General features: G+C 39.7%; 2 protein-coding genes and 1 non-coding gene across 3 annotated transcripts; 2 read left to right on the top strand and 1 right to left on the bottom strand.

The window, feature by feature from the left end:
- Positions 1-11,017: 11,017 nt before the first annotated feature.
- LETM1 (leucine zipper and EF-hand containing transmembrane protein 1) lies at positions 11,018-42,235 on the bottom strand. The gene is made up of 14 exons (XM_071556962.1): positions 42,033-42,235; positions 37,631-37,688; positions 33,749-34,205; positions 28,669-28,812; positions 27,559-27,696; positions 24,495-24,698; positions 23,543-23,662; positions 22,346-22,477; positions 21,537-21,716; positions 20,763-20,918; positions 19,116-19,250; positions 18,377-18,564; positions 16,335-16,473; positions 11,018-14,957 (listed from the first exon to the last, which is right to left on the bottom strand). Exons 1-14 carry the CDS (start codon positions 42,109-42,111, stop codon positions 14,808-14,810), a joined length of 2,280 nt encoding a protein of 759 aa, XP_071413063.1. The 5' UTR covers positions 42,112-42,235; the 3' UTR covers positions 11,018-14,807.
- A 25,621-nt stretch (positions 42,236-67,856) lies between these two features.
- NSD2 (nuclear receptor binding SET domain protein 2) lies at positions 67,857-142,721 on the top strand. Its single transcript, XM_071556959.1, is given in 25 exon segments — positions 67,857-67,966; positions 82,630-83,255; positions 98,204-98,369; positions 100,529-100,695; positions 101,061-101,552; positions 106,458-106,602; positions 107,623-107,700; positions 109,116-109,234; positions 111,320-111,351; positions 111,353-111,413; positions 112,625-112,706; positions 113,701-113,825; positions 126,346-126,477; positions 127,511-127,634; positions 128,638-128,838; positions 129,465-129,644; positions 131,122-131,278; positions 132,042-132,247; positions 132,702-132,805; positions 133,055-133,324; positions 133,420-133,536; positions 135,281-135,422; positions 136,269-136,375; positions 137,923-138,127; positions 139,014-142,721. Coding segments are annotated over 24 exon segments (4,275 nt in total). The 5' UTR covers positions 67,857-67,966; positions 82,630-82,658; the 3' UTR covers positions 139,280-142,721.
- Positions 135,034-135,164, top strand: LOC139672679 (small Cajal body-specific RNA 23). Its single transcript, XR_011697965.1, has one exon. It is a non-coding gene; the product is annotated as a small Cajal body-specific RNA 23 (non-coding RNA).
- Positions 142,722-144,179: the final 1,458 nt, after the last annotated feature.

The following is a 144,179-nucleotide window of genomic DNA, read 5'->3' as shown; positions in this document are numbered from 1 at the left end:
ACATGAGCAGGACAGCGCCTCTTATAAGATGGGACACTTGACAGGGACATGGGACACATCATTTGCCCCTTTGCATGTGTCTTGACTTGCCAAGTTGCTTTACCCTCTGTATTTTGAACTCAAATCCTTGTTCATGCCTTGTCTGTTGACATCATAAACACCAAGCAAGGGGCATGTCTCCTATTTCAGTGTGTAGCAGAAATGGACTGTGATATTTTCTACCACTAGAGAGACCATAACAGAGCAAAACTTTACAGCAGTTTTTCCCGACTTGTTTGCAACAGAGAAGAGTTGAGCATTGTCAAGCCAAAGGCAAATTCCCATGCCTGGCACAAACTCATACAAAGATGATCTGAACTTTGAAAGGGAAAGAGGGAAAGCCAGACCTTGTGCTCTAAGCCACAAGGACATGTGGGTTAGGCTGATGTGGCATAAAGCATCAGGACTTCTGTTAGCACAATTTTATCACTAAACCCAGAACTTCACACCTCCTTGGAGCCACGTTCACAAAACTTCCAAAGTAAAGACCGTGGAGGCTGTACTCTGCCATCACCTATGGGACAGTGTGCAGGGCAACCCTGTGACTCTGGATCTAGGTGGTAAATACTCCACTCAGGGTCCAGAGATGAAAAATGCTTCACAGTAAACATCCCATTTTCCTCTTGGGGGTTGTAGTGCATCTGAGACAATCCTCAAAGCAACAGGCTGCAGCCCCTGAACTGTTTCTGGTGTAGGATCCTCATCCCTTTGTTCCCAAGATGCTCAAATGGGAGTGGAGAGCACCAGCAGCTGGTCCATACTGCCCAGGACCCCTGAACTTAGAACTTCTGCGTTCTAGTCCAAAATGTTACATCCCAGTTCAATCAAGAGAGATTATTTTCCTCTGGGCTCTGCATTAAAAAAATACAATGATGGTTTATGCATTATTAACAGAAAAGGGATGACATTTAAATTCTCCCTGGGTCCCAGCCATCACACTGCATCTTTCTAATGGTTTCCCAATAGAAACAGATTCCTGTTCTGGCTGCCTGACACTCCTTTCCCCTTTCCCCCTGATACCAAGGGATCTTAAAAGCTTAGAAAGCTACAGCCATGCTAATTTTGTAATACACTGGAACTCTCCTTTTGCACTGTCCTAAGGGGGAGTTACTCTAATGTGGTTCTTGGAAATAGCTTCTCCCTCATAAAACACCCCAGATTGTAAAACTTTCAATGAACTCCTTACATTAAGGCATTTTAAAGTTTTATTTCAGTAATCATCATAATAAACAACTCCAGTCTTTACAGAGCTTTTCATCCCCAAGGATCTCAGAGTGCTTTCAGCCACTGCACACCAACTACAGACAGGGATGACTACGCTGCCCTGTAAAAAGGCAGCTGTTCCAGAGCTGCCAAGCAGGGCTGTGCAAGAGAGGCTCCCATGTGAGGAGAGAGCAGCATCTCTGCAGCTCCGCTGGTACCAGAGTCTTGTTACAATATCAAACTTGACCAAAGCAGGAGTGGGGTGTGTCCTCCACTTCTGCAGCATAATCAGATTAGAGGCCACTAGGTGGTCACAAAGAAACAAGATATTAATTGAGGATTTACTAAGGAATAACTAACACTAATGATTGCCTCGTGATCAGAGAGCCAATAGACACAAGTTGCAACATGGGAAATTATATTAAATTGTTTTTAAAAAGTAAGTTTCGAAGTGGTTAAATGTAAAAAAGATTGTCCAGGGGTTGTGGCATCTCCATCCTGATGCCAAGTGCTTGAACTCAGCTGGATGAAGCCCTGAGCAACCTGGTCTTGCCAGGTTCTGCTTTGTTCAGGGTATTGCGTGAGAGAGGGCCCATGGTCTCATCACAAATTCTTCTGTGGTGTAGTCTGGCACAATAACTTAAAGCATGAATGGTGTTGGTTTAAATTAACACATCAACTGCTGAGTTGCAGCAGCTGTCACAGCTGCTAGCTACAGGCTTAGCAACCTCCAGCCGACACCAGAAACTGCAATGCCTCAAGTTGTGCTAGTGAGAGTCTGTAGAAACCCCACTGTTCTGGTAATTTCACTGAAAGTTAAGTTGGTTGCTCTTGTCTCATCCCAGCAGCTGTTGAGGAGAACTGAGCATCGAGCCCCATGCAGCAAATAATTGTAGACTTGGGTGTTCCTGCCTTCAGTCCTGTATTTTCTACGTTAAAGCCATGCAATGCCATTAACTATTCCTCAGAGGAACCAACTGCTCATGATTCTCATTGATCTGGACCTGCTCCAGTTCACTGCTATTAGGGCTGAAGAGCAGTGCCCAAACCTGGCTTCAACACACTGCACTTCAGGCCTCATCAACACCCGGTGTAGTCACCTCCCTTATCTCACATACAGCTTTCCTAGGAAGCTGGCCCAGAAAGCCCTTACGAGGCAGACAAACAGCATCATGCTGTCCCACTTGGATTAGAGTCTCCCACAGCTTCCAGGTGTTTCTCCATAGTGCTGCAGCCGCACCAGCTGCTGCCTCCTCTTTAGAAATTTGTGCTCTGGATCACACCTTCTTGCTCACATCTTCACTAAAATTTGTCTTGCTGCTGGCAGGTTTGTGGTTAACTCATGAAAAGCAATATTTTCTCTCCAGGGAGCTGTGCATCCTACACAAGGAACAACAACTAGACCTCAAGTGATGAACAGTCAAGGAGACTCCACCACTGCCTGGGGGTTTACTTCAACAGTTGATTTCCAACTAACCACTTTTCAGCTCACACTAGATACTCAAGAGGTTACACCATGATGTAAAGACTTGGTAGCTTGACAGCAGCTATAGTCGAAGTCATTGTGTAAACTGAGTATTCTGGGGCTGAGAGCCAGGGAATATGGAACACAACATGGAAGATATTGCTGTATTTTTCACTGACGTCATTATATTTTCTATTCTGTTTCATTACAGTCTGAAAACACTTTTTAACCCACCACTCACCTTGATCTGCAGTCACTTCATTGTCTTGGTGATGCTTATCCCAAAGGAATCCTCACCTGGATTCAGGCTCTGCTTGGACTTAAAAACAGACAGTTCTGGAGTTTAACAATTTGTTTATAACCTTTAGGTACCTCTGGGAAGCAAACGACTCAACAGTTCCTGTGGCTGTGAAGCCCTTTTTAGTAAAAATATCAAGGCAGTATTTAAATCTCTGATGTAGGGCAGGGAGACCTTGGGCAAACAGTGTAGATATTTATAGCTTGAATAAAAACCCCATAACCCATTGACTTCGGACAAAGGTCTGGCAAATTCCAGCTCTTCTGCACAGCATCTCCTAAATTGTGTTACCATCTCTGTCAAATAAACTGAAAAACCATATTGCAAGAGTTCATATCTAGAAAATATGTGGGACTGAAAACACACAATTGGAAGGTGAATTGAAGAACAGGTCTTTGTTTAAAGTTTTATGCCATGCAGCATAAATTATGAACAGGTCATTTTTGTCCTCTGAGATCAGTAAGTACAAAAATCACATAAATTTTCAACTTAGAACATTTCTGAATACACATCACTCCTTGACAGAAATGGAAGATTAAAAAGAAACTTCCTACCAGAAAGTACTGAAAAGAAAGTTAGTTACAGGACTTTTGAAAAAACAATTGTTGGACTTCAGCCAGAAAGCTTTCTTTTTGGACGTGGTTAAGTCTTCCTAAGGGAAGCATTAGTTTTTTGATGCAGAGGCTCAAGTCTCTATTTTTAGAGCACATCACAGTCTATGAGTTTAGCACTTTCATGTTTGAACCAACAGCCTACTAATATTTTTTCCAAACCTTCTGTAACACCACATGTTAATTTGCTCGCTTAATAATAATTTCGTAAATTATCATGCCTGTTGTTAAACCAGTTTTACTCTGAATACCCTCTTAGATTTGGTGAGTGAGACTCAGCTATTCCACATTGTGCATTAACTGTGTGACCTTCTTGTTTCCTTTCAACCCTTCTTGTTCAGTAGAGTGTTCAGCTCTGTGATCATAGTGGTCTGTACGTGGGAGGGGAGTGAGAGCTGAGTGCAAAGATGCTCACCAGGCTGGAGAAATCAGCTAATGGGAATATCATGAAGCACTTCAAGGGCAAATGTAAAGCTCTTCACCTGGGAGGAGTATCCCCATGCACCAGTATATGATGGTCACTGAGCAGTTGAACAGCATCTTTGCAGAAAAGATCCCAGTGGAGAGGTTGGCCATGATCTAGCAATGAAACAAGGAAGGCCAACAGCTGCATTAGGAAGGACATTGCCTGCAAGCCCTGGGAAATGCTCCTTTCCCTCTGCTAAGCACTGGTGAGACAAACTTTGAGTGATGGGTCAGTTCTAGGCCCCTCGGCACGAGACAGATGTGAACTGTCCACTGGGGTGGATCCAGCAGTGGCCACCAGGATGGCCAGGAGCTGGACCACAAAGTGTATGGAGAGAGACTGAGACAGCTGGCACTGCCAGCCTGAAGAGGGGAAGGCTTCAAGGTGCCTTATGCAATCTGCCACTACCTAGTGAGAAGGTGTGGAGAAGATGGAACCAAATTGCACAGCAGTAGGACTAGAGGCAGCAAATACTAGCTGTGACACAGGATACTACCACCAGATTTTAGGAAAAAATTATCACCCTAAAGACAGTCAGACAGAGAGCCCAGGCATTTGTGTAATCGCCATTCCTAGAGACAAACAAAACATGGCTGGATAAGGCCAGGAGAAACCTGATCTAAACTTGGCCCTGCTCTGAGCAGAAGGTCAGATGGCACTGGGGGTTCCTTCCAGCCTGAATTATTCTGATTCTCTGATTGACACCTTTTCACCAAGCTACGTTTTTTTATAACATAACTGAGCAATTTAAAGGCTCACATCCAAACAGCTGAATGACAACTGTGTAACCTACTCTAAACTGGCAAAACATTTGATTCAAAAAATGCCTCATTGCAAAGAAATGAGAGTGGCCTTCTAGTTTTTGTTAATTAAGTGTTTATAGTGCTGAGTAATACATTTCTTAAGCCCTCGAGACGAGATCTGAATCTACCTTTGCACAGGAGAGCACAATGGCACAGCTGCTGTTACAGCAACTGTAAAGCTCTGGACTCTGTGGGGAGAAACAAACCCAGATTAGGATTTAAATCCATCACAAAAGAACTGTATCTTCAGGGGGGTTTGGATGTCACCTCTACAATGTGGAGTCATATCGAATGCTTCGCAGTCAAGGCACACAAAACTCCACAAGGCACAGCTGAACACCTTGCTCACAGTGTCAATACTGAAGAGTTAATAAGCAAATGTCATGCACCACCAGCATGGAAGGAAGGGCTCTGGGGAGGCAGGACACAGGTCACTGATGAGAGAGTCAGGAACCTTTTGGAAGAGCTGAGCTCTGGAGTTACCTAAGGTAGTGCAACCCATCACAGCCCTACAGAGAAAATATTGCTCAGGGCTTTTTCACTGAGCCAATGGAAGCCAAGTGAATAGAAAATGACATCAGACAAATTCACTAGAGACACTTTGGCTTTTTGCTATTTGATTTTCCAAGGGTAGGGAGTTAATTTATTTTTCTATTTTTAAAGACTCTTTCCCCTCTCCCTTCCTTCGCAAGAAAACCTCCACAAGCCATGGAATGATAGCAATAGCAATAAATGAGTAAAAAAGAGCTCACCAAAGGTTTGTGGTGAATTCTCTTTCACTGTCAAATTTTAAACCAAGATTGGAGAACTTCTTAGAAATGACACTGTGTTTTAAAGAGGGATTAATTTTGGGAAGTCCAGTGTCTTATTAGACCAGGTCATTTCACCAGATAGAAAAGATTTATTCTAGATCACAAGAAAAAGGCTACCTTGCTGGCAAGCAGAGAGATGAAACACAGGAAGAAGGAGGCCACGATGATGTTCAGAGGGCTGCAAGACCTCTGCTAAGGAGACAGGCTGAGAGAGCTGGGGTTGTTCAGCCTGCAGAAGAGAAGGCTCCAGGGAGGCCTCACAGCAGCACTTCCAGTAAGTAAAAGGAGCTCATAAGAAAGATGAAGACAGACTTTTCAGCAGGGCCTATAGCAACAGGAGAAGAGGTAATGGTTTTAAACTAAAAGAGGGTAGATTTGGATTACACATAAGGAAGATGTTTAATAGCACTTAGTGCTATGGCCCAGTTGACAAGGGGCTTTGACATCGTTCAAAGTTTGGACTTGGAGGTCTTTTCTAAATTAAATGATTCTGTGATACTTGGAGGGTGCTGAGTCACTGGCACAGGTTGCCCAGAGGAACTATTCCATGTTCAAGGCTTGACTGGGCTTTGAGCAATCAGATCTAATGGAAGGTGTCCCTGTCCACGGTGGGGCAGTTGGAACGAGATGATCTTTAAAGTCCGCTTCAACCCAAACCATTCTATGACTCTATGAAACAGAGGCCTTGAATGTAGGACAAAAGCCTGAACTCAACGACAGGGCGGGGGAATCGGGAATGGGATGGGATGGGAGCAGAATGTGCTTGGCTCCCGTCCCGGGCCGCTCCCGGCGGGGGTCGGGCGCCATCCAGCGGCGACACGCGGCATTGACCGGGAGCGCTTGGGGGGTCCTGCTATGCAGAGCGGGGGTCATTTCTGCGGTGGGAATCCCTCGGGATTCTGGTCCGAGTGCTCTGACAGAGCAAATTTATTCTCCTCCCGCTCTTCTGCAAAACGCAAGGGATGTATCTGCTTCATCACCCACCTTGGAAACGCTTATTAAAAGCTGAAAAGAAGTTTTAAAGCCTTTCCCTGCTTTCTCAAGCATCCAAGTTCCAGCTCCAGGAAGAGTATCAGGCTCAGTGGTACATATATTACTGCATCTGAATTTCTATATTTCTCTATACTTTTACTGTATTTCTCTTGACAAGGAGTATGTTCATATTCACAAAATTAAAACAAACAAATAGTATAATATCCCGCTCACTCAAGGACAAATTATACAGGAGAATGAACAACCAAAATGCTACCATCAGCCCTCCCCACCTATTTCCATTCACTGCTACAGATCCTTCATGAGCATGGCTAGGTGAGCTATTTTTCACCTGAGATTTCTCTTGAGCACAAAGGTACAAAAGAGGTACAAATAAGGTTTTTTCTGTTAACACTTCATCCTCTGTCATTTGTTTGAAGAGGGCATTTGGGTTGACATCGGTCAATTCTTGAATTTGAAAGGCCAAAACCTAGACACCAAAAGGTTCCAATTTTCAGAGTACAAAGGATTTTCTGTGGAAGAAGATCCTGAGTGTTTTGGGTAAACCTCAAATCATACCGAGTCACTAAGGGACCACAGCATTAGTTTAATCACAGAATTTGATGGGTAACTCTGGTTGCAGAAGGTAGGTCTAAAAATGGGGATGTGCATGCCTTCCAGTGTCACTGTTGGTTTTGAAGACTCCTCCTAAGAACATATTTTGCACTGAAATGTTGTGGCTTATAGAAGAGCATACACAGTTCCCTGTGAGAAGTGAACACAAGATTCAAAGGGAAATTAAAAACCATCCTGTTCTTAGGAGAAGAGACTACACAGGGCCCACAGTGGAGCTGGTGTAGTTGTGACAGAGGAAGGTGAGAGCAGAGCTTGATGAACGCCAATAATGACTAGAGTTTACATAGACCAAGCACTGAAAGCCATCCAGCAAGGAGATGCTCATTGGAAAGATAAATAGTAACTACATTTCAACTCCACTTCCACCAGTGCAAAGCAAGATTCTGAGAAACTGGAGTGCAACAAGGACTCCATAAATTCTTCCTATTTGGTCCTGCATATTAAGTAATGGATAGAGAAAAGGAAAAGGTTGAGGGATGGGAAGAATGAAGACGAAAAAACTGCTGATTTTTTCACTACTTTGGAATTTCATCTATGGAAAACAAAATTCTTACAAGTCTAGAATAGGCTGCAGAGATCTGCAGGTTTTCTGCATAACAGGTTGTTAATTCTCATCTTAATTTAGTAAGATTCTTAAGACTTTTTTATTTATTTATTCTTTTGTTGCTCATGTCCCAGTTGCCCTTCAGCTCCTTGCAGAAGCTCTTCTTAGGAGAGAATCTGAAGATCTTGCTTAATTGAGGACCTGAAAATGCAGGAAGGAACTTGGAAGGCTCTTGGGCTGGAGCTAAGACAAAAGGAGGGGGAGGGAGAATCCACAGTGGCTCCCAACGTGCACAGAAGACCTGACATCTCAAACTGCTGGCTCCAGCATCGCCTGAGACATAAATCAGGCCGTTCATGAAGGGGCTGCTCTGCCAACATACACAGAGAGAAATACTAGACGGAAAGCGGCAAATCTGCATTAGATCCATCCCTAGCACAGCAGAAATCCTTTACACCAGTGAGATGAGAGAAACTGATGCTTGCAAACCACAGAAGGTTTGGCAAGGGTAAAATTGTACATGCTAATGAGCCCCCAAAGAATTTTGACCTGTGAAGGATATTTAACTACTGAGAAAGATTTATATCCAATAATACACAAAAATGGAAGTGAGCACAGAGTATGGGGAATTAGAAACACACTGCAAACATCCTCCTGCTCACATCAGTCAGCATTGAGAAATAATTCAGGAAAATAGCAGAAACACTTTTCAACATATAAGCAGGGAGAAATTAAGAATCCTTAGCCAGAGAAACTTGCTTGGTATGGTCTGTCACTGTCTGTATGCATTTTTTAAAAGCCTTATAGCTACAAAATACTGTGCTAGGTCCTTGCACAGAGAGATTTTGCTCTGGAGAACTTGTTGCCTGCCCAGACACTGTCAAGGAGGTTTTATGTTACAGTGGCACAAGAGTCAAATGATGTATTATTGACAGACTAGGCATTAACTGAACACAGATTTCTCAAGCCTCAGGTCGATGAACAACCACAAGACTATTCATCTCTCCACACCACTATGCAGATGTGTTCACCCTGTAAATGACATTTCACCAAAATACTTTGCAATAAAACTTCTACATTAATCCTTTTCAGATTGTGATTTCATGAAGTCAGACATTTTCCCAACCAGCTTTCTGCCCAGCCTTAAAGAAGATTCCACCCTGTCAATTCACAGCTATCTCTTCATTGTCTACTATTAGTACAAGCAGTTGCCATTTCCTCTGTGTACATTTGCAGACAATGCACAAATTCATATCTGTAATAAAATATTATCCTCATATGTCAAAAGGGAAATATAAGAAAACCTCTTTTATTCCTAAGACTTATTCCTTATTATTAATCAAGCACTGGCAGAGGTGGTGCAGAGGTCTATCTAGAGAGGATGAGAAGTGGTGGAGTCTCCATCCTTGGAGATACTCAAAACCCAATGGGACACAATCCTTGGAAACCAGCTCTGAACAGGCAGCTGGACTACATGACCTCTGGTGCTCCCTTCCAGCCTTAGTTTTTCTGAGATTTGAATTTGGCTTGTGCCTGCACACCAACCAGACTGACCAGGCACGCTGTGTGCTCATGGGTACCACTGTTTTGATTCCCTCCTACAAAAAGGCAAGAGAGTCCAAAAAAACCCCAATTTTTCCTTAGATTGTAAGAATAATTAGATATAATTCTTATAAATGTGAAATGAAGATTCACAAAAGAGTGCGATTTCTCTCATATAACCAATATCTCTCTGCAAAGATAACACTGTATCCAGAAGTCAGTCTCTTTCTTGGGCATTCAGGACACTGGTAAACATCAACAAGGGCACTTGCCAATGTCCACATCTAATAACAAACTCAAACTCTCATTTCTCTGCTGATCAGTTTGACCACACTTGTTCAAACTCTATTCACTCCTTTTCACTCCGTCTGTCATTAAAGGAAATTCTCAAAGTAAAATCCATTTTTAAAGCTTTTTATTTGATATTTAGTTTTAAGCAAAAGAAGATAAAATCTGCAACCCCATCAGGCTTATTTGTTGTTAGTTTAAAAGCCTGTCAAGGCAGGAGGTTGTTTTTAGGCACCTGTTGAAACACTTTGACACCAGAGAGCAGATTCAACACTTGCATGTTCCCAAATCCTGTTTGAAAGAAGCCAGGAAACTATTTTTATCAACACAGCTCCATGACCCACGACCTGCCCATCTTTTGGGTCCTGATTTTCTGTGCTGCACATTTCTATAAGTGCCAACCACAGCAGGGCCAAGATGAGTGTTGAAGGTTGCAAAACAGCAACAATTCCAGTTATGTTTGAGACAGCTGAGTCATTTCCAAGGGACCAGACATGCACAGGACACCTCGCTGGCTCAGGGGCTCTCTTGCCTCCCCACCCAGGCTGCCGAGGCATCAGGTAGTGAGTTGAACCACAAATCATTAACAACATTTTAAAAGAATATTGTTGCAAATGCTCAAGATTTGTCCTGAAATTGTGTCAGGGGAGGTTTAGGCTGGCTATTAAAAGAAGGTTCTTCACTCAGAGGGTGGTTGGGCACTGCAACAGGCTTCCCAGGGCAGTGGTCACAGCACCAAGACAGATAGATGTCAAGCATTTGGATGATACTCTCATGCACATGATGTGACTCTTGGGGTTGGGTCCCATGCAAGACCAGGAGTTGGACTCAATAAATCTTGTGGGTCCCTTCCAATTCAATATATTCTGTGACTTAAAAGTCTGCCTCATGCTTTGTGAAGAATATTAGGATTACAGAGGAATACATATAATTTTCCAAAATCTGGAGCCAAGGGCACGGCCTAGCATAAAATAAACTCTGGAACTATTTCAGGTAAGTTTTCTCCCTAACTTTTGCAAAAATCAAGCAAGGATCCTTCTTAAGACTATTTCTGTTTGGAATAGATCTTAATCTATTAGTTCTGCACAGTAAAGAGTTCACTGTTTTCAACTTTCCCCCCCTAAAATACAAGTTTGAAAGAATGGTTTAGCACAATTCACTACAGCAGGCAAGCAGACCCCCATCTGGAATTTCTGCAAGAACTACCATCCTACCAAACCCCGCACAACCCACCAGCCCCCACAGACCATCAGTGTCCAGCTCCACGCCTGCCATCTCATCTGAACAGCAATAAATTAACACTAAATAATCTAAAGCAACAGAAAAATAATGGAGAGCTTAGGTTTCAAAATCATAATTTTATTATAACTAAACAAAGGACACAAGCTCCAATTAACATAAAAATTTTGTACTGCATTATGGCAAAACACAGGACCGGTATGCTCAGAGCACAGACAAATGATTTGCAACTTGAATTTATAACATGGGCTGAAATTCATCAACTGAAAAGTAAAATTCAGAATACATACAAAGGACAGAACATGGGCTTCTTCTTTTAATGAAATATACCCAATTTTTTTATATTAAGAATTTAAAAGTATTTAAATACATGCTGAAGTAGCTAAAGTTTTAATGATTAGCATGGTATGCAGATATAAAGTTACAAGAAGTATTCTGGAGTTGTATAAAAAAATGTAACTTTTTTCCCCCAGTCAAAGCCTATGTAAGGGTAAGGTACTATCCTAGCAAGAGACCATTCTCTGCCTGCATGCAGTCCTGCTGAAAACCTCCTACTGAGTCAGTTTTCTGCTACTTAACCTGCAGGCAGATTTACTTTCACAGCATGCAGTCAGTGATGAAAATCTCTGTAAAAACCATCTTTTCAGCTATGATGAAACAGAAACAAGTTTTTCAATAGAATATATCCTATAACCCATTTGTTTTGAAGGGGAAAAAGAAATTACATCCTACTCTACTTCTCCTCCCTGTTGCTAAATGGATTTTTAAAAAAGCTTTTTTTGCATTTTACATTTTCGCCCCTGAATAGTTTATAGTCAAAATCTGTCTTATTTGAAATCCGTAAGAATCCTGACAATGGCCTTACCAATTACCTAACTCTGAGCTCAGAGGCTTTGGCTAAGTCACAGTCACTGAAATCTCACATATCCTTTAATTATTTTAAGAAATATTTACACCTCCTGATTAAATATTCATTCAGGAATAAGTTCTGACCAGTTACTGTACACTTGCAAGTCATCCTTTCTCTGAAAGTACTGTAGCTCCTGGCTTTTTTGGTCAACACAAAAGACAACCAAGCACATTATCTGAAGCGGGTCCTCAAGCCACTGATCCGCTGGAGTCGTGTGGATCGCCGGGACAGAGCTGCTTGGGGAGGTTCACAACTGGGTAAAAGTGGATCACTGAGGGCTTCCTAATCTTGTAAAGCTTTCAGAAAATGTGTTCTTCAAGTCCATCTGTCATGGGTTTGCCTGCTTTCAACAACATAAGGATGATATTCCCCATGAAAATCCTTTGCTATGGTTGATGCACCCATGAACGCTTTCAGTAACAGCGGAAAACTGGCATTTGTGATTGATACTTGAACGAATTTTATGTAACCTGTGAAGATTTCACAATAAACCAAATTTCAAACAAGTCCAAAAGCTAAAAATGTTCAATAAGTAGGACAATTATTTTCATCAGTATGTTCTTTGTTAAAAAAAATAGCTGTTTTTGTCTCCCTTCTTATAAACCACAGAAAATTTAAGTGAACAGTAAATGCAGAACAGACTGTCCTAAACTCACAATTACTACAATCAGCTAATTAACTGTAAGGACAGTTAAAGTTCTGTAAAACTCTAATCAACAAATCTTTGAAAACAGTTTTTTTTGCTACTTCCCTATTTTAGATCTGCATTCAAGTGCACACAATTCTTAGGTTTTTGATATTCCATGAAAGGTAGCAGGCAATTTTAAAAAATCTTTACCATATTTCAGGAATGTCAAGTAATATTGCTATACACGTTTTCAATTTGAAAATATACAACTGCAAAATTTAGCATACTTTAAAGCCCACTCATTCTAACTGTAAATTATACAAGGTAAAATTAGTTTCTAGACTGTATTTTTGTGAAATTAGTTTTACTCTTGCAATTTTATCTAAGTGTTGGCCTAAAAAAAGCACCTAGTGAAGTCTGATCTTCAAAAATCTACAAAGTGACTTCCATGCTGAAATCTCCAAGTTAACCTCAATTTATGAGGAAGAGAACAGCCCTCTTGTTTAGGGAAACATGAACCACAAAGACTGTACTGATAAGAAACTGCAGCTTTGTCACAGCAATTTTACACTTCAGACACAGTTACAGTAATTCTCAGGAGGCTCTTGCTGTAAGCAGCTCTCTTTGCAAACTGTACAGAATATGAACTCAATAGTTGAACTAGACACTGACTCTTTTTCTAGAACTGTACATCTCACTGTACATATTGCTTTAGAAACAACTAAATACAATGGTCCATCATGCAAGCCAGCAGACTGTCAAAACTTCTTTTGTTCCACTAACTTCAAATAAGTTTGTACAAATAATTTAGCCAACCTGGATAAATACTGCACATGAAATTATGCTGAAATACGCTTGGAAGTCGACATTTTCTATGAAAATATGCAACTATAACTAGAAGCATCAAGCACTAACTGCCCCCCTCCACATCACCGTGTACAGCACCATTGTAAGATGTGCTCTCTACAGTGTACACAAAATCAAGAATGTTCACACATTTTATAATACTGGGTGCAAAATAAAAATAGAATAAAAAACCAAACCACAACCCTGCTGGTTCAAGCCACATGATGTGTAGTTCATAGTAGTAGACGTTAAGAAAAGTGGAAAATTTAGGCTACCAAGAATTATGAAACATCCCAGAGTTAGTATTTTAGTTTTAAAACATTAAAATTTACTTCTAAGAAGGAACATTAATAAGCCAACTTTGACCTACTGCCAGTATTTAGTCACACAGTTAAAGACAGTGACTATAAGCAATTAATTAGAAAACCAATGATGTCATCAAAGCACTGGCAATACCAGACACGACTTGTTGACAGCACAGTAAGCAAAGCCATGAGATGAACATATTTATGTACTCTGACTACAGCTGGTTAATGACTTTATACCTGAGATGAAAATTGAGAGGTAAGAGAATTAGTTATGGTATAAATAATTATCAGATGAAAATCAAGCATGCAGAGATAACTGCATTTTAAAAAAACATGTGCAATATCACAACTGACATTTCCCCCTTAAGATTATTTTCATTTTGCTATTTAGACAAACACTTTAATTCACTTTACCATGTGACAGATTGTGTTCTGAAACTATTTTAAAGGCTCCTGTGATTCCAATGCTTTAACAATTTGTGGAGTTTTGAGTAGAGGCAGCACACTCTACTTCCTAGTCTTAAGAAGTTTAAGGCACCCATAAGTAGCAAACTTCATGCCATGTTTCCATTCTAAGGAAAAATCTGATTTTTCCCTTCAACAGAAAAAAATAATAACCATGAATTCATAAAAGTGATCAGAATGCCACATTCTCTGTCAGTGAGGCAACAGCTTAGTGATATTAAGCTTAAAAAACCCACAATCTACAGACCTACTACTGAAGCCACAGAATCTTCCCTAACAGCTTACAAAGTATGTAATTTGTGACAGAACAAAAAGTTTGTATTAAATTCTAAAAAAGCTAAAAGCTAGAAGCAGAGCAAGGTTGGGCCCCATGTAATGATGGAAGAAAATAACTGGGAAACATTTTTCCATGAAAGATACACTTAATTTATACAGCAAACTTCCAAGTTTAATGGATCACTGTACCACAACAATGAGTGCAAATACATGTTTCTGTGGGCAGGAGCACTGCTAAAGGAGCACATTTTGTTTTCATCAGTATGGAATGACAGTAAATCACTACTCTGATGAACGGAAATTTCATTCCATATGTCAGAAAACATACCTACGATTTATTACCAGAATCAGCTCAAAACACTTCCCATAATCACAAAGCTCAAGTAATATGTAGCCATTAGACACAAAGATATACAAGATTTTGGTTACAAGTGCATTAGCTTCAGATTCTGAAGCTTAATTCTTTGCTTCTGCGGCTTCTTTATCATGCTTTTCCTTTGCTTTCTCTTTTTCTTCCAGTTTTTCTTCTTTTTGAAGCAGTGACATAATCTCAGCAACCTGACCAGTGCCAATATCAATATCTTCTTTGTCAATCAATTCTACGACCTAGATGAACATAAAATGAAATTGAGAGAGAATTTAGCTTTCACATGATTGAAGCATTTTCATATAATTTGTTAAGACAACAAAAGTATTCAGTTCTCACATTCAAGAAAAACTGCATTTTTGTCTTAAAGACAAATTCAAACCACAACAAGCACCTCAAACAGATCCAGAGTGTTAAAAAAAAGCTAAAATGTGTAACAAATAATCTAGAACTTTTGACCTCTGTGTGTGCAGCACACACAGACTCACATTTAAAAGCATTAGTAAAACAGACCCATTTATTTATCTATTCCAATGGAAAGCCCAGATTCAGTACCTGCTGAAAAAGTACTTAAGACAATAATTCATAAGCTCAATTTTACAAAAAAATACCTGCTGTACTGAACAGGCATAAATTTAGAGTAGAGGGAGGTGGGCCTTTCAGAAAGCAAATGAAAAAATAATTCAGTAGATGATTGCAAATTCCTTTATATAGCTTGTTATACGAATGTATTCTTGGCATAGCTCCTCCAGTTCCAACAATTACTCTGCAATATATGCACAATTCAGAGGCACAGTTCATCTGTGTTGCTAAATGTACCACGGCTGTTTAGAGTAACAGGGAAGATAATCACCATTGGGACAACTTCAGTAGAGAGGGAAAATGTGTTTCAAAAGGCTTATACTGCATTTTCTAACTGGCCTCAGTTTAAGTGCTATTTCTGTATTGAGTAGGAAAATGACTTGCAAGGAAGTAAGTTTCAGGACATACCTAAATTTACCAAGTGAAAAAGAAACAAGAAAATGAAGGTGAAATTCAGAGAAAATCTGAATGTTCTGCAAAATGGGAACACAGGACAAATGAGGTAACAAACACAGGATATTAACAGTGGACTTAAAGGACAACCAATGGTCTGTTGCTTTTCAAGTACGGGAATTGCAGGTCTCAATGAAAGAGCCAAGGTACTCAAGTAGGCAAGAGAAGCTACTATTTTGTGTTAATATAAAATGTATCTATGGGGGTTTTGTCAAGATTTTGGCCACCTGTGGTGTTCCTAAAGAAGTTCCTCTACTTCCTCCCATTTTTAAGTAGCAACAAAATAACCACAATTTATTGAGCTTGACATGCAGGAAAACCTACAGCTTTAAAAGTAATGTGGATAACAGACGTGGGATTTTTTTTTCCCCAAAAAAAGAAAGCCATATAGATTCTCAAGATGCTAATATTCTCAAGATGCTGATATGTATTATAAGATCTATTTAAAATACATTACCAAAAACTTCACTGGCATAAAGCAAAGACTCTTGCAAAAGACAGCACTATGAATTTAAGTCAAAACAGATTCAATATTTGAAGGATGGTTAGTCTTATTTTCTTCAAGTGGTCCACAGACTTACCTTAACAACATTATCTATATCAATTTTGCCATCCTTGTTTTCATCTAGTGCCTCTGCAATCCTAGTTAGCTTCTCCTCTGGGATCTTCTGAATTTGTCTCATTGCATTGATTAGCTCAGCAATACTGATGAGATTCCCCCTGAAGAGAAAGCACAAACTGTACATGGCAAACAGTTACTCTAAAAGAGTAAAGTTAACAAAAGACAATGCTGGAAGTCACTACACATCAGGACATTTGTAAAAATATTATGCAATTATTTATAATCCTGAAGAGAATGCAAAAAAGCAGTAATGGGTTACTGATCACCAAGCAGATTATCGTACAGTTGAATCTCATGCTTTTAGTTTTCACATGTTTTATTTCACAAATACAAGAATCCAGGAGCATTTGAAATAAAGTTTAGCACAGTTCCTGTACTGCCCAAATGCCCTTTGTTCTCCAGCCCCCATTTACCAAAGATGCAGTGCCATGCATTTGTCATCCTTTTAGATTTAGAGGCTGGCCTACAGAAAACTAATGAAAGTCACGGGAAAATAAAAGCTGAAAAACAATCACCTGAGCAATTTATCTCATATCAAGGACCAGACCTTGCAGAAGAAAGGACTAAGACGTTTCAGATATTTGCATTGTCTGCTCACTGATCTCATGAAGTTGTCTGAGCTGCACCCTAAAGCCTCTGCTTGCCTATGCATTTTGCTAGTTTGAAGAATCATCTTCCAGTACAGATCCAGCTGAAATCCAGGAAACAGTGAACCAAATAAATACTAAACAGAAGGGTTTTATCAGTGTAGTCCCAGGTCCCCTGGGCACAGACTGACTTTTATTCAAGGAGGATTTCTCAAGCTGCCACCAAATATCCTAGATTAGTGTTGTTCATATGACTCTTGATGGCTTGATAATGACTGCACCAACTTGAAGGTTAAAAGACAAGTCTTTGACAACTAAGCAATATTTAAACTAATAATTTTCAATCATCCACAATCACCTACAAAATGATCCATAAAATCATCCACTACAAAGTATAATTACATTCAGTACTAGTAGATTCTGCACTGCATTGTTAATTTACAAATTCAGATGGTTCTGATCAACAGCTTCTCTGCAGCACCATTCACATGGCTGCCTTAATGCTGCTGCACAAAATCTGAAACAAATGACTGTTTGCCCTGGGGACTGGAAAAAACAATGCTCAGAAGGAACAAAAGCAGAATCCTTGTTTTTGTTTAGTTATGCTCTTTGGGAGCTCGGATACTCTCTCAATGAATCACACAAAATGGTGCAAGCATAAACTACATTAATAGAGGATGATGACAAACTGTGAGAATCTCTGTCACAGTTTTCAGGTATTTCAGTGTCTATAATATGCACCATATGACTGTTTAACACAGGATGGCCTGAAAGACTCCCCAGTAATATTAAGACCTGGGTAAGTGTTGCTAAATGCATTTTGTAATGAAACTACTAGGAAAAGACCTTTGTTTGAAAATCTTTGTGTTAAAAAATTGAAATGAGGTAAATTGTTTGGAAAGGGACTGTGTAAAATGATCTCCTCACTTCCATTAGACCCACTCCCCCCACTTCTCTCCAGAAACACCACAGACTCCCTTGCAATTTCTTCTCTCACTAACATCTATGCTACTAAAGAACAACAAACATGAACATGCTCACCCCACTGTTGTGCATCTTTTCAATCAGTGATGCAGGGCAAACCTACTGTGTGAGGAGCTTGACTACAGGCATGATTTCATCTGTAATGTCAGAGACATGACCAAGATGGTAAGATACGCTCTGACTTTCAGAATGCCTTCAGGACTAGCATCTGGGGAATTGTACAACTTTTTTTTCCTTCCTAATTTCAACCATATTTAACCTTAGAAGAGGGAAAATCTACAGCACAATTTTGTTTGATTTATTTTTAAAATCAATTATCTCAACATTCTAAACAGCAAGTTATTTACCAGTTCTCTTCTAACCATGCATTAGACAAAAGCAAGACTGAAGGTGAACAGCCAGACACATCCAGTGCTCCCAAATCACTTACCTAGCAGGAATATCAACACCATCTGGCTTTGCATCCATTGTCTTTTGACTTGTCTCTAATTCAACAATAATTTTGTCTATCTGACCAACCATTCGGTTCACTCTCTTTGTCAGTCTCTTGCTTGCCTTTGACTCCTCCACTGCCTCTTCCTGGCCAGTTTTAGAGAGTTCTTTTATCTCTTGCAAATCCTAAAACAAATAGTCAAGAGAGAGAAAAGCTTTTGTTGGTGTGAATTCCCAAGAACAGACGCTCCTGACTTCAAGTAGCATTTCAAGATAGGATCCATTTGTTAATGAAAGAAATATAAAGCCAGACTGGAATTAAGAGCAATAAATTCTAAAACTGCTGCCTTTTTCATGCACCCTTTACATCTTATTTTCTACATCATTCATGAGACTGGATAAGATTCATTTTACTTGAAATTTCTGTAATACTGCTATCTACACTTGATAAGAAAGAACTGCAGCATGCAGCAGTCAGTCAGTTCCTGTTAGCCTAGTCACCCAGGGAATAAGACCAGGAATAGGATTCTCATCCACTGGGAACTATTCCACAGTGATAACAACTAGGCTTTGAACATGATGTGCAAATGAGGCTCTGCACTGTCCCATACAAAGTTCATTTCAGCTACCAGCTTCAGGCTAACAGACAACCAATCAAGATAATCTTTGAATTTGTGGATCATTTCTGCTAAAACTAAATGTGAGCAGAAAAAGAACTTCCATGCCCCATTCTTCACCTCACTATACTCCTGGATATCACCCTTCAATTCCTCAAGTTCCTCCTTTTCCTTTGTTAGTGATTTTTTCTGTTCCTGCAGCTTGGTGCAAGCATCACTCAGGACATCAATCTCCTCCTTGGTGATTTCCTCACCCTGTAAAAGAATACATACACAAATTAGTGAAAGGCACATATGTGATATTCCTCAAAGATTTTGGTCTTTTACCAAAAAAGACAGACTCAAGATTCTTTTTCCATATCCGGAGTCAATACTACCATAACAATTTTGAGGCTAATGCAAAGATTTTAAATGCTAAGGCAACTAGTTTGTTATGGTTCATGGATGGGTTCAGGAAAACCAGAGCCCACCTGGAGTTGAATCTGGTGAAGGATGTGAAAGGCAACAAGAAGGGCTTCCACAAGTAGCAAAAGCAGCAAAAGGAAGACAAGAAAATGTTTCTGTCACATATTCTCACTTCTCCCTTCTCCAGCTGCAATTACATCTGCGCAATAACTCTTTCCTTCTTAAATATGTTATCACAGAGGAGTTACCACCAGCTCTGGTTGGCTCAGCCTTGGCCAGTGGCAGGTCCATCTTGGAGCCAAGCTGGCATTGGCTCTGTCTGACTTGGGGGAAGCTTCTCACAGCTTCCCAGAGAAGCCACCCTTAAAGTCTCCCTCCTCTGCTACCAAAACCTGGCCATGCAAACCCAACACACATTGTCAATGTCTTCCTCATTCTTTACTGAGAAGGGCCTTCAGGAATCACAGGTCTTGGATAACAAGATCTGGAGAAAGGAAGACCTACCACCAATGAAGGAGAGTCAGGTTTGAGAACATGTAAACAAGCTGAACACATTCAAGACCATAAGACTTTACAAGATATGAGCACAAGTGCTAAGGGAGCTGTTTGATGTTACTGAGACGCCACTGCCCATTATCTTTGGAAGGACATGGTTGGTCATCAGGGAAGACTCCTGAGGACTGGAAGAAAGCAGGTACCACTCCTATCTTCAATAAGATAGAGAAGGAGCCCAGCCAGGTAGCTAATGACTGAAAAGAGTACTCTCTAACTGCAGAAAAGCATGCTCTGATCACAACAAAACCTGCAAAGACTAAAGATTAACCTATTTCTTTAATACTAAATTGTGTTCCACATTATACTGAAGAAATAGAGTGCACTGAAATGTTTTTTAGTGCACGTACACTGCACATTTGCAGTTTAGAAGTGCAAGTCAATACAAATCTAGTACATTCTAGTCCAAACCTAGTTCCTTAATGCTCTGGTCTTAGCTACACCCTTCTAAAGAAGGGAAAACTCATCAGGACCTACTCTTGCCCTCTCCCTCCTCAAGGGTTAACCACATACAATTTAAACATACACAGACTCATTACATCTACAGCCAGTGCAAATGCCCCCCAAACAGGTATATTAATTTCAATAATGCAGACAGATAAAGGAGATACTCTGAGATATTTTGTGCTGACTTCAGTTTCTGCGTTGGTGGTTTAAGAATTTTCAATCTACTAAGTAGCTGTTTCTAATGACAGAATGCAATGAGAGGATTAAAAGTGAAGGACAGACAAGCAACTTATCATGGTTCTTATGTGGATGCTTTGAATATCTACATTCAAAAGTATGAAAGCATGTAGTTATCCAGATTACCTTAATGCCTTCCAACACTGGTGCTGTATCTATCAGTGTCTCTGGGTGCACTGCCACATCTGCCCTTGCCAGTTCTTGTTCAGTATCCACAGCCACCTGGACTTTTTTAGCTTGCAGAGTAGTTGCTTCAAGATCTACTGCTGGTTCCACCTCTTTCTAAATTTGAAACAGTCATTAAGTTTCAACTAAAGAAAAACTCAAACCATTATCTGTACTAGCATCAGTAAAGAATGACTTCTCAGAAATAGTTGCCAAAGTAGACACACACATTTTTATGGGAACATGCTAAAAAATGCAACACAGTGAGTGGTTTCACATTAACATACCCGCTTTCACCCATTCATTTCACTATTCTGTGAGCTCCTGAGGCTTAATTCACCAGTAAAGCAGGCCGGCAGCTTTTATGGTCAAATATTATACAATGACATTATCAGGTTAATGACAAATAGAAGGAGCCAAAAATAAGAACATTTAAAGTATGGGATGCAGAAAATAAAACAGAGACCAAACAAAACACCACCTTTGCCAGAGAAAAAGAAGTCTTCTCTTACTACTCTAATTAAGAAGAGAGATCAAAGAAGTGTAAGACCAAACCAACATTTTACAGTAAACCCTTCTGTGTTGTAGTCAGTTTTAATATTCTCCCACATCTTCGCACGTGGATTTAAAGTCCAATTTCTTGCAGGCAACACCCAGAGCAGAGGCAGTAACTCATAACATGCTAGTTTTTACATCACTGACATTTACTTCTCAGTAGCTGCAAGCAGAACTTACCGCAGCTGCAACTTCAAGGGTTTCTTTGGCTTTCTCTGCAGCTTCAGACAATCTTTCCATCTCTCTCTCTTCATTTTCCTTTCTGATGGCTTCCTCTTCCTGAAGTGTTGCTTCCAGCCGGACTTTGTTATCTATTTTTTCACCTTCAACTTCTGCCACTTTCACTTGGGCCTCTTTGGCCTAAAAATAACGTAAGTCTAATAAAAGTGTGTACACATACATGTATATTTGCATAATGTAAGAAGTTTAGATATTCTTACTGAAGTAGGTAGTACAGGTATGATAATGAATCAAGTTGAAAGCCCCAAATGTTCCCCAATTTTTTGCATTTCTCAGGAAAAGATGACTCTCTTTCTTGAGAAAGTTTTCTAAAGAAAGTTTCTGTTTCTGGTGGAATCATGAACTTTCCACCCTGAAATTGTACAGGTTCTTCATTCTCTTTCAAGACTACTAATAATCTACTCTGATAATTTCTCTCTCTACATAACAATATCATATATTTTCATGTATTAATGTCTTTACATGGCCTGGAGCATTCATTGTTTTTAGGTAAGTAAAGGGTGTATTCTAAATCTTTTTATGTTACTATTGTCTGCTGTCATGCAATCCAATATTGCCTTGTATTTGCTTTTTTCTCTTATCCCTCCACATGTAACACAATTTCTTCTGCATTTGGAGGTCACTCAAACCTATCCATGGTTTAGGTTTTTTTGGAAAATACAGGAACTGAGAAGAACATCTGCTTCTCTGAACGGAATTTCAGTGATGACTCTGAAAGGTGGTTACATACTGTGCAAATAGATACTTACAACACTATCTGGTAGTGTCTGAAGGGTTGTTTTGAGCTGATCAGCTGGAGAAAGGGTATCTGGGAGATACATGGCTCTGGATAAAATAAGCAACGAAGTAGGGATTTCCTGGTTCAGGTGCAGATCTAACCACTATAAATGCAATACAGAAAACAAATATTCAACTTTGGGACTTTTTCTTTTTTACAGACAAAGTCAAGCATACACAAAACAGTATATGAAATTTTTTAACCACTACTTTTGAGTCAATATCCTAGAATAGGAACTACAGGTTATAACCAAAATTACAGCAATTACACTGCAATATAGAAAGAAGCATTTTGCTTGAAGAAGTATTTCAAGAAGTATCCGATGAATATTTGAAAAAGTGGTTTGCTTCAGGTACATCTTAGAATCACAGAATGGTTTGGGTTGGAAGAGACTGTAAAGATCAACCATCTAGTTCCAACCCACTTGGCATGTGCAGGGACAGCTCCCACTAAACCATTACTCAAAGCCCCACCCAACCTGGCCTTGGACACCTCCTGGGATGGGGAGTCTACAACATATCTGGGCAAACTGTTCCAGTACCTCTCACACAGAAAAGAATCTCTTCCTCATACCTAATCTAAACCTGCCCCCCTTAAGACCATTCCCCCTTGTCCTATCACTATATGCCTTTGTGAAAAGTCCCTCTCCAGCTTCCCTGAAGTCCTCTTCAGGTACTGGAAAGTCCCATAAGCTGTCCCCAGAGCCTTCTCTTCTCCAGGGTAAACAATCCCAGTTCTCTCAGTTTGCCTTCATAGCAGAGGTGCCCCTGCTCTGTGTTAACTTAGCGGCTCTCCTCTGGACTTGTTCCAACACATCTTCTTCTAAACTAGGCAACACCAAAAGACAAAGAACTGATCTACTTGGCAAAAATTTCTTTACAGAGTAAACCAAACAATTAACAAGACAAACTTCCGAAACTGGAGGCATATTTTGGATATGTTTATGTATCTATTTGCATCATCAAAATCCCATGGTCCAGGCAAAAGGCAGAAACTCACATCTACTACATACTTACACAATATGCATGACAAAAGCTTATTAAGGAGAAAGACTGTTTTAACCAAGCCTTTAATGAGAACAGAATTAAAATGACTTCTCAGAATCAGAACAAAAATCAGAGCTAGCAACTGCAACTAGGCCTGAGTACTCAGTTTTGCAAACCTATACCTGTTTGAGCTGCTCCTTGAGACGCTGCTCTGTCACACCAAGAGCTCTCATCCCTCGAGCACGACAAGCTGCCTGCAGTTCTTTAACAGTCAGGGTATCAACTCCTTCTTCAGCAATCATCTGCACAATGCATAAAGTACATTTCAGTATGTATGTATGTATGGCCAAACCTCCCAAACACAGATTTGGGCAGGGCTCTCCCCATGTGCCCTTCCAGCCTGCTCAGTGGATTGTTTAGGTGAGGCACAGCGTGCACAGAACTGGCCCCACCGTTTAAGTCCCAAGGTCCATCTGCCACGGCAGAGCGAGCTTGGACAGTGACAGGGAAGTCCTCGGGACTGTCACAGCACCCGGTACTGACCGGGGCTGACCCTGCTGAGCATTCGAGATGTGACGGGATGGGATGGCAGGGAGGCTTGAACTGCCAGGGGATGGTCCCCACTGAGACTCGAACTCAGGTCCTTGGGATTCAGAGCCCAGAGTGCTCTCCTTTACACCACGGGACTGTCCCTACATTTCAGTACTAACAGCTCAAAGCAGAGGCACCACCACCACTGCGCAGTCCGTATGTCACAATGGCCACTAGAGGCTGCTGCGGTTACACAAAACAGCCTCCACTGTTCGAACAGCTCTAATGGCCATGTCAACCTCCAAGCTGGTATTTTTATCAGCTACCTTACAAATTACACTTTCATAGAAACGTTTTAAAAGTAATATAATTACGTTCATTAAAATTAATGGTAGATTAAAAAAGCTCAGTTTTTTCTCTACAAATAAGGACACTTCTGATTTTAAGGTTCTTTGAGCTTTTTTGTATTAAGTTAGCTCAAAAAATAAGACAATTAAGACAAAAAGGGAAAACAGCACAAAAAACAAACATACATTTATTCACATAAACTCATTACTCTTATGTACCAAAATTGTATCCCGTGCCTATTTAGAGTGAACTCACCTTGTCATCTGCTTTTATGCTTCTCAACCTCATGGTCAGCTGGAAACGGAGAAAGTTGTTTGTCCCAATTGACTGAAGTTCCAACAATTTACAAAGTGCCACCAGCTGAGGCCGGGTCAGATTGTCCAGTGTCAGCTCATCTTCAAACAGTTTAGAGAACCTTAAGATCTCCTCATTACTGGGTCTTTCACCAGTTTCCCTGATCTGTAAGAAAAAATCAAACATACACAAAGCATTTCAAAGCAAATGTTATAGTTGGGCATTATTTTGAATAAAACATTTTCTGCATTTGTCAAGCACTTTGCATCAGTTTTGGGATAGAAAATAGCTCAAAGAGAAGTAATGAAAGAAATTTTTTAAAATCAAACAACTTATTCATTACAAAAGGCACAAGAATTGATGGTGTCACTGTTTTCAACAACACTGCGTAATATACTTAAGATAACACTAGCAAAAAAACCCAAGATGCATCTGTACAATAATAAGCAGATCTATCTGAGATACCTCAGAATATATGTATATATACATCCAAGTGAATAAAAAGTTGCTAGAGAAGGCACACTGGCAAGTATTCTTTCTGGTACCATACTTAGTAAACAATGAAGCACAATAGAAGCATCACTTTGTGAAGGTAAAATTAAATGTACATCCAATGGCAAAAATTTTGCAACACTGGTGTCCCTATGAAGCATGGATTAGGACACTTACCTAGCACCTACTTCTTCCCACAAACTCATTTGTTACAATATTGTTTGCTTTCAGCTCCTAGCTGTTCTGTAACACCCCAGTGGAAATGTTCTTGGACTGGAAGTTATTCCACAGTATAAACCACTGTTTGGGAAAGGACTCTGCATCCTTCATACTGGAAGGTTCTATGTAACTGCTTGTACAAATGCAAAGTTAAGCTTTTCAGTGATGTGTTGCCAAAGGGCACTTCACAATCATTAAATCCAATTACTGAGAGCAGAAATAACCATTCAAAGAAATAGGAGAAAAATCATTCCCATGTCACATCAGGTCATTGTAAAGCATTATCACCTGTAGAGATGTTGATTTTTCTATTTAAAGTCCACCAGTAAAAGCTTGTTAGTGCCATCACTGCATCAAAGATCTACAGTCTGTACCCACAGAGTCTGATGTATCATGCTTACTTGTTTTACTTGCAAATTCAAATATTTTAGTAAACCGCTACTCAGAGCTCAGGAAAAGGTAAAAATTTGGAAGACAAGATGACCTTGAGTTCATTAGCCTCCATGATACTTGTGTAGCAGAGAAACCAACTCAGAGAAAAGAAGGCCAAAGGCTTTGCTCCATTTCACCTGTGCTTTCACTGCAGGAGCCAAAAATGGCACTATAAAAATATAGGAAGTATTTTCTTCCTTATTTAAAGATGAAGAGCCAATCAGGTTTTTCTTGAGAGTATAAACTGGAGCTCTCTAGTACATCACTACTACCTACCAAGTGACACAGAGAAATTCTGGAATGCTGCAGCAAACATGTTAAGCCTATAATAAATGGTTCTTGCAGTATCAAATACTACAACACAGAAGAAGCTGTAAAGGAGCAGCAAAAAGGGGGGAAACATTCAAACTTTGTCTTGCTCTGACATTTATTATCTGTTACAGTGAAATGAGATCAATGAAATTTGTCTCTATGACACAAACGAGAAATACAAAGCTCTAAAAAGCACGCCCACACATAAGAAATGCGAGGCTTGAAACTTCTTTTTTAGTCATCAGAGGAACTCGGGACTTCCTCCAGCGACAGTGGAGTGAAACATCATTTATTTCCACAGAAATTAACGGCCAAACATAAATTCTCAGTAGCAGTTCTTTCAAAAGAGAACGAAATGTTCCAAACATGCAGCATGGCAGTGGCACATTCCCAGGGCCTGCAGGGCCAGTGCCTCAGCCACTAACTACTGTAACTAACAATTCACAATGTTCTGCAGATTAAAACCAACAGAAACAGAAAATTGCATGGAAGCTTCAAAATACATGGACTTTGCAAGAAGTTGCTCACTGGCAAAATTTGCCACTATGATTATTAACCTACATGGCACTATCAATATCATTTTAATTATCCCCCCCTATAAAACTTCATTCTTAGCTCTGACAAGCAGGAAAATCTTAAGCTGGCTGACAGGACATGTAAAATTCAGGTCTGAAATCCCCAGGCTTTTGTGCCTCTATCTGTGCAAATACACACTCTCCCCAAAGGAGGGAACCACAACGTTACTTTCAACAAAGCACCCGGTGATGATATTGGCTCCATCTCTCATTCAACAGCCCCACAACCAAGAGAAATGAGACGTGTGAGTGGCCTGAGATAAATCCCATCCCTGAGAAGGTTTGAGAAGGTATTTTTCTTGTCTCTGGTGAATACTTTGCCGTTACCTACAGTTTGGTGAAAGGAAACACTGTCAAACCTGAAGGTCATCCTGTATGGAGGCAGATGTCTGGCACTCAGGCTCTGTCAGCAACTGGTCATGGATAGAAAAATATTGCACCGAACACAGCAAACACATCCCAGATAAACCTCAGATCATCCAACATTCCAGTCAGTGACCAAAAGGATTTCAGCAGCATGGCAACTGTGCATTTAAAAACTGTTTTTATAAGCAGAATTAGATTGACAAAAAAAAATTACTTTCTCCCCCACTAAGTTTTAATGAGTTAGTTAAGAAAGAATTCCCTTCTCCCTGTTTCCATACCAAACGTTTAAAAAGAAAGGTCAAAAACGACATGAGTAACCACTGAGCACACAATGTTTCATGTTACAATTAACTTACTAACAAAATAAGAGACCAAGAAGCAAATGAGCAGAAACATACTACTTCTAGAATTAGGGGTTAAAAGCACCAGCCAGGACACCTGAGGTATGAACAGTAAAACTTCATCACACTGAAGTACTACTTACAGAAAATAAATTTATCCTAAAAAACTCATACATTCTACTTCTTCAAATGCAACAGAATAAAGGTATCTGATGATTACCATAGACCAAATGAAATACCAAGCTATTTTTTGGTAACAAGAGTAAACAACTTTTAAAAATATTTTACCTTTTGAAAGAATGTTGAAAAATCTTTTGCAACATTTCCCTTGGCTGCTTTATTTTTTAGTGCCATCTCCTCAATGGTGTCTTGAAGGAATTTAGCCAATTCAAGCTTTACTCTCAATTCTTTCTTCAGTCTTTCCTCCTGTTAAGAAAATATTTAGTTTTAAAAGTTCCTTCCAGAAACATGTGCACAAAGTATCACTTCTTCTGGCCCCAGACAAGTTATGTGGAGTATTTCTGGACTTGTGCTGTAACACAGACATCCCAAGAGGGCATTCACTCTTACCAAAGGTCCCCAAATTACACTGAAAAACAGACCCCAAGCTCCATGAGGCATGAGATGCAATGCCATGAGTGGCCTCACCTGCTAAAGCTAAAATGCACCCTCTCAATTAGCCACTGAAAGACTGAAACCAACCGGTCTGGGTAGCTCCCAACCTTCCTATTCAGCACAGAAATCCTACACTACATCTCAGTCCAAACAAAGTGAATTTAGCACTGAATTAGAAATGAATGGTTACTTAGATCCAAGTAAACAATCATGCTTGATTATATCTGTAACAGACTGGAAGCTCCCTATGTACAAACTTCTTGGAACTTTATACCCTGAAAGTGAGAACTTGTGGGGCTTTTTAGTGCGATTTTACAAGGCTCTAAACAATTCTGAGAAAACTTAACTAAAAGAAATAAAGTTTAAACAAAAAATACATAAGAAACTGTTTAAAATACAAAGTATACATATGAAAAATCTTGTAGCAAGAATAAAGCCTGCCCATGCTACAGTGTTTATTTGAATACAAACTAGAAAAATAAAGTCTCACAGCTTTAATTTCGGAATCAAAAATGGAGATGGGGATAGCAGAAAAGCCAAGAGAGGTTTACATCCCTGATAGCTCAGCACCTGCACACACAAAAAGGCAAACCAGGATGGTACTGGTTCATTATCATACGTTAAACAGCAAGATCTTCAAAACAAGATAAGGAAGATAAAAGCATTACCATAACAGTGAAAAACAAACCCGCCTAATTTTCAGACTTTTTCCAATGTCTTTACCAAGGAAGTTTCTAATTTTTTCAAAAAATATTACTGGATTATAAATTCAGACCTGCTTACCTTTTTAGACTTTGTCTCAAATGTAGAGGGAAGCATATTAGGGAACAACTTCAGAGCAACTGGAAGCAAAAATTCCATAAATGGGACAACAAGAAAAACCAAGAAAGGGACCAGGCGGAAGAGATCAGCACATATTCGAAGAAACTGGAAGTGAAAAAAGATAAACTTATTGATTAGTTAAAATTTAAATATTTATTTTAAATACAAGACAGGATCATCCAATTATCATTCAGGCTCACACATATATATTTGCAAAGAAGAAAATCTAAAATAACACAAAAAAAGGATGTGACAAAGTCAGTTTTAGCACATTTTTCTTTGAGTTGCTATAAACTACAGAGTGCCAGAGTTTCATCAGTTTTCAACACTATAGAAAGTATTTCAAAAGCCTCACTGTGTCTCAATAGGATTATTGAACAAGTATCTCATTTAAACCTCTTAAAAGCACCTGAAAACAGGAGGTGGTCATTTGTTGTCATTAAAGCTGCTTAACTTCTTTTATGCATCTTTATTTGTGCTCCACCACTTCTTACATGCATGAGCTACTACGGACCAAGTAATCAAGAACAAAATGAAAGATCCCTCCCCCTGTGCCTTATAAGAATTGTAATAAACATTTAAATCCAGGGTAATGAGCCCAGCTCGGCAGATACTTTTTTTTTTTAAATCACTGCTTTTCTAGAGCAGTAATCCTCTGAAGCAGGCCTAGACATTGCTGACTGAATCCTGAACTGCATGAAATACTGTCCCTGTGTACACTCACAAATATATATATATATATATATATATATATATATATATATATATATATATTGGCTGCACAGTCTATAATCGATCTTGCAGTAACTTAGTTGAAAACTTAGTAACTCTGTTTATATTGGGGAGTGCAGATCTTGCTTGACCTACCTCATTTTACAAAGGATATAACTGGTTTTTGGGAATATTTTCCATACCTAAATAAGAGGCCAAAGGCCAGATGTGCACTGTGGCTGCCACAGGACTGTCATTCAGCATCAGGATTTGATAAACACAGCTATGAGTGGCAAAAACTGGCAACCTAAATGCTATTACAAAAGCAGACATGTTTCCCCCTCCAGCCCCTCCCCACAGCTCATGGCAATTGAGGGGAACAGCACCAACAACCAGCACAGATTTCACATCCCTACGATTGATTTGCTAGAATAAAAGACCTGTAAAACTTCGTTCAGAATTTTCTTAGCATAAAACCAGCCAGAATATTGAATACCATATGAGGAATGCACATGCTACACAGATCCAAAGCTTGACTTTTTTTTTTTTAATATAGAAAATTCAGTTTCCCAGAAGGGATCCTTTGGTCCATTGTTTATAGAGGCTCAAGGATTTTCCCATTCATTCCAACAATGAAAGGCAAAATGACTACCAGGGAGTTAAAAAAAAATATAAGAATGTTTGGAAGAAATTTTTAAAACTTGGAAGAACAAGTACCAAAAAAACTACCTCAAAAATTTCTAGAGTACAGAGTTCCTATTTTTAACCCAGTCTCTATTTTCAGACAGTGCGTGCAAGCATTTCGACAAAATCCATACCCAGGGAAGCAGTTTTACCACAGGATTAAGCTATTGCTAACCTGCGAACAGAATAAAGAATCGTGAAGGTGCACACCAGTCACACCACCAATCCAGCTAAAACTGACCCATAAATACATACATGGACAAGTGAAAAAGGATCAGTACAAACCAAGGGGGATGGGGAGGCAAAGGGTGTTGGAAAACTTGATTAAAGCCCCAAGCAGGACCAGCCTTTTTTTTTTTTTTTCACAGCAGCCCAGTCCTGGATCATCTTACATAAATCATGGAACTGCACCCTCCACTAACTCAAGGAAAACAACTTTACTTAGGAACCTAATACAATGGTGTATGATTACACACACATTATTTGGCAGCACAGCATGAAAACCTTGTGACTACTCTGTATCTGCTGCTACAGCTCATGGATTCCACTTTTCCCTCTTCTGCAGGCTGGAAGAGTTTGCAAAGCTGGCAGACCTGCCACAACTCCATAGTGCTTGGCCCCTCACTTCCACATCCAGAACCACCCTGCTGCAGGAACCAGCACCAGAGCAATTAGGTTTTAACAGCCAGTATCACAGTTTGCATGTTTTACTTCTTCCTGCCTTCTCTCCTAAATGTGGGTAAGTGACCCTCTTGAATCCAAATCCTGCCAGCAATTGTATGAGCAGAATTTTGGAACTGACTTTCAGTTTACATAAGCAACAGCTCCCTTTGCATTGGCCATGCTGCAATTGCCTGTTCATGTGGTTAGATTACTTGGATATCCTTCCATTATTGCCTCCAAAGAGGAAGGAAAGGGCAGGCAGAAATAACTCATTTGTCAATCTGCATGAAGATAAGATTTCTCCAGGACTGTCAGTTCATGTGCAGCTCGAAACATTTAAAGCAGTATGCACTTCAAATTTTATTTTGTATTTTTTAAGGTCTAGGAGCAACTTTTGCAAAGTTGTAGAACATTTGGCATCACATTTTAAGCCTTTTTTTAAAATCAGTCAGTATATTACAATTTAAGGTTGAACTGATAAAAAACAAACTGTTGAAACAAACTTGAAATAAAGTTTTAAAAAAACCCACAAGCAAAGTAAGACTAAGAAAGTAATATTACTGCAGTTCTTAAAACTATCTTCTCTACATCTCCATCAGGTTACATGCATATACATACACACATATACACATCACTAGGTAAGAGACAGGACAGGCTACATCAATACAAACACTAATTTACATCTGAAAAAAAATAAGTTTCAGTTTTATTTAAAACAAGAGAAATTGCACATCTGTATAAAAAAAAATGAATCCAGGAAGGCCAATGCCAGATCACTACTTATATATGAGAAGGCAGCAATATGGTCAAAGGGCAACCAAATTGCTAAGTCCAGCTATTGATGGAATATTACTGTTGTTTGTAAAATTTCTTAGAAATATGGCTCAGTGAACATGACACAGACAGGAAAATCAATGGTTCCCATCTTTACCCTGGAGAACTTCTGATTCTGTTTCAAAGCCTGAATCACTTTGTCTCACTCAGCTTTCCAAGTTTCCCAAAGCTCTCAGTAAGACAGTGCAGGCCAGAACTGCTGCTTCACAAAGTCCTGAAGTCCTCACCTTCCCCTGTCCTCAGTTACTCTTCTTGGCACTACATAATCCCCTCTCACGTCAGCGCAGACTGTTATATTTATTGCTGAGCAACATCTCAGCTGGATCAGCCGCCAAACATATTCTTGTACCAGCCTAAGGAAAGCGGCAAAAATAAGGAGCACGAAAATGCTGAGATCATCAGCCAGTGCTGTCGTAGAAAAAGTCCACATGAAACCACAGCTGAAAACTGTAACAATTATTGATATTTGTTTAACCTTGTGAATGTAAGAAAAAGCTTTGCATACTGCATTAGGATTTGTTTGGTTTCAATTACACATCAAAATCATAGAATCATAGAATTGATTGGGTTGGAAAAGACCTCCGAGATCATCAAGTCCAACCCTCGGTCCAACTCCAGTCCCTTTACCAGATCATGGCACTCGGTACCACAGCCAATCTCAGTATAAAAACCTCCAGGGATGGTGAATCCACCCCCTCTCTGGGCAGTCCATTCCAATGCCTGATGACTCTCTCTGCAAAGAATTTTTTTCTGATACCAACTTAAATTTCCCCTAGCAGAGCTTGAGCCCATGCCCCCTTGTCCTATTGCTGAGTGCCTGGGAGAAGAGACCAACCCCCACCTGGCTAGAACTTCCCTTCAGGTAGTTACAGACAGTGATGAGGTCACCTCTAAGCTGCCTCTTCTCCAGGCTAAACAACCTCAGCTCTCTCAGCCTCTCCCCATAGGGCTTATGCTCACATGTAAAATGTACACATGTGCACCTGATTTTGTGATTAAAACCATGAGCAATATTCGTATTTTTGTCACTTGTCAGAAGTTTTGAGGGCAGAGATGTGACCCTCACACACTGCGTGTACAAGTGCACAAATTGCAGAGAGCCCACGAGCAGCCCTGCTCACTCCTGCTGCACAGCACACACTTTTTGCTCTCCACAGCTCTCCTAGCACATCTTTTTTCAGCAACAGCTGAACTGATTTTTTTATATTTAAAAAAATGTAGGAAGACAGACTTGAATTTTTAATCTGTATAAACTGCTTAAACATCTTGTCCTCATAAACAGTAAAATGAGACCTATCAAATCAGCATATTTGATATTTTGCTAATAAATTGGTGAAGTTGAATACCAATGTATTCTTAAGGAAAAAAGAGGAATCAACTGTACCAGCTTATTATTTTACAGTCTTTTCATATATCAGCTCACATCAAATGTTTTTAAATATCCATATAATTTTTCATTCTAATTGAATAAGCTTTCATTTGCTTCACCCAAAGCCTGAAATTACTATTGAAATGCACATATGTTAGCCAAATTGGAAAGCACTCACATTCTGCATCTCCCTTTTCAAAATTATCAATTCCCCTTTTACAGTTTCATACATGTGAGCTACATGCCATAAAGAAAACAAATACATCTAGACTAAAATTATTTCAGATATATTTATAACTGAGATAGTATGTTATCAATCATGCATTTCAGCCTGCTGCTTTTATCCTCTTCAAAAAAGAAACCAAGCAAACAACAAACCACAAATAGAACTGGCACAAATCCAACCTTTACTAGAAGCATTTTCTCTCTCTTTTTCCAGCTGGAGCGAAAAAGCAGAGAAAGTGACCATAACACACAGATGTAGCACATGGACAGCAGCTCGAGAACAAACCACAACTGCTGCCCAAGCGACAAAACAGGAGAATCCTCTGCTGTTCCAACTAGAAAATACCACATTTATCTTCAGTAACAAGGAATACAATTGAAGTGTTTTGGAGTAAAAATACCCAAAAATTTCAGTGTCCACATAGTGAGGAGGAGGGAAATACACCTAGCAATTTTAATTCTAGGAACAGAAGACAACAGAAAGAACTGACTCAGTTAAAATAAAACAGAGGAATCACTGAGGACACTCAAGTGAAATTGGTGTTTATTCCGTACCTGTCTCCGTTCTCGGCGAGACAAAGTGTTCCCATGTAGTATTCGCCAGAGCATCCTGGCAGCTATTTTGGTGTCAATCCACAGTAATCGGAAGCCATGGTAGTAATGCTTGAGTTCATCCACAACCCTCTGCCCAAGGGACTTCTTCACAACTTCCACTTCTGTTGGACTATACACGGGACCTCCTTCTTCCAGCTTCTTGTTTTTGTCCTTTAAGGACTTCAGTGACTTTTCAACTATGGAGTCATCTTGAAGGGGACGTGAAGAATGCCACCATCTAACTGGAAGACTCTGGGGACCTAAAACACCCAGGGTTGGTAGTGGTGTCCATGAGCCAGGAGAGCTCATAAGAGTAAAGTATATTTGTCCAGATCCTTTAGTCCAACAACAGTAGTGATCTTTTTTGGAGTATGCGTAAACAGGAGGGACACTAGTGCAATATTTAAAGTGTACAGTCCTTCAAAAGAAAAATGTATTCAAGAATTAGCAATAGTTTACAAGCTCTTGATACATATATATATATATATATATACACACACACACTTGTATAGTTATATATAATTATGTATTTATAAAACGTGTAATTTGAAAAACATCTACAACACATTTGAGACAAAACCCCAACCTTTTGACAGGCTCTTAAGATAAATGTCTACACCCGAAAAGAACACTTGGCTTTATGACAAAAAAAAATTGATCTGCAGGGAATTTTCCATTAAATAGCATTGAAAAGGGAGTTTATTTTACTCCAGTTAAGAAAAGAGTAGCCACCAGATGTGTTTCTCATTTAGAAAGCTACATTTGAAAATTATTCTGTAAATTCATAAGTAGCATAAAAACCCTTCTAGTACTTTTCCTGTTTGAGCAAAACACTGGAGAAAAAAAATAGAAGTTTTAGACTTGGAATAGGTGCTGAGTCAGATGAAGAGAATTAGTATCAGAAATCCAATTCCATTAGAGTTCCTCTCTTACAACTTCCATGCATTTAGTTTTCCTTTCTCAGCAGAAACTTTTGCAAAAACTTCCACCATGGTACTAAGTTGTGGCACAAAGAACCAACACTCTCCTACCTTGTTCAGAATTTTGTTCTTTTCTTTAAATAAGTGTAGACTGAAGTTAGCAGGGAAGCACTGCTCAAACTCCCCAAATGCTCCTTTACGCACAGAAGAACTACTCGTTATATCCAAGTACAACTGTACACACTTTTATAAAAAGACAGGACAGAAATAAAATAGTTGATAAAATATTTTATACCAATGAGTTTTATTAGGTGTCCCTCAAACTGAAATGGCAGCATTAAGTCATGCACAGGACACAAATGACTGGGCATTTCTTCACCAAGCCCTTGTACTACCAAAACAAAAACATAATGTGTTTTTGTCTTCAGTAAATGATCAGAAAAAACAGGTGCAAATGGCTCTGCAGGTCCAAGTAACATTTTAAGAAAAAAAATTGTATTAGCTTCCCTCACTACATTTTCAGCTAGAAGCATCTTTTAAACTTAATTATCACATGCTCCAATTAATTTGAAAATACTTTAATGGTTTTGTCTATTTAATGTTATTCAAACAGAGCTTTACTTAAAAAAATTGAATTATTACTTTTAAAGACACATTACTATTTTCTAGTTTAAACTAAAGTTTTAAGCATCTGACCATTCAATGGTCAGACAACTGCTGAAACAGTTACCCAGAACAGTTTCTTGTTTAGTTAGGAAAGTACACATTTGCACAGATATTAACTGATGCGAATTACAGTTCACTTAAGAAAATAAAGTACATACTCAAAACCAGATTAGAACATTTGCATAAATCAATCCCCCCTGACTCAGGCATTTCCCTAAAGCAGAGCTCCAGGGCTACAGACCAAGTTCCACCTACACACATTGACACTTTTCTGCATGCAGAGAGGAAGAGAGCTCTGCCAGCAGAACTAGTTCTGATTCTGCAGGGGAAAATTAATTTTGCAAGAAATGTGTCTCTCTGAACACACTTTCACAAGCAGGAGGTCAGACAGATAATTTCTATCCAAGTCAGTCCTCAGTAATTATATCACTAGAGCATCCTGCTTTCAGATCTGGGTCACGACGAGTGTGGGCACTGGTTTGTTTTATTTTAAGCAGCAACATTACATTAACAGAAGTTTTGGTTTAAAAAAACCAAAAGACCAAAAAGGAAGAAAAAAATCATAGAGTCATAGAATAGATTGGGTTGGAAAAGACCTCCAAGATCATCAAGTCCAACCCTTGGTCCAACTCCAGTCCCTTTACCAGATCATGGCACTCAGTGCCACATCCAGTCTCAGTTTAAAAACCTCCAGGGATGGGGAATCCACCACCTCTCTGGGCAGCCCATTCCAATGCCTGAGCACTCTCTCTGGAAAGAATTTTTTTCTGATCTCCAACTTAAATTTCCCCTAGCAGAGCTTGAGCCCATGCCCCCTTGTCCTATTGCTGAGTGCCTGGGAGAAGAGACCAGCCCCCACCTGGCTAGAACTTCCCTTCAGGTAGTTCTAGACAGTGCTGAGGTCACCTCTAAATTTAACTTGGAAGGGACCTTAAAGATCATCTCGTTCCAACCCCCCTGCCATGGGCAGGGACACCTCCCATTAGACCAGGTTGCTCAAAGCCTCATCCAACCTGTCCTTAAGCACTTACAGGGATGGGACATCCACAGCTTCTCTGGACAACCTGGGCCAGGGCCTCACCACTACACAGAAAAGAATTTCTTCCTTATGTCTAAGCTAATGCTACACCCCCCACTGTTTCATTTTAAAGCCATTTCCCCTTGTCCTATCGCTCCCTGCCCTTGTCAAAAATCCATCTCCAGCTCTCTGTAAGCCCCCTTTAGGTACAGGAAAATGCTGTACAGGTGTCCCTAGAGCCTTCCCTTCTCCAGCCTGAACAACACAAATTCTCTGTCTGTCTTCATACAAGAGGTGCTCCAGTCTAACAGGCTTAAAATAATAGGTCTCCAAATAGCCGAGAGAGAGGTCTCATATAATAAGACTTTTCCTAAAAGTATTTTTTTATTAAAAAGTAAACAGGTATTTGGAAATGCTTTATGTATTTAAAAAAATCACAATTAATTCTACAGCAAGTGATATAGAACTAACACAACTGAAAAAAAAGAAAAAGAAGTAGTTTGGTTTGCATTAGAAGAGGGTTGTGTCTACAGACACGTTCTTATGTTAAAATGAAAACTCAGAAAGTCTGAAGAATAGTCACTGTGTCCTGAGCAGTTTGACTATAAATGAACTACAGAACACATATTTTAACATTCCAAGGAAAAGCATTAGGAAATTTATATCCACAAGTATGCCTTGTGAGCCAAGCCAGGAACAGAGAATGGATTCTGCCAACATTACACTCCTTAAGCTCCGTAAGGGCATGGAACAGCTGGATTCATTTTCAGAAGAGGACGCCAACATCCAAGCCTGCAACATACCAAAAACTACTTTCTTTGGTTTAACAGAGATAAAAATCAAATGATCTACATTCTTAATTGTCAACTATGATTTTTAAACTAGCTCTGATTCAATGTTTGCTCTATGAAATTCCACACAGAAAGCATGCAAGAAGCTCATCATATCCTGTTATGACTCCTGGAAACATCCAAGAAAAAGATTCATATTCTGCTGCTTTCACATCAAAAGTGAAACAAAAAGGGAGGAAGTGGGTGAAAAAAAGATCTCAGTTTCTTTCTCCCACACACAACCAAGCAGGTGAAGAGAGTAATCTTCAGACTTCTTTAATCTGTCATAACACAAGCTGAAGCCACTATTTTAGCACTCTGTCTAGATTTAAACCTACATTCTATGACAGTACACTAACTGATAGCTTTCTATAGTTCTGAGTTCAGAAAAATGTTCATATTTACTCACATTTTGTTTGTCAGCCTCAGGGACGTGCAGCTAAGACATACCCGATCTCCCAAGTTACCTAGAAAAAAACACCAATAATTAGCACTAATTCTGAAATTTGGGAGAATATTTATGTATAGAGTGAGTTGCAAACAACTACACAATTTACAAGACCAACTTTTACACAGGAACGGCTACTACAGAAAGCACAGGAAAGGTGCTGCTTAACAGCAGCTTCCCTGCACTGTTTGTCAGCACTTTCACACTTTGGATGTTGGTGCATAACAAACAGCCAAGACTGAATTTTATTCTGCTTTTGACAATAACCATGTGAAGTGCTGAAGCCCAAATACCTCATGCTATTCAAACACAAGGCAAAGCACATGCCTTGCTCTTATTTCTCTTGATCTGCAATCCAAATTTACAGCACAAAAAGGAGAGAAGAGGGGGGAAGCAATTCTGTAAGGTGGCTGAGATGTCCACAAGTGTTCAAGCAAACTGTCCATGCACATCTGTGGATGTGTGAGGTACTGCTTGCTCTTGTTCAGTTGCCTGAAGACAGGTTTCCAAGTCCCTTGGGCAAGAAACTAAACTGCAGAAAAACTCCACTGTAAATGTAGCAAATGTATTTTTAATAGCTCCATGACAATACAATGTTAGATGATCCAAATGGAGCACCTGCCAAACATTTAGGATGAAAACAGTATTTTATTTGTTTTAAGAAAAACAACAAATAAAACATGAGTAGGATCCTAAACAGCTTCACTAGAGAAGTGAAACCACATCACTTCAATACATTGCTGTCCATTTTGATCAGCACCTGGTAAAAACAGCTCTACCCCATGATCCCTCTGCAAAGGATACAAATCATCTTGAATGGTGGGGGCCTGATCCAAAGTACATGAAAGGTCAGCTTTCCACAAAAAGCCATGTTCCTCAAAATTAATTTTATTTAAAACATTAACTCAGAATCAGTCCTAACGAGAAGGAAGTCCACAAGAAGGACTGACATCGATATACAGGCATCCTCTATCCAGGTACAGAAACAAGCAGCATCTCCTCTGGGAATAAACTGAGGAGACCATCAAATGATAAACCACCTAAGTCATTTCACAGGTTTAAAAAAAGGGCCATGCTTCAAAGCCTTTTAACCATGGAAGAAGCATCAGCAACATAAAATGCTACTTAGTGGCTGTACACAATCTACAATCAGTGAAAATCATGTCTTAGCCCACTAGAAAGGAATTAATCTCTACAGCAACTTTACAAAGATAAATCTTGTATAAACACCTAGCTACAATAACTCAACAGGTAGCCAAGATCAACAGCAAAGGCTCCTGGACAGATCATAGGAAACACTCAAACAAGACTTTGAATGCCCTGACTTTTTGGCCAATCTTTTCAGAATTCACTGTAACCAAAATGAACTGGAAGGCTGGATGGAGTAGGTATGATGTGGTTTGTTTCTCCCATCTGGAAACTGCCATTTCTGGTCAATCCTAAGAGACAGCAGGATAGAAAGGTCATTTTAGAGGTTAGTGGTACACTTCTCTACCACCAAAGCCAAGATATGGCCCATGACACAATCTGAAGCAGACAACTGTATCTGAGAAAACACACCATCCAAATATGAAATACCTAATTATCAGGGGAAACAGATACCACAAAATCAGATGGGACAATCGGAAGGTGGAGAAGGTAAATTAATCTATTTGAGGAAAACCTCAGTAATCAAGGCATGTCCCATGCTAAGTGCACTGTGAAGTAATTACAGCAAAAGCTATCGCATTATCAGGTCAAAGGATTTACCCATCTCAAGTTGTATCAAACTCTAACAGGCACTTACTGCCATTGCAAGTGTGGCTCAGCTTCAGGAACGAAGATTTGGGAAGGGCTGTCCCCACGTGGGTGTGCCCTTCCAGCCTGCGCAGTGGATTTTAGGTGAGGCTCAGTGTGTGCAGAACTGGCCCCACCGTTTAAGTCCTGAGGTTCATCTGCCACGGCCGAGCGAGCTTGGACAGTGCCAGTGAAGTCCTCAGGACTAGAACCTACAGCACCCGGCATTTCCCAGGAGGTCTCCCATCCAAGTATTAATCCGGGGCTGACCCTGCTTAGCTTCAAAGGAAAAACTGTCTCGTTCTGGCCTCAAATAGCAAGCCCTGAGAATCTGTGAAAGCATTCTGGTAGTCTCCAATATTTACAGAAAGAACAGCAGCTGAATTTCTAAACCCAAGAGCCATCTCAGAGGATGTCCCTGACTTTAAGGAAGAGCTGAGTAAAGCAGATAAGTAGTCAGTGTCTAGACAGGTAAGCCACAACAGGGTAATCTGCTTGTCTCACCTGAGTGCCAGGAAACACACAAAGCCCACATGCCAAAAAGCAGAGTCCTACCTGGAGAGGACACTGTGTGCTATAGACAAGTGTTCCAGAACAAACAGGGACAATTGGAGATCAAAACTGTCTTGGAGTTTCTTGGATAAAACTCCATAGCAGGAAGACACTTTCACTTCACTGACTTTCTTTCCAACCAGATTCATTAAATGTTAAGGAAGGGGTCAAAGAACAAAAATCCAAGATTGTTATAGAAAAACACGCTCACTGAAATGCTTCTTGTTATACAGATATTCAGAGTGTGAACAGGCACACAGAAACTGTTAATTCTAACTTTGCCAGTTCTGACAACACAAGTTCTTTATATTTTGCAGTGTCATTTTTTATAACCATGTACCTAAGAGCAAACCAGCCCTGAAATAAAATACGTATTTCCTCCAGAAAGGAGCAAAGTCCATAATCCTTGCTGCTAGGGTAACAAAGTCATCCAGAAGTGTCTGAACAAGGTGAATGTTGCTTACCCATACTCAACACTGCTCATTTAAGAAACCTGCAGTAGCTTTGTGAGAAAGGCAGTAATGCCAGAAAACCTGTATATTAACACAGTCCTCATGAAAAAGGAGTCACGAGAAACTTTATTCATAAATTTAATGAAACAACAAACCCAAAGTTTTTAATGTAGAATAGCTGTGTGCTGTTACTATGTTTAAAGTTTTTAAAAATAAAATGCTAACACAAAGTAAGTCCCTACAGAAGTGTAAGCTTGCAGTACTTATCAGTCTGATCTTGACAGGAATAACATTTAGGATTCTTAGAAGCACTTAGCTTTAACTTAATCTAAGACTACTTACACGTAAAGCAAAGAAGATGAGCTAAGTAAAGCAGAACACTATATAAAAAAATTTACACCTTACAACAATGCATTAATAATAAATTAACACTCCAAATAAAAGCACTGATTGTATGAAAACCATAGGGCACCACAGCACACTAATTGCTTGATTCTATCGCAGTATTTCAGCACAGGTTCTCTAAGATCTGTAACACGCAGAACTGGAGGAATCACTAGCACTTCTTATGCTATGCAACCACATCAAATCTAATCCCAAGTAATTTGAAGGTACATGGATGTGTTTCTTCCCTGTTTTACAAAAGGTGGACTGTTAAGATAGCCCAGGTTTTTTTTGTTGAGGTCACTGTACAACCTAAATAAATGTCTTTACAACAGAAGCTAAAAACAACCCAACCATCCACTAGAAGAAGCTACCAGACTTGAGTGATTACTGGTAGCCAAGAGGACAGCAATGGAGAAGCATCCCTTTGGCTCATGAGGTTTGCCTGAAGCTGGACATGTCGCTGGGCTGTTCTCAGTGACAGCACCCCAGTGCCCAGCCGGGGCTGTGTCAGTAGTGACAGTGACACTGTGACAGTGTCAGGCCGCTGCCTGCTGAGCTTTCCCTCAATCCTCACTAACCCCCTGCCATTCCAGCTCTGGGACGTAAAGAGCAACCACAGGCCTCGCCCACGTCTCAAGTTATCAGCTGTTTCACGCCAGCAAACTTCACCACCCAGAGAGACCTAAACCGCCCTATTATCTTCATTATTTATCAGTACCCCACACTGCGTCTCCCTTCTGTTTTCCTAAGCTCTCAAAGCCGCGCGGAAAAAGGCCAATTCACGTCTCAATAGGAAGAAGCACATAAAGTAGCGACAACCCTTCACACCCAAGCCACAGCTGAGCACACGCCAGGCAGGGCCGAGCCGCAGCAACGTGCTGCTACACCTTCACAAAAAACACGTGTTTTTCCCTTCCCCGGCCAGCTGGCACAATATAATGGATACGCGCGTCCCAGCTGCCCTTAAGGCAGAGCATCCCCTTGGGCCACGCTGGCTGGGTGAGCACATGCGAAGAGGCCGCAGCCCCCAGGACAGGCCGCGTGGGAGCAGAGGGGCCTCGGCCGCGGCCCTTCCCTCCCGCGGCAGCCTCTCCGCCCACGCCGGGAGACCCCACACGCCGCCTCCCTCCCTCTCTCCCTTCCTTCCTCCCTCCCTCCCTTCCTTCTCGGCCCTGGGCGGCCCCGGGGAGCCTCACCGGGCTGTGGCGGGCGGCGCAGCGCTCGGGGCAGGCGGCAGGCCCGGCGCCCGCAGCTCTGCAGCAGCATGGAGGCCATGGCGGCGCTGGGCGGGCGGCGCCGGCCCCGCTGCTGCTGGTGCTGCTGCTGCTGTGCCGCCGCCCGAGCCGCGATGAGCGATCCCCAACACGCTCAGCAGCGCCGGCAGCCGCCACGGCCGGGCGCGCTTGCCCAGCCCCGCCCCGCGGCGCACGCCTGGAGTTGTAGTCTGGGAGCTGTAGTTCTGCAGCGCACGGGGAGGGAGGACGGTGGCACCGAGGGACGGGCGCGGGGCCGGGGCTGTGACTGACCCAAGGCCGCCCCACAGAGCCGGCGGGTGGGTCTGTGAGCGCAGGGGCCGTCCCAGTGTGAGCCCCGAGGGTGGGCGGTGTGTCCCCGCCGTGCAGGGAAGGTCGCAGGCCGTGCCCGCCGTGCAGGGAGGGCGGCGCTGCCTCAGAGAGCCGCACAGGGCCCCGGCTCGCCCTGCAGCGCTGAGCCCCAGGCCGAGCTTTCCGCCCCGGCACCGGGACTGGGCTGGGCGGTCTCCAGAGAATCATAGAATCGATTGGGTTGGGAAAGACCTCCAAGATCATAAAGTCCAACCCTTGGTCCAGCTCCAGTCCATTTACCAGATCATGGCACTCAGTGCCACGTCCAATTTCAGTCTAAAAATCTTTCAGGGATGAGGAATCCACCCTCTCTCTGGGCAGCCCATTCCAATGCCTGATTACTCTCTCTGCAAAGAAGTTTTTCCTGATATCCAACTTAAATTTCCCCTGGCAGAGCTTGAGCCTGTGCCCCCTTGTCCTATTGCTGAGTGCCTGGGAGAAGAGACCAGCCCCTACCTGGCCAGAACTTCCCTTCAGGTAGTTCTAGACAGTGCTGAGGTCACCTCTGAGCCTCCTTTTCTCCAGGCTGAACATCCTCAGCTCCCTCAGCCTCTCCCCACAGGACTTGTGCTCCAGTCCCTTCACCAGCCTTGTTGCTCTTCTCTGGACCCACTTCAGCACCTCAATAAACCCTCCGGACCCTGCCGATCCTGGGATTCCGTGGAGCCTGTTCCTGTGGTTCCCACACGGGCAGCAGCAGTTCCACTGCGCACACAGTTCTGGTTGTGGGTCTAGGGATGTGACATGAAAACAGCTTTCTGGTGGAGCTGCGATGCTTTTGATAGGAAATAGTACATAAATCTACGCTGTGCCTCACCTAAAAAATCCACTGCACAGGCTGAAAGGGCACACCCACGTGGGGAGAGCCCTTCCCAAATCTTTGTTCACGAAGTTTGGCCATACATACAGTACGTAAATCAGGAAATTGACAGATGTGCCTTGCTAGTGGTTGTTAAGGTAGCATGTTATTCTTAGAATGCCAGTCTACTAACCAGCATTAGGATCTCGTATTAAATATTTCAGTGCTTGGTACAGTATTACATCGTGCCATTTATTTTCTGTGTCTTCAACTGTATAGACAACACAGTGAATAACCAGAACCCAACTGCAGGAATTTAATCGGAGAACACTGAAATTTTAAAAGCTATGCACATGGGGTTTGGGTCTTAATGCCTTCCTTGTTCCAAAAAAAACCCCAAAACCCAAAAGAAGAAAAACAAAAAAAATCCCAAACAAACAAACAAAAAAACCCAACTAAAAACAAAAAGGAGGGAGAAGTTGCTGGAAGTGACTGAGGACAAGATGGCTGCCAGCGCTGCCAACAACAAGATGGCCGCCAGCGCTGCTGACAAGATGGCTGCCTCAAGGGCAGGGCTCCAAAGGGACTCTCCTGCATCACAGCTTGTTTGCAACACCAGGCATTTCGTCGCCTCTACACCCACCCAAACCCCAAAGAAAATAGGTGCTACTTAACCTCCTATGTAAGGGCAGCAGAAGCTTCAGGTTTGCCCCAAAACGTGACTGAAAGGGTGTCACAGTAATAAAAAGCAAATTAGTCTGTGGTTATCCTTTCATGCTCGAGACTTTGCAAATGCAGGAAATTAAATAGTGATGTTGTAAAGTCCTTTTGTGTATTTAAAGAAAAGTCCTTGGGGGTTTCTCCTAATTATGAAGGCTTGAGATGAAAAAGATTCAAAACAATATGTAAAGATAGAATATGCAATTGACCGAACATAAAAAAAACAAGACACCCTTTTCTCACATCTTTTGACTCTGTTGGCTATAGAAACACTAATGTTGTTTACATCCAGTGATAATTAACAAATTATTTGATATTATTATTTATGCACTTACTACTAGAGCTACTATTGAAATGCTACGCCCCCAAATGCACTACAAGATTTTTAGCCAGCTTTGTTTGGTTTACAAGTATTTTAAAATGTAGTGCATTTAAATGGTTAAAATTATTTAAAATGTGCTGCCTGTCAATAGTGCTTTATGTTAATAAGGCAATCTTAAAAAAACCCCAAACAAGCAACAACAAAAAAAAACCCTCTTCCCAATCTACACATCTCTTTCACTAGACTGGGTTTGTAGCTTTCTCTTGTTATTCTTTTTTTCTTTCTGGTTGGCTGATAACAAAACCAAATGAAATGGGGCAACTAATGGCAGTTCCTCTAACAAAGCTGCTTAATTATGTAGAAACATTATATGAAGCCTATACAAGAGAATAATATGCTCTGAAGTCATTAAACTATTGACAAGAGATTTCAGACAGCAAACAGATGATTACAGAGGTCTCAATACATTTATGCAGACAAGTAACCAGTCTTTCAATAGTTACATTAAAGTCATTAGTATTCAGGGTGGCAGACAATATGGATGCATGTGCCTTTTCAGAGCTGAATTCGTTATGTTTTTGTACAGTCTTTTGTTCCAGATTTGTTTATACCTGAAATGTACATGGTTTTCTACTGTATATGAAAAGGATTGGTAATACATTCTATGAAAATTTCCTAAATAGATACAGTTTCAAAAACTGGTTGATTGTGTGTATTTACCAAGCCTTGTGAAGTAATGTTTAAGATGAGGCAGAGTTTTAATAATTTTCAGGTAGTTGTACAAATTGCTCCCATAGGAAATGGCCGAGTGACTGTAGGTGACACACAGACCTTCCACACAGGTCAGGTTTTGTTTTAAAGAAAAACATCTTTTACTCCACTCAGAGCAACAGACCGCGAGTTCACAGAGAAAACACTCATCCCCAGAATAAATCATGATACACATGGTTATTAGTGGTCTATTTTCAAAAAACTCAACTGCTACAGCCATTTTAGAGCTGGTTCTTAAAACAACCACGTTGCTTGGAAAAGTTGTCAGCCATCTTGTTGAAAAATGTGTTGTCTAGCAAGAATAGATGAGAGATTTAAAGAAAGAAATACAAAGCCTTATTTCTAGATGGATTTAATAAGAATCAGGGAAATATTAAAATAAATGTAATGTTTTAACATTAAGATTTGAAAGTTTAATTTGAAAATTAAGTTTAGTATTTAGTATCAAATATCAGTTTTCCCCCAAAATGTTAAATAGAAGCAAAAGCAAGATAAGAGTTGTCTAAACCAATTCAAAACAATCCCCAAAGAACAGGAAAATGTGATGCCTGTTATAGACTGGGGAAATACTGAAATATGTATTTTACTGATATATGAGCAGAGCCCAGTGATAGTACAAAGGCAAGACTGTTTTACTTGTCTGAAAGAAGTATGATGCTTAAGACCTGTAAAAAAGCACAGAACATGCCTGTGGGTGTGCATTACTTGCATGGACATGACAAAGGAGCAGATGAACCCATAATTCTCAGTGTGAAAGGTGAGAAGCCTTTCTAGAAATTGGGGGCAGGTGTTAATATGAGCAGGGAGCAAAACTGTAAGGGAACTACTATATGTGCCATATTCAGAAAATCTCTGCTTCACGGCTAAAAGACTTCTCAAAGTAACAATTCCATGAAATCCCTGTCTGCTGTTGTCCAGGACTCCTTCCCTCACCAGCACCTGATGAGCCCTCACAGGTGGTGGGCAGGTGCATTTGGGAAGCAGGATTCCTTGGTGGCCTTGACAGAAATGCCTGCAGTGTTTGAGAGGTGGCCTCCCCTGAGGACACGTCCTGGGAAGCACTTCCTAGGTCCTGTTAATATTTTTGAGGATGGATAAGAGCCCCCCCCCCCCCCCCCCTCCAAAATGCAGGTGCCCTGTAGCTTGTGAGAGTGGCTGTGTAGTAGTACCAGATCTGTGACATTCCTACCAGAGCCACCATGACACAGGCACAGCCTCAGTTCCCTGGTACACCCAGATGAGAAGCCGAGCTGGCAGCAGAGGCAGGGAGGCACCGGGGGGCTGGGATTCAGTGAGCGGAGGGGGGGGGGGGGGCAGTGCTTGAGGCTTCCGGGAGGAAGTGGGAGCGTAATTAGAGCATTTGATGAGTCGGGAGACGGGCTTGCCATTTCACTGCTGCAACATCATGTTTGTGTACACAGTGCGATTCTGTAAGATACATATCAGCATAGGTCCATAGACAGTATTTAAAAGTAGGATTATGCTTTCAGTCTGCACAATCTGTTTCCATGGCAATCCCCAGGTTGTCTCCTTGAAAAGGTTTAAGAATAGGGGATTAACCTCATCTTTATTCAGCGTAAATCTAAAGAAAGGGGGGAAAAAAGATTACTGTGTAGCAAGTTGCATTAAGTTTCCATTCGAGGGAGAAAACCAACAGATTATTATTAGGTTTTTTTTTAAATACTCCCATGCATCATCGGGGGTTTTTAGGAGAGGCTCGTGGGATACTGAAGCCTGTTGCTCTGTCGATGTTAGACCCAAAGGTAAAAGTTCAAGTGGTGGCTGGATTACAGAGTTGCTGCATGTACGTCCAGGTCACAAGTTCACTCCTGTCTGTACATGTGCCAAAACCAAACGGCACTGGCTACACATTAGTGCAGAAAAAGGCAGCCCTGGGTGCCTCTTCAACACTGCCCTGAAAAGCTACGCAGAGATTGCCTTGAGGTTAATAACGTGCTGTAAACAGTCATTCCTGATTTAAGGATAATTACCTGCTCAAATTCTAGTCAAAAAGTGGTATTTTAAAAGATTGTGCAGGCTTGACCCAAATTAGCAACACAAAATGATAAATACAAATAACATACTAGGTTGTCATTAGTTAAATTTGACATGCAGGGAAAGGGGACAAAGAGAACACGGCTAGGGGAGCACAAAGAGGTAATTTTGAAAATCTTTCCAAATTGAGGGAAAAGTAGCATTTGCGGTTCTGAGTGAAAACCACGAAGGTTCTCGCTGTACCCACCAGATGGAGCTTATGTGAAACAAACAGGCGGAGAAGCTGCGTAATCACCGCACAAAGCAGGGTTTGGGGCGCTGGAGGAGCACGGGGGGCAGGCTAGAAGGTTCTGACCCAGGCAGGATCAAGCAGAAGGAGGGCAGGCATTGTTCAGGCTTGTATGCACAAGAAAAAAGGGAAGAACCTAGCTATAAAAAGCAAAACGATTTAGACCTTGAGAAATACGGAGGAGGGAAAAAAAACCCAGACAAAAAGAATCTGGTGTTAAAAATGCACCTGTTAGTTCCAGCTGATATGAGGACTGAGATTTTGCTGCAAAATCACCAATCCTGTATATAAGTAACCTGTTGTGCCTCCAAATGCATGTTTGGTTTTATGAATGACAGGCTTTAAAACTATGTATTTCGGGTTATTCTTTCCTTCCAGAATTTTTTGAGTCTGTAAGGTTTGCGAGCTCCTGTCTGCAATTAGAAACACAGAAAGCCAACAATCTTAGGTCATCATTTGCCTCTCGGAGTTGGGTCTTTTCTAAGAAAACACCAAATGTTGTGTTACTGTCATTAAAAGCCCTAAATCTGCCATCTCTGCTTTTGTGCACCCATCAAGAAGCAAGACACGCATGTGAACAGGGAAGCCCTCCCCCCACTCATCCTGGAGTCTGTGGACCTGTTCCTGCACTCCTTATATATCACTAAATTCCTGGTGAGCTCAGGCAATGTTACAGGAGTGCTGGCAAAACAGGAGAGGTCTCTACAAACCAGAGATAGCTTTCAGTTTGAAACAACAGAAGATCAGCACACCATTTTAAGAGGATTTTTACCTTTGTATTCGAATAAAGGGAAAAATATGGTACTTCCAAAGGCAACAGCGTAACTTTCTTTGGGCATTTGGTGAGGCTGAGGCTGCTTGTGGTAGGCGCTGGTTTGGAGCAGATTACAGCAGCACATGGCCACAGCTGTATGACTTGGTAACAGGCAAAATGCAGCGTAGCCCCATTGTCCTCCAGGCACATTCAGGCTTTCTTTGCCTCCAAGGAGGTGAGTGGAACTAAGCGTTTCTGTTAAAAGAACAAATGAGAAACATACTGAAGATGGAGAGGTTGATTTGTTGGAGCCTGATGCTTAAAATTCATATGCAAAATTTAGCCCTCTTGAGCCTTAGCTGTTGTTACCTCTTTCTTATGGGTTTTGCTGATGATCTTATCAGTCCTGGCTCATATTTTTCCCTAACAATCAGCCTGAATAACCCTACCAGAATGTGTCTTTCCAACCTTTGAATCGCTCTCTCTTATTTACCTTTCAGCTTTAAACTTTCTACCTTACATAATCCAGACCAAGCCTGTAACACAGATCTCACACTTTTTTATCCTGTTTTCCTTGACCTGGCTAACACTCCCATCTTCCGTGCTGCCGTACAATGACCTCCCCATTCCAGCATGCAAGCCCACAGCCCCTCCTTTATTCAAGTCAAAGAGCTGCTTTTCTCAAGAGGCCTCCCCACAGAGATAATGAAAAGCAGATTAAGAGATTTAAAAAAGGAGTTGGTTCCTTTGGAATGGTCAGTGAGCTTTCCCTTTCTACGACCATCCTCTATACTGTAAATTTTCCAAATCAGTGTTTGTCTGTATGTCTGTGCCTTGACCTCAGCAGGACCTAAGCTGTTGGGCCCCAATCCTACACATGCATATGCATGCCATGTCCCTCTGCCATCAGAGACGTTCACACAGAGTGGTAAAGGGACAGTGCAGTTATGTATTTGTAAAATCAAATCCTGGTGCTTGCCAGATAATATCACAGAAGTCTTGAAAAGAGCTAAACATCAACATTGTAATCTTTGTTTGTGTGACACAGAAAGAATGGCAACTTGAAAGGCAAGTGAAGCGGCAGCTCTGTTGACAACACTTGGTTTGAACTGATTTGCGGTATATGAGAATATTGAGGGGAAATACCTGGTAAAATGTGATGTGAAGCTATAGAAAAACAACAAAGAACCATCAGCACAAGTGCATCCCGGTGGTGCTTTGCCAGTATCCTGCCTTTTTCTTGTGCTGCTGAATTTCAGGCATGAGAAACAGAAGACGCTTTGTCTGGGCTTTCCCATGTAATCAGCAACCTCTCTGCTGCCTGTCTTAGGCCTCTATTCACTTTATTACTATTATAGTATTCCCTAGAGACAGACTTGGGAGGCCTTCATCCCCAAACATCCTGCTACCTTCAAGCAATTAGGTGTTTTCTCAGTAACACATTACATGTTTTAATCCTGATTACATTATGGGTAAAGTGTGGCTAGCAAGTCATGTGTATGTAAGAAAATACAACATTGACATAAAAGAGCCTGACCACTGGATTTGATCAAAATCCAGGGGAAGTAAAGGCCTCCAAAGCAGATGCTCTCCTCTGAAAGCAACTTCAAGAGGGAATTTCATGTACAAACGGAGGACTTAGCTGGGGCTGCAAATATCTAGCAGTTCATCAACTGGATAGAGCAAGAGGAACTCATTGGGACTAATCTGTGCAGCAGGTAAAAGTGAGCCATCCAGCCTGCTCATCAGTCAGGGAAAAAAGCTCCAGACTCATTCCAGTACAACACATATCAATAATTTTCTTTTTTAATTACTAATCCAACAGCTGAACGAGGAAATGCACCCAACAGATATCAAAAAAACCTGGCTCAGCCAGCAGTGCTTTCCTGTCATGCCAAGGGAACAGCCTCCTCCCCTTTCCAAGGCCTCTCTGCCCAAGGAACAGACATCTCATCTAACTCTCCCTGAGCGGGAAGCCTCTTTCAGCGTGCCAGCTGGGAATCAGGGCCCTGGGCGCAATCCCAGCACCTGTGCCTAGTTTTCTTACAGAGCACAGCCAGCTGCTCTTCTAGGTCTGTGAATGTCCTGTATACCCCATTTCTTTTCCTTTCTGTGTATTGCTTTGGATAAGAAATGCAAATGTGTTGCTTATATTTGGACTTTTGCAAATATGTTATTTTACATTTACCTTCACCTTGTTTGTCTCAGGATCCTATCAGGGCACTGACAAATGGAGCCATGACAGGTTTTCAGTAATCCTTAAACCAGGGTTGTTGAACCAGTAGTGCCCAGAACCCCTGCAGTATTTTTCAGCAAATTTGAAGGTGAGAAGGGTGTAACCACAGGCCACTTTGAAAACTAGTGACATGGAGTTTAGGAGGAAGAAGTGTTTTTGATGGCTGGTGTTTGTCAGCAAACTTTTCTGGCATTTCACATGGCAGCAGAGCATAGTTGACCCTGAGGGTTCAGAGGCATTAGATAATTGTTTTGGCTCTGACTTAGTTCACAGCATGTTAGACAAGTCATTTCTGTCTGTGACACCGAACTATCAACTGCAAACTTCCTGTGTGGAAATAATTATGCATGTTTTCCGAGCTGGCATTATGTTCTTATGTATCCAACAGTTCTTATGCAGAGAGGCAAGGTTAGAGTTAAGAGAAGACTTCTCGCTGCTAATAGTTTGACTCTGAAAAGCCCTCATATCATTCAAAAATCCCTGTATAAGTGGAGCCAGAATGGAGTTAGAATTCTGTACTACAACAGGAAGGGGAAATGTAGAGGTCTGAAAATAATGAAGGTGGGAGGAAAGTGAATAGAAAATGGTTATTATCGCTGCTCATAATACCATACTAATTCAATCAGTTTATCTGGGAGCAGGGTTTAACACAGAACAGAAGGAAATATATTTTCGTGCAAACTCATTCCCACAGGATGTTCTAAAACCCCAAATTATAAATAAATAGATTCAACAAAAAAATAGGCAAATTCAAGGGAGCTAGGGTTAACGAAGTCCCTGACACATGCTCATCTAGATGCAATGCCCTGTTTGAAAATTAAGAAATCCCTAAACTAATGAGTTTCAAGTGGGTAGGAGATACTTTTCCTTTGCTGTTTCCAATGCTAAACATCCATTACTACTTCCTTTCTCGGTTTCCCTGGAGGAAAGGACATGCCTGAGCCTGCTTTGAATTTTAAAAGCCTCCTCCATTCTGCAGAAAGAAGTGAGGAGACCATAAATGTTAGCCTATGGGCAGCAAATAAAACCGTAGGGTGGAAGTCCTAAACTGGAAGCAGGGAGGTGTCTGAGGTGGGCTGAAGGGTCTCAGTTGGTGAGTCTCAAGGCACTTGACCTGAGGCATGCCTGGCTCACCCCATGCTGGGGGCTGTGGCAGTTTGGTTAGTCCTATACAAGCACTGCACTGTTTCTGCCATCCCTACAACTCCAGGTATTGCTCTCACCAAAAGAAGAACAAACAGGTTAATAGAGGTTGGGGTTTTTGTGTAGAAGTGTAATGAAAGCCAGGTCAGAAAGGGAAAGGATTTCAGGCCACTTGGTAAGTTACACAGAACTTTGCAGCTTGAGACACTACTAAGGAAGGGAATATGCACCTCTCTTGCTTTCTCACCAGAGTGTTTCCTCTTTGAACTTTACAAAGTCCAACTTCTTCCATAATCCACCTTGCAACAAGTTACAGTCGATCTCCCTCTAGTGGGTAATTAATTACCCATGATAGCCAAGACAAGACCAAATTGCCTTGCACTTGGTTTCCTTTGTCTTCTTTCTTCAGTTTGCTTTGTTCTTCTTTCATCTGTGATCTTTCTTATGCATTCATTCTGTGTTTTCTTGATACCCTCCCTAAACGTCATGGCTACTTCTTCTCCGTTCTTGTGCTATGTGAGGAGTTGGGCTGTTTGAGTTTTCTTTTTGAATTTGATGTCTGTGGAAATGAAAGTAAAGAAGCTGCCAAAGAATGAATTTAAAATGAAATATTCTATAGCTCAGTGGTGTTTGCACAGAGGCACACATGCAACCCCCAGTACACTGAAGGCTCAGAAATGTGGGAAAAAGAAAACCCTAAGACCTACCTTAAATGGGTTCCTGAAGTTTGTAATTTATTTTTCCTATCTGGAGTAAGTCAAAAGAAACTTACAGTTGGGTTTTTTCTTATCCTTAAAGTTGATTTATTTGGGTGGAAAATCTTCTGCGTTTTGCTTAGTAGTTTGTTCGCTTTTCATTTGTTGTTCCATTACCAAAACTATGAACAGCAAAATACATAAGCCAGCTGTGTTCTATCTGAAGTTAGCTCTCTAACAGCAACAGTTAACTACCAAAGAGTATTCCCAGAGCAGGGCTGACGTTAATTGAGAAGGATAGTGCTCTCAAATATGTCGAGACAAGATGCTATAGAAATTGATTTAACCAGACCCTGCCTTTTGTCTATGAAACAGCATTTCTCTCCTTGCAGAGCATATAGGCTGGATATTATTGTTGCAACTTCATTCAGATTAATGGAAATATATAAGGGATGGATCTCAAAGGTATTTCCTTTCTCTGACTACTCTGACTGTTTGTTTTGTTTGGGTTTTTTTGGTTTTTTTTGTCTCGTTAAGCACAATTCAAACAAGAGGACCAAGTCAATATTGTCCAAATGAAAAATGACAGATCTAGTTCAAAGAAATTTTTAGGATAGGCTTTGATAATACATTTCTCAAGTGGTAGTAAGCTTTGTATTAATCATTATGTTACCTTTCTGTTTAAAACTTTGAATTATCTAAATAAACCAACATGAAAGACCTTGTGCTCCAGTCCAAGTTTTTTACAGGTTCCTGGAGGCACTGACCTTTCTCTCAATTCACTGTGATAATGGTGTTCCTCAAAAGCCACTAATTGGAATCCCAAGAGTCTTTATTATAACAAACCCAGGTATCACAAGGAGAATGAATAAAATGAAAGCAAATTGAAATTTAACTGAAGCAAAGTAAGATCACGGATTATTTATTGTGAGCAAATTCTGTTTCTGCTAACACCTATGCAATCCATGTATTTACACTATTTTGTGAAACAGCCTCATACAAAATAATATTGGTATACAGCATATCAGGATTATCAGCAGTTATTTTACTTACATGGGTAAAAAAATACTGTAGCTTTTGCTCCCTTTATAACTGAGATGTCAATATAACTAATTTCATTTCACTGTAAAAAAGATGAAATGAATTCCAATCCTGCTCCTATATCAGTTACAACATATTTTTATTCAGCTGAGACATTTCATAAACCTGCTGAAGGTAAGAATTGCAGACAGCGCTGAGGCAGGATGTGGAGGCAGAGAAAAGGGACTGCAGAAGAAATTTACAGGTTTTGTCTCCAGAGCTTTCCTTGCATTGATGTACAGGACAAAAAAGAATTCAGTGATTACCAACCTTCAAGACCAGCTTATACAGCTGACAGTAGGAACAGTTCTTTTGCATCCAAATTCAGTACATTTGTTTTAGAATTTATTAAGAGGCTGAAAACAAAGAAACTTACAGTGCCACATCCTATTCTTTATTTAGGTTGGATGAAGGTTTCATTTGGCATTATGGAAACTAGAATGACTGCACTGGACTAAACCAAAGGCCTGTGAGTCTCAGTCTCTGGTCATAGTCAGAAGTGAGGGCTTAGGGGAAGAGTGTGAGAAACAGGGTGAGCACAGAGCGTTGCTGCCATTTGCCTGCACTGCCTGCAGCAGCAATGCTGTATTTCATTGCTGCTGATAAATATACACAGAAGGTAGTCTAGTGGTCTGATCAGAGAGCTGGGAGCTATGAATCCACTGTTTCAGTCCTGCCTCTGTCACCAAGGTTACTTGTACATTGCTGTGTCCCAGCTCATGTGCACGTGTGCTGGCGGCAAACCTGCCTTCAAGCCTCCGCACTGCAGAGGCACACACGACCCACACTCACATACCCACACTTGCATTCTGCTGTAGTTGGCCAGGTCTGGTATTATGGAGAGATTTGTTCCTCCCTATTGAGCGGCTTAACATCTGTGATTCTTTCCAGAAGAGCTGCACAATATCCCAGTGCACTTCTTATTGTGCCTCGTCATCTCTCCCCTATTCCTTTTGGCTCCTGTTTTTCACATGGTTATCATCACTGGCCTTTGTGGTCCTTGTGCTTTGCCCTAAGCATGCCATCCTTAAGTACTTGCACTGAGAAACAGCAGGCTTGGTGTAAAAACTCTGCAAATGTTTTCTCTGACTGCGTAGCCTGAGTCAAACTCAACCTATCAGATAGCACCGACTCTTTCAAATGTCCCCACTGAAGCTGCTGATAAAAAGGTGATGCCCTTAGATTTTCAGTAAAAACAGAAAGATAATGTTGAAGTCACCTCCTTAAAAACGTCCACTAAAAATTTTGTTTAAAAACTATGTTTCACAGTGCTTCAGGACTTCCTGCAATTCCCAGCATGATAAGATTGCTCCTGAATGGATCCTCAGAAACTGAATCCATCAACTGCAGGCCCAGTTCTGGTGAGCTCACAACTTTTTGTCCTGAAACTCCACTCCCTCCTCCTACACAACCATTTTTTCCACCTCCATTGTTCTACCATGCTTTCAGAAACACCATGTGGAGGACTGCAAGCTGCACACTCAGGACACTACTCAGAACATCACGATGCAGACAGGTAGATAGGAAGTTGCCAGAATTTCTGTTCCCATTTTTAACCTTTAAATGGAGAGCCTTTACCAGTTTGATAAATTACTTGGCTTCTAAGCCATTGAGCATGTCCTCATTTCTGCAAGGTGATTCAAGCTGGCTGTATTGAAGGGCATATTTGAGGAATTTCTCCCCAGATCCTTGCACCTCAGGTTGAGCAGAACCCTGGAGAGCTCCTCCTCCTCCTCCAGCTGCGCTTCTGTGCAGGGCAAGGGTGCACAGGAACTGGAGTAAGCCCCATGCAAATCAGGACTGAGTGGTAACCAAATATGTCTAACCCAGGGGGATGCTGGTGGGAAGCACAGAGCTAGTGAAAGGGAAGCAAGCAAACAGACTGGAACATACAGGCTCTGGAATATTGGCACGTCAGTGGAGGACTGTGTATAGTAAATAAATGGAGATATGCATGCTTTAGCAATTTCCCCAGGGTAGAGTGAGGAGGAATGTGTTCAGAGAGTCATATTTGCTTTATAGTGTCCTGCGAGCACAGGTTCAATAGGAAGTACATACAGGGTGTGTATGTGAGTGATCAAGGAATTTAGAAAACAACCCGAGTAACTGGCAGCAAACACCAAATCCCATCATTCTGATCCAAATGCCAAGTTCCTTACTTCTCAGTGTTCCAATTTCACAGGCAATTAAAAAGGCTACTTAGCTACATCACTTGTCAAGTATTTAAGTAGGAAAAGTGATGTTAATTGTTAGGCATTCTTACGCAGGTAAAAATCACACCCCCATGTTAAGCATGCCCAATGATATACCATTAACCTGTTTAATATGATAGCTTGTGTGGTATGTTTTTCTTTTACATTTCTACTACAAGTCCTTTGTTATTACTTTGTTCATTAAAATTCTTTCTGCAGTAAAGAGAATTCAATGGTTTTGCAAACTAGCACCATCCCTAGATTGTTATCATTTGACAATTTCAAGGCTTTTCAGCACAGACCGTTGCATATGTGTCATATATCGCATTGCAGATTTCATCCAATAGTGGAAAATGTACTCTGAATGCAGTATCGTCTTATCAGTATTCTAGCACCATAAGCTTTCTCACTGCAAGCAGGCTACTGTTCATTACAATGAAACTGAAAATGGAATAACTGAAGGATTGATTTATATGACCTTCACTCAGGAATGTTCTAATTCTGACATAATCTCTCTGACTGAAATCCTAAACACTGTATAATTTTGATTTATTACCCTTAAAAGAAGGAGCTTGGATCTATAGATCAACAGAATACCTGGCATGAAAAGGAGTGGTGCAACAGCTCAGGGAGACTGCAAGAAAATGCAGATTGATCACATGACTACTCCAAACATTGTCTCAGCCAGCAAATCCAAGAGCAGGGCTGAAAGCAAGTGGAAAAACATTATGCGGATGTTTTCACAAATCACTCTGTCACTCGGAAATCTCTCTTGATTATATACATTTTATAGCAAAGATAAGAGCATGTTAATAAGTTCAAGCATGAAACAGTCTGTTTACCAAAGGCTGCAGGAAATGTTTATTAAACTGCCTAATTTATGGCAAATCAGGGCTAGAGTTTGATATGCTCCACAAAGGGTTGCTTTACCAGACAGCTCTGTTTTCCTCCTGCACCAACAGTATAACTTAACCCTGTGTTAGTCTGTCCTAACATCCACGGCCATGGGAGCCAGGATAAGGTTTACAGGGGTCTGAGGTCTCATTGGACCTGACTGCTCACAGGTAGAAGCTACAGCAACCCTACAGTGCTCTGCTTACAGTTACCAGCTGGTATCTGAAGCAAAGCAAAGCAGCTGGATCAAAATCAAGCAGAATTTTAACTGAATTGAAAGGTGAATCAGGCTGGTTGTGACTTCTTGGATTTTTTTGGTGAGGTAAAGAGAGTGGTTAAAAGAAAGATTAGATAGGAACCATTCACAACAAAGTCATTGATAAACATACATTAAAAACCTAATGAACGCAATTTTAATACCTTGCAGGACTGAAATCAACAAGTTATTTAATTTTAAGCAGACTAACAAACAGAAATCTACCCTCCACCCGTGTCTTTTTTTCTGCTCTCAATGTTGGGTGAAATGAATGCTTGCCTTCTTCCCTCCCACACACTCAGCTCACAGTTCCAACTTAGCCATTTCCCAGTCCTATTTTGGACAAATCTTTATTTTATCATGCTTCTTCTGCAAATCCTTCTTCTCTAGAGCACTTAACATCCTCTTCTTTCACAAAATCCACTTTTTACAAGTGGTACCTAATCAGTCTTACCTTATCCTAGCCAGAAAGCGGAGGGGGTTCTTTTAGAAAAAAAAAATTGTTATTCAGTGAATTTTGTGGCTGGTATGTATTGTTTAATTCTAGCAGGTAGTAGTCTCCTCTATGCAGGAACATTTGTCTGCTTCACTGTATTGCACAATGTGTATTATTCTCACCTGTGAATGGGCCTGTTCTTTATTACTCCCAAAGATCAAATATTACACAATTCCTCCAATATGGAGCTACAGTCTGAGCTGCAGCTACTGCAGCCACTGTAAAAGCACTACAGCCTCAGAAAGATTATTCCTTCCTTCCTGAATACGTTAGAGTGGATATACCAGGAACTAAATTTATGCTTAGGGATAGCAGGAAATGCCTGATTCTTTTTATGTATTTGTAGAAAGAGAGGAAAAAAAAGAAAACAGTAGGAGAAAAAAGAAGGAGATAAAAAGAACAGAAAAAGATAAAAAGAAAAGAAGACTTGTGTGGAATCATATTTAGGACATTTATTCCTTTAACTATATGGATACAGTTTTCAAGAGTAATAAACTAAAGTATTTATATCAAAACCTGTGTTCTAGAATGACAAAGGCTTATAAGCAGTAGACAAAAGAGAAAAAAAACAGTGAATATTATTTCTGTTTCAATTGTACTGTAGTGGTAGATGGTGCATATCAATGTGTATGAATACAATACAGACAATATTTGATTCTTTGGACTGGAAAACTTAACATAAAGCCTGGTTCTGCAAACCAGTGCTGGCATACTTGATTTTCAGCATGAGCTGTTTATTGAATTCTCAAATGAATGTATTTATCATTAGGAAAATCAAAACAGCAGAGGAAGTAATATTGTCTTAGATTTCCCAATGGTGAATTAATTAGCGGAGCCAATTCTGGCCTCTGCCTGGTATCTCATCCACCAGACAACTCTTGCTTCCCAATGTAATGACAGATGATCGTAAAAGCTTAGCAGTGTTTTGCCAGTGCTGGTAAAGCTGATAGGGGTGGGAGTGAAGGGCAGCTTGGTATCTTCCTCAACCAATGGCAAACTATTCAGTATAAGAGATTAAGAACTGGACTTTGTTAGGATGATTATCATTACCCTCAAGAACAACTATAAAAAGCTCTAAGTCAAGTGGTTCTGACTCACTTGTTGAAGGGTACTACCATCTGTGGAGGAAATTCTGGATATGGGCTTTCACTGGTGGCTAATCCCCCCTGGAACAGGTGCACAGCATTTTGCCAGTCCCACATCATAGCAGGGCTGGGAGCCAGGGCATCCAGCTCATAAAACAGATTCCCATTGGAAAGGAGGTGGAACAAAAGAAGAAAGTGCACTGCCTGTCTTGGCACCTCTCCTGAGTGGCTTCCACTTGTAAAGTTTTGGTGCCTAGAAGAATTTGGAAGCCCTTCTCCAATCAGTGTGCATTGGCAGTAATACCCTACTTGTTCTTCCCCAAAAGAAGTTCTCCTGGGCCACAGCAGCAACTCAGGTGAAATACTTTTGCAGATGGTATGTTTGTAATTGTAAATTCAACAGATTCTCCATAAACTGTTTAATATTTTAAAATATCCCTAGGATGCAAAAGTAGCAGAACAGTCTAACCTGACTACGGTCAAAAAACATTTATTGAGTCTGTTCAGAACAGAAGGTGGAAATATTGCAAAACTGACTTTCAGATGAATGAACAAGGAATACAGAGTCAAAATCTCAACCCTGCAGATGCTGAACCCATCGTTTGATCTGCAGTAACGCTTGGATGTCTGTGTAGGTCAGCTGAAGTAGAAGAAAATCTTTCTCAAAAAGATTGTTCAGCTAGTCCAAACTGGTGGCTTCTGAGTATGAAAAAAGCATTTTTTTACATTATAAGTATTATAAATAAAATAATATAAAGTCCTTTCACTGATTCAGACACATCTGTTAAAAATTACGTGTTACAGAGCTAGAACGGACCCTATCATCAGAACTGCACTAGACAGACTAAAAGACATCTTGAAAAGATTGTTTTTTAATCTGAAATACAACATATCTTTCAAGATATTTCTACCCCATTAAAGTAATTCCATTGATGATGTATCATAGTTTATGATTACAATTTTTTGTAAACTTAATTATTCATCATTAACCTGAGCTGTAAAAAATGTTAATAATAGTAATTATTAACCTTGAGAACAATCTGGGGAAAAAAAAGAGATAAAGAAAAAAGAGGGAAATGAAGCTGATTAAATGTCTGGCTCCCATTGATTGCCAATAGCTGCTAGTGTTAAATTAAGAGGTTATTTTATAGTCCTGTGCAGCCAAGCTCAGCTATACTCCATTCAATAACCAATAATTTATGTCTTTGACTTAATAATAATCACAATAAAAGTATTCCCCACTTTCTGGCATGCCGTGTTTATTTTAGGATATTAACACAGCAATCCAAATACAACACCTAAGACTCCCTCAGGGCTTTCTGTCTCACATCCCAGACCTTCTGTTTCTTTATAAGCTTTAACAGCCACAGTTAGAAGAGATATAAATAGTCCAAAGCACAAGAGAATCTCTCTTCCCTGACAGAATCTTTATTTACAAGCTCTACAGACCTAAGCAGGTCAAACAGCCCCTTGCTGGCAGGTTAATAAGGCCCACCTGCCAAATAAACCCACCAGTGAACTCCACAGGGCCTACATAAATCCAAAATGCTTGGACAAGAGAAGATTTTTTCCCCAGGAATCACACTGAGATGGGATGCTTATATTTCAAAAGGCATTCATCTTTCAAACTCCAGAGTGCTTGTCTACCTGGCACACACTCATGAATGTGCAAAAGGTTTGTAAAAACCATGGCTCTTACTTTCAGAAGACAGAATTATTTAACATTTATATTTCAATATTGCTTACAGGACACCTGCATGCTGAGGGCTCCCCAACTGATGCCATACAAACATGTAAGGCTTCTAAGACTCGGCCCTTGAGATTTTTTAAAAGGCAAGAATAGTTGGGTCATAAATGAAATCTTTCAAATTATTCAATGCTTAACATACAATTAATTTGCCTACAATGCCATGAAAATGAAAAGAAAGAATATGTAACTGGTTATTTAAACCAACTTAGAAATTAATTCTCAGAAGCCACAGTAAATTTTTAACTGAATATTGACCATTATCAAAATGGAATTCTGTTCTGAGATCTGAGCTGTTCAAACATGACTCTTGGGTAAATGTTTCCCACTGAATCAATGACTTCTTTATGTTCTTTTCTGAATCAGCTGGGCCCAGTAACTATCCCAGTGTGGGCATATCCATAGACTTCTGAAGAGGGCCAGTGACTGTGTTCATATTGCATTGTAAAAAGCATCTCTAAAGCGTCCTTCAGATTTCTCATTGCAGTTCATACAGCCAGCAAAGTGGTAAATTCTGAGAGCATGCCTCATAATTTATTACACTTTTAGGATGGCTCCAGCCAGATGAAGGCAGACAGTGGATTGTTGCTGGGCAGCAGAAGCTATCTGACCCAAAATACTGCAGCAGTAACTTGTGATCCATTTGTGAAAGGAGCTGGTTTACCTTTCACACCAGGCTGAGAATTACAGCAGTGCCTGAGCTGATTCATGAACAGATGTATGTCCCAGCCCCAGAGGTGGCAACTGCAATCACAAAGAGCAACATGGGGCTGGAGAGGCAGAGCGGGTGTAGAGGGCAGGGATCACAGGTCCCATTTTACTGAGTCAGTGGAAGTCTGATAAAGTTCTTTAATGTATTGTGAAGGACATATCCATACCAGGCCTACAGGCTGTCTGCCTGTAAAAATCCTGGGGGGCAGGTTACAGGGCAAATCAGGGAGCACATGAAAAGGCTTGCAGTAATTCCTTCCTGCAGATCTACAGTGGGCTAGACCAGACTCCTCTCAGGCACTGGGATTAGAGCTGTATGAGAACATATAGTATTGGGGATGCAAAGACACACCCCACTGTTGATAAATGCATCTATATGCCAGAGTGTTTCCAAATACAAGTCAAATGTAACAGTTTTACAAGTGTAGATGAAGTAAGGAACACATGTAGATGGAATGTTATGGCAAAGTTCTTAGATGCACTTCGAAGGCCTCTGTGTTTGATCTACAAAGAGAATGCTCAGTTTTGGGATCCTGGTATTGCAGCTCCTGGTGATCTACATGCTATTAGTGGCATACTTTTAGTAAGAGGCAAAAGTACCTCTTCTGGGATCTCTTTGGGGTTGAGACAAAAACTGGGGCTTTGAATCACAGTTGGACTACTGAATTCTGAGTGCCATTTAAGTGCCTATCACCTCCTTTGGACCAGCACAGTTTATACCTGCTTCAAAGAACCAGTTCAGACCCAGAAGATGCACATAGCATCAGCCCTTCAGCAAATACCTCATGCCCAGTTGCTGCAGCAATTGCAAAAGGAGGAGTGTTCAACACAGGGTGGCTTGTGCCCGCAGGAATGATGCTATTATTAGCACAGTGGGACTACAATCATGCCCAGCTTCAGCGTGAGACAACGCAGGGTGGGTGAATCCTCATGTAGGCTGTGTCCTACACGCTGGCCAAGCCCAACACCTCTTCTCTGCTGAGTACATTCGTCATTTCAATCACAGTTTAGTTCAGCTGCTGTAAATGCAGCTGAGAGAGCCTGATGTTTTTCTTCTATATGTAAACTGGACACAGATTTGGCACTGGAGCCAGAACTGCTACTGTCCTGTGTGTAGGGGTGAGCTGCTGACAGTGTGAGCCCTGCAGGCAGCCCAGCAGCCCTTTTGCTCCATGCCAGGGCTGGTTCCCCAGGCAGGAGTGTCTGATACAGTCCTGCACTGCCTGGCAGAGCACACGCTCTGCATCATTAACAATAACTGAAGCGAGCAAATAGAGCTTACAGGAGTGGGCATGTCGAGCTCGAGAAGGGTGTAAGAATACTGTAAAATGTGCAAGAAACACATCCTACTCCTTTCAGTTTTCACAGCAGAAACAGCACAGGTGATAATTTAGCAGTTAGGCCTGCATTTGCAAGCCTGCTCATCCTGTGCCTCAAATCCAGTTGTTTCAGCCCTCATTTGTCAAGTACATTTGCACGTAGTCAAAACCAACATAAAACAAGTGCTAGGCATCTTACATAAAGTCTCCAAACAGTTCTCAAAATTAGTAGATGTTTCTGAAAATGCCTGTCAGTGAGCATTTTTCTCAAGGCATATATACTGAGTAAATGGGATATGATCACAGCTACAATTTCTCAGCACAGGAAATTGCCAGCCACCAATGTAATTAGAAACAGTTCATATGATCAAATTAATCATACAAAAAAGAGCAATTACTGTTAACAGAATAATAGCATGCCTTAAAAAAGAATGAAATTAACCTTTAGGACTGACATAGTTACCCTCACCATTCTGTACTGAGGCAGCAAAGATTAATATATGTGCAAAATAAAATACTGTATTAGCATCTGCTGAAAACAGTAGTAGCATTATCTATCTGGCCTAATCAGCCCTTAACAAACTTTATTCTTTGGCCCTGGCATAGAGTGGAAATATCAATAGGCACTTCTCTGCCAAAATGAGGAAAAAAGACTCTTCAAGACTTCCATTGCTATATAACTTACCACATTGTGATTATCACTGACCAGTAATTACAGGAAGATTAAACATAAGTCAGCAATTTGAAATGCAAAAGAATTTAGCATTCAAACCTACATTATGGCTCCTCCAAAGCAAGAGTTACAGAGTTAAGCTTTAGCCCTAACAAGCTAAGATCTAGAAACACATATCAAACATATTGCAAAAAACCTATATTTTTGATCTGTAGTGCTAAACAATAATTCTGATTATGAATGTATTTTGATATTTATACTTCTAAATGAGATTAATTTATGCTTATAAACACAGTAACATACTATGCTATCAAGACATAGAAGAGTTAATGTGTTTTGAATGCTCAAGTTGTGTGTTTCCACACAGATTAGATTTATTTTATTCTGAATGTCAGCAACGTTTAAATTAAGTCATAGTGATGTTGAAGATAATTAGAGACATATAACTTCTATGGATAAATTTATTAGTGCACTGAAGTTACTTACACCAGGCTGAAGGACGTTAGCTGCTTAGAACTGATATACAGCTGGTTTTTATCATCCCAACACTGGAAAACAGCAGGGACATGCTCCTCAGTTTTCCTTTCTCCTGGCCTCTGCCTTGCCCTGAAGATGTATCCCACTCCCTCATGTCTTCAACTTTCCTCTTCCTTTTGCTTCCTCAATTACACGTCCCTTCCTTCTGCTCACTACAAATGATGCAAAGACAAATAGGGATTTGTGAGAAAAGTGACATTTACTCCATTCTTTTCCTATCTGAAAACATGTAACTCATAGTATGAAGAAGATTCACATTTAACTGAGTATTTTCATCAAGTTACCATATCTTACTCTGATTAGTATTTAAGCTATAAGCTGTAGTTGCTCTTAAGAGGCCTCTCATTTGGACAGAGACTAATTCTGTTTGAAATTCTCTAAGTAGATTATTTTCTTTTTGTCAAAGAATCAACTTTGAATCAAAAAATTCATTGCTCCATTTCTATATGAGATTACACAAAACATACAAAAAGTTTGAAAAGCCTGTACCTTCTCATTTTCAAGTTAATTTAAAAGCGATTCTAGTGCACAATGCCAAATTTTTTGAATAACCATTTTCAATGAATTTTGGTTCAAATTAATTCGCAGATGTATGTGTAAGTTCTCAAGAACATGTTTACTACTATAATTTGGGAATGAATATGCTACACTTGATATAACATGTTTTGAAACACTGATTTATGTTTTATACTTCTTTCTTTCTTAATTTTACACCAGCAGCTTGCTGTTTCCATATTAAACAGCATGCAATATGCTGCATGGTCAATGACATAAATGCACATATGCCAATAAAGATTTTTCTTAACAGCCATGAGGACACATGGACTGACGTGCTGAAGGAGCAGTGGCTCTGTCCTAGTTATTCTTACCATAGATAAGAACAGGTCAGGACAGGTTGAAAACCCAATTGCTCTTTTTTAATCCAAAGGAAAAGCATGGACTGCTGGCCAAAGTCAGTGCTCAGGTGGTGGGCTGACAGCATGAGAGAGAGTAATGGTGGTAGTAGGGACAACGCTGAGCAATCCTCTGCAGCTGTGCTACACCAAAACAGGACAATGGGCAGCAGGAACTTTTCCAGTGTATTCATGCTTTGAAGTAGAACTACAATGTCTTCAATGTCCACCGCTAATGGGTGGAAAAGTCTGTGAAACAAGAAGAACCTGCATTTAGAGATTCTATATGGCCTAGTACAGTCCTTATCTCATTAAACAGCTGTAGTACAATAAACACTGTGGACATGCTGTGCTGCTGCACTAACTGATCTGGGAATATCTGATTAACGCATGGACTGCAGTCACATAACTTCATTTTAACTCTACTTTGAGTTATCTTAACATTGACAGCAAGATAATCTGCATTCAGGAAAGTGTTTACTAAGCAGATTATTATATAAAATCCTGAAACAAAAATGAAAAGGGATATGAGAAAGGAGTTTAGAAAGCAATCAATCCTTAGCACTGATACTGAGAGAAACATAAACACAAAGCCCCTGCCACAAAGATTTCAATGAGATTAAACGTGCTCATGAACCGCACCATCATTGCTACTGGCCTTTGCCAGGAGAAAGGCAAAGCTTTAGCTGGTCCCCATTGCTTCTAATGGCAACAAATACTGCAAAATGTGTCCCAGCCCCTTGTTAAGAGGACTGACCAAGCTCTCAGAGGGAGCTCTGCACTGTTGCAGGGAGTAGTTTCACACAAACACTACTCGGTTCTGAGCTCTGCCTAGCACAGTGGAACTCCAGCAACTGCAGTGCAAGGCCTTGGCTTTTCCAGTTCTGACTGACTCTGTGGTGACAACAAAAATCTTCCTTCAGCTTCAGAATTTCAGCATATCCTAACATATGCCTGAAGTCAGAGCATTGACTACAGTTATTGCTGAATAAGTGATCTTGAAAAAGTGTTTAAATTGCAAATTAACTTTTGGCCTAATAACTAATTGATGATCTCCAAAATATTTAAATATTTCCAGGAGAATATGCAACCACTACATTTATTTTAAATCCTTTGAGTTGAACAGAGAGATATTGATCATGATCCTGTTTAACACTGTATCCATATAAGTTGAAAGTAAGGAGCAGTAAAATTTTAGATATAAAATGAAACAGGAGTCATTAATAAATGAGTACTTTTATCTGCTCTAGTTACACATCTTTGATATTTCTTGAATAGGTCATTGAAACCAAAACTGTTAAAAAACATGGGCTAATTCAAAAATCACAAGAAAATATAATGAAGAATAAAATCTCAAATAGGTTCAGCATGGGAAATTGCAACTACTAGAAACTGATTGGAGAACATTTCCTTCAACTCTTTCAAAGCCATTGCCCAAGTATAATGCATTGTGCCTGTGATTTGCCAGCACAAGCTCATTCTGCTCTGCATGTGCATTTATACTTCCAAAAGGAACTCAGTTTTCAGCAGTGTAATGTAACTATACCCACTTGCAAAGGACCAAAACCTCTTTGTGTATTGCAGTGGAAAAAATGAGATTTTTTTATGATCACAATAAGAGCTCAAGAAAACAGCCAATTGTTTTGGAAATTAAAAATCCTGCAAGCATGGTTTCTACTTAAAAGGGTCAAGACATTGGAGAAGTTTACACCACTATCTATCTGCAATACAAACTGATAGCATTCCAGTTAAAGGTGTTAACTGTCAGCATAATCTTTTCTGGAAGTTTGCATGGTGGGTCTATCAGGAGGTAATTACATGGTTACAAATCTTAGTCCCATAGACATGGCCAGTGATCTACAGGAGCTGTAAGGGCTAAGGAAGATTTGTTGTCACCTTGACCATGATAACAAAATCCTTCCACTTGTACCTTAAAGGACTGACACAGAAGACAAACATAGGAAGTGCATTATCTGGAGCATATTATGCATTAGTAGTAAGTACAAAAAAAATCTGTTTCTCTTTTATAAGTAATACATAAACATGAATTTATGTCATTGGACTTGAACACAGAATTTATTCGCATGAGAATGTAGATAAAGCATTTGTATTATGCCAATTATTGATAACTAGCCTCATTTCTTATGCAAGTTTGGGTGGGGGGAGGTTTTGTGAGGGAACAGTAAATACCTCTGCACATGTCATGTTTTATACTTTTAATATGTTAGTATTATGGTTCAACTATGGAAGAAAAGCACACCTTACATAAACAACAGGATTCCATATTTGTACGTCTATTTATTTGAGTTGATCCTGGTGTCTATTTTTAATTAGAAAGCATCTGTACTTTTTCTGTAAATGCATTTAACTGAACTTTTGAAAGGAAGATGGATAAAATTGTACTGAGTCTTAGTCCAAACTAGCTATTGTAAAATGGAATGGCACTTTAATGGCGTAAACATGGACATTTGGAAGCTAAAGCTTTTTTGTCTAACACCTTAAAGATCGTGTTTTGTTTTGTTTTTACAGGAAAGCTCTAAAACAAGTTAGGTACCTTATCACTACAGACTGATTTCCTTCAGCCACCTTGAGATTAAAGTTTTAATCAGCTGATGATTAAGATTTCCATTACTAAGTAATTAGCACTAAATTCACTGTTCAACTGTTAACTAAGAAAGCTGCACCCACCATTAAATACACATCACCAAACTCTTAACATATGAAAGTAAATTAAGGACTATGTGGAAAAATAAAAAGCAAAGCTGAGCCTTTCTGTAACAGATGGCCCAATTTCACCATTATCCATGAACTATGATGCCGGTGTGCCCCCCCCCCCCCTTCAATTATCATCTGTTTACCTTCCCAGGAGTTGCTATAGGCCCTTAGCTACCAGGTTAATACAGTATCCATAGCACCGGGGAGCTCTCTCCTCTGCCTTGTACAGAAAACAGGTTTTCAGTGGCTCTATAAATCCTTTATTAAACCATTGAAAGCTTGAAAAAGTTGGCCATTACTTGCTTTACGTTATCTAGTGCAAAGGTTCATGACAATATTTGTTCCTATCACAACATGACAGCTATTTAATGATTTGACCTAAAAAAAAATAAAAATTTAAGAACACCTTATGCTTTCCATCGGTAAATTGCAAGCACATGTACTTATTCGGATGCAAGTTTAAAAAAAAAAGAAACTAAAATAACGCAGGACATACTTCCAGAAGAGACAGCGCGGGTAATTCGGAGCCAGGCTCACTTGGGTTCTCACACCCACCCCCCGGCCCCCAAATTGTGTGCAGTTGTGCGCAAAGTCAAAACATTTGGCTTGAATCAGGATTTTTCGGAGGGCGCACGTGCACGGTGGCTGAGGCCAGCGGCGAGGGGGGCACTTTCCCCCCGCCCCCGGGCCGGCTATCCCAGCGGGAGATAAATAACAACAGCGGCACGGGAGATATTTAAAAATGAGCGTTTTGTACCGGAGCGGGTGGGCCCTCGGTGCGCGCTCTCGCCCACACTGGGGGATGGTGAGCCAGGCTCCCCCCTCAGCGGGCCGGGCTGCATCTCACCGGGCTGCCTGACAAGCCTGCCTGCCCTCCTCTGTCCCAATCCCTCCTCGCTCCTGATCCCAGCCCCAATCCCGGTCCCGGCCCCGCTCCCGTTGCCGCGGCCGCGCGTGCGGGCGGCTCCGCGCGGGGGGATTTGAAACGGCCGCTCCGGGGGCCGCGCGGCAGTGGCGGCCAATCAGCGCCGCGGATTTTTCGCGCTGGTTCTGGCCGGAGGAGGGGGCGGGGCTGCCGCGCAGGACCCGCCGGAGCCGCCGCCGCCGCTGCCGCTGTGTCGCCTCGGCTCCCGCCGCTCCCCGGACCCGGGATACCGCCCCGCCGCGCCCGGCTCCCCGCGGGGAAGGATGCGCTAGGGCACAGGTCGGTAGGCCGGCAGCGCGGCTGGCTCTGCGCTCCGCGGGAAGGGAGGAGGCTCCCGGGCACGTTCCCGCAGGCCCCGGGCGGGAGGCGGGAGCGGTGGCGAGGCTCGCCCGCCCGCGGGGATGCTGCCGCCCAGCCCCGCGCCTCGCCGCGGCCACCGGGAGCGCTCTCCCTGGCCGCCACCGCGGGCCCTGCGCGGCAAAGCGCGGTGGAGGCGGCGTGCGGGACGGGGCGTCCCGTGGCGGGACATCCGCGCCGCTCCCCGCCCGCCGCCCCGCTCCGAGCGCTCCCCCGGCCGCCGGGGCTGCACTCCTCTCAAACTTACCCTCTCCATCGCCCGCCCCTGCCCGGGCAGCCCGCAGCTCCCGGTTCCCTGTCGCCCGGAGGAGGGTTTTTTTGTTCGCTCCCCCCTCATCCCCCCGCTACCTGGCCCTCGCTGCAGGGCCGCGGATCCCCCCCTGCCCCTCGCCCCCCCCCCCCCCTCCGCCCCGAGGCTGCCGCAGGATTTGTGCCGCTGGCTGGGCCTGACTCCTGGGTGGCGGAGGAGCGGAAAGGAGCGATGCCGAGCCGGAGTCCTGGCTGTTGCAGCTTCATCCTTTCCCCCCCTGCCCGCCTTCTCCTCCTCGGCGCTGCGGGAGGTCGGGGGCAGCATAAAGGGGTAAGGGAGAGGTGCCCACCCGTCCCACCTCCCGCCTCCGGGGAACGGGGATCAATCAGTGCAAGTCAGAAAGGAAACCGGAGGGGGGGGGGGGACACGACCAATGGGAAGGGGGAAAAAAACCCTCCTCAGGGTTTAAACCACCTCCTTAAGGGGTGGGGAGGTTGCAAATGCCCCCTCCGTGACGGTGAGAGTGTGGGGAGGTGGAGGCTGCTCCTGCCCCTTCCCGCCGGGCAGGACTGGGATTGTACGGCAGCAGGAGTGAACGTAACTCTGGAAATGTATGGAGGGGGAAGCCATGTTTGATTTATTCCTGCACTAAACACTGGTGTGATGATCCTTCTACTTACACCCTTCTGCAGTCCATCCTGGACCAGTATGGGAGGAGAGCCTTGTTAGGAAAACGGGAGGAAAACATTTCTGCGAAGGCGTGCAGGCTCGTTGGCTCAATCTTCATTAAGTATAAGAGGATAGGGCTCTTGTAAACTTGAATTGATATTTGTGTGGTAAAAGAGCCTGGGGAACTTGTATTCCCAAGGCCATAGTTACAGCTCATCTGCTGTGGCTTTACCGCTCTGGGGGTGGAGAAGGGAATTTGCCATACTTCTTGAACGTATTTATACTTGCTTTTTGGTTTGGCTTTTTTTGTTAAAATATGTCGGCTGAAAGGGGGAGTAAACACTCTTAGAAGTAGAGAGATGGTAAACACCATATTTAAACAGTTTTGAGACAAAATGGGCTTCTTGCTAACAGACATTAAGCAGTCAAGAGGCTGGTATCAATCATTGCCCATGTATTTCATGTGCTTGAATAGTTTCTTAGTGGCATTTGCTTTAAAATTGGTTTATACTGATTGTTAAATTTGGGAGCTAGTGGTGCCCACACTGTGTAAGCTAAAGAGGTCTGCTTTAAAAAAAAAAAAAGATATGTTTGGCTTTTAGCTTTTACATACATCCAAGGAGGGTAACTGTAAACACTGTAGGGTGGCAGTGAAGTTTGTAATAGATTTTACAAAGAGTCCTTGCTGGTGACTTAAAGCAGACATAGAAAGGCTTACTGAAATTCCTTACACATGAAATGTGTGGCTTCAGCTGCAAGGATGAATTGGTTCTCTACCAAAATGTTTGTATGTTAGTAGAATCTCTGTAATTTTATTGCTGAAGCTATTATTTGCTTATGTGCTGTGGGAATTTGACTCGGGAAATGCAGCATATCAACCGTAATAAACTCCTCAGTTTCACAGTGTGGTATTATTTGACTGTTGGATGTAATCATTGCATTAAACCACTGTTTTGCAGGGCTACTCAAGGCTCAGTACTGACAGTGTGTGCAATTTTTGGTTGCTTCAGTAAGCATCTATACCTTATATATTGAAACATACTGGGATTTTCATCTAGCATGTAGGCACCAGAAAATCTGACAGATTTTTTCAGTATGTGAATATAAATACTCTGAATATTCCTGGAGGTTGTATGGCTAGTCCTTGTAAAGGTTAGAGGACTGTCCACCCTCATATATGCTTAGAAAACCCCAGATATTGAAATTACAGTAAAGCGTTCTTGTTTATCAAATATTATTTGAAAATGTCAGAAGAAACTAAATCATTATACTTTAAGGGTGTAGATTTGAAGTGGTGTAGAAAATGTAGAAAATAAATATGAAATATACTTCTTTTTAGTTCAATATGAATCCAGCAAATGGCTAGTAAAAAAAAAATTGTTTTACTATCAGTAGGACTATGTGCCTTTTCTGAAGGCCGTGGTGGTTTTGCAGGGGAGACTATTGCATTTAAATTACAGCCTGTGTGCAATAGACTGGATATTACAGCAAAAACAGCCCCACTTGGGTTTAGACTGGAAGCAAAAGTGATTGTTGGAGGGGTGACTTTCTAATATTTGGCTGATGAAATGAATATAAATACATATATCTTTATATATCTTCACAAATATACATGTATATATACATGTATGTGAGCTGATGTCCAAAACATTGCACTAATGAAACACAGAGGAATGGCAAGAAGGGATTATTTTTCAATGTCCTATTGTTTGTGGCCCTTTCACCTCTCACTTTTGCACTGAGCCTGCTTTTTGTTCCACCGGTGTCAGTACATTTCCCAAGCGAGGTCTTGTTTCTCCAGCCTGATAAATGCGTGTATTTCCTTGTGGTCGATCAAAGCCTATTGACTGCGTTGGGACTCCGTCCATGTGTGCATAAAGGAAAGGTTCACCTGCTCTGGTCGGATTCCTGCATCAAGGATGTAGTGCATGCTGAGAGAAGATACAAGCAGGATTCTCGCAGCATTTCAGTCACGTGTGGTCATTCCTGCTTACATAACTACGAGACATCTCTCAGGTTTTAAGCATAGAAGATGGTTTAACGCATGAAAATTGCAAGTATTTTCTCTGTAGAGCAAGGTAAAGGGCCTGGCCTTTTCTGGGAAAAAATATTTTTGCTTCTCCTCGAGAGCACTGTGCTGCGCAGTGAGAAGCATCCACTAAGTGGTGTTGCTGAAAAAACATGATTCCCTAACTGTGAGTAATCAGGCATCAATAAAGAAATGCTTGGGTGGGACTAATAGTAATGCAGTAGATGATGATGACTGCATGCTCTAATACTGTGTTTGTGGCTATACTATTTGAGCTCTTTCATTACTTTTCTGCAAAGACAAGTGAAATGGCCCTATGGTTGAGTAAATATGATAGATCTGGTATAATTCTCAAATCATGCCTTTGGATGAAGGAATATGGGAGGTTATTGAATTCGCAGAATGGTTTGGGTTGGAAGAAACCTTAAAGGTCATCTAGTTCCAACTCCCCTCCTGTGGACAGGGACACCGTTCACTAGACCAGGTTGCTCAGAGCCCCATCTCAAGTGGATCTGAGCGGATCAGTAAGTCCCATGTTTCTAGGCAGCATCACTTTCCAGTCAGGATATAGCTTTGAGAAATAACTTCACTGAGGATATACTGGAATCTCGGTGGTGTAAATGTGAGGCAGAGATGGAATATGGCACCAGGGTAAGCAGACCAGTGGTATAGTGGAGAGAGAAAATAATTTCTCATCAGAGCCTGGAGTGGGAGTCCAAATTTTCTTTGATGCATATTTGTGGAGGACTTGGGAGAAAGATGGTGGGTAAGAAAAGCCTGGTTCATGTGCCAGCAGTCACCCTACTGACTGTAAATTCAGGTAGCTGGTTGAGTGGGTTGGCCAGCTATTTTGTACTATTAATAGATTCTTGGTAGTTATTGGTTCTGAGAATGTTTGAAGAAAAAGAGAGAAACTGCCTAAATCCTCCCATCATTGGCCTTCCTATTAGCTGCTCTATGACCTGCAGACATTGGAGGTGCTAAGACAGCTGTATAAACGTATTTACCTTTTTCCTTTCATTTTACACTGACAGAAATTACTAAAGTGATACATCAACTATTACTTTTAATGTTTTTATCAGTTTTGGTGGCATCTGTACTAGTTATTTTATGATTTCGGGCATCAGCGGGAAGAGGAGTTTTTGGATGTGTTAGAAGGAAGACTTAGACTGTACTCTATTCTGTTGCCCTTCTGGTTGAATAACAAGCTACAAAAATACATAAGATTCCTAGTGAACAGATCATACATATTAATACATTGTGTATGGTGATGAGAGTTTAGTGCATAGTCCATCATGCATTACTTTCCTAACAAGTAACTCTAAACTTTAGCACCAGATAATCTGTTGATTCTCTGGTACATTTGAATTGCTGCTTCTCTCCAAAGCATATAGTAGATTATACCATAAACTGAATTTTTTAAAATGCATTTTATGTGCAATAAACAAATACCTGTGAATCATGGTTGAACCAAAAGCAAAATTTCCACTATCCTTTTTTCTAATGTTGAGAATTAATACCATGGCATGGAAGTTGTTCTGATAGTACAGTGGTGTGATGAGCTACATGTGGAAAGTAGAAGTTTGGAAATATTTTCAAACATTTCACAGCAATCAAATTAAATTTAGTAAATACAGAATAGTGAAGTATTAGCCTCTGTGTACTTCAGAGTATTCATATGTTGAGCAAAATAACTTTGCCATGGGGCACCATTGATCCAGGTTGTGGTATTTGACACACTTTGAAACTAATAAAATATAAGTGACTTACAGTACAGCATGGGTTAAATTGCAAGTGTTGCTCAACAGGTGATTGCTCAGTTTCTGATTTTGTCCTCATCATTTTAACTTTTCCTATTTTTACCTTAGTGCAAGATAGCAATTTGATCATCTTTTGAACTGTGTGCTGGGGACCCGAATACCAAATTGGAGCTACTTTATATTCATATTTGGGGTAAGGATGCATTGGTGGCAAAGGACTGGAAAACTGTAGCATGGTGTGATATTGAAGTCAACTTTCACAGAAGCTTTAACATTTTTCTTTTGCTGTGTGAAGGATACTGTTGGTTTTCTGTGTGTCTCTTTGGAGAAGTACAAGGATGTCTTGTTCTGTTGGCTGACAGAGATGGCAATTTATCTCTGTGAAACCTCTTTGACCTGTGCCTTATACAAAATACTAAAACAGTAGCATCCCACATCTGTGCTAAAACACACATAAATAGCCCTGTGTTTGATACAGAATCATAGAATAGTCTGAGTTGGAAGAGATCATCAAGTCCAACTCTTAAGTGAATGGCCCATATGGGGGTTGAACACACAACTCTGGCATTATTAGCACCATGCTCTAACCAGCTGAGCTGATCTCAGGGTGTACAAATCCTCTTTAAACATATTTGGCCTTGAGGGCTGAGATCAGAATTCCATGTTTTCTCTGCCATAGTCAAAAACATAACAGGAGTGAATGTTGTCCTGATCTTTTGAGTTCTGCCTTAGTTTACTAGAGAAACACCAAGGAACAGAAGATGTGGCAAAAATACTTTCAAGAGAGAGGGCTGAGATTAGGGAAGACCTCATTAGAGATGGGATCTAAACATCACTTGAAATATTTTGAAAAGCAACTGATGAAAGAATAAAAGAAGCAATAGAAAGAACATGCAGTAATGCAGCCTCCTGTCATGGTGTTTGGGACCCATTTCATTTATTTATTCATTCTGATAAGCTTAAGTGTAAATGTTCCTGGTGTGGCATGGGTTATTCTATGGAGCTGAGGTTCCCAAGATCGTGTATCAAATAAATCAGTTGTGGAACTTGCCAGCCTTGGTGGGGTGCCATCAGAGCAAAGATCCTGACTGCACTGGCACTCAGAAAATTGTCTAAATTGGGGAGTTATCTCTGTAGTAAAGAATGCCTAGATTCTAGTCTGATAATAAAGCCAGAGGGATTTAAGCCAAAGTATGAACCTTGTAGAGCAGTGCAGGATGAAAGATAGGAATATGGATCATTTCCCTATATGGAGTAGTTGCCAAGAAGTTTCAATTAGATACTTCAGAATGAAGTTAATGTTGTGATTTTCCTGTGGATGCAAAATGCAGGCCATCAGAATCTGGTTTATAGTAGCACTCCTGAACAAACTGGAAACAAATGCTGGGCTTAAATGTGGAATGTGACTGAAATTCAGCACTAATGCAAAAAACAAGTTGCAGGCTTAAAATGTGTAGCAGAAAGTGCACGTACAGTATCTACTCATCAGGTGAATGCTTGGCTCAAAATGGGAGTGATAGTTGAGTCTTCAGAAACAGCAAGTAAAGGGAGCAACTACAGTTGCTTAACACAACTTATTTGTATGGTCAGAAGTACTTAGATTTTCCCATGAGAAGTATGTACAACAATATTTGTCTAAAGAACTAAATTTGATAAGACGGTGAACTCATCCACAAAGCTGTTCTGAAAGGACAGCAAAAAATGGCAACAGATACCTGTTGCAAACCTCTGAACACAGAAGTTTTGGAAAGTAGACAAAAAGTAATCGGTTTGTTAGGAAAGTGTTTTATCTTTCTGTCTCCAGGTTAAATAGGTAAGCTACACTATAACTGTAGAAACCTGAAACTCAAATTCAGACCTTTTTACCTGTAGCAGTTACATTATCTCCAAGCTAAATAGGTAAGCTACACTGTAACTACAGAAACCTAAAACTCAAATTCAGACCTTTTACCTGCAACAGTCACACAGTCTCCAAGCTAAATAGGTAAGATACACTGTAACTACAGAAACCTGAAACTCAAATTCAGACCTTTTACCTATAACAGTTACGCTAATTGGTTTCTGAGAGATTTTTGATGTAAGTTAGCAAAATAAAAAGGAATTAAGAACAATGAGAATGGTGGTAATGCATTTTGGCAAGAGCATGGTAAAGCCCCAGCACAGGGAAATTATTTCAACTGAAGTCAAAACCAGAAAGGCCACTTCTTAGCAAGTATTTGGGTTTGCTTGGGGAGTGTCTAAGTCTTGGGCCTTGTTTGAGTGTTCCTGGCACACATCTGCCAGTTCCTGTGTGTGTGTTTTGCTTCAAGGGAATACGCTGATAGATTTATTAATGTAGTTGAATGTAAATGGTTTGGGTCTGCATGAATTAAACCAGAATTAGCACAGTATGGCCAGAATTACATTATGGACAGTTAAGTTGTTCAGATATGGATACATACAGTTTTTGGTGAACAGTGCACATCTGTAAAATTCTGTGATATTTATTAATTAGTATTAATTACCTCTGAACTAACCATCCAGTTCTTTACTTCATGCTGTGGGATGTGAAGTTGGACGTACTGGATGAAAGAAATCATCTGTTTGTACATGTTACCTGTACAAATTAGGGAGGTGCATTATCAGTACAATGTTCTGCTGTTCCTATACACAGCAGGAGATGTGGCCAAACACTGCTCTCTGGTAAAGATTGTGATGCCTGCCTGTACATACAGACAGCTGGGCCTTCATACTGTGGGTGAGGCTTCATGTATCACCAGTGTCACAGCACCACCTTTTAGAATGATTCCAGTGCACCAAGTGTGTTTCTGGCCTTAAAATTCACCCACTTGGATGAACAGGTTTCAATATTGTGATAGACAAAATAGCAGAGTTGTCAGGGTCTAGACAAAATGATAGTGGCCTGTGGATTAAAGTTAGTGCTGTCTGTACAGATATGGGCAGTGTTGTTGATTTCTGCAGTGGTGTAGCAGATAACATTTTGTTAGCACTACAGTTTGATTCATGACTTTATTTTGTGGTGTAATCCCAGGTTTGATCTTCCCTTCTCAGAATCTGCATGATCAGAAATTTTCATGATTCTCTCGGTGAGGCTTCAGGCAGCTGCTGTCACAACTACAAATGGGAATAAGGGCAGTCAGTGGCCACAGGGAACAGACTACAGTGCATTTATCTGCTGCAGGGAGTGCCTTGTAAGCCAGAGAATCCAGGTCCTGAAGCAGTGGTGCAAGGAGTTGCAGGTAGGATGCTGGAAAGAAAAAACAGTGGGATTACAGAAGGTGTGGGAAATGAAAGTAGTCTTGGACCAGGTGTAAAAGCAGTGTAAATAAGGAACTTTGCACCCAAGTGCTGATCTATTTGGGACTGTATTTGGTTCTTTGTTCCCAAGCTACATAGAAGCCAGGGGCACAACTCTGGCTCACCTGAGAGACAGAAAAACATCATTCCACTGGTGAGCAAAGACCTAGACTGGCTGTACTGAATTGTTGAGCCCTGTTTTGTTAGAGAGGGATCAGGCCCTTCAGCTGAACCACATGAAGCTCTCTAGGACACAGAAAAGTTTAAAGTTTGCATCTGAAAACATGACATTTTAACTTTGTCATTTGTTAAGCAAGTGTTGGAAGCTGCCTTTTAGTGTTTATTAAATACTGGTGATAAATCCACTAGTTCCCACTGGTTTAGGCACCAGTGTTCTTCCCTGCTTATCTGCAGAGGAAAAGCGATTATTTTCTGTTTGGTCTGTGGTCCCACCATGGTAGTATCTGTATTCTTGTTTCAGATAGAAATACAACATCTTAGAAGATTTTGATTTTACTCAAATCTGTCTCATTACTTCTCCACCCACCTCCAACAGCAGGAGTGGAACTGACAAAATTAATTTTTTGCAGCAGTGGGAAAAGAGTATTTCTTGCAATTTTGAAGAAAAGGACTTCACAGGAAGGAGTCCTCTGACAGAATCTTCTAGCCTTGTCCTCAGCAACAAGGGTTGGTTGCAAAAGCTTTTCCTGAGGAAGAACAAAAAGTCAAGTCCATCCATTTTGTAAGCTTGCTTCCTGCAGTAACAAGTGGCATTTAAAGGGAAGAAATTACTCACCATTCTACAGTTCTTAAATGTACAAGTTGGTGTTACCTCTTGCCTTCATAAGAAGGCAGTAAGTGCTTGTTTTTCCCAAAAAAAATATTGGATGGCAAGTAATATTAGGTGGTAAGTGCAACTGTAAGTACTCTAATTTTATTCACACAGTTTTCAAAATGTGATTGATCTTTTTGTGCAAATGTCTATTCCATCTCCATACAACATCATTGTGTACTAAAAGTGTAAGGAAATTTTTATATACCCATTTAAAAATGCTTTGTAAGTCAGCCTTTCCAGGTGATTGATTAACTGAAACCATTGTGTATCTACTGCAAGACTAATGAAGTCTTTATTTCAGGTGCTTTTACATTAAAATTGGCTCCTTTGGACTAACATTGTCTTTGGTTTTTGCTTTCATAAGACTAGTGGTAAATTTTTAGAAAGGTTTGATGCAATTTTCAATTCTCTGTCAGCTACTACATAAAGGTTTCTTCATGAGAGATAATACTTTTGAATCTTCTGGATAGAACTGGTTTGTAACAATTTTTGGCAAACTTGCAGAGCAATTTTCATTTATGTGTTTTCTTCTGAAATTAAATTCTGTTTAGATCCTGTAGTAATCTTCTGTTGTTTTAGTATAGGGAATAACAGTTACAGTGTACTGCATAGGAGTAAATATCTCTATACTCCTATTTGATATTTTAGTGGTTTTATACAAGATAATGTAAGCATACTCAAGTTCTCAAATGTATTAGCGAGAATGTGTTGTAACCTTATTAATCTCTTCAAGTATTTTGTCTCATTCTGATCCAAAAATAGGAATAACCTTTTGTCTTAAAATTGATGAGAGAATGGAGGAGAGTTATCAGAAAGCAATCTTAACAGAAAAAGGCAGCAGCCATCTATTAGCTTTTTCAGTGCCAGCTGAAAGCCTTATTTGTAGGTAATAAAAATAGCTTTTGTAGATAAAGTTCTCGTACTGTGAATTTGTACTTGAAGTAAGTGTGTCATCTTCCCCATCTTCTCCCCTTCGCTGTGCCTGCCCCTGGTAATCACCTGAGTAAGAAAGCCCTTAGAGAAAACAAATGTGATATTTAATAGCGATGCTTGTTGTTTGTTACTTACTCTGTTCACTCCCTTTGGCAGAACTGGAAGGAATGGACTACTCCATTATTTCTGACACACAAGAAAAGCATCTCTGAAATTACAGCAGATGTGGAAGAAATGACTAATAAATATCACAGAAGTGATAGTGGCCTGGACAGTGAAGGAGGAATCTGACATGAAGAGTAACTGTATTTGGCTCATGACTTCTGTCAGATGATGACCTTTCATGTAATTAATAACATTATTTAAAATGTCTGCAAATGATTTGCCTTATATAGAACCTGTTCTTTTAGTATGACTGTGTACAAAACCATTGCAAGGATTGTCCAGTTGTAGTTGTCTGATTAAAATATCTAGAGACCTTTCCTTGATAAGTCAGATTGGTTTTTGCATACTGAAAGCTATTTGTTCACAAGCCAAAATATCATGTTCATTCAGCAGACTCCTTGGCTATCGTGTTTTTTTCCTCTTTGTTAGTGCAAATGGTACTTGTTGGGTCACCAGACATTCAATATGGGGCAATACTGGCTTAAGCTCATTAGCTGCTACTAGTGTGTGCTGCTTTTGTCCCATTTCTTTCCCTGCCTTCCCCCCATTTTCCTTATCAATAGATAGTCATCTAGAAAAAGATAAGGGATTGCTTTTGCTTCTATGTGATACCGTGGTTCAGCATGAGTGCACTTAAATTTAACTATGAAATCTAATCGTATGCTCAGTTGTTTCAAGATGTTACTCTTACAGTTTGGATCAACCAGATCTTGTCTGTGATCTATCTCACTTCATTCTTTCATGTCCTGTCTTCTAGATCTCCTTGCATTAATTCCAAACTCACAGCAACTCTGCTCGATTGTCTGTTACTGATTATTTTCTCCATGCCCTTTATTTTCTGCTCTGTCGTCCTCATCTCATGAAGAACCTGTTCCTTTTTCTACCATGAGTTTTTATACAGTAAAGGTGGTGCAAAATGTAACAAGCTTTAGTTTTGATCTTTTCCATGTGTATATCTGTTAACTTCCTCCGTTTACCCAGATCCCACAACGTAGCTTATCTTTTGCAAGGACTGAGGTGTGTTTCAAAAGTTTCCATCCATTAGTTGTCCTAGATGTGGTGACTAACCTGCAAAATTGCTCTCTACATGTCTCATCTCCCCAGTGGGTTTATATTTGTTTATAGGTACTCACTTCTATTACCTTTGCCCATTATTCTTCATCTTTCTTTAAACATCTTCTGATTTGGTACCATTAAATCTTTGTACAATGTGGTCTATTTTCCATGTTAATCTGTTTCTGATTATCTTACTGTCTCAAAATCCTGCCTGTGCCCTCATCTTGCCTTTGCTACTGTCCTGTGTACACTAACTGCCTTTTACCAGTTTTACTCCTGAATTTGTTGTCTCTCCAGGCTCCAGCAATTTGAGGAGCCTTTTTCAGTGCTTGCAGCTGGTTTTAAGTGACCTGTACTAGTGAGAATAATTAACTAAACCTTGACTCACCAAAGTTCTACAAGCTGTGTGCTTTTTATCTCCTGATGTATTAGGGAAATCAAGGTAATTCTTGGAAGTTCAGGGTCTTTCACTGCATGGCCTTATTGGTCTTAATTTTTTTGTGATACAGAATGAGTACCCTTGGGTTCATTAGCTAGGAGGAGAATGATTTCTTTAAGCCACGTCTTTTCTCTTAGTTATCTACTGCTCATTGTGCAGACAAGGCCTTGAGCAGTTTGATGTGTGTTGGGCCTGGCTTAAGCAAGAGGTTGAAATAAATCATCTGGGAAAGTCCCTTCCAGCCTAAGTTATTCTGTGACTCTATGATGATTTTTTTGTTTTGAAACTCTTACAGCTATCACTTCTAATTCATCCAGTGTTTTGAGATTGAGTACACCAGTAACATAGTCAAATTAGATTATTTATTGCTTTTTTGAGTTGTCCTGGTATGCCTCAAGCTTGATGGCTTTGTAGCCTAAAGAAGTGATGAGAGTAAGAGTTTATTATTAAGCAGGAAAAAACAAATACCAGTAAATTATGGATTAAAACAAAGAATTACAAAATGCAGGCGTGTCAATCCAGAAATCCAGAGCCTGATAAGGACTTACCGGAGCCGTACTAGAAGGTGTTTCCCAAGGATGCCCAGGAAGTGAGTTTGGCGCTGGTGCTCTGGGACAGCCGGGAGGAGCCGCCGGGAATCCGGGGCAAAAGCGGCTCCATCGGCACCCACTGGAGGGCGCTGCAGCCGCGCGGAGCTGCTGGTTCCGAATTTTGGTATCCAAATCGAATCCCTGCGTTGCTTTGTTAGGAATCTGCGGGAAGGAACTACAGATTTTTGTGATAATTCGGTGTTTTGGTTGTTTTGGGATTTATTTTTTTAAAGGAATTTTGCTCTTATCTCCATAACTGTGCAACATGCTCCCTCACAGAGCATGAGATTTATAGAATTTGTCATTAGTTGTTTCTTAAAATAAATACCATTTCAGTTAAATCTGTGGAATCATGGCATGAAACTACCTGAAGGGAAGTTCTAGCCAGGTGGGGGTTGGTCTCTTCTCCCAGGCACTCAGCAACAGGACAAGGGGGCACGGGCTTAAGCTCTGCCAGGGGAAGTTTAAGTTGGATATAAGAAAAAAATTCTTTCAAGAGAGAGTAATCAGGCATTGGAATGGCCTGCCCAGAGAGGGGGTTTTTAAACTGAAATTGGCCGTGGCACTGAGTGCCATGATCTGGTAAAGGGACTGGAGTTGGACCAAGGGTTGGACTTGATGATCTCAGAGGTCTTTTCCAACCCAATCGATTCTATGATTGTCATATTATTATTTGGATTGAGAGTTTGTCTCATGTCCATGTTTTCAGAGGGGACCTTGTGAAAGGACATGAGTTCTCATTTGGGTTAGCAAGTTCTTTGTTCTGTTCTGGTGAAGTTTTGGGTTTTCTTTTACCTCTGATTTCTCTTCAGAAGGGTTGGTATAGTTGGCTGGTTTCCATTAATTTTGTAAGAGATTTTATTGGTACTTGAGACTTTGTCTGGCTAAAGAAAGATTAGAACCTTTTCTCTTGCAAATTTACTTGGAGTTCAGGAATACTTGCTCTTCATGTTTAATGCCAGCCTTTCAGCCTGCTGTTTGGCCCTGGAGGGAGAATGGTTTTCATCTCTCAAATGAGTCTGTATAGCTTGTGTGGAGAGAGATACCCTTTTATCTTGTAGGTGCCTGAGGGCAGTATGTTAGGGAGGTGGGAGTATTGCTAAGGACTGATGGAGTTATGATTTTTAGGTGGGTTTTTTCCCCTGTATCTTCTTTTTAAATGAAAAGGTTTCATGTTTGCCAGTTGCTTTGAATTCAGGCCTGACACCCTTAAGAAGCTCTGCCAGGCAAGGGTAATGCTCAGTTATGAGCATTTGTACATTACTGCTCCTCATGAAGGGGTAGCAAATATGCAGGGTGGAGGAATATACCAGTTGCAAGCATTATTACTGTGTGCATTAATAAACCAGGTGGTGAGATTCAGAAGTGATTTCTTCTATAGCAACTGACAATTCAATAGTTATTCATCATGTTTTTTACTGTACTTTTTTGGAAGCACGAGAGACTAGACTTGATGAGTTTTTGATTCGATGTGACAGTTCTTGGACTTAATCATATGTGAAATTGGTTACCTTGAACATGGATATGATGATTATTGTGCTCAGCTTTCATAATATTTATGATGGTGTATTTCTCTATATCATGTATATACTGGACCTGGTAATGTGAAGAATCTGTGCATATGAATTTTAAAAATTGAAATCCTATCCTAGAAGCACAAAGGAGACATCCTAACAGATTCATTTGTTTGCTACGATGGTATAATGTTGAAATAGGCAGGGTTAGCTTTTAGAAACCTTGGAGAGCCTGTCTAAGCTAATAGTGCAGTTTTAGCTCGTTGCCTGTTTGGAAATTTCTGTAGGAAATGTGGGTGTTAGATGATACTGTTCCAAAAAAATCTGAAACTCCAGCAGTTGTTCTGATCCTTTAAGTTTTGCACAGTATGGCCACTGGCCTGAAGCATTAGCTAGAACAAGTGTTCCTGGCATAAAATGCTCTTTTTATTTGTTCATATAGCCAGAACGCTGTCGAATATGTCTGGAGACCGAAGCTGTGGTGTTTCCTCAGGAAGTGTGTTTTGATGGCAGATTGAAGGTCTGTTTGTAGAGTGAGGAAGATAAAGCATGTGATGCTGCTGTCCATGGTGTAGGTGCTACAGGAACGTGGCCTGTGGGGGTTTTTATGCTGGCACAACCACTTAGAAATAAACTCATCTGGTTTATGTTGTTATTAGTGATATTATCTTAGGTCTAACTCTTGTTTTAAACAGAGCAGTACCTTTGTGTAATTAGTGTGGGTGGGACTCACACTGGAGATGGCTGATTGTTAAAATTAAAACTGTGATTTACTTTCTGCTTTTGTTTTAATAAAATTGATTATTCATCAATCTATTTTTCTTGGGCTTTTTTTTGTAGTGCATATTAACAGATATTGAGGTATTGTGGTTATGAAGATCATAAAATCAGGGAATGTGCTGAGCAAGATTGTAAGCAATGCTCTTTTCAGGAAAACTTGAACGAAAGCACATTGTTTTATTTAATGGTGACATCTATCTGCATACTTAATAGCTTTTGACATTTCTGTATTATTAAAAATATTCTCTGTCTTTTTGTATTACTATAGCAGTATAAGACTGGAAACATCTGGGCTGAATGGACTTTAGCATCAAAAGAAGTTCTCAACTGTTAACTCAAAAAATTGACTACATCAAAATGAAGCAGGTACCAGAGATCCTTGGAAATACCAATGGGAAACCACAGAATTGTGAAGTGAATCGTGAATGTTCTGTCTACTTGGGCAAAGCACAACTTTCTGCCACTCTACAGGAAGGGGTGATGCAGAAATACAATGGCCACGAGACTCTTCCATTTATTCCAGCTGATAAATTGAAAGATTTGACCTCGCGCGTGTTTAACGGCGAGTCCGGGGCTCAGGATGCGAAGCTGCGCTTTGAACCCCAGGAAATAAAGGGAGTTGGAACACCACCCAACACTACTCCTATCAAGAATGGCTCCCCAGAGATAAAGCTGAAAATCACTAAAACCTACATGAATGGAAAGCCTCTTTTTGAATCTTCCATTTGTGGAGACAATGGTGCAGATGTGTCTCAGTCGGAGGAAAATGAACAAAAACCAACAAACAAGGAGAGGAGAAACAGAAAAAGAAGCATAAAATATGACTCCTTACTTGAGCAGGGCCTTGTTGAAGCAGCATTAGTATCAAAGTCTTCAAGCCCTGCTGAAAAGAAGGTAGTACTTTGTTTTTGCATTCTGTGTTTTGTTAGGTTTGTTGATCAGAGTGGAATTTCAGTGTTCATGTGCTCATCTTCAGGTATTTCAGTAGGTGCTTCCCACAAACAGGTCGCTTTCTATGATTTTTTTTCCTCAATGAAGTACAGGTGCACTCTAGTTCTGGTGTCTGTTTCTTCTCTAGGCCAGGAGTACCCCATAAATTCTGTTTCCATATCAGTAAAATAAGTCTCCAGAGTGAATCAGGGCATCTGGAAGTATGTGATGTATGAAGCAGAAGCTTCCAGACTTGTAGCCAAGACAAGTCAGGATGTGCACCTGGGCAAGGGAGCTGGAGAGGCCTCTAAATTTAGAGATGGCCTCCAACAATGAGGTATTCTGGCTTCCTAACAACCAGGTGTTTGAGAGAAAGAACTCCTGTTTCTATATTCCTCGATCTGAATGAAAGAAAAATATACTCAGCAGTCAGTTGACTGATAAGCTGGGCTCTTTACTATCAGATTTTGACCATTGGAATATAGTCCCTACCCATATTTGTCATCTGAAAAGAGCTGGTTTTGCTTATTATAACCTAGTGAACTGTTTTAATTGAAAACATCTAAATATTTATATTAGGTGTCATTAACTATTGTGGTCAAGCTTACCTGTTTTTTACTTTTTTTATGTGTGGGCAGAAATGAATTATTTTGCTTTTTTAAACTTGTTTTGCCGAGTTGTAAATAAGAATGCTGCTGGGGGCCCTTTCCCCCCTTTATTTAGCTTTTGTTGCTGGACTCTAAAGGAATGTGGTTTGCAATAATTTTATCTCAGAGAAAGAACCTTCCATAGCAGGGCCACTTCTGTGTATAGTAAGTTTCTCAGTGACTAATTCTGAATAGTGTTGTATAACAATGGTAGACATTAATGAGTGCTTTGGCTAGTTAATAGGTCCTGGTTTTACACAGCTAAACACAAAACATGTTACAGTTTTCTGTTAACCACAGGTTCTAGTTAATCATAGAAACAGAGATTGAAAAATACCAAGTCCAGGCATTAACTCAGCCCTGCCAAGTCCATCAGTGTTGATTCTTTCTCCCAAGGTCACACATGCAGAGAAGAACCACGTGCACAGCTGCTGAATTCCTGATCTTATTTACCCTTACTTTCAATAAAACTACTTTATAAGTTCACAGAACTTGGTAAACATTTTTTGAAGTATCAGAAGTATTTACCTTTTTTTTTTGTGACTTGAGTTTATTATTCATCCTAGAATGATCCATACTGATGTTTTCAGGAATGCTATTAAAGAGTTTGTTTTCTTTTTGATTTTGTTAAGGAAAACGTCTTAACACTAACAGGTTCAGACTTTCAAATCACTACTCAGGTAAAAGGTGCAGGCACAGTAATTCTTTCTCCAGTTCATTGTTAATGAGGATTAATTGGAATAAAAGGTTGTGTATTTATTAGCATCAAAAACTTGAGCATATTTGTGTGCATTTGTTAATTTGGGGTTTTTCTTAGACAGAAGAGTTGATCTTAATATGTCCTTCTCTGCAGTTTATTATGCAGCCTTTGACACTGATTGTCCATTAAGAGTGGCATTTAATTTTTCCTGGTATGTGGCTTATTTAAAGTGAGAGGTTTGGCTTCTTTGAGTTGCCTTTTGTCCCGAAATGGTCAGAAGAAACCACGTCAGCACATTTCCCAGAGTTGCTGGGGCTTGGTGGCTGGTGAGTGATAGGGTTATTTATTTGTTCCTGTGCCAAACCCGTGAGCTACCATACTGAATCAGAACAGCCACCTGCTTGATATCAGACTGTGCAGTATTGCCACCCTGTTCTTTTCAGAACATTTGAAACAGAGGGTCATGCTTGTGTCTTCTTTCTTCCTATCATAGTGCACTTTAAAGCACAGAGGTTGAAAAGAAAAGCATTTAAAGGTTGCAAGATGTTATTTTATGATATGACTACTTGATTGTAAAAATTCTGGGGCTTTTCTTTCTCTCATAGGGAAGGTTTGCAACTGTGCAGGTTTAAAATAAGGGGAAACATAGTATGAGGGAACATGTGAAGGAGATTTTTCAAATGTTTGTCCCCATTAAAACTTGTGATATACATGTGTTTTTGTGGTGATACTAAGCTGTAATATCTTAGTATCTGTGTTCTTTGGTTTCAGGCCCCTGCTCTAGCTGTTGTTTCATGGCCACCATCCAAAGCCTTAATGTTAGTGCATTGTACTGTGGTTTTATGTAGCTGATTGTGGCTGCAAAGTGCAAATTAAGTAAATATCCTTGGAGTAAAAGCTGATGAATTTTGCGCTCAGATATGTGTTTATTGTAGGTTACAAGTTCATGTGGAACCTGTTTGTCTGGTTTTATTTCTGGGCTAGTTTCTCTCTCAATTTCTTGTTGTCCAGCCTCTTGCTCTTTTGATTTAGCAAAAATCACCATGGTTCGAATGCTGCCTTTGTGTAAGGTAATTATATCTCTGTGTGATGGAGGCATATCATTTAACAAATGTTCCAGTGCTCTCTTTTTGGGTGTTTCTCTTTGAGCATTTGTCATTAACAGAAATGAAGGCTGTTTAAAACTTAGCTGCAAGGTAGTTTTCAGTTGGGAATAAACACAATCTTCCCAGCTTTGATGAGAGATTTTTGTTGATATCCACCACCTTTTCCAGGTCTTTGAAAGAACTATTCTCATTTTCCCATGGTAAAGGAGAGGAAGTGGGACAAGCTGTGGCTCTTTCCTCCCTCCCCTCCTGCCTTTCACCCTTCTTCCCTCCACCCCAGTATCTCTCCACCTGAGGAGTTTACTTTGGAATCCAGGCCCCTCATAATAAGGCCTGGTTTAGCAACTTTTATGCCAAGGCACTATGCCCCTGAATGTTCTGTGCCATAGGTGGTGGGTATCACGTGTTAGGGGTTTGAATTGATGCCAAATCCACGGGCTCCAGTAGCTGCTCACGTGTCCGTGCTGCCCATGGGAGCGACAGGCTGTCTTGGGACTGGATTTTGTGGTGGCTGCTCTTTGAGTCACTGCTTTCGTCAGTTCTCACAATGCTCAGGGAGGAATGAGGACTTGCCTACATTTTTCTTACTCATTTTTCTTACTCATTGCCTGTGTCAGAAGTGAAACAATCCTTGTTGGAGCAGAGCTACTGAGATTTCTTCGCTATATTAATACGGAGTAATCTAATTTCCATTCCTGGAGCAATCCAGTGGGAGACATAGGGAGTACATTTATTTGCAGCTCTCATGCTGTGGCTCCCAGCGTAGGTCTGTGCTCTCTGACCCTGAGAGCAGCTCAGTATGTGATCCTGGCACATTTGAGCTCGTTCTGCAGAAGCTGGGCTGGGCCTGCAAGTGGCAGTTTGCCCTTTTGGCTTGGCTTCCTGGCCTGGCTTCCCAGCACGGGTGCAGTAGCTCAGAAAAGCAGCAGCACTGTGTCCAGAGCAAACCTGGAAATCCACACACTGCTCTACTTGCTCATTTAGGGTTTCCAGCTGGGTAATATGTACATGATCCAAGAGCTATACCTTCCACATAGCTTCCTCTCCAGTTTTCCTGTAGTGCTCTTCTAGTGGTATAGCAGAAACTTGGCAGGTTTTCACTCTTTTGCAGGATAAGCCTATAATGACCTTGCAGTAGCTACATGGGGGGCAATTACAAATTGCTGGAGAAATTCCACTGGTCCTTGTTGTGTGTTTATGTTGCCATTTCACCTTCAAAAAGTAAAAACTGTTCTGGAAAAATCCATTATATCAAATATCTACATAATGTTACAGTGCCTTTCCCAGGTGAAGATTTATAAACCCAGTAAGGGTAGAACAGAAGCAGTCAGTGGATGATCTGCAGCATTGAATGTGTCTGTGATAACTAAGTACAGGAGGATGGGGACCACTGAAGGTAGGGATGTTACTCTGATATTTGCATCTGGTCAGGAGAAGTGAGCACAACCCAAAAAGTGTAAGATTGTAAGATTGAGGAGCTGAGTTCATCTGATGTTTCATTATCCTGTTGTAGCTGTTACAGGTAAATCCTGAGGTGATTGGTTTTAATTTCAGAAAAAGTAAAAACAAAAACTGTAGTAAAATAAATTTGTCGTTTTCAGGGGAAGCACTTCATTATTTTTCATCATCAGTTATTAGGAATTCCTGGCCAGGTACAATTACTGAATGTGTCATAAAATGTGCAGCTTAGCTACCACAGGAGTAAGGATCTGTATTTGTAGGGTAAAATTAACTCAATTGCCTTTTCCTTTTTAATAGGCTATTCTTGAGATACCAGGCCCTGTTTTCAGGCAACTTAGAATACAGGCTGTCTGTCTGATGTCACCAGAATCCCAAAGGAGTAGGAGTAATCTAAAAATATCTTTTGGGTGATCCCTTCAGAAATAAGAGAAGTAACTTCTTACCCTTTTTGGAAGAGCTTCTCAACTACTGTTTTGAATTAGCTGTTAGTAAAGGGTTTAGTTTAGCTAAGCCTTGAGAACTTGTTAGAGCTAAGCAGCTCATGATGTGCAGCAGTAATTGTTACTTGGGAACTTTAAATTGTTTTCTTGTAATGCCTCATTAGAAAAGTATCTTAAAGAACTACGAGTAGTTTGAGAAGCACCAAAAAGCATACCCATTATACTTGTCTTGGGGGGAAATTAGAAGCAGTGAGTATTCTCAGAGTGGCTACAAAATTAATTGCAGAAAGCTTGAGTATTTGTTCAAGGCTTTCCACACCAGACTTCCTGTTCTTGTATGTAAAAGTGGCTGAATTAAGTACACTTTCTACGTAAAACTGTCGTTTCAATATGTATTGTCTAAATACGGTTTTTGTCCTCTCTTTTCATAAACCCATTGGTGGCAGAATGGAAATCAAATATGAAATAATATCTTGAAGTGTTGACAGAAAGAGTGTCTAAGAATAGCACTAGGAAGATGGATCAAGGAGCTGTTTAATGCAGCACTTCACCTCGGGGTGAGGATCAGTGGAGGAGGCATAATGGAGAGTACAGACATGGCAAATCATGGAGTGATGCTCTTTTTGAATATATTCAGCCTCCAGCAGTTTGTGACTCAGAGGTTTTTGGAGCTGGTGACTTTGTGTTTCATGGCTGTAGATAGCTAAATTTGTGGAAGACCTTGGTTTCTTTTTAAGTCAGTGTGAGCTTTTTGCATGCATGACATTAAATAATAAAGCAACAGAGCAGCTCTTTTTCAATTTGCCACTTATTTTGCTTGATTCTCTCATAGTAATACAGGTAGGGATCATGAACAACCTTCTCTGTTACTGATAATTTTATATATTTCTCACAAACTTGCTCTATTTTTAATTTCATCTGGTGAGTCCTAGTGTGCTGTTTCACATGTAAGAGCCATCAGAATGTTACTTCTTGTTATCAGCCTGTTTCTGAACTCTGATGCCCTTGGAAGGGTCTATCTTCTTTTGGGGGGGGCAAGGGGGGAGGGTTGTTTTGTTTTCTGAGAGTGAGAAATCAGAACAGCAGCAAACATCCAAAATACAGACGTCTTGTGAATGCCTACAGTGGCATGTTAATAATTTTCTATGTTTCATTATGCATTATATGTAGCATTTGATTTCTGACTGCTTCTGAACACTGAGCCGGTTTTCTGTAGAAAAGAGCTGACCAGATGTAACTAACTCAGATTCAAAGAACTGGGTCAGAACTGTAGCATTGTTTCATACTCGTTATTAGTTTGTGCATTCCAGGGCTTTTTCTTTTTTTTTTTGTTTTTTTTTTTTTTTGTTTTGTTTTTTTGTTTTTTGTTTTGTGGTGGACATGGCAGATGAAATAAAGTGGTGAGCAGTCCCACTTTGGAAGAACTAACTTCTCCCCTTTCCATGTCAACAGCAGCTGGTGTTGAGACATGAACAACAATTTCTGGTTTTATGAGGTGACCAGATTTATTTTCAGTTGTGGCATAGGTATTTTCATGATTTAAAATCTCAGCATGTCCTCTTCACATGGTACTGACCATTATGGGTTGGTGTGTCATGGAATTTGCTTGTTTTCACTGCTTTTTTGATCCGAGATATGTCAAAGCCTTTCTGTTGCTCTGCTCAGTGTTCTGCTTAACCAAAATAATTCATGCCTAAGTCTTGTATTTAGCTGAGTTAGATCTACAGTTCAGGGTTACTTGGATGGATTTACAGGCAGATATTTGGGAAACATTAGTGATCTGTACCAGATGTCATTTCTGGCCCTCATGGCCCCCTCTTGTCAAGAAAGAAATATACTTTGTAGTAACCCTTAGGCAAAGTAGCAAAAGCAAAATATTTTGATCTGTCTTGGAACAGTTGTTTCAGCCTCCTTTACAAGTTTCCTTGTTCTGGGCTGGCTTTCATGTAGGGCAGATGAACTTTAGGACCTCCAAAAGAGGTCTTTGTTCACAGACACTAATTTTATGTTTGTCTATTACCATGTTTCATTATCCTTCTATTATAAATAATTAGGTCAAACCAGGCTAACTTATATTTCTGCTTTTTTTCCCCCAAAGTAGCTACAGGAGCTGTGTTCCTGTGCATCACAAAATGGCAGTAACGAAAAGCTTTAAGTTGTCAACAATAAAAAAATAATTTTCTTCTCAGAAGGACACTTTATAAAAATGCTTTATTTTGGAAGCTCACTGCAAGAGGGAAAACTGGGTCTTGCTTATGCCATTGTTAAACAAGTCCTGCTGCACTTGTGTCAGGAAGGAAGGTGAATCCATGGTCTCATAGCAACAATTAATGCTGGAAAAGCTTGATTTAGTTTCTTTCTTTCTGTTTTGTTTCCCTATTAAATAAATGTCAACTTGAGTGTATGTTGAGGATGCCTGTGAAGAAGTAAAACAATTTGAGATCTTAGTTCCGGTGGAATTGATACCATGGTCACATGCATCATGATTTTTTACTGCAATGACAGTCCTATTTTTATATTCATGTGGGGTTGGGGTTTCCCAGGTTTTCTGAAAATAAGGAATTTTTCAGGAATATGCTTCAGCATTGCCAAATCAAGGTAATGTTTGTCCAGGTTTTTTGGTTTTCGTCCCCCCACTTGCCCCAGGCTTATTAACCACTGATCTTGCATTTCATCTGTAGAAGAAGAGGGACCTACTACTTATATGTCACTGGACAACCTGTATGGAAACCTCTTGTGCCTGCCTTTGCATGTGGGAATTCATTTTAAAGGTTAATCTCAGAGGCAAAATTGTACTTGGATTATATCAAATTATTAGTTAACTAACAGAGCCCCTTTATGCTAAATCACCACTTGCTTTATTTAAACTTAGCCAGCTGCCTTTGGAAGTGATGGGGGTGGGGGGAAGGTAGAGATAAGTCTCTGCCTCCACCAGAAATCAGGTGCTCTGTAAATCTGGTTGCCTGTTGGCACTGCTATCTGGGCTTGGGTGTTTCTGTTCTCTACCAAGAATGTTAGGATTCAGAACATCTACCTGTGCTGCCCTGGTCATTTGGGAGCTGCCAAGAGGAGGGTGTCTGTTCAGACAGTGTCTTGGGAAAACTCTTTCTTACTGGACTCTACAGACTAGTCTATAGACTCTACTGGTGTAGGAGAGTGCTCAGGATAAAGCCCTGATACAGATTCTGGTCCTAAAGTATGTGAAATTGTGGTACATGCAGATAACAAAATACATATGGATATGGCATCCTGAAAATCTGTAGGTATGCTGAGATGATTTAGCTTTCACTCTGTTATCCTCTGTGACGTTCATATGGAAATTATTCAGAAATAATCATTTCCCTTGCCAAAGGTCCTCGTGGCTCTCAGTTAGGCTTTTCCAGACTTCTGTAGCATCTCATATCCACACTGTCTTATATACCCAGATACCACATCAAAAGTTTAAACCTTTGAGGGTAGGTGAAGGTTAGAGATGCTGAAGTCTTTTTTTTTTTAATACTCAGTATAAAAGGTGGTTTTGTTCATTCTGATCAATTCTTATCTAATTTAAATTTCTGAAACATGGAACCTTTCATTAATAAGCCAATAACTTAAAACTTAAGAAGTCATCTAAATGTAAATGCCAAAGTTCAGTAAAGCAGCTGAAACAAAGTACTCTCCACATTTTTAAGAAAGATTGAGGGTTGGGAAGTGTTCCAGAACTTGCACTTATTGGATCTATCTGTGAATGATTGAATCTGTTTCTCTTCAAATCTTTACTCTGAAAGAGTTGTATCCTAGTTACTAAAATATCGTGTTAAATTTATTTCTAAAATACTTGCTCATATAGTGTTTGTGTAAAGGAGTGCTGCTGATTTGAATAGACAGATTTGCTTCTAAATGTAAAAGCATCTTAAAAATTTCTCATCTGCCAGAGACTTGCTAATGAGGGAATCAAAGCCAGGAAAAAAAGAATTGAAATGTAACCAGGATTTTACTGCTTGATTTGAAAGACAAATTTGAACTTCTATCTTGTTTCAAAATCCTTAATCTACATTACACATCCGTCTAAACTTAAATGGATTTTTGTCTTCCGTTTGCTTTTCCTCCTGGAGAGAAGGTCCTGCATGGTGATACTCAATGTGCTGTCCACAAACTGCTTTGGAAGAGTTTGTGGGAAGAAATGGAGGAAAGAAACCTGTTGTCATAAGTCTTGTATTTGGCTTCAAAGAGCCTCAGCCAGCACAGAAGAGTTTTCAGGAGATCTGTAGTGATCTTCTTCTTTCTTATTTTATGACTTTACCATCTAAGCACGTTGAGGAAAAATACTAAGTCCTGGTTGTGGCAGGAAGTTGAAAACCAAGTGTCTTAGTTTTTCACACTGCCAGATTTGACCCCCTTTTAGTAATAGTAAAATGGAGTAAGTGCTTAGTAATAGAACAAGATAAAAGATAACTTGATGAAATACATTTAATGTAATTGCTCTCGTAATTGAATTTAGAGAGTTTTAGTTAAATCTCTGGCTTTGTGTAAAACAATTAGAAATATGAAAAGCTAGCAAACTAAATTATAGTTTGCTTTTTTTTGTTCTAGACTTCTCATGTCCTCTTCCCCCTCAGTAGTCTTTACTCCCCTTTGTGCAATATACCATGTGTTTTATGAAGGTGTTGCAGATTTAATTGTGCACTCATGGGTGCAATGGCCTTTTGAGGGCTGCAGTCTTTGGATGCTTTACTGAAGTGTCCTTTTCTATTTTATTGAAGGTGGAACATAAAACTTTTCCAGCTAATGCTTCTTTCTTCATATTTCTGCATCCATCTCCATTTTTTAATAAAAATTCCATGTTTTCCCTTAATGTTGCAAGTTTCTGGTGTACTCTTTACTCTTCTGCCTGAAACATTCTCCCTGTAGGCAGTGGTTTGCTCAATATGTAATTGCACAGTATTGTTTCATTACATAGTAAGCAGAATATAACAAAACAAGGTGGAAAAACCCCTTTATTTTTGTTATTAATGCATTCAGTTACTTGTCATTTGCTATCTAAATATACACATCACAGATCCCAGAAGGTGAGAGCTATTTGGATAAACATAAGAGGTCTAAGACCCTTTTGGGTTAAACAGTTTTACTACAACAAGTAAATTATAATCTTTAAAAAAAACAAACCATAGGGTTGTGAGAGTACACTATTTTTATAGGCAGAATCAGCACTGGCCATTTCTTAATAAACTCAAGTTGTCACCCTTTTCATTTGAAAAATAGTGCATATTGAGGGATTTGCATTGATGTTGATCAGCAGTAGTTGTAATTTCGAGTTTTGAAGTGGTTTGACCTAATGAGATTTTTGTCCTCGGCCACAGAGTGAGACGCAGCCGTTTCTCTGCCTGGGATGACAGAACATCCCTCTCTGGGAAAGCAGCTGCATCCCTCTGTTCCTTTGACTCGAGACTGAATGTTGATTTGTCTTTTGTCAAATGAAATTCCTGAACTTTCCACTTCCTTACTTCACTATCTGTGCTGATAGAGAGGCAAGACAAGACAAAACATTTTTACTTTTATTTTCATTGCACGGGTCCCTGATAAAGAATCAGAGTATGAGTGGCTGAGGCACAGGGCAAGTAGATAGTGGGAGCAGAAAAATATGTAGGTTTGGTCACAAGCAGTCTTAACTTTTTCCATAGTAAATCTTATCTTTTTCCATAGGAAAGAAACATGTTTAACTGTCTGAGTTTGTGTGTTCTAACTTTGATTCAAAATACATTTTAATTGCATATATTCTGTTTAGGGACCTTGATTATTTTGGTTCAGTTTCTTTGTAATGCCAATAACTTGGGTTTTTTATCATGGCCTGCAAAGGGACCTCCAGCAGTCTGTTTGTAGCTGGGCCTTCTGCTGTAGTGCAAGTGGAAGTTCTTTGGTAGAGAGTGAACCTGATTTGAAAATGAAAACAGAAAGGGAAATACCAAATATCTGCACCTTAAGCTGTTCAATATGTACTTCCCAGTTATGTTACACAGAGGAGAGCATTTACTGTCTTCACTTGTCTTAATGGTTCTCTTTTTTTCTGTACAATATTAAATTTTTGTGGGGTATTCTCCACCACTTCTCAACATTGTTCTTTGTTTAATCCCTTTGTAACAATTAACAGATAAAGGGTTTTTTTAATGATTTCCATAACTGTCCAAGTTTGTATAGTGAAATAGTAGCTTTTTGATGCTCAAGGTAATTTGCAATAATTTTAAAGGTTCCTCTTTCCTCTGTATATGCACAAAATGGATAATGATTATATCAATATCTTTACCACTGCTTCATTTAAAAGGGATAAAGTAATCTCAGTCTGACACCACCTAGTAAGCCCTCTAGGTGTTAAAAAAAAAGAAAAATTGCCTCTATCCCTTGTTTACTAAACACTCATCCTGGTGTTTTCATAGCAGAGTCTACAAACAATCCTAAAGCTCTCAGTACAGTAAAGATGATGTCCTTAAATGCATTTTGGGTTTGGTCACTTTTAAGATAGTTTTAAGCTTTGAAATGATATGGTTTGTTCTTGTCTCACCATATTCGTTAGGCAGATCAGAACTAAATGGAAATTAATTGGATTCTCTTGATCAGCTGTAGGCAAAGTTAATTATATACCAGTGTTTTCTATGGCCAAGCCACTCCTTTGGGTTGATTGAATGCTGACAGCAGTGTTGTAAATTCTTGTCAATCTGCCTGGCACTCATTGCTTATGAAAGTGCTGAGAGAAATGACAAACAAATCTATGAAATGTTAAGGGAAGAGTAAAGACATGTTAAATTTTATTTTTCAGTCCTCCTCAGCCTATTGCAGCTGCTGGCCTGGATGAGTTTTTAAGGACGCTGGTACCTTTCAAATCATAATTTCTCACAGAAAAACTCAGTTGCTGTAAAGGAATTACATCATTTCACACTCCAGGTCCTCCTGGACAAAATAAAATCCATCTAGCTGCCCTTAAGAGCAAGTGTTTCATTAGGATGCTAATCCAGAAAGTCAGGAATTTCGATGTCTGGCATAGTGAGCAGTGCAGAGCCTGTGGCATGGCCTGTGTATTCCCTGTGTTAGGACTGGCCTGTGTGGGAGTTCCCACCTGCTCACCCCGGCTTTGATTGCCTATTTATGTAACTTCTCCGCAGTCTTGTGTTTGAAAGGGGAAAGAACCCCTCAAATTCCTTAAAGTAGAAAAGTCACCTGATCACAAGCCCTTTCCTTCTTCTCTGTAGCATAACTGCTTTAAAATTTAGGGCTAAGGTGACTGAGGTCAGGCTGCAGAGCTTGCCTATAATTAAGGAAGGACAGGTAGGGTGAATTCTGCAACTAAATGTGTATCTTTTAATTCTGGCAAAACTGCAGTAAAATGTAATGGGATAGAGCATACACAGAGCATTCCAGATTTCCTTGGGAATAACAGCAACCAAAAACTGTTCTGCAGTACAGAAACAGGTAGGAGATCTAGTTAAAAATGAGAATAATTTCAAGAAATAAAAAAATCACCAAAAGACACAGAGCCAAAAATTGAAGGTAAGGTATTTTAAAATAGTTTGATTTTGTGTGATCTTCCCTTTCTTTACAGTTCAGCTCTTAACCAGAAGTCTTCCATTTTAATTTGTTTGCTTAAGTATCACCACAGAATTCAGTTCTTGCAGGACAAGGTATTGTTCCCTGTCTTCTGGTGCATTCACACAGCCCACCAGGACTGTGCTTCCAGTCCTGCCTCTCCACCTTCCATGGGTGTAGTTGGATGCGCCCTGTGTCGTCTGGCTACTTATTGTTAGGAAGCCAAACTTCCCTAAACAACAATTTCTGTTTTCTTCAGAAGGAAAAAAAAAACCCTGTAAGCCAAATTACTTTTTTTTCTAAACCACTTTGTAACTTAGTGATTCTTTAAAAATGCAGAGAGTACAAATATCTCATAAAGAAGTTCCAGCTCTCTCCTATGAGACCATCGGTGCCATTGTGGGACTGAATGGCAGATTTGTTTAGGAATCCTTTCTCCCCCCCCTCCATGAATAATGAAAAAAACCCAACCTGGATACTGAAGTAAAACCTATACATATGACTGCCTTCCAGTATCTCGCATTTTCTGATGTTTGTAAACAATTTAACCATGTAAGTATTTAATGCTGTGCTCGTGGTTTGCAACAAGGAGAGGAATCACTAAGGAGTCTGTTGATGTTCTATTTACTGATGAGATACCTATTAAATACATCAGAGCAATTCCCAAAATGAGAAAATCAAACTAAACCAAAATGATGTGGGAAAGGAAGATAAAAGAGAGTTCATGGTGATACAGAATTCTGTGCTGTATTTTGCTGTTCTTTCAAAGTACACAGGTTTTATCAATAGAAGAAAATGTAAATACAGCAAGCATTGCAGAGATAAACCTCTCAGGTTTTGTCAGAGCCTGTCATTTTCAAGTTTTTTATCATGTTTCAGTATAGTAAAAGAATTCTGGGCGTTTTTAAAATTATGTGAAGTGCTTGTAGATACATTGGAATGCAATATTCACCCCTGTACTGTCACCCCTTTTAGATTATGCTGCAATAAAAAGCACTGCTTTTCATTATTCCAGACAGCTTCCTCTCAGGCTGGAGTCATAAATCTTTGTGGCTTAGTTGCACTTTCTGAGGAATATAGGCAATCATAAATTAAAAATGAGATTCAGAATCTTGAGTAACTTTTACATTTCTGAAAAGTTAATTCATTGAAAAAAATTTCATGCCACTGCTTTAGCTGAAATGCTGGAGTGGATTTGTGTGTGTTAATTTTAGTGTTTTCCCAGATGTCTTCTTGGCATGTGTGTTCCTTAATTTTTAGCTTCTAAGCATAACTTTTCTCATCATGTTTTCACTGCTAGAAGGAGCATTGGGTTTTTCACATCTGCTTGTAATGTTCTAAGTCTCTTGAGAGTGCTGGACTTGAGGCAACCTTGCAGGAGGGGTTTTCTGACAGTCTGACAGAATCCTTAGAGAGCCAAAAACCTTGAGACATGGGAACGTAGCTGTAGCTGGAGTCACGTGAACCAAGTCTGAATTCACCAAAGCTGAATCACTGGATGAGTAACTGTCCTTAGCAATCAGATGACAGAGCATCATGTGTGTTTACCAGGCAGAGCTTTAAAAGCTTTGAGGGAAGGATATCGGAGTATGTATTTAGGGTTTATGATTGGATAGACCTCTGTGTTTGAGTTGCAAGTACATCACTTTGCAGTCTCATCATGTTGAAGATTTTAGTTGTTTGTCTTTGGAAAATAATGTGTGATTAGTTACAGTAGTATTTTCTGGATTTAAAAATCTAGTCTGATTCAGTGTAATGCTCCAAGTATTTCTTTCTTTATTCCTGATTTCTGGTTTCTTAAGGATGTGTTTTCTTTCCTCTTGCCACTTTTAATTAATTAAACCAGAATTTTGCTCCAGTTCTAACATTAAATGCAGTGAAAACCTAAAGTTCCTGCTTTGCCTTCTGAATGTTGAGTCAGTACTACACAAAATGAATGCTGTAGCATGTTGCATATAAATTTAGTACAAGAAAATTAAAAGGGAGATTCAAAATATGATTTTATAAAAAATCATGATACCTGTAATGAGATGCTTTCTGTGTTTTCTTACAGCCAGAGTTAGTGCTTACCTAGATAAAGGCATACATTATTTATATTAAACAGAACAGATGAAGGCAAAAAAGACAAAGCATAACTGACTTCCTGAAATGGTTTTATTGGTGAATAGATGTCTGTGTTGCTGAACTTTGTCATGATACAGTAAAAATGTGTCTGCCATAAGGGAACACAAAACTTCTTTGTAATTCTGTAATTGTTTTCCAACAGCTAAAAGAGCTTTAGAGCACCAAGTGAGCACTCACAAACTTTTACAGCTAGAACTGGAACAGAAAAAAATCTTGCTTAAGGGGGATGGGTTCTTGTGACAAATTCTCAGTGTGTAAAAAGACAACTGGAAGATGGAGAGTTTGGGCTTTTTAAACTGGTTATTTACGTGATTTCTATTCAGACATAAAGACAGCATTTCACAGTCCATTCTAGTTTGGGAATTTTTTAAAATTTTTTTTTAAATATAAAAGCACATTTGTTTGTAGAGCACTTAACTTGATTAGTAACATTCAGTACAGAGGGAAGTTGGTTCTTTCATATCTACATCCAGTGCTCACTTAATGTGTTTGAAATTAAAGTTAAGCCTTCCTGATGGTCTCTTAGCAGTTACTGGAAAAGATAAAGGCAAACCACAGCTTACTTGCCAATATTTCTAATGAAAAACAAACCTATAACTGGAGCATGAATTTTTTCATTGTGAGAGAACAAAAGTTGTGATTTAAAGTTTTGATTACACATAAAATGCAATTACTGTTTGTTAGCAAACATGCCAGCATTTTGCTCTGATGAACTATTTTTTATTTTCTTCCTTCCATTACCACTCTTACTTCTCACATAATAAGAATGTTTAAACAATACAAACTGTAGTTTGGCTTTTTTTGTGCTGTTTTGTAATCTGGGTTTATGTCTGAAAAAAGGTAATGATCAGTTTCTTTTTTTTTTTTTTAATTTTTTAAGGCTCCTGCTAAGAGAGATCCAACTCAAAGTACCATCAAAGAAGAGAAAGTCCATCTGTTGAAGTATAACATAGGAGATCTAGTGTGGTCAAAAGTGTCTGGTTTTCCATGGTGGCCATGTATGGTTTCTGCTGATCCTGTGCTCCATTCCTACACTAAACTAAAAGGTATGTCAGTGATGCTAAAAAAAAAAATCAGATTTCCTCAGGTATACATAATCATCATTTTGGAAAAATTCTGTTCTTCATCTGTTCAGTTGATGAGTAGCTAAATCAGCTCCTTGTTGTCAACAGGAATGTTAAAATCACATAAACAATATTCCTGAGCAGGTGGAACTCTTTTACTGTGTCATTTAATTCTGAACATTCTTGGAAAGGTATCAAAATTGTGATCTGTGGAACTGGAGAGTCTTGTAAAAAAAATTCTCTGATGGTGCTTTCCATTGTTTTTACGGAGATGCTTGGATAAGTGTTATGGGCTAAACTGCAAAAGGAGCACAGAGTCTCTCTGATTGGAAATGGGCTGCTCAGAGGCACATCTTTACAGGTGTTTGTAAATGTAGTCTGTGGCACCTGTCTGCAGCCAGGGCATCCTGGTAAAATACAAATATTACTCCTTATTTCAACTTAGTTTAAGTCATTGGAGCTCTGTAGCTCTGATTTAAACAACATTTTCTTGTCAAAGAGTAATTACTGTGCAAGAGAATTGCTTCTGACTGTGCATTACTGGAACATGTACAATACTGGTGGATTGGATGTGTGATGTACACAGTCCCAACAAGACTGTCCCTATGCTGTTCCTATGGATTCTCATATCTGATCTCAAATGAGTCATTATTGTTCTGGTAGTTCTCATACATGTTATATACAAAAGAAAAGACTGTAATAAATAGACTTGTGCACTCACAGAAACACAAACATATACAAATCACTCACAGACAACTCTGAGTTGGAAGGGACCCACAAGGATCATCGGGTCCAACTCTTAAGTCAATGGTCCCCAGAGGGGATTGAACCCATGACCTTGGTGTTACTACAACCAAGTTTTAACCAACTGAGCTTATCTCAGCATCGATAAAGTTTATGCCTATACTATTAATTAGGTTGATTTCATATTACCTTTCCAGATGTCACATCAAGTCCTTTTTAAAATAACTATTGACTGAGTCATCATGGAAAGAATGTTCTTTCTAAGTCTAGAAACCCCAGTAATAGTGCATGAAGCAATCAACTAGATGTATTTTCTGATTAAGCCAGAAGACATGTAGCACCTGAATAACCTGGCAGAATCTAGACCTGGTTTGGAGACACCTGTAAAGGAGAACTCTGACTATTATTTGTTCCTCCTGGGAAGCCATCCTTACCTGAGTTCCTCTGCTGCTCAGACTGTGTGTTAGACACTGATGTGGTGATACTGGAGGAAACCATAGACAATGTGGGGAGGGTAACTGATACAGCAGGATTGAATGTGCAAACACAAAAATGTAGGTCATCACAGTTAGAGCCTTTTCCAGTTTTAAATGAGGCCCTAATTTGAACACTGAAACAGCAAATCTGTGAGTTCTAATGAGAGGGGTGCTAGAGGACATCTTAAGTCTGATCTCTTCTGCCTTTTAGAAATTTTTTGTTAGCTGTGAATTCTTTGAATTTTGAAGGTCTTTTCTTTCCCCTTCTATAGAACAGATGAGACCTTTAGAAGAGTAAGGTTATATGTCTATATCATACCACAGTGAGACAATATTCCTCTTTTTTTTTAAGGGAAAAAAAAAGGTGGAGTATTTTTATTTTTAGAAGAACAAATGTTTCTTGTCTAAGTTTCAGAATTGTTCTCTTATCTTCCCACTCTCCCTTCCACCACCCAAAGCCTTTTTATTTATTACTTTAATTCCTGAAATAGCTTGGCTAACAAGAAGTTGTGTTTGCAAGGGTTAAAACTAGCTGAAGTATGTGTTTCTGTTTAAGAATATTAAAAGATAAAGTTTAGGTGACTCAAAGATTAGGCTGAGTGCATTGAGAAATGAACGCTCAATCCATTTTTGGAAACATCCAGACTGTAAGTTAATATACACGGAAGACGCTGACAGGTGATTGTAACCTTGGGTTCATTTAGCCAAGCATATTCTTGTTGGGCATTAAACTACTGAGCTTTTGTGTCAGACTTCATAGATTCAGAGACTTTCAGGCTGGTTAAGTGGGTTTTTAAAGGTTATCCAATTGTATTGTGCTTGTGTCATGGTAACTATAGCAGCTTACAAACAGACTTCAAGGCTGAATGTGATGAGAACAACCAAAGTTGTACCTTAAATACACTTGATTTTAATTTTCAGGACAGAAAAAGAGTTTTCGTCAATATCATGTTCAGTTTTTTGGAGATGCCCCAGAGCGAGCCTGGATATTTGAGAAGAGCCTTGTGCCCTTCAAAGAAAAAGACCAGTTTGAACAATTATGCCAGGAAAGTGCAAGACAAGCCCTCACTAAAGCAGAGAAAATAAAGGTAAGATGTTACCAGGTCAGACAAGATTTGCAGTTTTTTCTTTTACTGTTACAGGTATGTACAGATATAAATAGATATTCTAAAAAGCTTAAAGACAGCTTATTTTGCAGAAATTTGTAGTCTTACATTTCATTTACAGATGCAAAGAATGGGATGACTTCACTGTTTATTACTCAGTAAAAATCAGTACTCTTCTGCTTCATCATTGATTCCTGCATGGTGCCAGTACCATCAAATACAATTCTGTTTGAACCTCTGAACAGAGCTCTACATTACACTCAGTCTCTTGGAATTGTTCCATGTTAATGCTGGCTTTTTGAAATCAAAAGTGGGCAAATTTCTCACACAGTCGTGTTGTCTTGCAGATGTTAAAGCCGGTTTCGGGGAAGCTGCGGCCGCAGTGGGAGATGGGTGTGAAGCAAGCGAGTGAAGCAGTTGGCATGACAATGGAAGAACGGAAGGCCAAGTACACCTTCATCTATGTCAGGGACAGACCTCACCTTAATCCCCGAGTGGCAAAGGAAGTTGGCATTGCCGTGGAACCGCTGGAGGAGACAGATGAGTCATCTTACTCAAATGAAGAAACCACTCCAAATCTGAGGTCGATGAAGGAGTCTGGCATTCCTAACAAGAGGAGGAGAAGGACATCAAAACTGTCTGCCACTGATGATATGCAGGAAAGCAGTCAGTTGGAGGACAAGAATACTACTCCTCAAAAGTCATCAGAACAGGCAGAATCCAAAAGAGGGATAGGCTCCCCTCTCAATAGAAAGAAAACTCCAGCATCTACTCCACGAAGCAGAAAGGGCGATGCAGTATCTCAGTTCTTGGTCTTTTGTCAGAAGCACAGAGATGAGGTTAGTCTCTTTTAGCTGTTACTGTTGTAATCTAATAGTCCTTTGTATTGCCATATTTTTTATTTAATGGTTGTAAAAGATAATAGATATGCATACATACATGCTCAGGCAGCTATAACAGAGATTATGCTATTTATGGCAATCTACTTGTAGATAGCTTGTATGTTCTTTCTGAAGACGTGGCTCAATTCTTGTGGTGTGTTTGCTTACCTTTGAACACCTCAAAAACTCATCTACGTACCTGGAACTTTTTGCTGAGCTTCAAAAGAAGCAAGAGTTATCAAAGCTTGTGAAATCAGTGTGCAATGTGCAGAAATTAAGGCTCTGGAGGCTCTTATATTCCAAGATAAGGTAGAAGACCTTAATATCAACATTTTTAGAAAGAATGTTAAAAGTCTAAAAGCAGTACTGCTATTTTAGCTCATTACATTATGACCATAATTTTTCTTCCTTATAACCTTTGCTCCATTAGCAGTATTATTCCATGCACCAAAGCTAATGTGATTCCTTATGGTTCTTTGTGCTATTACATATGGCTCACCGAAGGATCAGGAAGTTAGTGGTGATTTTGTCATATTCTATAGATACTGAATGGTTGACTATTACAGGATATTTGTATTAGAAAACATTAATAGGTACAAACTTTATGAAGAGTTATTGAAGAGGGGATTCTGTTGTACTGAAGTCAATTAGTTGTGGTTCAATTTGAGATCTTTTTACATCATTGAAACCGAAGCTAATAGAATGAAAATGAGCACAGTATTACATAAACCTTTTAGTGGCTTTGGTTAAATTGAGAAAAGGATTGGCAATTCAGTTTGCTGGCTTTGGAAAGGAAACATTTTTTTTAGCCAGACTATTAAATACAGATTTTGATATTAATTATGAAAAGCTGTATGGGTCAATCATCTGTCTCATGTTGGAGACACATAAGTTCTATTTCCAGTTCTATAAGTAACATTGCAAGAGGGAATTTCCTTGGCCTTTAATGTAACAGAAAGTCTTGTGCAATACTGAGGGTCATGAAATTGCTTCTCTGGAAGAAATGAGATTGTGAGGACTGGTTTTATGGAGTCGTAGCCAAACATACCTTGCACAGAAGAGATATGCTGAGTCTCTAATGTTATATTTCTATTTTCTGTGCCAGTTATCAGGCTTCATTCTCTACTATGGTTAAACTGTAATTCTTAAATTAATAGATGGAAAAAGTGAAGACTATTACAATATCAGAAATTGAGGTAATGCTTTGTCTTCAGTGTCATTTTGGGAAACTGAAAAGCTTACATAAACTTGAAATTCACATGATGATAGTGGCTAATGTTGCACGAAGTTTAAAGCAGAAGGAAATAAGTTTCAAAATACTACATATCTTTAGAGAGAGTGCATCTTACCATTTCTGCCTAGAATAGCTTTTAATAAGATCAGTCATGAAACCCCAAATCTGCCTGATTGTGTGATCCATTCTAACAAGTACAGAAACACCTCTGTGGATAAAACAGAATTGGGCTGTGAAAGCTGCAGATACCTCTGACTGATAATCAGGACTGATTAGCAGATCTTTCCTTTCTGTTGTGATTCAAAGTTAACTGGCAAAGTGGGGAAATACCAGTTTAGATATTCATGCTTTTTGCCTGTCATCGCTTTTAAGATGGCAGTTCTGTGCCTTTGGTGGAAGGTGGGGATTGTATCAAAACTAGTATTGAGAGTTTCCCCTTCTGTTGGGTTTATCTGGTCCAACTCTCACCTCTTGCTTTCTACCCAAGCTTTCTTTCATTGTGTTGTAGATGTTCTGATACTTTAGAAGGAGTGATAAACAGAACTGGTTTTGAGCTACTTGTATTGGTGCCATCAGAGAGTTTAGTGTGTGACTGTCGTAGTATTTCCATGTACAAACATAGAAAAAAAAGGAAAATTATGGATCCAGAAGAGGCTCTCTGGCCCCAGTCTTGGGAAGGGATGGAAATGAATGGAGAGGTAGGACTGAAGAATTCTCTTTTGCAGCCTGTAATAACCATGAGCTCTCTTAAAAGTAGAGCCATTTCTTCTGTGTCTTGCTTAGAGTGTGGCTTTGTGCAGTTGTAGGATTCATATGTCTGTTTGGGTTTATTATTACTACTACTATTATTATTAACTGCTGCAAAATGTTTTTTTATAATTTAAGGGGCACACTTCCCTGAGAGAGGTGCTGAAAGCTCGGAGCACTTCTGTGGTTGGAAGGACACATTAAGTGTTCTGTGCTGTTCCCAAAGGGGTGAAGATGAATTTTGTACTGTTGGCATTCTTACGTGCTTCATCTGTGAAACATAACCACAGTAATCATTAGACAGTGTCTGACTGGAGATAGAGGGATTGTTCAATGAGAGGCAGGCAGCCATATTGTTTACACTGGCCCTTGAGTCTGTTTTGAGGAAAATTAAGAAATACTTTTGCTAGCAGGCTTTTCAGTTGAAGATTTCTGCATGTGTAAGGCACCGTTGAACATCAAGACAAGTAAGAGCGAAGGTGAAACCATTTGCTTGGATGAGCTGGGATGTGCCTGGTGTAATTGCCATGTCCAGACCTTTAGTGATGTTAATTGCCAGAATGAAGAAAAGACTTTCCATGTGTTCTGGGGCATAGTTAGATTTAGAGTAAGTACTTGGGAGAGGTGTATGATTTTCTTGTACATCAAGACACCCAATACATAATTTCTGGTGTGTTTGCTGGGATTGTGTGTTACAGTATGGAGACTCTGGAGAAGACTGCTGGGCATTTTCCTTGGAGGCTGTATTTGCAAGGATCCCTTCACCATTAAGAACCATGACTCTCTTTTCCTTGTCATTTCACAGCACTCCTAGTCTGTTGAAAGTTATTTTTATTTGTATTTTGGTGAGACTGGAGGTGATGTTAAAATTTATCTCATTTGTGTGAGCAAATCCAGTTATTTCTTAGAGAATTAAATAGCTTTGTGCCTTAGTTAAGCACAGTGAGCTCTATACTTGGCAGCAATGGTCAAAATTGATGCTAATTTCATTTCCTGAAGAAGTGGGATTTGTGAGAGGGAGTATCTTGTGGCTCTGCCTATGTTCCCCCGTTTCAAGAACTTTTTTGACATAGCTGGATTTTCATCAGACTTTGAGTAGAGGCCTCCAAAGATGGTTGTATTTTTCAAACCTTATGCAGATGGGTTTTGCCAGATAGAAGCAAGAGAATTCCCAGTACTCTACTAGGAGGAAAATTACAGCATAGATTTCCATACTAGACACTGACTAATCCCAATGAAAGGATGGTACTGCAACTATTCTAACCTCTGGAGAAGCATCAGTCACACTTGTATCCTGTTTGATAATAGGAAATGCAGTTTTAAGAGACTAAATTCTAAGAAATTAGGTTTAATCATTTCCACTTAGCAGTAAAATTGTATTTCTGTTCTGTTGAATGGTGTTACTGTTTGAATGCTTGGCTTTCTTGTCCTAGTTTTTACTTTGCCCTTTGTTTTTGGGGGTATTGGTTGCATCCAGTAAAAGGATTTTGGAGAGTGCTGGGTAATGAGATGAGAAGGGTTGTTTTTAAAGGTACTGTTTCATTCCTGTACAATTGTAGAGCTTTCTGACTTGTATGATTAATAAAATCTGGTTTTCGTTAAGTAAAAGCAGGGGAATATACTGAAGTAGCTTGGTTGAAGTTTATCTTGGGTTTAATACTGGCTTTTCTGTTTGTGTTGAATAAACCTCTAGAAACTCTCTTAAATTCCATATTGATGATTATGTGTCCTGCTCATAGTATTGTCTTGGTTTGAGCTGGCAAAATGCCAACTGTCCAAGGCAGAGTGAAAAGGGAGGGAGAGGGGAAAAAAACCCTCTAAACCAGGTTTATGCTGAAACTAACTATATGTATTTATACAGAAAAGAGAAAATTAAGAGAAAACTACAATATAACACACGCTTACACAAGTTATATATATATATATATAACAAGAAATAACTTCCCACTCCCCAATTAATACAAAGTGTGTTACTCTAGATTTATAAGTACTCTAAAAGACCCCTAGCAAGAAACAGAGTAATAACGAAGTATTTTACTTCCCTGAACTCAAACAAAAGGCAAGTAGCGGCAGCAGCAGGAGCAGCAGGGCCTGGCATAGCAACACAACTCCAGCAGGTCCTGTCTGTGCTTCAGGCATGGTGGAACTGACCAAGCCACTCCTACACACTGGATTTTACACCCTTTGAGATGATGTAATATGTTATGGAATACAGTATTATTGGCTAGATGAAGTCAGCTGTTAGCTTGCCCAGCTCAGCTCAAGTCAGCTGACAATCCCAGACCTGGTCTGAACTTTCAAGCCTAAATTTAGGCCTACTTTGCTAACCCATAACAAGTATTAAGAAAAGATGCACAGCTTTTGAGTTTCTAATGTTTACATGCATGGTATGAAATGGCGAATTAATACAGGAAGATGTTGCATCAGTTGCTACCTGGTGTAAATTTCTCTGCTGAGACAGGGGTGCTGAGTTTTGTGTTTAATGAGTTCTGCTATAAATTGATGGATTTCTTTCTAGGGGAGCATACACTCCAGTATTGCTTGTCTGTCATTCATTGTATAGTTTTAACCTTTCTTGGGAAACAATACATGTTTTTTTGAATGACAAGATTTAAAATTATTCCATTTTTTGAATGTTAAAATGTAAATAGATACTTCCAAAATTAGTCTTAATACTTCTGAATGCTCTAAAGGTATTTTTTAGATACACAGAGAAATGGTTATTAAAAGAAAAACTGGATACAGGTTTTATTCTAGTTCTGTATACAGCAGAAATGTTCGTTAACTTGGTTGTATCCAGTTTTCCAACGTGATGGCAGAATGTACACCATTCTTTTCAGTGGTCACCTTTTTTTAACTCAACCCTATTTCTGCATGTGTAGGTGGTGGCTGAACATCCAGATGCTTCGAGTGAGGAGATTGAAGAATTGCTGGAATCGCAGTGGAACATGCTTAGTGAAAAACAGAAAGCTCGCTATAACACAAAGTTTGCCATAGTGACCTCTCCCAAATCTGAAGAAGACTCTGGTAAACGTAAAACTGTGCTAGTGTACTCTAACTAAATTTGATATACATAGTGGTGTTAAACTAAGCACATTTTTGAGACCGTGTAGGGAAAACAGCTTTAACTGTTTTCCAGTTTTAACTCTTGGTGTTTGTGCCAATAGCAAAGGAATGCCAATGGTTACAATAAACACAACCCATGAAGTCTACAATTCTTGCTCATTGTTCTGAAAAGTTGTTATATGTAAACCTTCTGCTGTTTAGACATTGCTGATTTCTCATTCTTCTTCTGCCCATAAGCAGCTGCCATTGCATCCACTGTCTGTTACAAGTGGATGGTGGGAAGGGAAGATGAAGTGTTACTACAGTAAAATCTGAGGTGTTGTTTTTGTAGAGGAGTTATAAATGGTTTGAAAAATTTAATCAGTGTTACACCTTTTCTTCATATATACCTAAAGTATATTGCTTCACATCATCATCAGCTCAGGAAGAAGTATTCCAAACTTTATTATGAAAGTTTCATCCATTTGGCATTTTATTGTGCTACTCAAAAGTTTATAGGACTTTGTACAAGATTGCAATTACTCTATTTTTTTTCTCCTTGTATTCTTTGTTGCTGTTTTCTGGTGTTTGGTTTTGATAAACAGTCTTGATTATTTTTGCAAAATACTTGAGGGGGTTTGGAGTCACTTATTTGAGAAAGGTGGAGGCAGATAGTTTGGCATTTGCATGAAGTTTAAAAAAATTTACCTAGCTATCATTTTTCAAATTTAAGTAGCTTTACAGCACTCTTAAGACTTACTGTGGAAGAATTAGAAGTCAACAGGTGCTGCTTTGGGCAATGACAAGAATGAGAGGGAGTGTTTGAAAGTTTGTGAGACTTGGAAAAACTTGTATAAAAATGGCAGTCAGTTTTGTTAACTATCTGTGTGTGTGTGAAATAACATAATTTTGTGGAAAATTGCAAAGTTTTTAACTTTAAATTTTAAATGTTAAATATTTGGATATCAGTTTAAAAAAAAACCACATTCTGTATCTCTCAAGGTTCATCATTGAAGAATATTGGAGAGGCCAAACGTAAAGTGTTTCAAGACTCACCTAAAAGGAGATCAAGATCCAGAAGTAATTAAAATTTGTGTTGTGTGCAAATAGCTCATCATTATAAGTAGCTATTGAGTGTATTTTTTTATGTAATCGCCCACGTATCATAATCTCTTTATTTTATCTCAGATGTTTTCTTCCTTGACGTTAGAACTTTAATGGATCCCAAATTAAATATCTTAACACTGTAGTGCTGAATTTTGTTCACCTTCCTCAGTGTCATATTGAAAGAAATGTAATTGAAATTGTACCTGTACCAGGTGTTTATAGTACATATATTGTGTACATTTATAGCTATCTACAGATGATAATATGTCAGTTTGATTGTTCCCCATCTCAAATCCTCTTATCTTAAACTTGGAAGAATATTGTGAGATTTCTTTTGCTGGCTTTTTGTAAGTAGCAGGTTCTCCTGGAGCCATTTCAGTCTGCTTTGTGGATTCAGAGTCTGATCATAGAATATGTTCTAGATTGTTTAGATAAGAAAATTAATTTGAAAATTATCCATATTTTCAAGTTGCTATATTTTTAATATTTGCAGATATTTGTTCCCACTGGAATAGAATGCTTGTAGCTGTAGGGCAATTCTCAGTTAGTTTGTGCCCCTGGAGCTTGCAATCTTCATACTAGAGTACTGCATAAACTAGAGTACTGGAGAGTGTAATGATGTTGTCATTTCATCCTGGTGAAACAGACCCACTTCCTAAACCCTTACCTGTGTTTTTGGGGTGCAAACAATAGCTGAGCCTTTGGCAGGGGTATGTAGATTACTTTTTGTAATTTAGCAGCTGCTTGAACTGTACAGTGAACAATCATTTAAATACATAAGTTTGGGGTTAAAATGAGCAGCATGATTCTGTTCATAGGATTCTGGTTCATAAAGGAATCCTGTAAAATATAAGTAAGATTGTTAGAGAGAATTTGGAATGGCCATACCAGAAAGAGAACTAATCTGTACAGTTGGTGATATCTTGTCTTTTTCAGAGGCTTCTTAATAGATGTCACCAGTATCTTCATATATGTAATTTGGAGAACTTAAAGTAGACTTGAGGAGGAGACTTACAAATTAATTTTAGTGATAAGACACTGTTACAAAGTGACAGGAGAGCTAAAAGCTGTAGAGATCAGTCACGTGCAGTCTTATGATATGAAATAAGTGTTGGGCAGTAACATTCAGATCTCAAACTAGTGCTTACACAGGTAGATTCATCTTTCTAAAATAAGTTGAGTATGAAGCAGTTGATTCGGGTGTGTTCTCTAGAGTTAGTCTTCAGCACCAAGTGTTAGGAAGTCATCAAACTGTGTTAATGTTTAACCATGTTTTAAAAATAATGACTGAAAGAAAAGTACCTTAAATAACTAGATCAGTTCAAAATAATTTCAAAGTGGGTTTTAGATTATTTTTCATGAAAGTTTCCCCCATCCCCCATCCCAAGGTAATTTACATGGAAATAAAAGAAACCAAAAAAAGAGGACAAAGGAACCTACAGAAGATTTTGAAGTTCAGGAAGCACCTAGGAAAAGACTCAGGATGGATAAACAGAATAATCGGAAGGTAATTATGTCATTGGTTTGTTTGGGTTGATTTATAGCAGCACCAGTCACATTGCTGTAGTTAAGTTTGTCAGCATTTCCATTTTCAGGATTAAAAAAGTACTATCTGTATATCATACCAAACTGTTGTTAATATTCAGATACATGTGAGCTTATAATTTTTTTGTTTTGTTTTGAGGATAGAGGTATGACAAGTTGCACTTGCTGCTTAAACTGTGACAAACATGTTACTGAGAAAATCTGTTTCCTGAAGGAATGTGCAGAGGGAGGCATGACCTCTCCATGTTGTCATGCTTTGTAGTTCTTTTGCTTTTGGAGTTCAGTTTTTCAGGAATGTAAGAAGAAATATCTTTAGTCAATATTTATTGTACACAAAAGTCAGGAGAGAAGAAAGCAAGTAAAGCAAAATAGAAAAACCACTTTTCATGAACTGGAAGGCTATAGAGCATTTTATAGTGGCATGCTGAGCCATTTCTTAAGTTAGGAAACTGCAATAAATTTATATTTATGCAGTAAATTTATCGTTTATTACACAAATCACAAGCTCCTTTTCAGGTTAGCTTGCTTGTAAGAATGAGAACTTTCCTTACATAAGTCACTGAAACTGTCTATAATGACACAATACTAATCGTATGGAGACTTAAGCGCAGGTTTCTTTAGTCATGCATGTAAGAGCAGTGAACTTCATGGGTTTTACTTGTGTGGAAAGCTTAGCTCACACGTGTTTCCAGATATGTTATTGCATATGTGAGTTCCATAGACGTCATCGCAGCAGTCTGATGGTACAGCAATTAAATGAAACAATCTAATATAAGGAAAGGTAGTAGGTTTATTTTTTTAATGAATTATGTAGGTCTCATTTGTAAATGTCAATATGCTTGGCAGGCTGGTTACTTAAGTACTTCTGTTGATATTGTGGATATTAAGACAACTTGCTTAGAGTTTAATATTATAAAATGAATAGAATTTCAGATAGTCAGGCTTACTGAGCTGATTATGATTAGCAAGGGACAGAGATAATTCTTAATGTTGTTACCTTTGCAGAAAGAAGGGCCAAAACTGGTTTTTGCCCTTCTTGTTCTAATGGGTTAATCATTGAATATTCATCTTACATTCTAGGAGCAGTTTTTCAAACCTTTTTAAATTTGTCTAATTGATTTGAATACACTATTATACACTAGATCCATGGAATAATTATTGTAATTAATTCTAGCTGTGAAGTCCTTTCTTTAAGTGTCCTAAAGGTACTTTACTGGCCCATCAGCATTTGTACAGTTCAATTAGTCTGCCTTATCACAAGTGGAATGAGAGGTGGTTGCAGTGTAGTTCATGCATGGGAGGTTCTGGTGTCTGATACTGTGACACAGATGTGAATATCAACAGGAAAACAAATAACTAAATTTAGTGAACATTCCCATAAGATGCATACCACTGATAACACTGACTTAGTAACGTGCATTTAAATAGTGTTGTCCTCTGTCTCATCTGTATATCGGAACTAGGAAGTTCTGATACAAGGAATCTGATAGGTGTAAATACTAGGCAATTTGCAAACTCTAACTGCACATAGCATGGTTTGTGCTCCACAGAAAGGTAGATATGGTAGAATGGTTGCTTTGCAGTTTCTTTTAGGAATTATTTCTTAAGTCTTTTTCCTACCTTCACGAGCCCAAGGTATTTCTATCTGTATGTGCTGCTGCTTAGTAAAACCTTTAGTGAATGACAGTGAAAATGTCTGTGTAATGATTCAAGAAACAAACACTAACCATACACCTTCCTTCTGCTATTCTCAGTTTAACTGCAGGCTTTAGTTACAGTAATTTTGGATAGAGGAGCTTTAATGCCTTTATTTCATGATGTTTTACCTCTTGCACAAGAGTTGTGTGTTATACTCTGGTTTTTTCCTTAATCCTCATTTACAAAATCTGAATGTTGCACACAGTGACCAAGTCATAGGTACCCATGGGGCAGTTTTGGAAAACTAATTTGTTCACCATTGCTTTGATAATGTACATAAAATACACATTAACAAAATGAGGGTTCTGTAAAGTGTGCTTTAAATATAAGAATTTAAATGAATTTTCAGAGTCACAGAATAGTTAGGGTTGGCAGGGACCTATAGTCCAATCCCCCTGTCAAGGCAGGGTCACCTAGAGCAGATTACACAGGGACATGTCCAGGTGGGTTTTGAATGTCTCCAGAGAGGGAGACTCCACAACTACTCTGGGCAGCTGTTCCAGTGCTCTGCCACCCTCACAGTAAAGAAATTCTTCCTCTTGTTAAGGTGAAACTTCTTGTGTATTAGTTTATGGCCAGGACTCTTCATTCTATCTCTGGGCACCACTGGAAAGAGTCTGACACTATCCTCTTGACGCCCTCTTTTCTTTCATTTTTACACAAAAGTATAAACAGTAATCTTAAAAAAAATGATATTGGGAGCCTGTGGTGGCATTTGTGGTAGGGCAGCTTAGTCTGTTAGAAGTCAGTAAAAGCACCGTGTAGCACATCAGTAGTTCAGTAGCCATTCATGTTTATTTTTACAAAAGAAACCAGTTCTTTGGCTCAGTGGTGTTTACCTGCACATCTTTTGTAAAACTGATTGTCAATGAAGACTGTGAAAAAGTATGTAAAGCTTCCTGTTTGATAGAGTTGTTCTTGTTCAGGTGAGCATTTGTCAGGGTTAAGCACTCTTGGCTACAGTTTTAGTAACTTGAATGAATTTGTTACACACAAAAATCTAAAAAAACCCCTTGCATGTGTAAGGAACAATGTCTTAATTTTGACAAAGATTTGACTGAAATTTCCCATTTTCAGCCTTGACTTTGAATGATGAATTCTCAATCTGGAGCAAATTTAGGTGGTGTTTATTCTCCCTTGAAAATAGTGTATTATTTTGGAAATGCTGAAACAATCTTAACCATAGTAATTTAAAAAATGGCACTGCTATAAGTTGTGGAGATGAAAGCAAGTCTCTCTGAGACTTACAGTTCTGCACAGGGTTATTCTCAAATTTGCATACTAATTCTGTAGTTTACCTTTAATAATTGAAGGGTTTACTTTGACTAGTTTAGACAAAGAATAGTAAGGATAATTTACAAGTTTTGTGTTCATTTAGAGCTCCCCCTTTTGATATGCTGAATTTGGGATGGATAAGTGGGATGCTGGAATACTGTGTTATTTAATTTTTCTCATTTGTTTATGGGTTTGTACCCTGTGCTGTGAATAAGTTTTAATATTCACTTAAATGGGGCTAGCTTAACTACATTACCATTCAAATATTTGTGAAGGCACTTTCTTTTTAATAATATAAATCCAGAACTAATTGCCAGTTTTATCCAACCACTCATAAATTAGGAGTTTTTTTATTTTTTCATATTTTTTTTTGTGACAGAGGGAGACAAGCAATGACAAAACAGCAAAAACAAACTCTTCTAAGGTCACAGAAACCTCCACTTCACAAAAGAACCAGTCAGGTAATGTGGTCAGAATAAGTTTTAATGTAACTTTATCAATTAAATAATTTAAAAATAACCAAGTTGTCTGAGGCAGCCACTAAATTTTGCTGATCCAATAACCAGTTGCGGGCACTGTGCCACATCTGGTGGGGAGCACGTCCTCTTCCTTCACTACCATTTTGCAACATTGTCCTTGACTGAAGTTGTGTGTTGCTGATTGAGAGCAGCAGTTCACACGTTCACCGTTTGATGGCACCAAATTAAAGCTGGTGCCATGTGATCTTGGCATCTGGGATACAAATCCCACTGCTCCAGTTTGTCATTGTGCATTGGCCCAGTGAAACAAGTGCAGAGACCATCAATGTCATCAGTTACTGTGGGATTCTGGTCCTTTTAAGTGATGCTTGATGGGAGGCGGTGTGGAGCGTGGCAGGGAATTCTATTGCTTGAACAAAAACTCAAAGATCAGACTTGTTAATGATGCTCAAGTTTTAAGGTAACTTCTGTCAGAGCATGTCTCTAGGTATTCCAATGATATGCCAAAGACAAGTGAGCTTCAGCAAGTCCTGAATGATGTGGAAGTGGTGACGTGCCATGGTTAATGTCTGGTACTTGGCTCCTGTATATTATCCTTCTCTTAATAAAGTGTTAGTGGTGCTCAGATTGTGATGAGATTACATAGGCCTTCTAATATAACTGTTACCTCTGCTTTAAAGAGGTCATAAGTTACAAGATATTTTGATTTTAACAGAAATTACCAGAAAAAAATTGAGAAAACATTTCTTAGCCACTTGTAGCACATGTTTGAATATTGGAAACCTTTTTATTTTTAAAATCAAGCCCAAACATGTGGTTTCAGAAACACTTCATGTTCACTCAGCCCTACGTAGGTGCCCAGAAGACCTACCTAAGTACTTCCTTCCTTTATCTGAAGGAACATTTTTAAATGGCTTCAGGGAGATAACATTTTAAAGTTCCAAACTTCACTTTGTAAACCAAAATTATTTTACAGCAACGAAAAATCTGTCTGATGCATGTAAACCTCTGAAGAAGCGAAATCGGGCTTCAGCAGCAGAATCTTCCACTCTTGCTTTTAGCAAGAGTTCATCTCCTTCAACTTCCTTAACTGAGAATGAGGTAAAAAAAAAGTGGTGTTTGCACACAGCCATTTAATTACGGAAATTATCAGGTGTGAATCTTGTTTTTAAAAAAAGAAAAACAAAACAAAAATCAAAGGCGAATTCTCTAACGTTGGTGCTCTAGACAAGTTACATTTTGGCCTCCGTGAAACCTGTTAACGTGTGCATTGCAAATTCATTTATTGTAACACAAACGTCTGATTTGGGGACGTCGAGATATTATTGTGGCTTTTAATGTATTTACCAACAACGTTTTAGAATTGTAACCTTCTATTAGAGGCAAAGTAAAATGCCAGTGTGTTCTGTATTTTCCTCTACAGACTTTTATGTAAGTGTACTACATTAGTTACATTATGTAACTCAATATTGTCATGTTGCCATAGCTTTTATATTGAAGGAAATTTCCTAATCCTCTGTTTGATCTAGAACTGGACAGTCTTCTGAGCAGAGCCCCTTTAAGCTCAAATTAGTTTTCAGGCTGTTTAAGTGCTATTTCTCTGTGATGCAAATAGCTCCATCCCCAGTAGAGTTAAACAGGCAGTGAAGGATGTATCTTTTTGATACTTGCTAATCATAGTCTTAGCTCTGCATACTTGGAACTGTAATTCTTCTCAATTGACATACAATAAATGAAATGTATGTACCAGGAGTGTATTCATACAACCCATTGAACCATTCCCCAAGTCATCCACACTGTTAAAACCAATCAGCCAAAGAGTGGCAGCATGAGGGTGAAGCGTGCATGCTGTTTTGCTGGTGGGTTCAGATACATAGTTGGTAGGATTTAGTAAAATATCCACAGACAAACAGCTTCACCCAGTTTGTGTTACAAAAGCTGTAGAGAAAATACTTGCCTGCTAACAAGGGAGTAGAGCTTCCAGCTCTCCTAGAGACTCCTCTCCCCTAACAAATGCATGAGGTGCTTAGACACTGTAATGAATGCAGTTAAAATATCTAGACAATGTTCAGTAAACAGTTTACCTTTGGGTAGGGAAAAAAAGATTGCATGTTAATGGCTGTATATGTTAACTGTAACTGGGAAAACATTTTGACTAAAAGAAAACCAAACAATAAATTGTCCCTCCTGTACCCCAATAAAACAAGCAAAGGAAGTCTCACAGAAAATAATGTCCACAGCAGCAGCCAAGTGAAGTAACACTTTGTTCTCACGATTAAGAGACTCCCATCTTTTGACTTAGCAGTTTCTACTGGTTTGGCTTTACTGATGGGATCATTAGTAAAAATATGTTAAAGCTGTTTCTGTTTGGGACCATCTATTCAGCCAGACCAGTTTAAGGGGTTTTTTTTACTGTGTTTTTTGACTTTAAATAGGCATCTCTAAATATTGTTTAGTTAGGAAAAAGATTATTCTATTTCTAGATATTGTGATTATAAAATGAGCTATCCAGCAGTCTTTCTTAATAAAAGGCTCATTTTCATAGGATTTTGGGCTGCAACTTAAGGGTTCATATATGAGGAAGCATATGGTTATATAGGCTGAGATGGAAGTTTTAAAGCAAGTCTAATTTACTCAGCTACTGCTAAACATTAAAAGATGTGAGAAAAATTAACATCATATGCTGCTCACAGAACACAGATACACAAGCTAGAAAGTGAATTATTTGTTTTCAAGGGTTTAAAATACAAAAAGAAAAATCCCAAACAGCAGAACAGAAAATATACCTAGTCAAGTAACAGGGATCATTTTGGGACTGGGTGCAGGGGAAGGTAGATTAGTGGGTTAATTCCTTGGATTGGTTAAAGCTACACTGACCTGAACTTGGGCCAACTAAGGATTTTCCTTAGTTTGTTTCCTATATTAGATATATTTTGCCTTTAAATAAAACAAAAATATCAGGCATATGTTTCTGAACTTAATATTTGTCTGTTGTACAAAACAAGGGAAGATAAAAATTTTGGATTGTGTGGGTGACTCTAAAAACTTTTTTTTCTTTTCATATTGTTATTTAGCACTTGTCTAAATGGCTAAATATGTGTGTCCTGAGAGCATTTATCCAGAGAGAAACCTTCTCCATTTTTAAAGGAAAGGTTTTAAAAAATAAACAAATCAGGTAATCATGAAAGCCTTGCACAGCTAATTGAATAGGATGTAATGCTTCTTAATGTTGAATAGATTTAATGATTAACTTTTATATTTCTTTGTTCACTATAATATTTCTAACTGTTGGTTTAGGTGCTCTTTTAACAAATATAGAAAAAAATTCTGCATATTCCACAAACACACCTCCACAAGGTGTATACTAAGAGGATTCTGGTATTTTTTTTCCTCTCCTTTCTTTCCCTCTTACACTGTTTGTGGACAGGTTGTTCCAGAATGGAACTGGGATATGACTGTTATTTGTTGAGATCTGTTGTCAGCTGCACACCCCTTAAATGTCAGTCCTTTGCAACAAGGTTCTAGGAAAGGTGTGCTCAGTTCTTTCTTGTTTGAAAGATTCATCTTATTTGACATTTAAAAGAATACTTTGGATGCTTTTAGTTGTTGTTCAGGGTATTTTTAAATGGGGTTTATTTGAAATACTATAAAATCAGGCAAAGCTAAATTTTCAATTGATAAATTACTTTGAAAGAGAGACAGGAGTAGGGGTGTGGACTTCTGCAAACAGAGATTTATAGACCTGACATATGAGAGATTAAAGGTAGGTGTTCACTCCCTTCAAAGAATTGGGCTTTGAAGTTGTTCTAAGGTGGATGGACAGAAGCAGTAAGGTGTTTGTACAGAAATAAATGAATTTCATAGCTGCATTTAATTTTAAAACAAAGTAATTTTACTTCTAGGCACTTGACACCAGTAGTAATTTCCTCCAGTACTTATGTGAAATATGATTTTGTTTATAACTGTTAATAAGCAACTGGTAGGGCCAGATGGGAGAAAGATTTAACACTTTGGAGTCTACAAAAGCTCGGAGTAGTTTTTTACTGCCTGTGTAAGACTTGGTGTAACCATCCAAAAGCACATGTTATTTGTGAGAACAGATACAGGTGGTGTATTTTAATTTCTTTTTTTACCTTGGCTCTTCACCCCCCCAACAATGTAGTAGGTGCCAGTAGAGTGTAACCAGTATTTTTTTAATAAATAAAAAAGACTTTACATTACCGTTATTGCTGGATTATTGGCACACTTGGTGTGTTTGCATGAAACGTATCTGCTTTAGCTTTTCAATCAGTTTTTGTGATTGTTGTCTGGCTTCATTAAATTGGATGAATTTGTTGACAGCAGAAGAGTGTCATAGTATCGTGCAGAGTCTAGATACTACTTATGAACTTTGTCAAAGAAACTGTAATTTTTTTCTAAGAGAGGTCAAAATAAAGCACATATACTCTCTGAGTTAGCCAGCCTGTCATTCATCACATCTCCCTCAAGTGTGAGCTGACCAGCAGATGGCAGCTTAAAGAAGCCTGTGAAAGACTCTGAAGAGGTTGCTTTTATCATTAGTTCCTCACATCTTCCCTAGAGAGAATTCTTTCTTTCTTCTGTAACATCCAGTGTCAAAACAAGCTCAGTTGCTGGTTATAGCTACAAGTTCTTGTGTTTCCAAGGCTTAACAATTACAGTAATGCAAGCCTTAATGCTCTTTTTCTACATATTAAACAGTATGGTTTTTTCTCATTACTGATTTGAGACAGATTTGCTTTATCTGCATTTTTAATGGGTATTAGCATGTATACACAATGGAGAAAACACAGTTGTTAAAAGGTAAGGCGTTTGATAAGGCAGTCATGAAACATGCACCAATTACAACTCAAAAAGTACCTCATCTCCATTTGTCAACCCTGGAGTCTAGTTGTCCTACAGTATACAACTAAAAGGTTCTAGGCACTCTTACTGAAGGTAAAAATAACTGTCTCTGAGATGCTTAGAGCAGGAAGGAAGAAAGGAATTCATGTTATTTTAAACAAAGTACTGCCCTAAAGAAAAAACAGTTGCTGTTAACCTTGCAGGTTGTTAAAAGAAACCAGTGTGCTCCTGGCATTTGATTCTAGCTTCCTTCAAATATGCTTTTCTCTTCAGAACAGTACTTAAGGATAATTTAATATATAGTGCCACCTGTGACTTCGCAGACAGTTGTTTTCTGTGTTTCTATATGCCTATAGATTATTTTTTCCCTTGTTTGAAAGCACCACTAAGCAAGTCAGGGGGACATTTTTGTGAAATGCTGAAAGTAGTTGGACTTGTTCTTTGCTAAACCTCTGCTAAAGCCTCTAACATTTGACATGACCAGCATCACCCACCAAACCATACAGTTTTGTTACAATGGTTCTGCTTTCACGTGGAAAAACTTTGACTTTTGTTCTTTGGCAGCACATTCTGTGTAGAAAACGAAGTTTCTTATGTAATTATTCTCCTCTTGTGTATTACTTAGGCCTCAGAGTGCAGAGAATCTGTTAACTGAATGTTTACCTGATGTAGGTTTTTATTCTGCATCCCCTACAAACTATCATGTGTAGGCAATTTTATACTGTTTTAAAATGTTCTCATAGTTTTAATTAACTTTCCAGGCAAATTCAGAAATGCATAATATCCTTATCTGAAGCGTCTAACTCCTGCTAATAATAAAAATTAAACTTATCCCAGGCCGTCTTTTTTTTGCTATTATAGTACTGTGTACACTTGTGGCACCGCATACTTACAGAATTTATCTAGTTTAGCAGTATGGGCCAAAATATCACTCTTCATTCAGTTCAGGAATTCTTATACTGAAATAAAGGAAATGTTAACTGTAACTCAATTGGCTCTGTCAGTTTTTCTGTCTCTGTGTGGGTGCACGATAGTCTTTTGAACACAGCCTGATCTGGTGTTTGTATGTTGCTTATTGACTTACGTAAGGTGTTCTTAGATTTAAAAAACTCAACAAAACTTATTTTGTTAATAACTTATTTTGTTAATAAGAAAGAAAAAAAAAAAAGGCAGGTGGGGTTTCTCTGTTGGAAAGACTCAAGAGTTCACTTATCAGTGTGCATACTCCAAGTGTTTTAGAAAGCCCGTGGCCAGCCCAGCCCACTTCCTCCTGGGTGACTGTGGTATAGAAATCACCGACTCTGAATTCCTGTCAGGAAGTCTGAGGTTGTAGCAGTGTCCTGAGTTTTAAGGAAAGTGGAACTTAATAGGCAACACCCTTCAGAACCCATGGAAATGTTCTTCTAAATTGCCCATGAAAACATGGGATGTATCTTTTTTTATATGATATGTTCATATCATATGAACATAATACATGTGGTAGCAAGTGACCCGACAGAGGATGATGGTTAAGCCAAGTGTCTTAAGACATCCCTGTAAGAGTAGCAGGTCACTCTTTGTGGGCCCTTTCTTTTATGGATCCTGCTGATCCTGCAGTGCAAGACACTTGCCTACCAAACAAAAAGGCAGAAGGAAGTAATTTCCTGCCATGGTTTCTTTTCATTTTATTTACCCCTGGCTTTAAGATAAGTGTACATAGTGGGATGTGTTTCCATGTGATCTACAGCCCAGATTATAAAGCAGGTGATGCTCAATTAAAACAAGGGGAAGTAGGAGGGGTTACCTTCTTTGGCTTTCAAACAATTTTCCCTTTAGTGGTTTTTGTAACTGCTTAAGCAGAACGTGACAGAAGAACATTGTGTTCTTGAGTATGACTAAGACCAAAGTTTGGGCTCTTAAGGCTTAAGAAGACTGTTCCACAAGCATATATGAGTAATTAAGAAATATTTTTATAAGACTGAATGACTTGATAAAATGAATTTTCTGAAGAAATTTTTTTAAGGAAAATTGCACTTTGGTAGCTGGAGAAGTCTGAAAAGATGTGTGGCTGGTGCAGTAGTAACTGTTGAAGCCCATTCCAGTTTGGGCACCACAGATGCTTAAATGTTAGCAAAATTGTCACTCTAAATTTCCAGATCTGTTTTGAACCATGAAACACTGGGCAGGGAAACTTTTTCTGAATTGGATCTAGGAGAGAAGTCCCAAGGAAGCTGATAAGCACAGAAGTGTGACTGTTGTTCAATCTGCAGTTGCTAACACACAGTGAATAGTATTTGAAACTTGCTTCTGCTCCATGAAGCAGAAGTTTTTGTCATAACAAATATTGATGCTCTAGTTCTTAAGGACATTCTTTAGCCAGGAAGTATTCTACAGGGAAGAAAAAGACACACCACCACTCCCTCCCTACCCCCAGGATAACACTGAGCCAGCAAGGAAGCTTTTACAGATCAGCTGTTAAAAATGAGTACTTAAATGTAAGTCTGAAACAAAAGGTACATTTAATAGCCAAGTCACCAGCTGATTGAGGGCCAGTCCTGACAAGCAGGACAGCTGTATTTTGTGTTTTCACTACGGTAACTTCAATTATCAAGCTGCAGATGAGATGGGTACAGCCACTTGATTTCAGACTTAGATGTCTGAACCTTTTTTTCCTTGAAATTACAGTGCAATGATTTTGCTGGCATGGGTATTTACTCTCATTTTGGAGCTGTCTGAAAGTAAGGAGAAAATTTTAAATGGAGAACAAGTTTTTTTCTTCAAGTGTGTGAGTGGATGAAGAAAATATCCATGTTGGTATTTGAACTTCACCTGCTTCTTTGAACCACAGCATCATTTGAATTTTCAAAATCCAGGCTAGCCTTTCTTGTATCGTGTATCAGTATGATTGGATGCCAACTGAGAATATGTCAGTATGTCAGTACATCTATTTCTTTTTTTCTTTTTTCTTTTTTTTTTCAGTTAAGTGATAGTTCAGCCATCCAGATGTGGAAGTAACAATGCTGTTTGCAAAGTTCACCCACGCAAGTCTAGAAATGTGCAGGCTGAGTGTACATGTCAGCTTGCATCCAACTTTTTTGTTTTCCTTTCTTTTCTTTTTCTTTTTTATTTTTTTTAAACCAGAGATAATGAAGAATTGGCTCGCATTTCTGCTGAGGTGTGTGGCTGAGACTGGAATCAGGTACCTGGTTGTAAAAAATACTTAAAACATTTTAGTCTTTAATTCAATGCTTCAATTTACTGTGAGAAGTTCTTCCCTGTGTTAGAGCTTTTCCTTTCACCTTTGAACACTTTAATTGATGGTGCAGTGGACTGAGTGTAACTGAAACTTAGTGTTGCAGCTGAGGGAAGTCTTGCAGCAGCAAAAACATTTGATAAGTGATTTTGTACACAAAATCTGTGTACAGAATCTTCTGTCAAGTCAGCTTCCTGCCCACCACCCCCCTTAGTCTTTTAGACAGCCTCAATCAAAAGGAAAAAATAAGAATATAAACACAGAAAATGCACATAGCTGACTTAATTTAATTCCTTCAGTGTTACTGTAAGTGTTAGAGTTGCACGCATTTCCTCCTCTAAGCCTGCCCAGCAGCCTGTGTCCAAACCAAACACTTATTTACTCAGTGCAATCACATAAACTCCGTTATTTCACAAACAGTCCTTGCATCTGTATGCACACTGTACATCCCTTTCACACAAAACAAGGAAAAGTAGTTCAGGAAGCAGTTAAAAAAAAAGTAAATCTCATCCTTATATTTAGCAATTAAACAATTACCCAGTATTCAGCGGTGGTTGCTGATGTAATCTGGCTTTAGACAGCAAGTATTGCAGTATGCACAGCGTGTTCATTCAGTTAAGAAGTAATGCTGAAGATTGCTTTTATAAGCATTGTTATATAGTCCTTCTAAAAATAGGTTGATGTTTGTCTGAAAGAATGCCTTAAGCGTTTCATTGGGTTATTGTGAACAGGGAATTTTAGCATACAGTTCAAAAGAAAATTAAAAATACTTTGGGAATTTGAAGTCTTGATATGCTGATTCCTTTACCGTTGTGGCTCTGAGTAACTATTGCCAAAAAAAATTCTAGTGTATGCCCAAAATATCTTGAGATGAGTAAATGCAATTATTTAATGACCCATCACTACATTTCAAGGGTAAAAATACAATACTAAACACAAAGAATTCACAGAGATGCCAAAATTTTGTCCCAGTTTGACTCAGTTACAAAGTGTTTATTCAACAATAAAGCTATAGATAACTTGGAAAAAGGCAATAATGTGTCCTTACATGTTCCCTTTGAGATTTACATGTGTGAGTAGGGAATAATGACGTGCTTTGGGAACCTGATAGGAAATTGGTCTCTTCTGTGAGCAGTTACCATATTCTGAACCTCACTGTCCCTGAAGCAAGTTCTGGCCAGGTCCAAATGAGGAGCAAAGCTCATGATTGGGGTTTTAGGCCATTTTCTTCCATTTTTCTCACTTGTGTATGCAGGTGCACGGTTTCTAATAGAAAGAGTTGCATTTGATTTCTGAAATACCACCCTTGCTCAGTGGTCAGGCAGTGAAGTGTGAAAGCCTCTACAGGCCAGTCCTCACAAAGTCATGTTGACATTCAATAATTGAAGGAAATTGGAAGGAAAGCCTGACTGATGTGCAACATGCAAAGTTTTATGGTGCCTGTGATGATCCTGACTTCAGCAGAAGGGCATCTTCCAGGTTGCAGCATCAGTAACTGCTAACAAGAAGTGGATAGAGTTTGAGTACAGTTTCAGTGCAGAAACTTGGCACTTGCTAAAAATCTCAAGTGAACAGCCTTGCCTTTTTTTTCCCCTAAATTTGCACTCTTAAAATCAGTACTTTGCCTTTATGAGAAATAAGAAATTACTAAAAGTGTAAAGCAGAATAAAATAGCTACAAATTGCTAATTAACAGGTTTTGCCCCTAATTTAAATGTTGATTACTTTGAACCTTGGCCTGAATATCAGAAGCATTTATTACATGCAATTTTCTTTGCTAGGAAGATTATGTTACCAAAGTAAGGACAAGACAAGCTCTGTCATGATCACAAGGGAAAGATTTATGTTTGTAACTTAACAACTACAGAAAAAAGCCCCCCAGAACCTGTCCTGATTTGTATTGAAGGCCGTGACTGGGACTCTGGTATGTGAAGTGTTAGACTTTGCACTGTGGATAGATGTGGTTTAAAGTCCTCTCTGAGAAACATTAGAGGAAGGTTGTCTCAACTTCTTCTCCACAGGCCTGAAGGGACAGATGCTCATTTTACTTCCCTGATATATCCATCAGCTATTCTGGGATAACTTCAGGAGCTGAAGTGTTGAATTACTTCACAGAGGGAGCTTTCCCATAAGGTGGTTATATGGAACAGGGTTTATTTGCAAGGGGAGATGCCTCGTAGAGAGTGTTTCATCTTCTGCAAGATAGAAATAAAGGTGAAACTTTGAATTATCCTAAAGAAATGCTTCCCTTTCTTACAACAGGGAATCTGCTATCCTTCCCCTTATTAGGGCCCTAAAATTAGCCAATATGAAAACTCTCAGATGATGGTGAAGTGCATGTGAGCTGTGAATGAGTTTTGGCTGTTGGATGTGATGACTAACCCTTTGGTCATGTAGCAGCGATGAAGAGATGCTTCCTGCAGCAGCTGCAGCCTTCTTCAGATCATAGAAATGCATCACTGATCTTCTTGTGAATGCAGTGATTTTTAGGAGTTGAGACAGCCCTGAGCAGGTATCCAAGCATGTCTGTGTAATACAAAACTGGTGGTTAATAGAGCATTTGATTTGTAAAGTGCGTGAGGCTCCTGACAGCCATAAAGGAGAGATCTTGAAAGATACTCTCAGCCTGGTAGCCATACTGTTGATGGACTGAAGGTATTTTGTTCATGCTCTGTGTGTTGGTATTCATGCTTGAAATCTGGCATTAATCTATAGGTGAGTGTAAATTGCCAAGTTTTATCTTGAATGGGCTGATAGAACGTGGCTTTTGTGGTTGCATTTTTGATGTCGAGTTTGATTCTTGCCAGTGCTGTTCTTTTTTTTGGCTCAGTAACCACTTAATTTAAGTGAAGGGCTCGTGCATTAATTTTGAGGCAGCAAAATCTCTGTTCTGTAGGAAAATTGATGTCAGCTTATGGTTCACAAATAGCTGGGGTTTTGTCACCCAGACCCAAAGTAGTTCTGAAAAACTCCCATCTGCCAGTAGGGTTCCCTTTCCATATAGACATCTGCATCCCTTGTTTGAACAGAGTATATAAACCAAAGAAAATCTGGAAACCATTGCTTTGGCTTATTCTCTTTTGATTGAATATATTTGTCAGTGGATATATTCTGTTTCTCTGCTCTGCCTTCAAAAGTAGTGAGCTGGGGGAAGATAAGTGCCTTCCTCGTGGGCAAGGTTCTATAGCTTGTGCTGCTGGGAAGACTGTCTTAACTCAAGGTGTGCTGCACAAATGGATTTTAGATGTTTTGTGGTAGAGGTAAAAGATGGGGAACAACCACAGTGTCAAGTTAACATAAGACTGCTTGTTTTGTTGTGTTTTGAAATAGAAAAGAAATACAGATCTAAGACCTTCCAGCTAATTTTTTTGCTTTTTTTTTTCTTGTCTAACCATGACTAATTCTGGCTAGTTCAAACAAGAACATAATGAGGTACTAAAAATATTAGAGCAGTGCACTGCTTACACTAATTAATGCTTCTGTGGGAATAGTTTAAACAGAAATGAGCATGTGTGTAAGTTTACTTAAACCATAAGGGAAACTGGCTTTGTGTTTTTGCTGCACTCCCACGCTGCTTTCCTTTATCTGTCCCTTCCCAGCAAGAACTGGCTGCTCCTACCTTTGCACTTGGGTTGTATTTGCAGTTTACTATTTCACAGCTCCTTCCCGGGGACAGATTTCCAGGTGACTGAACAAAGCAATGATTTTACATGCAGTTTCTTTTAACCACTTACAGAATAGCCAAGCAGAATCTCCGAATCAGAAATGTTCATAGGTGAAGTGTTGGTATGAATCACTTTGATAGTATTTATTTGCACTGAGGAAATGAATTTACACTCTTGCAAGTAATGTGGGAAAAAAAACCCACACCAACAAACAAAAAACTGTCAGTTTGGTTCAATTTATAAAATATTTTTAGACATGGTCAAGGAAAGCAAATGTTAAATGGAGGAATGCAAGTTAGCTGGCAGCAGCAGTGAGAAGTAATCACCAGTGTTTCTAAAGAGCTTTTATAAAGTGTAATTCTAGGCCTGGTTTGGTCTTATATTTTTCTCTGTGATTTCAAGATGAATCACTTCTGATAAATTTGCACATTGCATGGATTGTCTGTTAAGGAGGTGGCATGCAGCTGTCTCCAGCATACAGCTGGGCCATTTTTTAAAAAATGTGGTTTGCTGTGGATAACTATGAGATTTTATGTCTGAAAACAGAAAGCAAATTCTTCATATAAAGTGGGGTGTCTCTATCCTGACAAATGGCTATTGGCAAAACGAGCAGCACAGCTATTGAGAGTGACTTTCAGTGCTGTATTGAAGACACTTAAGAAGATCCTTACACAGCAGAACTGAAGTGGAGAAGAGTAGTAACATGTTGGCTTGCTTTGGGTACTGTACTTGCAAGACTTGTAACGGGCTCTTGCCTCCAGTTTCCCATGCCTGATTTTTCAACAACCTCTTTAGAGTATGGATAAGGTTTAGAGAAACCCCACTAAAATTCTGCAGATGCTGTAAAAAGTCCCCTAGGGAGAAAATTAGTGGGTGGACCAAAAAAGGATTGAAACTGGCTTAATTGCAGCATACTTCCACAGGAGGAAAATGTCTGCTTCCAAAGGACTTTTAATATAGCTGAAGTACCTGGAAAAAGGATCATCAACTGGGAGTTGCAGTTAGACAACCCAAAAGGGACAGGAGGCAGTGCTTTTGATGGTATGTGTGAATAACTGTTAGAACAAGTACCATCTGGGGGCCACAGCATGAATTCTGCATCTTCTGGTGTAATGTGAGATGAGACAAATGACTTGGTTGTCCATTCCCTCCTTAAATTTTATTGAACTGGAAACTGCCCTGTATTTTCCTTTAAATATGTGGCTTGACTTGGTTTTTTTAGAAGTAAAATTTTTAAAGTAAAATGTGTCTATTTTAAAAAATCCTTCATATTTTATACATCCAGATCTGTTATATGATTGAACCATAACAGGGCTATCTTTTGTAGTATTGTGAATTCATTGTTTACTGTAACATTCCTTAAACATATTGAGAGCTGCTTGTTTCTTTCTTCTTCTCTTCTATATACGATTCCCACTTTCTTGGGGAATATTTGAGTGAGAGACTTTCATATGCAGCTTGAAGTTTGCCAAGTTCCTTTTATAAAATTGACTGTTACTCTTTCATAAACCATATACTCAAACTTTAATTAAAGGATTTGAAGATACCCTTGTTATGCTGACTAGGCACTTCTTGCTTACTGTATTACAGAACTGAGTATAAATAAAATGTCATAATACAAAGTTTTGGTGTTCTGTTTTGGCTTCTCTTGAGTTACTGGTGAAGGTAATTGTTACATAGTCCTTTTGGTGAGACCTTCACAAATGCATGTTCTGGGTTTAATGAAGTTTTTCTTGAAGGTGGGGGAAACAAAACCGAATGATTGCCTAAATCCGCTAGTCTGAATTGCTTCCATAGTTGATATTCTGTGCAGAATTGCCCATTCCTGGCTGCTGTCTCTAACACCTGTGTTTGATCTTCAGATCTCCGATGGCCAAGGAGATGAGCGGTCAGAGTCTCCCTATGAAAGTGCTGATGAAATGCAGACTGAAGTGTCTATATCGTCCAAAAAATCTGAGCGAGGAGCAGGAACAAAAAAAGAATATGTGTGTCAGGTGAGAGACGTTAGCTGGGGCAGCGAGACGGAAAGGTCTTTTTAAATCTGAAAATGACAATATTAGGCAAAAGCAGGATTATCATGTGTGTCTGAGATGTCTGTTAGTGATGAGGTTGCCATGCCAGTAAATGGAGTTCTTAATACCTAATTATTTTTTTCCTTGACCTGCAGTAAGTGACTTAGCCTTTCTGCTTCAGTCTCCAGATCTCTTAAGATAAGCATAATTTGTACCTCAGAATAAGCACATGAGTGTTGCCAGGTGACTAGTTAGATGATTCAGAAGAGCTGCTGGCTCCTCTGTTTAGTAAAGAGGAGGAATTCAGACCTTGTGGGGTTTGTGCTTTGTGTGCAGCAGAGGTGCCAGTGATACCCTGGTCACAGCATGCAGGAGGCAGCTGAAAGCAAAAAGCTTTCTCATACTATTCTAGAAGAGTTCTTAGATTATGAAACGATAACACAGTCCAAATAGGCAGATCAAATTTGTTTCCACAAGGCTGGGCAAGCAGTTGCAGTTACATTTCCATTTCTTGTACATAGTGACAATGAGGTTATATCTATCTTTAAATGCTGGATAATCCTTAAATTCTGACAGCACTGTTGTTTGGTTCATTTTTAGTTATGCATGTGTCATTGCTAACCACTCAGACATTGAAGTGTCATTGTGCCAACTAGATTAATTTCCTATTGCCAAGGAAAAGGAAACTAAGGATGCTTTTTAACCCTACTCAGATGTATCAGTGTGCTCAGGAAATATTTCTTCAGGCTTTTTTTTTCTATTTCTTTTTTTCTGTCAGGTTTTATTTACTACTGAACCATGTTCTGAAAGTGGTATTTCGGGTGGTTTAATGATTCTATTACCTGTTTCAACTTGAAGCCAGGGCATGCTTGTAAAATTATCTTTCACTGGTTAAATTTGATTTCAACAATGGGAAAAGAGATTTTGAGGAGCAGTATATGAAATGGAATGAAGAAAACAGTTTTTTCCACATATGAACTTTTCTTTAACATTCAATGCCTTTGTGTTGTAAAAGCTGTGTGAAAAAACAGGTGATCTCCTACTGTGTGAAGGACTTTGCTATCGAGCTTTTCATGTAAGCTGCCTTGGGCTCTCTGGAAGACCAGCAGGAAAATTCATTTGTAGTGAATGTACATCAGGCAAGTTTGTCCCTTTCTATTAATTTAAAACAAACCAAAAAAGTTGTAGTTTTCCCATACACTGTTCTAGGACATGCTCCTGGACAGAATATGTATCCTTGGAGAATCCTTCTTTGTCCTCTGGGACCTGATAGGGTGGGAGTTCATAGAGTACCACTAAGTGTGGCATGTTTTAGAAAGTTCACCCTGTTTTCGGTGAGAACTCTCATGCAAGTTGGCTAATTTAGTCTGAATTCCATGGTCTTAATAACTGCAGATTATTTGCTCTCTGAGTACAATTACAGATGAGATTTAATGTCTGTCACAAAGACTTAAGAAATCCTAGAAAAAAGAGCAGCAAGTGAAATGTTTTGAGTCCTTTTACAGTCCTTTGTGTGTCTGTATCAAACTTTTGCTTTTCCTGTTAAAAGACTATATTAATTACTATTAATTTCATTTGCTTTTAATCCTATGATAACTTCTTGGAAGTTCTTAATCTCAAAACATTATGTAAATGCTTTGTGTTCTTGCTTATAAGCCCATTTCAGTACCTGTAGTAAACTTTGTTGTAACAAGGCTGCTTCAAAATAAAGCTGTTCCAAATGGTCCAGAGAGAAGACTGGAGGATGTTTGGTTTGTGGTACTGTCTCAGATTTCACAGGACCACAGACAATCCAACATCGTATTTCATTACTTAAAAAAAAAATTCAGTTACCCTGGTGTACTGAGGCTTATAAATAAGAATGTAAAAGCAGACTGGTGAGGATTTGGGTGTTGTTGTGTACACTTTTAACTGCAGTGGGTTTGCACTGTGACTTTGTATCTGAACAGATAAGAATTTAATACTAAAGAGTTAAAGTAAATAGATTGCTGCATCAAATAATAAAATTTGAGTTGTTGGAAAAAAACCCCACATAACAGAAGCAACTCCCTCATTCATAACATAAAATCACAAGAGAAGCATTTTAGAGTCACGTGTTTGCATCAAAAATTAGTTACATTCTGTTTATTATTTTGCCATTAGGTGTGCACACCTGTTTTGTGTGTAAGGAGAGAAAGGCAGATGTGAAACGCTGTGTCGTATCTCACTGTGGAAAATTCTACCATGAAGCTTGTGTGAAAAAATTTCATCTTACTGTGTTTGAGAACAGGGGGTTTCGATGTCCTCTCCACAGCTGCCTCAGTTGTCATGTCAGTAACCCCTCACATCCACGAATTTCAAAAGGTAGTTTCATTTTATGTTTTTATGACTGATTAATTGATTCTATTTATGCTATGTTAAGGTAAGGAATGTGTCCATTTAAGGGCTGCCATCTGCAGGTTTTTTAGGCATAAATGGACTATGGATTGATTCAGAATTTAAAAAAAAATTTTACTCAACATTAGTATTTACCTTGTTCGTGCCTTTTTTTTTAATGAGCTTTCAGTTATCCATAGTTAACCATGTTTTTTTCTCAAGAGAGAATGAAATCTAGAGTTCATTGATAATGAGGAAAGAGGCCCACCAGTGAGGGCAGGACCTGAGAATGTATGAACATGGCAGCAAGGCTTGATGAACATAGAGACATTTGATTGTGTGCAGGCTTTTAGCTTTGGGCAACAGCAAAATTACATGACTGAAGAAAGCTTGTCTACTCTGATGTGCATAATTAAAGTCGTCACATTTAAATATTGCAATCCATTAAAAACCTGTATTAATTCAATATTGTTGCTAAATGAAAATATGCAGGCTATGAAAACAGAGTGGGTCTCTTTTCTTGCGTATGTGGATAGGCTACCTCGTGCACTTTTAGCTCAAATAATGAACGGGTTGTTTTGGGAGGGTAACGTGGCAGTGTTGTGCTTTGCCAGGGAAGATGATGCGCTGTGTCCGCTGCCCCGTGGCGTACCACGCTGGAGACGTTTGCATTGCGGCAGGATGTGCTGTCATCGCTTCCAACAGCATCGTCTGCACCAACCACTTCACTGCCATGAAGGGGAAAAGCCACCACGCGCATGTCAATGTCAGCTGGTGCTTCGTGTGTTCCAAAGGTAAACTGGTGGAGAACTCTCTTCATAGAAGAGCAACGAGGCTGGTGAAAGGACTTGAGCACAAATCCTATGAGGAAAGGCTGAGGGACCCAGGGTTGTTTAGCCTGGAGAAGAGGAGGCTCAGGGGAGTCCTTATCACTCTCTACAACTACCTGAAAGGATGTTGTAGCCAGGTGGGGATTGGTCTCTTCTCTCAGGCAACCAACAGTAGGACAAGAGGGCATGGGCTTAAGCTCTGCCAGGGGAGGTTTAGGTTGGATATCAGGAAGAAGTTCTTTACAGAGAGAGTGGTCAGGCATTGGAATGGCCTGCCCAGGGAGTTGGCACTCCAGCCCTGGAGGTTTATAAGGTGAGGCTGGACGTGGCACTTAGTGCCATGATCTAGCAATCAAAGTGGGGTTGGATGGTTGGACTTGATGATCTCAGAGGTCTCTTCCAACCCAACTGATTCTATGATTCTATAAATGCAGCATCAAAATGGTTTAAATTTTGTTTAGCTAATGCATTTTTAGAAAATTATTAAAAGTGTGGCATATTAAGTTCAGCTTTGTTATGTTTTGTTATAATGTCAGGTTGGCTTGTCCTGCTTCAGGTTTTTAAGTATCTTTTTTATGCAGTAATAGTTTATTAAAAAATATCTTTGCTTGGACTTCATCCAGCAACCAGCAGTCTGATTTAATTCCGTGTGAAAATCACATAATAAGTATTTCTCTGTTCTTTCCCCTGTGCTCAATGTACTGAAGCTTTTTCTGTTTCTTTATTGCTAATACATAATATTACACCATAAATATTTTAAGAGCTGCTTTTAGTTTAGCATTAGACAGCAAATTGAATCAGTATTAGTTGTTGCTGAGAGTGCCGCTAATTAAAGGTGTTTTGTTTTATGTTGTACAATAAATCTGTTCCTTATTGAGAACCACAGAATGTTTAGTGCTGATTAAACTTGTTGCAGGGAAAGTTTACCTGATTTGTTAACAAATTAACAGGCAGCACAGCAGCTTTTAAGCTGCAGCTAACTTTCCACTAGGTAATTCATGGAAGAAAGTAATAACCTCGTTCCCTCTCCCCCAGGGGAAAAAACCCCAAAAATATAAGAGAAATTTGTTGTGGTTAGAATTTTTCATACATTGAAATGTTAATATATATTAAATTATGTTAAACATGTTGTAGTCCTTAAAGTAAAGCAAAGTAATTATAATATGTGATATATTATTCTGGCTTATTTTTCACCAGCTTGCTTGTTATTTTGCATGTGTTACTAACCCAAGTCTGCCAGGCATTCAAATTAGTCAGGACTTTTTTGCTTTTGTACGCAACTAAACGATGTGTATTTGTTGCATTTTAACCATTTCTTTTCTAAGTGAACCTACCACATACGTATCACACCGCTTTTAACCTGACTGGAATGCAAACTTTTCATTTTGGCCTTGATGTTTTTCAACCTTTTTTTTTTCCCCTTTGTTTTTTCTCTCTGAAGGTGGAAGCTTGTTGTGCTGCGAGTCGTGTCCAGCAGCCTTTCACCCTGACTGCTTAAACATTGAAATGCCAGACGGGAGCTGGTACTGCAATGACTGCAGGGCGGGCAAGAAGCTCCATTTCCAGGATATTATTTGGGTTAAACTGGGAAATTACAGGTCTGATGAAAGAATTTTATGTTCTTTTACAGTACTGGCATGTTTAAGTAAGGATCATAATACAACTGGTTTCCTCTGCAGACAAGCCTTGCTGCACACTGATTTCTCACTCCTCTCTGAACTAGCCACCCCACCTCCTTGCAAGCTTTTAAACTAACCTGTTGAAAGTTCAAAGACTTGCAGCTTTGCTGCTGCTCTCAGACAAGGCATTACCCATACAGGACTCCTTGAGCTTTATGATATTTGATTCCAGTGTATGAGCTTTCAACCCCTTTTGTTTCAGAGATCTCTTCAAATAAATTGGTATGACTTGTAATTGGCTAAATTACTACCTCACAGCGTGGGAGATCAGTCACCCAAGTTGTCAGTGTTTCACATTTCGTTGAGATTTCAGTGAGACAGAGGTGGATGGGGGTTGTCCTAGAAACATTTAATAGCTATTATCAACTTTTTCTTGGTCTTTGACAATTACAGTGATTGCAGGCCTTGTAAAGATGAGGGTTTTGTTACCCAGGCACCAGGAGCCCTATGTATATACCTACCTTTCAGGAGGGCCAAAGTCCCACAGATCTGAGTGTCAGCCTTTCCTTTCCTAGTCTTTTCTCACTGCCTAGTGAGTGAGGGGAAAAAAGGTATTTTAAATCCTCTTGAATCCTGGAAATAATAAACAATTACTGCTCTTTAGAGTGATTTTATTAAACTATCTATTGCAGAAAGAGATTGACTAAAATACTGTATTTTTTCATTTGTACTTCTGTGCTAGATGGTGGCCTGCAGAAGTTTGCCATCCGAAAAACGTTCCCCCAAATATCCAGAAAATGAAGCATGAAATCGGAGAATTTCCTGTGTTTTTCTTTGGTTCTAAGGATTACTATTGGACGCACCAAGCACGGGTGTTCCCTTACATGGAGGGAGACAGAGGGAGTAGATACCAAGGGATCAAGGGAATTGGAAAAGTCTTCAAAAATGGTATTTATTTAAAAGTAAACAAAAATAATCTTGGGATATGCATGCTTTGCTTTCTGTGCACATAGTCTTGGGGGTCTGGTTTTGTACATTTGTTTTACAATATTGAATTACAGAAATTGTTGTGGTGTCCTGGGCAGCACCCACTATTACTATATTTGAATGAAAATATTATTTTCATGGCTTGTAAAAGACTAGGATCTAATTGGAATTGTTTCTCAAGATTTTTACTTTCTGGAAAGGAAAAAAGAAAAGTGTAACTGGGAAACTAGACTGGCAGAGTGAAAGTTATACATCTGTTAAGAGCATTAACACTCAGAAGCATTGTTTGTAAGAAAATTGAATGATGGGACTAGGCGGTAGATGATACTTTATTTAACACGTGGGAATGAGCAAGTCAATTTGGGCAGAGTAATCCTCTTTCTGGCATTTCTGTTGATGTGACAATCTTTTGCAGCTTTGCAAGAAGCTGAAGCTCGATTTCGAGAAATAAAGCTACAGCGAGAAGCCAAAGAAACCCAAGAGAGTGAACGCAAACCTCCACCATACAAGCATATTAAGGTAAAGTTTGAGGAAGTGACACTGAGTACTCAAAGGTCGAAGGCAGCACTGGAGAGGAAAAGCTGAGCTGTAAGGTGGGGACAGGCTATAATGATGTGCTGGTGCTTTTACAGTCATGAGATGGTGAAATTTTGTTTTCATTGGAAAACCTAGTGTGTCGAAATCAAATAAATGACCACCTTAATAACTCTTACAATAAATTCTGATGTTCTAAAGTGCTATTTGAACTATTTTAATGTATTTTTTCAGGTGAACAAACCTTGTGGTAAAGTGCAGATCTACACTGCTGACATATCTGAAATTCCCAAGTGCAACTGCAAACCTACAGATGAAAACCCCTGTGGCTTTGATTCCGAGTGCCTGAACCGGATGCTGATGTACGAGTGCCACCCCCAGGTCTGTCCAGCAGGAGAGCGGTGCCAAAACCAGTGCTTCACAAAGCGCCAGTACCCCGAGACCAAGATCATCAAAACTGATGGGAAGGGCTGGGGTCTGGTCGCCAAGAGGGACATCAAAAAGGTATGAATCGTTCTTGTCCAGCAAAGAATTGGTGACTCGTGATGCTCTCTGTGGGTTTGGTATATACTTTACCAGTGATACTTGGTATCTTTCAGGGGGAGTTTGTGAATGAGTATGTGGGAGAGCTGATTGATGAAGAGGAATGTATGGCAAGAATCAAATATGCACATGAAAATGACATAACCCACTTCTATATGCTTACTATTGATAAGGTAGAGTATTTGACATTTTTGCTATTGTTATAACATTATTTTGATCTCTGTTCCTTCTGTTGATCCCCTTGATAGGGCCTTCTGCTACCTTTGATTTTCCACTGCTTCATATAGTCTCAGTGTTGTATCTTCTGTGCCTGTTCATTCTGTTCTATATGTATAAAATGCATCTCATTAGTTCTATGTTATGGAATAAGTACGTATTAAGGTCTATAAGTTATGCTTTGTTGCTTGAAATCAAGTACAGCCAAATATTTACCTGTCTGGTCCTAAAATGAAGAATGGAGTGTTGGGAAATAGTAGTGATACCATTGAAAGAATTACTGTTAGCAATGCCTTTACTAAAAATTTAACAACAGAAAGTAAAACTCTCACTGGAGAGAATGTGGAATAGAATTGTAAGGCTGTGTCCTGTGTTGAGCATTGAATATTTTTTGGAACTATCTATCTATTTCTTTCTTTGTAGCAAAACTAGGCCTGTGCTTTTGTAGAAACTCTTTCCTGAAAGCACTCTGTGCATTAGTAGCCAGCCAACACTCTACAAATTGATTCTGCAGCAAATTGTTGCAGCAGAGTAATTAACACATGAAATTAATGTAGCCCTGTGGTTCTGTGCACACCTCTGAGTATTTTGTTCCTGAGAAGGGGAAGAAAGTGAAGAACCTGGACAGTAGGAGGTATTAACTATATATATTATAATGCTTCAGTCCCAAAAAAGATACTGAGGAGAAAAACAAGACCTGGAAGCCAGTCCTGCATTTTTTCCAGCCCCAACCACCATTCTTTTGCCCAAGACTGTCCTGCTCTGTATTTTCACAGCTACTGTTTTCATTAAACCCGTGACTGAGGAGTTCCTGTTAAAGGAGTTACCAACAAAGAATGACGAAACCACATTCCTCAGAACACTTAGAGATTCTCTCACCTCTCTACTAAATTGACACACAAAGTCAGTGTGTAAAATATCTGAACTGAACATGTATTTGACTCTTGCTGTAATTAATAAATGTTTGTTGTGGGTCTGTCTTGCCAAAACTGCTGAAGCCTTTTCGAGGCTGAGCTGCCTACACAGTTGGAGTGGCTGGATGTGTGTGCACATAGGCATGACAGTCATGCATGTGCATTATAAAAAAGAGTTAGAGGGAAACTATCATAATATTTCATAAATTAGCAAATCTTTCTTAAGCAGCTCTGCAAAGAAACACAGTTCTGGGTATTTCAAGATATTATTTTTGTTAATGTCTGGTATGTTTGGTCAAGGTAGACATTAAAAAGTAATTGTGTGTAGGGATGGGATTTTTTTAGTTTACCAAGAGATTGTTTTTGTTTAAACTAGACTGATTTGGGGAAAGAAAGCTGGTGAGAGACTGGTAATCTTTGCAACTAATGATGCAGTGACTTGGTAAATGCCATAAAGCACAGTATTTGTAAATGCCTCACAGCTTTCTGAAAGCAAAGTAAGAGGTAAATGCACTGAGTTTGAATTTTGAGGCTTCCTGAATGCTCACAAGAACACTTGTCCTGCCACGTGGCTGTGATGGGTGCTGGGAAAACGTGAGCTAGAGCACAAGTATTGTTTTGGGAGTGTCTCATTCCAGGCCACATGGGACACTACAGTTTTCAATACAACATATGCCATTGATTTGCTTTTGTGCTCTGGGTAGCAACACATAATCTATTCTGAATACAACTACTGAAATCATATACGAATTTATGTTCTTTATTCTGTTGCTGGCTTTATCTCCAGGACCGTATTATTGATGCTGGCCCCAAAGGAAACTATTCTCGGTTTATGAATCACAGCTGCCAACCAAATTGTGAAACTCTAAAGTGGACAGTGAATGGAGACACTCGTGTCGGGCTGTTTGCTGTGTGTGATATTCCTGCAGGTATATCATCTTCTCTTGGGTTTGGTTTCATTCCCTAAGTTAAACCTGTGCAGTTAGGAGTGGGACAGTCATGGTTTAACTGATTCAGGGCAAATATTTTTAGAAAGAACTCAGCACTCAGATGCTTTGTAATGTGCCTTTTACTTTAATGTTTCTTAATAGTGAGTCCCGTGGCTGATTTTTATTGCTTCCTTCTAGGGCAAGTATTCTTAGTGAGTTAGTATCCTTGCACTCACTTTGTGTTGTAGAGCCTAGTTTTTGTTTTGGAGATATGAAAAAATATTCCGCATCTTTTCACATGAAGGTAATAAGCTTAAGAAGTGGATGTAGGAGACTTTCAAAGTGGGTAAATTCTCGTTTGTGTACACATGCTCACAACACATATATCACAGACTGTTCTGAGTTGGAAGGGACCCACAAGGATCATTGGATTCAACTCTTAAGTCAATGGCCCACACAGGGAATTGAACCCATGACCTTGGCATTATTACAGCCGAGTTTTAACCAACTGAGCTAATCTCAGGGTTAATATGTATCTATCTGTAGGTATATCTAGAGAGAAAAAAGAGAGTGGAGACACTGATCAAGTGTGTAGACCAGACACCCACACAGATTTGTGAAGTCAAACCAATTTATTTTAAAATGCAGTTGCCTATCATGATGTATGGACTTCTAGTTAATCATTGTCAGTGGTTATGAGCAGTAAAGAGGAGGAAAATCCTATGACAATACATCAATTCCCAAACCAGCAGACAGATAATGAAGCCTGTACTTGTTTGTAATAATTTTGATAGAATTTCTTACCTTGTCCTTCACAATGAAAGGGTTTGTCTTTTTTCAACTCAGGGACGGAGCTGACTTTTAACTACAACCTTGACTGTCTGGGCAATGAAAAAACAGTCTGCAAATGTGGTGCCCCAAACTGCAGTGGATTTCTTGGGGACAGACCAAAGGCAAGTAATACATCAAGAGATTTTGACAGTCTTGTTCTACTAGCCTGGTTTTTTCTTTTGGGGTATGAGTCTGTGGGCCAGTTTTACGTTATGATAAGGACTGATGATGCACGAACAGATGCTTTCTGACCTCTGTTGTTTCCCTTTCTGGGAAGGTGGAAACATTGTTTTGCCAAACATAACCTTAGTGCTAAAGAATACACTTAATGCTGCTGTAGTACAGGAGAACTGGTTTTGTGAACACCCCAAAATATTTTCTACCACGTTCTCCTATGAGAAATTACTTTGAATAAGAAATACTGCTGGCTACTGGCACTAGTTTCTGGAATCAAAAGCATGTTAAAGAAAAAGGGATTGCAGAGGGAACAACCTTCCCAGTCTCACTTGAAAGATGCAGAGGGGAAGAGTTGTAGGATCTTTGAACTAAGAATGTGCCTAATAGGCAGTGAGATTATTCTGACATTGCAGTTTATATTTCTCCCATCTAAACCTTAAAATATGATTATTTTAAGATTTGTTAAAGTAAAATCAGTTGAACTAAAGAATAAAAAATATGAGTTTTGAATGAGATAAAAATTACGCCAAATTATGTCAAGAAATGATCTGTGTGGAATCACAGGTTAGTTTAAAACCTGTAATCCAGCAGCTGATGGGGCTTCCTGAAGGGCTGGAAAAGGAATGCAAGGGAAGGACTAAGTACCACCTGTTTGGATGTTCAAAAGCTGTACCTTCATGTGGTCCTTCACAGTCCTCAGTACCTGCCACTTCAGAGGATGCACTGAAAAGCTCCAGAATTCACATAGTTGTTTCTTTTGTGAGATAGGCTTAGGTGAAGTTTCACTTAAGCTTACCCATTTAAGTAGACAAGCATGAAGAAATTAAATGTAGGAGTTCAGTTTTGCAGGTCTGTCTGCATGGATAGAATGGGCTAATTTTAAATAAAGTAAGTAATGATTACTGGTGGTAAGAGGGAGAGAAAATGATGGTAGAGATGTTGAAAGAACATCCAGAATTTTATCTGACTTGGTGAAGTGCAAACAGCAGAATGTCAGATGGAAACAGGGATAAGGTTTGGTATATTATTTCTGTCATTACAGACACAGCTACCATTCCTGAAGTTCTGCTGTCTGTTCCTTAAAGAGAAATAGAGACAGGTTTTGGTAATTCCAACATGAGTATTCACAATTGAAAGAGAAAAATGGGTGTTGAAGTGATTGGTGATGCAAGTACAGAATAAGGGTAACTTAGCCATAAGTAGATTAGACTGGAAAATTGGAAGACCTTTTGTCAGTGACAGGAAGTGAAGGGGGTTTCCAGTAGAAAGGTACTGTAGAGACAAGGTCTGGTTTTAGGAGGACTTTTCACAAGGATCAGTGTGGGGTTTTTGTCAACACAGGTCAGTATGGTGAGGCACTGGACAAGTCTGCCCCAGGTGGAGTTTTTGGCTGTGTGCATGGTCTGCCAGCTGTGCCAACAGCTTGGCTGTGTTGTGTTACATTTTTGCTTTGCAAAACTGGTATTAACAGATTTACATCTTACTCATTCAGAATTCTTCCACTAATGCCTCAGAAGAAAAAGGCAAAAAGACCAAAAAGAGAACACGGAGACGCAGAATGAAAAATGAAGGGAAGAAGGAATCTGAAGATGATTGTTTCCGTTGTGGGGATGGGGGCCAACTGGTACTGTGTGACAGGAAATCTTGTACTAAAGCTTATCATCTCTCCTGTCTTGGTTTGGTGAAACGTCCTTTTGGTGAGTCAGCCCACCTCTCACACATGTATAAATAACTTGTGCAGGTACCTCATTTATTGCACTGAAACCTTGTCAGGAGTGTCATGTTGAAAATGCTGTGTTTGTGTGGTAAGAACTTTGTTCCTGCATCATGTGGGAGCAGCTCCTCTTGGATGTGAAGACAAAATGATGGCCTAGTCCTGCCTCTCTGGCAAAGTGAGCTGTTTGCTTTACAGATGTAGGTATTTGAGTACATCACTGTCACAGGAAAGTTGTTTGTATGAAGCCCTTTGACCTCAAGCCAGAGAAATAGCAGCAACTTCTGGAAGAAGGCGAGTAGGAAAATTAAGAGCAGCAGGCAGGTTGGAGTTCCAGGTATCACAGGAGTTAGCTGGTTCCAGTCAGCCATGTCAGGTGGGGTGTGAAGAAGGTAAGCAGGCAAAGCCTGTTATCCCAGAAACAAGTAAAACAAGGAATGAGTAAAATATACTGGGGCAAAGGAGCAGCCCTACATAGGTAAAGCATACCAGCCATCCCTGAGCAATACTGGCAACAGGCAGGTGAGTGCTGTAATAGGCAGGAGTTGAGTGGATGTTTGGGTGCTCCACCAGCCTGGAAGTTCTGTAAAATGTTGTTGAGTAAAGCCTGAATAATTTCTTCTAGCTGTAGCTGACTGCTGTATTTAAATTGACAGTATAGTGTGTCAAGTCTGCTCCTTTCAGCTGTCAGCTGAGCTTTAGAAATACAATGTAGCCTTTTGAGTGTTGAGATTCGCCCTGGTAGTTGCTGTCTCATTTGCTTTGTCAGGAAAGTTGTGTGTTGTTCAGCTGCTAAAACACAAAACTTCTTTAAGAGATGACGCCATGTTTTACTCCTCACTAATGGGCTCTTTGTTTTCTGATCACAGGGAAGTGGGAGTGTCCTTGGCACCACTGTGATGTTTGTGGCAAACCTTCTGTTTCCTTCTGCCACTTCTGCCCAAATTCTTTCTGCAAGGAGCACCAAGACAGGACAGTACTAAATTCTATGTTGAATGGACAGTTATGCTGCTCTGAACACGTTCTCGGGGTGGATTCTGTTGAAACTCGGAAGACTGAGAAACCCCGCAGAAAACTGAACAAGTTGAAGCCGAGGAGAAAGAGGAACAGATGGATGAGAGCTGAATGCAAATAGTGATGGACTGCAGTTTGTACTGCTAACACTATGTTGTAGATAAGTTGTGAATATGACCAGGGAAGGACACAATTTTACATATATTCTGTAAAGGTTACATGGGGGAGGGAGGGTTGTTTTGTTTTTATAATTCCACTGAGCCAACCACAGCAGTTTTCTGCTGCTTCTGCACTGATAATGAACTGCATAGTTCAGTAAACTTCAGGACAAACCAAACTTATTACTCAGCATTACAGTTACACTTGAATTGTTATGAATGTAAAATGTTCCCTCCAAAATACTTGCAGGTTGGAGGTAGGTTAAAATCAAACCAGGTAGGCATAAACATAGTTTTTTGAGATAGTATTTGTCAACCAACAGATGTTTAAAATAGTATATCCTTGAAAGAAGTTGTTAGCTCTCAAGTCCTTTTGAGTAAGAAATGGCTTGGTCTGTGGTCCCAATGAGATTTGCTTGCCTTGTGTGTTTTTGAGCAAGTGCTTGAATGCCAGTCATGGTCCAGGTGTGTATCTCGCTATAACCACACACACAATTTGTTTGTGCTCTTAGAAAATTATTCTTAAACAATCATGTTTTTAAATCTCCTTCCACCAAGTAAGGAAGTACATGGTGGGAATGGCACACCCCATACCAGAAAAGGGAAATCTTACTTTATAAGAGATTTTTTTTCTATACTGTTTTTTCCTGTGTTTCATCCCAGCAAAATAGAAGTGACTTGATCTTGCAGAGCTGTACAAGTCTGGATTTAAAGGGATATTGTCTTGCAATCTAGGCCCAATACCTTAAGATTTTTGTGTCTTAATAAAAACAAAGCTTACAAAACCTATTATTTTGAAAAAATTACTTGATTTTTTTTCCTTAGTGTCAGGTAAAATGCAGAGGCAAACATTTCTTTGGAATGCTTGGAGTCCAAACAGTACAACTTTATGATAATGCAAGAAATGACCAACAAGGAGTAAAACTACCCCCATGAATAGAACAGAAGGTGAAACAACTAAACTGCAAAAACTAAATTCAAAACAACTATGTGAAAGTGAAATAGATTTTTGAAGAAGCATGTAAGGAATAATTTTAATATGAAGTTTAGCCTGACTGTTCTTTTTGATAAAGTTTGTATAAAACTAGCTACTTGACTTGACAGACTGAAATTATTTGTTGCATTTTTAAGAGCTTTGCTCTCAACTATCTCATCACAACGTGTTGTGTCAGCAAAGCTGTTTTGAATTCTTTGCACCCATTAGTGTTAGGTTCTCGCACTTGCAGTGAGATGAATATACAAGATTTAGTATTGATGGAAATAATATTAGAACTAGGAAAAAACGGTAAAGAAAAATGTCTTTACCAGTTTTCTTCCCAGTGCATGTCCTTGGCGTGTGATTAGGCAGCGTTACAAGCACGTTTTGACTTGTGCCATTGTCATCCATCCTCTGTGAACACCACGGGCACCTCCATGTCCAGTTAGTCATTTGTGTATGTTCTAGCTTAGTTTGCCTTTAATAGTGCAAAAACTCTGTGTAGCCCTTTTGAAAATGAAGCCTTGCTATATCATGAAAGTGTATGGTTTTTCCCCAGGGTATTTCTTCAGGATTTGATTGCAAATAATAGTTTTTTTTAATTATTGAAGTCCCCATTTGTTCCCAACATGTAAAAACTTTGGGTTTATTAGAAGATATTAATTGAAGGAGGTTTTAAATGTTGCATTGCCCTATTGTGAACTCTTTGGTTTCTGTTTTGTGACCAAACTGCTTTGTTCTTTGGATCCATTTTTATAAACACTGCTGGAAGGTTAATTTTTTCCAAATAATTTTGAAGAAACAGCACAATTTAGTATCAGGGGAAGTGTTACATGTTTGCATTTCTTAAAATGGTATGCCATGCTTTGCACTAGAGCTAAATTCAAGATTCCTTAATTGATTTTGAGGGAAACTTTTCTGTCTGCCATGGGACTGAAGAACAGTCCAGTCCCTAAAATCAAAACCAAAAAATGGTACTATGGATGTTTCTCTAATATTGTTTTTGTCAGGGAGGAAAGCGAGGTCAGGTAGTAAAGCAGAAATATTTTCCTCATTGCTTTTAAACAAAATGAAGGAATTTGATGTCATTGGGACCATTCTTTGAATATTATACCATGTAAGGAAGGCTTTGTAAGAATACCTTTAAATAAGTTATTATAAAATTTTACCTTTACATTCCATTGCTTTTATAATTTGTTAATTTTTTTAGTTGGTGTGTTGCTTTCTCCTCTTCATGTGTAGGTGTAGCAGCTCTGGCACTCTGACCAGTGATGCCCCAGGCCCTGAGAGGCAGAAGCCACTGTCTCAAACAGTTACTGACAGGCACTGCTGCAGTAACACCCTCCAGCCTGGGATGGGGCACGGAGCCTGCAGCTCCCTGCCTGCCTCTCCGGCGGGATCACAAGCACATTTAGCATGGCAGGATGCAGGACAGCCACCCCTCTGTGTCTGTCTGGGGGAACAGAAGGGCTTGGGCGTCCAAAGTGACCCCTGGAGCTCCTTACGGTCGCACAAACAGACTCGAGCATGGCTGCTCCACTTCCCGCCTCCTTCTACCTCCTCCCTGCTCGTTACTACTTGACTCTCAGGGCCAAGGGAGCTCTGCATCACTGAGACTGCAAAACAGGAGCTTGCTTTTGAGTTCCTAGGGTTCATCCCTTCTGCTGGACACATCCTTTAGACTGATCTTTAAAAGAAATGTGGATGATTTTCTCCCTTAATACGTACTGACCAGCTCTGCTCAGTCACTCAGGTGGTGATCTGGGAGAATTTTAGTCCCTGACTCAAGAAAGGCAGGGGTGAGGTATGTTTTAATGAAAGGTTCTGTACCATGCTCTGCAGCCTCAAAAAATTGGCTGAAGTTTTGTTTAAAACAGAAGACAAAAGTTGTTCTGCTGTTTTCCTTCTCCCATTGTTCAAATACAAGGTAAAACAATCTTTAAAAAATGAGCTTTCTCATGATGCAACTCATTACTTCTTAGCATTCAGCAGCTTAAAATATTTTCTGTTATAAATTCATCTATACAATATCTAAGTGTGGCAAATTATGTGGCCTTAAATAATGTTCTTTGTGTCTCACCCATCAAAAGTAGCAAGATGTCTTTCCAGCAAAAAGCTGATACATCATAGCCAAGTTCAGAATTTGTTGTTCTTCTATCACATGAGCAAGCATGGAAACAGTTTTCAGTTGAATATGTTAGATGTATTTTCATACACCCTAGGAAGAATAATCAAATGTCTGTTTTGTTCAATAGCTTTGTGTTCATGGTCAGGTTTTAGTGGGTTTTTTTTTTAATTTGAATTACTTGGAAAAGCAAAATATCTTGAAAGACGTATTAATGGGATTTTTTCACTTTGTTGAGTCACATTATTCCATGTCTGACTGCTTGAGAAACTTCAATGTCTTATTAAATATTGAATTTCGTTCCTAGTTATTTAAGAGGTTGCCAAGTTTTTCTTGTAAAACAGCTCTATATACTTATTTTTCTTCAAAGCAAAATGATACATACTAGGCAAGCATGGTTTGACAGTGAGTGAATGGGGTTTTGTTCTTTCAGAGGGAAAACTTACACTCCAGGACTGCCTCAGAGACACTGTGGAAATACTGGTTCACACTTACATGGAGGTGATGATTGTGCTCTGGCTTGTTTTCACAACGTGGCTTATCACAACAATACTGACATTTTTGCAGTCCAGTTTGTCCTGTTACAGGGCTGTGCTCACAGTTTTACAGGCTCTGGTGCCACGGAGATGGAGCCACACAGCCCAGCCAGTGCCATTCACTCAGGTTTCTTTTGCTGTCAGAGGTGCTGGTTCTTCTTGCCCAGGTATGAATTTGACTGTTTTGGCCTTCTACATGATCAGGTTGTTCAAATCCCCATCCACCTTGGCCTTGGACACTTCCAGGGATGAGGCATCCACAGCTTCTCTGGGCTGTCTGTCGTACCTCTCTTCCCATCCCTTTTCTTCTGATATAGTTGAGAGAGATCAGAGAACTGATATGTTTTAATTATTTATTTAAAACACCTGAACACCTGCCCTGGGGAGAGGATAATGAGCAACTGAGGGCAGGAACCACTTAACCCCCCACAGCTGGGTTACTTCAGCCAACTCAGCTGCTCCAGGGGCCCATTAGTGCAAGACTGAAGTGAGAAGTAACACCTGCTTCCACCTCAGTGCACAGTCATTTTAAAGGTGGATCTTTTAATAGAAGGTACTATTTTTAGTAGCACTCATAAAGCTGGTGAAGCACAACCCTGACATGAAGGGTCACAGCTGGCTGGTCTGTCTGGGCTTACACAGCACGTATATGAATGGCACTGTAGGAGGAAAAGAAAGACAAGGTGGGAAGGTTAAGTGACCCAGGCAGTAGTTTCACAGAGCAGTTGACACAATCCATGGCATTTCGGAGTCCCTGAGCTGGGGAAAGTACAGCAACAAGTTTAAAAAGAGAAGAGTCAACCAACCACAGCCTTTGAAATCATCCCTGTAAAGTACAAATTTCATCAGTTTAATGAGATACTTAAACTGGGCTGGGTGCACAGGGGAGGGCTTGGAGTGCCAGAGCAAACAGGTACAAACCACACCTGCTGCTTTCACGAGTGGAGGATAAATCAAATGTCCAGGATCCAGAAAATAACTTTGCATGGGCATTTAGGGAATTGTCTCTTACAGGCCCATCTCCACAGCATGCTAAAACATGCAAGGCATCTTCTGTGCTTTTTCATCAAGCTGCTCCCTCTGAGCAGCTTTTGTGGCTTTTTAGGATGAAGCCCCACCATACAGAAGTAAACAAAAGGGACCTATTTGTTCAGCAATCAAACATTATTTTAGTTGCACATGTTTGCCCAGAGCTGAGAGAAAGGGCAAAGCTTTGGGATTCCTTC

Source organism: Pithys albifrons, chromosome 5, assembly GCF_047495875.1.
Source record: "Pithys albifrons albifrons isolate INPA30051 chromosome 5, PitAlb_v1, whole genome shotgun sequence".
Taxonomy (NCBI): Eukaryota; Metazoa; Chordata; class Aves; order Passeriformes; family Thamnophilidae; genus Pithys; species Pithys albifrons.
This window is presented reverse-complemented; position numbering and strand designations above follow the sequence as displayed.

Coding starts and splice junctions, on each gene's coding strand:
- LETM1 (XM_071556962.1), bottom strand. CDS start 42,111: ATGGCCTCCATGCTGCTGCAGAGCTGCGGGCGCCGGGCCTGCCGCCTG. Junction 27,697..28,668: donor TTGAGACAAAGTCTAAAAAG/GTAAGCAGGTCT, acceptor TTTTCTTAACAG/GAGGAAAGACTGAAGAAAGA. Junction 19,251..20,762: donor CAGTGTTGGAAGGCATTAAG/GTAATCTGGATA, acceptor ATTCTTTTACAG/GGTGAGGAAATCACCAAGGA.